Source organism: Phacochoerus africanus, chromosome 3, assembly GCF_016906955.1.
Source record: "Phacochoerus africanus isolate WHEZ1 chromosome 3, ROS_Pafr_v1, whole genome shotgun sequence".
NCBI lineage: Eukaryota > Metazoa > Chordata > Mammalia > Artiodactyla > Suidae > Phacochoerus > Phacochoerus africanus.
In genome coordinates this window covers 157,712,447-157,829,454 of record NC_062546.1, presented here as the reverse complement: position 1 = coordinate 157,829,454, position 117,008 = coordinate 157,712,447, and the positions used below count along the sequence as shown (strand labels likewise).

At 32.8% G+C, this 117,008-nt stretch overlaps 1 protein-coding gene and 1 non-coding gene across 3 annotated transcripts; one reads left to right on the top strand and one right to left on the bottom strand.

Annotated features, from left to right (window-relative positions):
- The first annotated feature begins 14,863 nt into the window (after positions 1–14,863).
- Positions 14,864–108,866, top strand: CALCRL (calcitonin receptor like receptor). Of its 2 annotated transcripts, XM_047773036.1 has the most exons (16): positions 14,864–15,110; positions 34,087–34,154; positions 66,414–66,504; positions 66,678–66,767; positions 67,789–67,881; positions 70,102–70,237; positions 73,011–73,121; positions 73,222–73,334; positions 74,673–74,764; positions 90,510–90,636; positions 93,358–93,511; positions 94,805–94,865; positions 94,949–95,015; positions 100,596–100,814; positions 100,971–101,012; positions 107,523–108,866. In XM_047773036.1, exons 5-16 carry the CDS (start codon positions 67,828–67,830, stop codon positions 107,736–107,738), a joined length of 1,392 nt encoding a protein of 463 aa, XP_047628992.1. In that variant the 5' UTR covers positions 14,864–15,110; positions 34,087–34,154; positions 66,414–66,504; positions 66,678–66,767; positions 67,789–67,827; the 3' UTR covers positions 107,739–108,866. The 2 variants fall into 2 exon arrangements, with proteins under 2 accessions (XP_047628992.1, XP_047628993.1); XM_047773037.1 differs by lacking the exon at positions 34,087–34,154.
- Positions 52,117–52,228, bottom strand: LOC125123838 (U5 spliceosomal RNA). The gene has a single exon (XR_007134207.1). It is a non-coding gene; the product is annotated as a U5 spliceosomal RNA (small nuclear RNA).
- Positions 108,867–117,008: the final 8,142 nt, after the last annotated feature.

Sequence of the window (117,008 nt, the reverse complement as noted above, 5' to 3'; positions counted from 1 at the left end):
TTTTTTCTCCTTTAGTACTAACTAGTACCTGGAACAATCTTGAGCCAAACATAGCTGAACAAAGAGAGCCAACTCTGTGTCACGTGCCTGCCTGATTTTGATTGATTTAACTTTTATTTGCTTTTGGTAAATACCAGTAAAGATGATTGAATAGTTGTGTATTATGTACAGATCATGATAAGAAGAAACTTGGTGAGAATGGGAAGTTTTTAATGGCAATCAAAAGGAAATTCTGTTTATGTACTTCTAAATTTTATTGTTTGACAAAATTTTATTTTACCAAAAATAGCAAGAATATTTAAACCTCCTAAAGCCTATTTTCTCTCTCTCTCTTTTTGGGTCACTCCATAGCGTATGGAGTTCCCCAGCCAGGGGTCAGATCCCAGCCACACAGCTGCGGTAACTCCAAATCCTTAACCCATTACACCTGGCAGAGATCTAACCAGTGTTCTTCCAGCACTCCCAAGATGCCACGAGTCCCATTGTTCCACAGCAGGAACTCCAATATCTATTCATTTATAATTTGTGCATTTTTTTTGAAAGGCATGTTATTTTTGTAGAAAAGGAAGAGAAAATTATCAGAAAGGAAGATTCTATTAGGAAAAAAATATGTTATTCACTCTTAGGCTTTTAAATAACATTTCTCTGGAGATAATTCACTTTATCCATATCTAAACCCTTCCTCCTCTGCTGAGTCATGTGCAGTTTACTATCTCAACAGACTCCTAGACATTTCACATTCTACCTCAATTTTCACATTTAAATTTGAACTTGTCATCTAGAAACAACTATTTTATCCATTTAGCTTAGCTGAATGTCTTCTCTATAGCAATGGTATTATTAATTCTGCCTCTTCCTTGGACTTGAAAGTTTTAACCTAATTTTGATTTCTTATTTTTCCTTACATACTACATCTAATCAGTCTCTACACACTATTGCTTCCTTTTTTCATAAATTTCATCTCACTCCCAGGCTTTTTACCTCTCTGCATTTTTAACATTAGTATTGATTTAGTTCCTAAGAATTAATTAATACATTTCTCCATCATTCAAAATCCTTAAAAGATTCACTAATTGGTACTTAACCCTACCCCAGCCCTCACTTTATATATTATTTGGACATAGCTACACTACTTTTTCATAATTATTTCACTTTAGTTAAAATTATATTCACTGTTTATTGAACATATATTTCATTACTTAGTTTATTCATGCTGATTTCCTATTTAAAAATATGATCCTCTCCAGACCATTTATGTGAAGTCAAGGTCCAGCTGATGTGAACTATAAAATTACTATATTTTGAGACAAAATATGAAAAGTGCTAACATACATTCTATGGCATAAAAATTACATTGTTACAAAATAGTATCAATTTGTTCACTTAAGAAATTTTTTATAAATTTATTTCAAATATACAGTACATAAGTAACTGCCTTAAACTTAGTCTCTGCTGTGGAATGCAAAACTTTTGAAAATCAAAATATCTTATAAAATATGTCTGTTGTCTTTTATACATGGATAGCAATAGCTTTAAATAAAGGGTGCAGTCTTGTTAGGTCAAGTGAAAAATTGCCACCAAGGACAAATAAATAAACAGCACACTATTGAGCTATTTCCCCTAACAACTATTCATGGCTTCATTACTTAAGAAACACACACGCTGAGAGATGGTTTGCAATGTTTAATGCATGTGAATATTATTTTTACTGTGTTTTTAAATAAGATCCCTTCTAAAGGTATTGTCTGCCTTTGTTTTGCATAATCAAATGCATCTAACTGTGAATTTTATATAAAATTACATTATACAGCATATATATGTATTTACTGACCTTATTTTCTGTTCAAAATTAACAGGTCATGCTGAAAACTGCTCAAATGATTTTATTTTTTATAGTATAAGAAATAAAATATATTACCCTGGAAAATAAAGTATGACTGCTATACTCGTGAATTTTTTTTATTCTTCAAAAAATAAAATGTAATACTCTTGTTATTGCAAAGATAAAAGAGCTCTAAAAACATGGTAACTTATTCTACCAAAGAGAGAGAGGCACACAAGCATTTAATCATATAATAATAACACAATAAATAAAATAGAGCATTAGGACTATGAAATTATTTCTTTATCAGTTTGCTCGTAGAAGAATTCTGACCCAAACAATCTGAAGCAAAACAGGGGTACTTTTTAGTCACAAAATTGAAATGGTCACAGGTATTGGACTTCACTATGGATGGATTCAGGGTCTTACCATTGTCATCAAAACTCAGTCTGCCTTCATCCCTGATTCTGCTGTCCAACATTTTTTGCCATTATTTTCTAATCTTACAAGATTTCAAGATGACTTCCAGAGTGAATTTAAAGGCCACATCCTCTCAGAGTAAAGTTTTCTAGAGGAATTTGGACTCTCTTACCTCAAAGAATTGAATTAAAGTCTTGGCTTCAGGCATGATCCATGAAAGAAATAATTGATAAGCTGGACTTTATTCAAATTAATTCTTTCTTCTCTGCAAAAAGCAATATCTAGGAACCAGAAGACAAGACAAAGACTCAGAGAATATATATGCAAAAGACACATCTGGTACAGGACTTGTATCCAAAATATACAAAGAACTCTTAAAACTCAACAAGAGGGAAACAACTTATTAAAAATGGGCCAAAGACCATAATAGTTACCTCAAAAAACATATATATATGGCAAACGAGCACATGAAAAGATGCTCTATATCCTAGAGATTAAGCCCTTGTCTGTTGCATTGTTTGAAACTATTTTCTCCCATTTTGTAAGTTGTCTTTTTGTTTTCTTTTTGGTTTCCTTTGCTGTGCAAAAGCTTGTCAGTTTGATTAGGTCCCATTCGTTCATTTTGCTTTTATTTCTGTTACAACTCAACAGCAAAAAAAGCCAACCACCCAATGGAAAAATTGGCAAAAGATCTGAATAGACCATTCTCCAAGGAAGATATACAGACGGCCAACAAGCACATGAAAAAATGTTCAACATCACTGATTATTAGAGACACGCGAATCAAAACTACCATGAGATACACCTCACACCAGTCAGAATGGCCATCATTTAATAAGTCCACAAATAACAAGTGCTGGAGGGGTTGTGGAGAAAAGGGAACCCTCCTGTACTGTTGGTGGGAATATAAGCTGGTACAGCCACTATGGAGAACAGTATGGAGGTAACTTAGAAATCCATACATAGAACTACCATATGTCCCAGCAATCCCACTCTTGGGCATACATCCATACAAAGTTTTCCTTAAAAAATACATATGCACCCGCATGTTCACTGCAACTCTGTTCACAATAGCCAAAAGCTGGAAACAACCCAAATGTACACTGACGATGATTGGATTAGAAAGACAGGGTATATATACACAATGGAATACTACTCAGCTGTAAAAAAGAATGACATAATGCCATTTGCAGCAACATGGATGGAACTAGAAACTCTCATACTGAGTGAAATGTCAGAAAGAGAAAGATAAACACCATATGATATCACTTATAACTGGAATCTAATATACAGCACAAATGAATGTTTCCAGAGAAAAGAAAATCATAGACTTGGAGAATAGACTTGTGGCTGCCCAGGGGGAAAGGGAGGGAGTGGGGTGGATCGGGAGCTTGGGGTTAATGGATGCAAACTACTGCTCTTGGAATGAATTTACAATGAGATCCTCTGTGTAGCATTGAGAACTATGTCTAGATACTTACATCACAACACAAAAAAATGGGAGGAAAAAGTATGTATACATATATGTGTAACTTGGTCCCCATGCTATACAGTGGAAAATAAATAAATAAATAAACTATATATTAAAAAAAGACAAGATGCTCTACATCTTATGTCATCATGGAAAAGCAAATTAAAACAATAATGAGCTACACACCTACTAGAATGGTCAAAACCAGGTACAAGTGACACCACCAAACAGTGGCAAAGACAGATATGAAAAAATCAAGAACAACTCATTCACTGCTGGTAGGAATATAAAATGGCACAGACACTTTGGAAAACAGTTTCATAATTTCTTACAAAATTAAACATACTCTTACTATACCATCTGGTAATCATGCTCCTTGGTATTCCCAAAGGATTTGAAAATGTAGGTATGCACAAAAACGTTCACACAGATAGCAATTTTATTCGCAATTGCGCAAATGTGGAAGCAACCAAGATGTCCTTCAGTAGATGAATGGATAAATTACGGTATATCCAGACAACATGATATTATTCAAGGCCAAAAAGAAACGAACCACCAACCCATGAAAAGATATGGCGGAAACTTAATGCATACTACTATGTGAAAGAAGCCAATCTACAAAGGGTCTATGAAGTTCCTGTCATGGTGCAGTGGAAACGAATCTGACTAGGAACCATGAGGTTGTGGGTTCAATCCCTGGCCTTTCTCAGTGGGTTAAGGATCCAGCGTTGCCATGAGCTGTGGTGTAGGTTGCAGACGCGGCTCAGATCTGGCGTTGCTGTGGCTCAGGCATAGGCTGGCAGCAACAGGTCTGATTAGACCCCTAGCTTGGGAACCTACATATGCCATGGGTGCAGCTCTATAAAAACGACAAAAAGACAAAAAAAATAAATTAAAATAAAAAGGTTCTATGAAAAGATACTCAGAATCACTAATTTTTAGAGAAATGCAGATCAAAACTACAATGAGGACCCACCTCACATGGGTCAGAATGGCCATCACTAATAAGTCTACAAATAACAAATGCTGGAGAGGCTGTGGAGAAAAGGGGACCATCCTACATTGTTGGTGGGAATGTAAACTGGTATAGCCACTATGGAAAACTAAATATAGAACTACCATATGGTCCAGCAACCCCCACTCCTGGTATATATCCAGACCAAACTGTAATTCAAAAAGATACATGCACCCCTGTGTTCATTGCAGCACTGTTCACAATAGCCAAGACATGGAAAGAAGCTAAATGTCCCTTGACAGAATGGAAGGAAACCAGAATAAAGTTGAATGTGGAAGTCTGAAGGATGAGGAATAGCTGTTTACTTGTTATATGTCTTTAGTGCTAATTGATTTTTCAATTATGTCCCTGGAGTACTTTGCTGAAAATTTTAAGTTAATTAAAATAAAATTGTTTAATGTCTTCACTTTCCATCAAAGGTTGTAGGGAAAAGTTCTGAAGTATGAACTACAAGATACTGTTTCTTATATAAGTACTGACACTACTTAGTGGATGAATTTGTCCTCTCATTTCGTTAGCCACACATTTACTCATACTTAGAGTGTTTTGACTTGACTGCTTATAAAAACTCTTAGTTTGGCATTTAAGAAAACGTTATTTAAAAGCCTCCAACACCACTATATAAGCCAAAAAAAAAACAAAAAACAAAAAACAGTGAAGATGTTGTGTAATTTAAAAAACAAAAGTCAATATCTGCCAGGCCCTTGTCTTGGTAATAGCCACATCCCTTGTAGAGAATGGAAGTCATTTTCAGTGGTCTGCTATATTCCTCTAAAACTAGCCTATGTGCATGCAGCCTGCCTTATCCAAACTGATTACACCCATAACAGATTTCCTTTGTCCATGCCTAACTGGCACCCAAACAAAAGAAGTTTTTATAAGAAACTTCCACGTTACTACTTTACAGGGAGACCCACTCACTTTGGAAGATTCTAAATGCCTCAACATTTGGGTTTTGTTTAAGATAAAAAAAATTCTGAACCATCAGCTTTTTTCCCTCTCAAAATTACATGCATTCTAGAGAAAATAATACATGTGACTTTGACAGTAATCAAGGCATTTCAAGGTCAAAGTTCTGAAACAATTTTGAGAGTAATTTCTTTTTAAATCATTCTTTAAAGACTAGAAAAATTTAGTGAAGAGCAAATTATTTTAGTACCAAAATATTTTATTTCGATCTATAATTTATTCTAATAAATTTTAAGCAAATCCAATTTCAGCCAGAATTAATTCATTCCTGTCAACATTACTGATAATTTGTTGTTCCTCACTAATTATGAGACATCAGCTAAGTCAGTGATGAACCTGGATATATTTGCAGTGTTAATCCACATTTAATCTGTATTTTCACAAAGGGTGTAATTCCAACTTATTGACCTCCCCTTCTTAAGCTCTAGGTGCTCTCAAATTAGAAGCCAGAGAAAGCTGCTACTTCCTTCTTAGTCAATTTATGGAATCAGAAAGCATGAATTTTGACTTTCAAAAGTCAATTTTTTGAACATATTCCCCATTCTCAACAGAATGTTCTACAAAGTTTGCAAATCACTCTAGGGAGATTTCCAGAGAGTTTCAAAATGTGAACAGCTGTGAGCTACCTAAATGATCCATCTTGCCAAGAAGTTTCTACTCTAGAGATGAAGAAATAAACAACTACCATTTAAACTCAAAATATCTGCCACTGTTCAATGAGAAAGTCTGTGGAATTATAAAGCTCAGTATATGCTTGGAAAATTTTTATTTAACCATTTGCATATCTCTTTATTTTTTTTTCCTTTATAAGCTACACACATACACACACAATCCTTTAATTTGGAAGAAATCTTTAAATCCCGAAGGTTCTCTTTTATCTACTGATCATAAACTGCCAGCCTAAAACGAAGAGTATTTTAAGTATTGTTGAAGAAAAACATAAAACACCCAATCATATACAATAATAACACAGGACTTGGATTCAAATCAATTTGGATTTGATCTTAAAAAGACTTGTTATCACTGACTCCCTCTTCCTTGTGATATAATTAGGAAGGTAAATGAGAGCACACATGCAAAGAATTTAGCAAGAACCCAATAAGATGAATAGCTATTGATATCACAACTGGTTGAATATTTATTATTTCCCAAAGTTTTAGAATACAGTCTGAGCTGTAACAATTATTCACATAAATTATGCAATTAAAAGTTGGAATAGGAAATTTGAGGTAAATTTTGCTTGCTAAAATAACAGTTTTATAAAATGAGAAAGTAAATTAGTTTTACTGTCAACAAGATTAACTGAGGAAAATGTAAAAAATGTACATTTGAGAATTTTTTAAAAATTTAATAATTTGTTTTCGAGGTAATTGCCTAAGAGAAGATAATAACATTTTTAATGTGGAACATGAATGAAATGGGTAAAAATCAATAAATGTTCTTTTATTTCTCGAATGAACCTATGCAAAACTCATCTTAAAATATTGAAATAGATCTTAGGTTTGTAAGAATTTCTAAGTTTAAAAAAATGACCACTGTTATTCCTTGTCATCCTTCCAAATATTCAGAAGCTTATATTACTCACATATTAATAATATTGGAAATGTATGCTCTAGATAGAAGCCAGATTATAAATGTATTTAAATAGAAAAATAGTCAAGCTAGTGATGATGCTTTAACATGAACTTGCTGAATGGTGTGCTGTGTTTTCCTATCTTGCTAATACTGATTACTGTCTTTTTCTCAGTGTGGAATTATAGAGCTGAAACCCCAGTAACCAACATCATTTAACTTAAATTCCATACAATTTTCTTCCAAAAATATATGAAGTAGTTTGCTAGATACTATTTTGCTAATAAAGTTGTGAAGAAGGAGTACTGGTTTGAAAACTAAACATTTTAATTTCAAGTTACAGTTCCACCAATTCCCAATTGTGTAAACTTATTAAGATCCTATTCCCTCACCTGAAAAGGGAAAATAAAATCTCATTCAGAGTTAAAGAAAATATCCAAAGCATATAGCACATTTTTGGAAGAATGCCAGTTATCAACAACATTACTTTTCTTCCTCAGCTTGCTCTAAAAGAGAGGCCAGCAGCACTACTAAGTATTAAGTAAAGATACACTAACTATACAAAGTTGAGTTTGTTTTTATGTTTCCTTAACAATGATTCCCCCAAGAGTCCTCCGACCACAGTATTTTTATTTTCTGGATAATCACAAATACCATGAGAATCAATTTTAAGGATAACTATATAAGGGACCACGGTTAACACTGTTGACATTAACTTCCTAATAACTTTGCAGAAAGACAGAGAAACATTTCCCAGGGAACGATTTTGTTCTTGCTTTCTCATGCCAGCCACATTACCCCTACCCACAATTCAAAGCACAAAACAAAGCATAAAATTTGAATTGGCATGCATGATCCATTGCAAATAGACTAAAATACAAATTCCTTATCACAGCTTAATGGCCCAACATCCTATGTCTTGATATACTCACGGGGGACTCTTCTTGTCTCTGGTCTCCAAACTCCAGGAACAATCAAGGTGCGCACTTGAACAGGTTTTGCTTATTTGCAGTAGTCTTCCTAGCAAATTCTGGTTGGTGCCTTTCCCCGTCCATATTGAGCAGGTGCACTCATCTCCCTGTTGCTGGGAGAATTCACTCTTAATAGCTCCCAGCTGTATCTTCCTGCAAATTATCCTCAGCTGATAGTCGTTTCCTTCCCTAGAAATTATGTTTCCCTCTTCCAGAGTGGCTCACACAAAAACTACCTAAGAAGCAGCTGTGAAAGACAGACTCCCATGCATCAAAGGAGGACAACTCTGACATGCAATTTACACTCCAGACTCCAGACCCCTAGCCCTATGAACTAGGCCAAATTCAGATTTCACCTGAGACCACATGCCTGCTCACCTCATTCTTCCAATCCTGCTTCATTCCCCACCCCCCACCGCTGCCCGATGTTTTTTCTCTGAAGAGCCCTTTTCCGTAAATGATAAGAATCCAAATCCTTCTCTCAACTTCTGTTCCTGGCTCTACGGAGAACAGGCCCCTTTCTAAGCCACGGAATATCTTGTATTTCTTGACTTTTAGGTTCCAGAGTAACTATCACCTAGAGAGAAAATGTTCTATAAGAAGTATATCCTCCATCCACCCTCCCTTCCTATCTATTCAGTCCTGATTGAACATATTGTTTTTTAGCAATCTGAGTATATGAGCAATATGGGCAGAAATAAGTATATTTTTCTCAATGTCTACCTGAGGATAGAAGGTAAATTCCTTGACAGTAGGACTTCTCCATTATCATATTTTGTACTCCCAGTATCTATCCAAATGCTTAGTCACATGGCAGATGATCAGCTAATATGACAATCAATTAGTATTTAATGGATGGCTGTGGTTCAGAAACCTTGCTTTCTGATGATACAATTGTCTTCAGAGATAGATCTCAGGGGTAATTAATATGTCCCCAAACACGGTCTCTCAAATATCAGCTGTATGAAGCCAGAGCATGTTTATAGCCAATTAATCACTGATTTTTTTTTCTACCATGTAATGGTAAAACAAATATTTTTCATGCTTGAATATAGTGAGGGCTTTGTTTATCAGATGTGAGAAACACTTTACACTGTTGTGAGCTTTCAAAAACGTGACATATTTCCAATCAGGTATGTAGGAGTTAATCTACTTTGGCCTAGCCAGAAGCTTTAGAGTTGTCCAGCTTTAGATCCTTTACAATATTTAAATATATGTGTGTTACACATATATGTGACATGTACATTAACTGAAAGACCAAAGGTGGTATGTCATTTTATCAGCACCATGCTCTAACCAACTGAGCTAACCGACCCTTTAGTACGCCATTTTAATTTGTAGTCTTTTACTTATATTTTAACATTTATTTAATGATTGTTTGCCTTTGTATCTAAATGCAGCATAAAGTACAACATCTTGTCACTATATATACTACTTTGATTGTATAGTCTATTAGAAGTACCTGCCCATTATAACTCTAGTCATCTCAAAACATCATCAGAATGTTTTCTTAGGAGTCTTCCAAAGTTATTGGGATTTTTCTTTAAAGAAAAAAAAAGACAATTTCATTATTACTTCATCTAGAGAGCAACTTTGGTAATTTGAGAATGTTTAACGCTAGATGGCAGGATAAGACTGTAGATAACTCTCAATTCGTCGAAGCTGAGTATTAAAAAAAATAACTTTCTCAAAGGTGTAAAGAACTCTTAGGCAAATACATTGTTTATTCTTTAATATAATTCTTTAATATATGTATTATAGTTCCACATTTCTTTATATTTAAAAGCTTTCACTGTATACAATAGTGATGTTAAACATGAATCAATTATTGAAAAGAGAATATAAATTGCTAATAATTTTACAAGTTACATAAATATGACAATAGTGGAATAAAATAGTCTATACTGGGAAAACATTCATGCCATTTGGCATCTCTATAACTTAATTATTAATCTTTTAAGCAAAATATAATATGTGGTCATTTAATCAAATGCTACTTGGGTCAACACGCATAAACACAAAAGTTAAACAATTTATTTTCAAAATCAAGACTGATACTCAGCAAATAAGAAGCATTTCAGAATAAATCCACAATTCATATCCAGAGTATATACCAGCTAATACTAGCCTAGAAATAAGAACTATTTTAAACTCTTCCAGGTGTAGTGATTAGATTTTTCCAGATGAATTACTCTCAGTATTTATGTGCCACTTGTCAGTACAATATGGATAAGTATAGCTGGGGTTACCACATATAATTTTTCATCCAAACCAGGACACTGAGCACAAAAATAAAAACTGAAACTGCCCTAGCAAACAGGGGCACCCATTTTGGGGAGTTCATTTTGTGAGCTTTATGATTTTGTTATATTTTAAAACTTATTTTTAATTAGTCCACAGCATATCTCATTTGCCACTGCCAGTTCTTTATTCTAGCAACAGCTAGCCCTTTGGTGAAAAGGAGAGGCTCAAATTAGTGTAAAATCGATTTTAGTAATAGAAAATAACATATTCACTTTCAATAGTCTAGACATCAGATCTGGGTCCTTTTACCAAATACAGTTCATTAAGTAATAAAAATAACTTGAAAAATACTAAGCAATTTAGGTAAAATAATAGAAGGTCAGGTCAACTTATTTTCTAACTAGGATTTTTTTGATGTAGGGTATAAAAAATTGTGTTTCTCCTCAAATTATTGGTACATTTCAAACAAAGCATAGCATACACAATTTTGTTGATGTATAAATTATCTCTGGGTGTACATAATGACTTTCAAACAATTAAGAATAAAGAGGAATTATTAACTCATAACATAATACCTAAAAAACTTTACAGAAATAATTCTCAATTTTTTTTTCTTGCACTCTCACCAGGGACAGTCTGTTATGTTTCATTTAAAAGTGTTTTGTTTTGTTTTCATGGCAAAACTGTGCTCCAAGGCAGTAGCCACATGATTTCAAAATAAGTGGTCAGTTCTACCCAAACCACATTTTTGGTCTAATGTGACTTAAATTAGTCAAATAATATAAACAGTAATCCAGAGATTCTGAGATAGCTTCCTCCTGAGTGTTAGTTAAAGTCCATTTCACATGGTAATTAATACTCATTATTGGAGAACTACGGCCCTTGTGAGCCTTACATGGGACCACAAATGTAGGCACAATCCTGCATGTAGGATTCTGAAAAGGACAAGTATGACTAATTATTATTATATATGTCATACTTCATTCCTGGTTCTATAGAAAACCTTACTGAGTGCTCTGCATGGTTACATCTAGACTCTGTATTAGCAGCATTAGTTGCCGATTGCAGAGAATTTGGCTCTGGATTCTTCATGTGCTAGTCAAATCTATGTTGTAAACAACTAGATAACAGAATATACCCTATTTTTTCCTTAACTCCCCAACACAACTAGTACAACATCTAGCTCAAAATATAGGTTTGATCACTACTTATTAAATGATTGCAAGTGTCTTCAGTCTATTCTGGGAAAAGATTATTTTATAAATAATTAAGATATATCAGGTTGAACTGATGTATTGATGTCTCACTGGCTAGAATTACCTAATTGATTATCAAAACGTTTTCATTTTGTTCTGCTCCACTTTTCCAAATATTTGCTGTGTGTTTCACTGTTGAGAGGTCCCATGATCCATCTTTTCACCTGACCCTCATATCCAGAATGATTCCTGAAAGTCCTCATTCCATTTATTTCACCTGGAGTTTATAAAATGGTGACTCTGAAGAATATGATTAGTGGGATGCAGTTTACCAGTTATTTCTAAATAAGGCCATTAAATGATATTAATAAAAACTATGCAACGGCCTTCATGGAGTATAACTATGTGCTTGACCAATTATTTAAATATATAAATACTACAATTTCTATTAGACTTTCCATTTAGTATAGCACTTGATGCATAGTAGAGGAAAAAGGATTGGTTTAAGAGTCTTATAAATTCAAAGCATAGATTTTTTTTTCAATCACTAGATTTAACTAATGTTGGGCAAATAAAATCAATGAATCTTTGGAAAAAATAATACTTTTACAAACTTATTGGAAAAAGTTTCAGTTTTTTATAATATAAATTCAAAAGCTATATGTTGATCTCTTCATAGGGGTCAGATAATATACCAAGCACGAGCGATGAGACAAGGTCTCGGGTACATATTAAAGTCTAGTATTTGATTCTGCTCAGAATTTTATTTTATTTTTTCTTCTTTTTTAAATTTTTGTTTGTTTGTTTTTTAGGGTTGTACCCACGGCATATGGAGGTTCCCAAGCTAGGGGTCAAATTGGAACTGTTGCCACCGGCCTACGCCACAGCCACAGCAACACCATCCAAGCCACGTCTTCGACCTACACCAAAGCTCAAGGCAATGCCGGATCCTTAGCCCACTGAGCAAGACCAGGGATCAAACCCACAACCTCATGGTTCCTAGTCCGATTTGTTTCCACTGAGCCATAACGGGAACTCCAGATTCTGCTGGATTTTAAGTTGGGAACAGCAAGACCTAAAAAGTTTTGTCAAAGGTCACACTAGAAGGTTTCAGAATCAGCACTGGAATTTCATGTCTCTTGGTCCAATCACAGTGCTTTGTATTTATTTCTTAGCAGTTCTCTGAGCAGAATTCAGTAGAGCTTTCACCTGGCAATATCCACTTGGTACTCTGATTAAAGAGCCACTGTTTATGGAGCCAGCCATAATCTGCAACAGTGACTTTTCTTCTCATGAGCTAAAAGAAAGAGCTCAAAATGAAGTACATCTCAGCAGCCTCCGAAAGTAAAACAAAACCAAGCCCTAACTGGAAATAACAACATTCTATAATCTTGCAACTTCTGGTTAATTTCTACCTCCCCCAAATCAAATAGATACTAGTTTCTTAAAGCTTTATAACTGATAGAGATTAGTATGTATCCTATTCTCTTTTTTTTTTTTTTGTCTTTTTGCTATTTCTTTGGGCCGCTCCCGCGGCATATGGAGGTTCCCAGGCTAGGGGTCCAATCGGAGCTGTAGTCACTGGCCTACACCAGAGCCACAGCAACGCGGGATCCGAGCCGCGTCTGCAACCTACACCACAGCTCACGGCAACGCCGGATCGTCAACCCACTGAGCAAGGGCAGGGACCGAACCCTCAACCTCATGGTTCCTAGTCAGATTCGTTAACCACTGCGCCACGACGGGAACTCCCTGTATCCTACTCTTATATGTATTTATATTCTTTATTGACCTTGATCCTATTGATCTTAAAATCAACAATTACGTAATAAGTTTCTTCCATGGATCCATGTAATAAAACATCTCAGCAGGAGCACACTGTTTAAAAAATATGAATTCTCTTTCTGTCATCCTGTCACCCTTTGTTAGTCTACAAGGATTGTGAGAAGCTCATTTTGTTCTGGAATCACAGTAATTTACCTATATCTCAGTGCCTCCGACCTCAAATTTACTAAGAATTCAGTAATCATAATAATATCTATTTCTAAATATTACCTAATTTGTTGATTCAAAGTCTTAAAACTATAGGGGTTTTAGATGTTACCTGATAACATCTCTTCTAGTTTATAGATGAGAAAATTGATGCCTAGATAAATTAAGTGACATTTAGTGCTGTTTAGGTTTTAGAAATTATAGTTGTTGTATCTCACACATTTACCATATTGTCAAAAAAAGTGCATTTCAAATTTAAAACTTACTTTTCCTGAAAATTTCCAATGATTGATTAAACATTTAGAATAAAATTATGTTTTGAGACAAAACTTTTTCTAAAACATTAATGTTACATATTTTACATTGTTTCATAATTCATAAATTATCTGCATTTTTGTTAAGGCTATTTTGAGGTATAAGTATAATGGTATTAATTAGTTTTTAATTCCATAGGTGGCATGATTAAGTTAAATATTTTAAAATATATGCAATTACTTTAAATGTATACATATGTTCTCACAAAGTTATTTTCCCTAAAATGTATATTTATATATAATGAAAAAGTCATATATGTATATGTATATAAACAACACAAACACACACACAATGGTTTTGTTTATGACACATACACACATATTTATACCATGAACAAAACTAAAAAACAGCTTAAAAACTTACAGGATAGAGTTTCATCATTTAATTGTGGAAAACTGATTAGGAAATAGCTCTGATTATCAAGGATCCAAATTAATAAGAATTAGATCACAAAATTAATTTTGATGGAAAAATTTATTTTCCTGTATTCATTTGTGAAGAAAGACATGTTAGATAAAAAATTTTCTTGATGTTTTGTAAAATATAACTACACATACACACACACACATCCTAACTCCTTTAATTCTTTGAGCTGAATGCTATACTCAGATTTCCTTCAAATCATAGGCAGCTCTGTTTAGCAAGTTCTAACAGAACTCAGTCAAGGTGAAATCCAGCCAGCTTTTGCTGCTAACAATGTATTCATACATCATAGGATCTCCGTCTGTTCAGGCTGCTTCTTGCTCTTGTCTCAGAATAAGAAAGGAGTGCTGCTTTCCTGGGGTATGCCATTTGAGAAAGAAAGTAACCTAACACTAACTGCAGGCGGGGTCAGAGTGATGTAACAGGAAGCTCTGATGTTTCCCTTCTGCTGCTGAGCACATACAATGTGACAACCCTTCCAACCTACTCAGAACAACCCTCTCTCCAGCAGAGAGTGTCACCTCCTGTCTTGGGATCTTCAGGCTCTGCTAACTGGACCTCACCCTGCCTGCAGGATCACATTGCAAAGCTTTCACCCTTCCCCACCTTGCCTGGGGGTAAATTTCTTCTGCGGAATCTCAGAAAATCAAATTCCATCCTAAGACTATTTCACCAAGTATTTCCTTAGGAGCTGTGCTGGGTAAGTGCATTATTCAAAATAAATATATTTATTCAGAATTGTATTCTCACGTAGTTTGACAATGTTTCTACTATGGAATTTAGTGACACTGAAATTACTTGAAACAATTCTCATTTCACATGTTAGAAAAACGATAGCATATCACTCTAAGATGTACACTGTATTACTACTAGATTATGTTATGTACAGTGATAGTCTAGAAAATAAAACTAGCAAGTAATAAAACATCTAAACGGATTAAAAGGCATACTTCTGAAAAAATAATCAGGGAACAATGCCTTTTAAAATTAGCTCTACTATTAGCTAAGATTAAATTTTGACAGCTGGAAAACATTTTTCCCCTAGGAAACTTTAAATTTTCCATACAATTAGTACTCCAAAAAGGGGGTGAAAGAACAATTACTTATGGGGTCTCAGAGTCTCACTCATTCTGTAGTTAAACACAGTGGAGAATTAAAAGAAAAGTAATCACTTTGGATTTACTATATTTGTCTTCTATTTGCCTTTCACCTCTATTTATACATATATCTCTAACTATTGAACTAATGGAATTTTCATTGTTTGCTGTTGCCAGATGTATTTAAATCTTTCTTTTACTAACCCTGAACTGTTTCCGCTGTATTGGATCATGGGGTGGGCAGCAAAGGAAAAAACACACAACTACGATTCAGAATATGTTGATGTTTCTATATTAACTCTAATTTCAAAGTGTTACTTCCATTTGTCTGGTATCCCTCTGCAAGCTTGTTCGAGGAGGGTGTGATATTAAGACAACTGTGTATAAAGAAAAATAACAAAGGTTTCCCAAATGAGTATATCAGATTATTAAACAGAGAAAGTGTGTGTTAAAGAATTTCCAGAATCAAACACTGAAATATTGAGTTGAAACATCTGTTAATGCTTCTTTCAACAGTACAGACTGTCCTGGACAATTAAGAAACTAGTATCTCCTTAATAAGTTGTTGGTATAGACATATGAAAAATTTGTTGCTAAGAAAGATGAGATGTCAGATTTGGATTCAAATTATATTGACTGACATAATTCTAATCTATTTTCTCACCTAAAATGAAATTATACTCTGCAAAATGTCCTTCAGTGGAGAAAGCCTGTGCTTAATCACCCATAAACTGACACATTAATGATGGACTATCAACTCATTCTGAGTAATTCCTTCATAATTTTTTACTCAGTTTTTCCACAAATTTCTCCAAATAATGGAAACTTCAATTAAGTCTTATTTTTGTGATTCTTTAAAAATATTATGGCTGGCTTCCTATCTTCTGTCATTTATTAATTGTACTGAGTTCCCTGGCATGTTTGTAGAAATGGATAGTGTTTTTAGAATGTGACTTTGTAAATAGCCATTAAATAACTAGGGGAGGAAATGGAAAGAACACATTAAATGCCTCATCCAATGCCAGGGGTTAGTAACAAAAATTAAAATAGCATTACTTTTAATTTAGATAATTTTCTTAGGAGGTATTATAGTAATATCATATTTATAATAACAAAGTCCTCAAAATCTCTAGTCTTTAATTGCTAGCCAAAACCCCATAACTTTCTTGCATAATTTAATGTATTTTTTGTAACTATACTAGAGTATCATTTAGAATCTTTATTTTTAAAAAAATACTGTGGAAAAACATAAGACAATGAATATAGAGGGTTATTAGGCAAAGATAATATTTGAGAAAATAATTGGAAGTTTAAAACAAGAATTCATATTATTATATTCTACAGTTAATTTTCTTTAATGGAAAGAGGGTATCAGAGGATCAATGCATGCTTTCAGCCATAAAGAATTATTTTTCTGAATGTTATTACCCTATAGGATCATAAAATCAATGCACAGTCTCTAATGCCAGTTCTAAATATGCAAAATAAAACATAGAATTGAGAAACTACAGTGACTAATGTGATCTGAACTATACTTTACCTACAACATTCAGTTATCTTTAAGAACATGTTTTGGTTATTGCTACAAGTTCTTTTTTTCCCAATATATCTTGGCACACACTAAAATATCACTTTGTTAGTTAAAATGTGTAAGTTTTTAGAACATATGAGTATTCACTCACTTAGAAAAAAAGGAATAACAGAAAATTAAAAAGAAATTAGAACTAGGTCTGTAATTTTTTAAATTATGTTAAATGAATGGTCAAGGTGTATGTACTTTACTCACTGGTGATGCCTAGGACATACTGAAGTGTAAATAAGTCAACATCCTAGCGTACTTATGACAACCTTCACATTTACTTGGACATATTTTGCCATTATTTTATGCATAACACATATTTACTGCAGTGAAAAATTCAAAATAATATTAAGACAAGATGTTTACCTTATAAACTTATGTTAATATGGAAAAATTCTTTGGTAAACATGTAAAAACTAATCAGAATTCAGTTAATAGTATTACCACATCTTTCTGACTTAGATCATATTTGTGACCATTACCACAATATTTTGCTTTCAACCCTTATCTCCATGGTTAAAATTTGTTAGTTACTTATTTTTTAAGAATTGCTTTAGGGACTGCTATAGAAAAAGAACAAAATAATTTTTTAAAGATCAAACTATACATACACTAAACAAAACTTATTTCATATTCCATGTATGACTTTGAACACAGCTTCAAAACGTAATTCTTTGGAGTTATAATGACTATGGTGTCAACATTTCAGACAACAAATATGTTTAAAGAGGATTATTTGAAGCCATTCGCTTTAATTTTATCTTTGTTTAGGATTCAGAGAAGCTTTTAACTCATAAACATAAGACGTATCATTGCAACGATGTTAATGAAAGACACTCAAGGAGTCAATTTTGTAGCACCTCTTAGTTCTTGATCAGGCTACCAGATAATATTAGTTAAGATGGAAAATCAGTATACAACTATTTAAAATATTTGTCTATGTCTGATTTTGAAGTCCATGCATGAACTATATAAACATTTATAATTTATCAGGAAAGTTCTTTCTATTAAAGTGCTTCTACCATGCTGCATTATTAAGTTCAAGAAAACCTCTCATTTAATATCAGAAAATGTTCTAATGCAATTAGGTGGAAAATAAAAATATACCAGAAACTCAAAGTCTGTATATTAACGAGGCATTTTGTTCATTTTCTCATTTACTCACATGGACAACCATTCCTGCCCCAATTCTTTCATCAAGAGTAGTTATACAACTCAAAGTAAGTAGATAGTTTTCACACCTTAATTTTAATTTACCTACTTATAAATTTGTTCATAATTATGAAGATAGAAATTAATGTAAAATTGAAGAAATAATATGCATTTAATTATAAAATTCGGAATATAAATATTGAGGTAGTGTGATTTGAGAAAAAAGAACATATGATTAGATATATGATAATTAAATCAACAAACCTTTTTAAATAATAGGAAATACACTTTATACATCCTACTGCCATACCAATTTAAACAATTTCAATTTTCATCCTCAATAAATCCAGATTATTCTCATGTCCAATTAAGATTACAATATTACTCATTAAATCAGATTAGAGCAAATAATCTCTGCATTTTTCCATATTTGAATAAACTTAGTCAAATTGTTTTTTAATTAAATATATTATTTTACAAAAAATAAAAAATTTAATTTTAAAGACAGTAAAATTCTTATTAAAAAAATAAAATGGAATCATTGACTGTGAACTGAGTTAGGATCTATGTTTATTAGGTTACTAGTATTATTATCAGATTATAAGTTGCAAATATTTTCCTAGAACATGCTTCTTCCTTTATTTCCCTTTAAATTAATTTGTTTACTTACAAGAGATGGTATTATACAAAACTAACACACCAATATATTATTGTTTGCAAAAGTGGTCAAAAAGATATATTTACTTTTTAAATGTAAAATAAGTCAATCTTTTTCTTCCTTCATCATTTAATTAACTGTTTCATGTTTTCTACATTACTACCAATTAAAATGACAAAAAACTGATCTCAACCCAATATAAATTTAAATAAATAATTACCCAACTCAACCGTGCAGTAGTGAGGTTACATTTTATTGAGGTTCTTGGATGGAGCTCAATTTTCAATGAATAAGAGAAATCCTATTCATTTTAACTTAGAACATATTTTTAATTAAAAATGTTAATACGGCATAAGCTTTTGTATAAATCTGTTGTTATTTCTCTATTCAGGTTTAGGTTAACCTGAACTCAATTGTGCTTCTCATAAAACCACAGTGACTTGTGAGCATGTCATTTGGTTTATTAAATGGCAGTGATATAATGAAAGAACAGCTAGTTGGTTGACAAGGTGCCCCTCTCCTTCCAGTTTAGTCAGCTGGAAGGTCATTAGCATATTCATGAGCATACAAGCTTGGTTTTATCAAACAAAACTAAGGTAAATTTGTCTTATATCCAAGCACTGATTTCACACATTTTTCAAATGAGTGTTAATTTGAACTCATAACCATACGTTAACCTGAGACCAATTATTATGCAGATATTTGTGCATGAACCTCAATCTTGCTTCTCTTCCAATAATATGAAGGGAATATTGGAACTTTGGTAAGTACTATATACAAATAAATAATGTTTTAACCAAAAATAAGGAGGATTAAAACTATGGGAAAAAAACACCATCAATGCGAAACTCGATTTTTAAAAACTTCTGCTATTTTCAAATATGAGGCAAAATAGGAGATTCGTTAATGCAAGTCTAGTATTAGGGTAACATTTAAATATTTTGCTAATCAATTTACTATATCTTCCTAAAAATTTTATGTTCATTGAAATGTTTTGGTTTTAAAACTTTTTTTAGGACATGCCAATAAATGTTATTAGCTAGGACAGCAAATAGAACTTATGGATTTGTGTTTTAGAAATTTATATATAGCCACTGGTGCAGCCCTAAAAAGCCAAAAAAGACTGTTAAAATAGATAACAAGGACCTACTGTATAGCACAAGGAGGTGTACTCAATGTTCTGTAATAACCTATATGAGAAAATAGAATGAATATATTTATATATATAACTGATTCACTTTGCTGTACACCTGAAGCTAATATATTCTAAATCAATAATACCTCAACAAAATTTTTAAAAAAGAAAAAAAATTATACATAGTTGTTTTTCAAAGCAATTTCTTGGAATGGAGTACATTTTAGACAGCAGTCATATCATGTATAGTAAGGACATTGCTTCATTTTAAATGTGTGAAACAGAATTTTGTTAAACTCCCAGTTAACTAACTAAAATACCTTGGCATTGTCAGGTTTACTTGTATAAATATACGTATTTATATATACTTTGTCAGCCTTACTTTCTGGTCCTTGACATTGTTAGATGAAGATGCATTATCAGATGAGGATGCATTATTAGATGAAGGATGCATTATTGGATGCACCTATCTTAATATCCCTGAGGGACAAATAACTTTTTGTTTTTTGCCTCAAACAGGAAAGTCTGCCTTCCCTGCTGCAGCGCTCCCTCCAGAAGTCAGCAGTAGGTGGAAGTCAGCAGTGGGTGGATCTGTCCACGCAGCACTCACACAAGAGAACCCCTTTTTAAAAGGTGGCTTGCTGCTGCTGATTTACCTAATTTATTTGAGGGTTTGCCATATACATTACTAATTACTTATGTATAAACTATTAATCTTCCCCAAAGCCCTAGGAAATATTATCTTTGTTTGCAGATAAGAAACTCCAAAACCAAGGCACAGAGCTCCTAAGTAATGTGCCCAAGATCACATGGCTATCAGATTACAGAGCCAGGAGTTAAATCCTGGCCCATGCTCTGCTTCCCTTTCCAGTTGGTGGCTGGTACTTATCATCCCTTGTGCAAAGGGATGCTATTCTCAGAACCTTAGGTTAAGTGTAAAATGAATTAAAATTACTTTGAAACAGTAATAGAGTAAATAATCTTAGATTTCCAGGTTAGTGTGTGAATTTAATTTTTTAAATTGTTTTTGTTTCCGACTTATCAATTGCAGAAACAAAAACTAAAACACCACAGTTGAGACATGAGCTATATTACAGAAGTTCAGCTTAATGGAATTTGGCTTCAGGTCATTCACATATGAAACCAAACTTCACCACTTCTTAGTTCACCTTTCTCTTCTATAAAATGGAAATGATAATCATAATGCTTTATAAGGTTTTCTAAGGAATCCAAGGCAAATGATCACCATTGACAAAGCTCTGGTTTTTACATGCATTGACATTGTTTAGCACAGCACATGGCACCTAGCTGGTATGCACCACATTTTAGTGCTTGGTATAAGTCTTTTGTGAACAAGACTGAGGACATAACTTGTTTCTATGCAAAGCTCATTCCAAACAGTCAGCATATAGACAATCAGACTACAGCTTCTTCATGGGACAGGTAGAGTGAACAAGCATGATTTGTAATCAGTTTTTAGACTGATTACACTTCTGTCATCATATAATACATGTCAGAACCTAATAAAACTGACATTGTTAATCACCATTTCTATAGAACTTGAGTACTTAAAACATGTTTTTATACTAAGAATTTTAAAGGTAAATTAAACAGAAATTACTGCTTTTTTTCTTTATTTTACACATGAAGCCCAATGAAGAACATTGTGTTTCCCAAGGCAAATGATCACCATTGACAAAGCTCTGGTTTTTACATGTATCTACTGTGACTCCGAATCCTATTTTGTTGCACTATTGTGTATTATCTATTATTAGATCTCTTATTACTGATGTAACACAAAGTTGAATAAGAATAATGATCCAAATTTAAATGCAATCTCTTCTAACATAATACAAGAAAATTGATTTATGTTACTTATGTGGATTTTATGGAAGATGGTACATTAGAGATAAATTTAGATATATGTCAAGAAAGTTTTAGCTTTGGCTACTTACAGCAGCTATAGAAAATCAAAATTTAAGGAATAGTTAGGATGATTAAATTAAACTTGTAGGGCTCCAAGTTTTTGGTGGTTATTTTGTAAAAAATGTCTTTATTTCAGGGACTTACTACTGCCTAACTGTAGTCACTTATATTCTCTTATGTATATTTCAAAAAAAATATGATGAAAGAGTACCTGTGCAATAGGATGGTGAACATTCACTTAGGTTTTAGTTTAAGATAATTTATTCTAAAAATATGTTTTTGAATATTTTTTTAATTATAGCCCACATTGAGAATAAAATGAAAACTATAAATTCTTTCTCCAGAACAAAACAAAATAATCTACAATCATAGGGACTCACAATTTCCATATAGTTGTATCAGTTTCATGGGATCTACCTTTTTGATGGATCTATTAAGAGTTCTTGGATTCTCATTTATGAAATTTTCTAATTCAAATGGTGATTTTTCTTCTAGAATGAGGTAAATTATATGTACATGTTTTTCAGCTACATCAGATATTAAAATATCTAAGAACTCAAAAAATAGACATGAACATCAGAAACCAATGGCCTATAAGATTATTTCCATCAACAAGAGGGCAATACTACAGGTCTCTAGGAAAAAACTACACAGCAGATAGAATCTGTAGTTTGTAATTTTCTGTCTTCTCTCTGTACACTTCTTTCACTAAGTTTCTACACCTAGACCTACCTAACCCTTACCTTCCTCTAAACCAAACACCCAATAGCTACTTTCTGGGCTCAGATGTTCAAGAGTAGCACTGGAAAAAAATTCTTTCTTCTTTGGGAAACCTCAGTGTTTATTCTTAAAGTCTTCAATTGATTGGATGAGGCCCACACATATTATCAAGGGTAATCTTTGCTTAAAAGTCAATTGATCATAGATGTCAATCATATCTCCAAAATACTTTCAGAGCAACATCTAGACTAGAGTTTGAGTAAACAACTGGGAACCAGGGCCTAAGCAAGTTAACACAAAAAAAATTAATCACCATTACTAGTTAGGGAGATTCATCCATATTTGCTCTTTTTATTCATAATTATTTAGAATTTAAGATTTGAGAAATTCTTTTAAAAAATTCCTTCTGGAATAACTGGAATTATAGTGAATTCACTAGTTAAATTGATAAGTACTGACATCTTAATATTGTCATTCAACCATGAGCACAGTACATACTCTTCAGTTACTCAGGACTTTTTTTGGGGGGGTGGGTAGGAGGTAGAAGGGGAGCAGTCTGATGTTGAGGATATATTTTAAAGAAATGTATTATAAATGGAGGAGGGTAAAGAGGTATAAAAGGAAATAAGATTTCTACATTTTTTTAAAAAGGTAGCATGATTTCCTCTACATAATCCACTAGGACCTCCAGAATTGCTCTTCCTCTTATCAAGTTAAAATATATTCTCATTGCAATATCTTTTATTGAGGAAATTTCCATTCACATCAGAGTTTAATCTGTCAGAGATCAGTTGTAGGCTAACTCAATGCCTATGCCATTATTTCTACTAAGGGTGCAAGGGTTAAACAGCATAATCCTTAGTTCAGCAAGCACTCACAATGTGCCAGGCACTAGGTTGGATGTTAAAGGTAAACAAGACAGGACCCCAGCTCTGGACAACATCAGCTCCACCTCTGTGCATTGTAAGACGGCACTGATTAAAGCACCTATGAACTCTTACCCTATACTGCCAGCTGCCACTTTATTTTTCATCTTGTCATAAAATCAGGACTGAATAATTTAACTAGAGTGTTTTCTAAAATGACAAAACCTGATAGGTCAGATATTTTATGCATATATTTATAATATTTGGGAAACTTTGGATTATATATAAAACATTTTTTAAAAACCTGAAATAAAGAACAATCTAATAAGTTCTTAGCTCACAATAGTATGTTCTTTGGTTAAGATTCTGAAATACCGTCTTTTCAACTGCTTCTAATTTAACTGTGATCGTACAGATTTTAACAGAGATTTCCTAACCTCTAAATCCACCACAAATGTCATGGTTATATATGAGAAATTGTTCATTTTTCAGACAAAAAGAATGTGGTAAAAGAAAGTGATATTCTTAAGAATAAAGCTTTGAAGAATGTTTGGTTTCATTAATTTGAACAGGAAGGCCTTCAAGTGAAAGATGAGAAAGTTTTAAGGTCTAGAACAAACTGACAGGGGTGAAACCCATAAAATGATTTTCCTATATATTGCTTCATATTTTAATTACTAGAAGTCTTCACATGAATTAATTAAATTCCTTAATTATATGCTTTCCTGAAGGATTTCCTGTATGTGTTCCATGTTATCAGTTCAAAAATTATTAGAAGATTTACTAAGTCTTTTGATCATAAAATTAATATATGTCCATATTTAATGAACCAGATCCCAGCCTACTTCCTTCAAAACAAATATACCAAAATCAAAGAGTTTATATTAGAATTTTGGTGTAACTCAAACATCCTTCAAAAATCCACTAATTGTGTAAATTTTCAAATTACCCCTGAATGCTGTTTGTTTACTAAGTTGTCGACAACTCCAGTACCATAAAAGACTTCATATTTAAGTTTACAAATTCTTAACTTTCTCAGTTATAGTACTATACATACCATAAAAGACTACATGTTCAACACTTTTAATGTTATATGTTGTTTCTGAAGCTAGAAGCTAGAATAAGCTAAATTAATCTAGTTAATGGGATCCTAACTTAGAAATAGAAGACTCCAGCTCAGTGTGTCCTCAGAAGGTTTCATTAAGTGTAACTATGATGTGGGTCTTGAAATAGCATGTGCTTTTTAAAAAAGTTAGATTTTTACACTAAGACAACACTCTACTCCTGATTATCAAATATCATTTAGACTTCAAGGATTGTCTGACATCCTGGTCTATGTTTTTCTTCCCCACATAATTGCCTAATTTTAATATCACAGAAGGGAAATGGTCTGCAAATACAATGTGTAACTTCTTCTATCTGGAAAGTTATCACAGTCAATCTATTCCAATTTGAATAAATCTTTGGAATAAAGTTTGTAAGAAACAATAAAGATCTCTATATATGTTTATTGATATAAAATTATAATAAGAATTAATAAAGGAATACTTATTTTAATGAATTAACTAAGAAACTTTCTAAGTTTATTGTCTCCTCTCCCCTACTCTTAACAACATATGCATCATTATAGCACCTGAATATGAAATAAAATACTAATCGTTATTGTGGGCTTGTACTTCTTGGATTCTGGATTTTAGTAACTTGTCTTCCTTTTATTGAGTCTTTCACCTCCAGATAAGTTTACTTCTTGCTAGTATTTCTGATATCAGATTGGCATAAATTTAAGGGAAGGTAAATACATTATTTAAAAGAATATTAAAATATATCTGAGTTTCTTTCAATGAGCATAGAATGCTTTTCTCCCAGATATCCATATGCCTAAGTCCCTCTCCTCCGTGTAGTCTTTGCTCAGATTAAAAAAAAAAAAAAAAACCTTTTTACGGAGCCCAAGCTAATCAATCACTATTTAAAATCAACCTACACCTATACCACCACAGCCATTTTGGTCATCTTTATTTTAGCATGTCCTTGATTTTTCCCCTAACTCTGATCACCTTGCAACAAACCATAATTTATGTATTTTCTGTTATTACTTATTTTCTGTCTATGCCACTAACATGTAAGCTCTACAAGTGCAAGCACTTACATATTTTCCCTACTAACATATGCTAAACATTTAGATAAAGTGCCTGCTATAGTAAGTGCCTAAAAATTGTTTCGTAAATGATTAAATGAATGAACATGTTTATACCAGTCTCCACAGAAAACTAGATAGTGCCTGTGATTTTGTATGCAGCACACAGCAGATGTCAGAGCTGAAATTCTGAAGGTATTAGAATCACTACACATTGTGAAAGAGAAAATATTCAGAAACCAATTACCATTTTATTATTCTTAGGTCAACCTAATATTTATCCCTTCACTGTCTTTGTAAAAGAAAATAAATTAATGAAGATGCTTGCTGTAATGTTTAGTGTTCAGGTTTCACTGAATTCCAAGGTGTGACCTTTCAAACTGGAGTAAATGAGAAGGCTGCTCAGTATTTTAACACAAAATGTTGAAGCATTTCCCCAAATGGCCAAACAATGGCTGAAATTGGCAGAATTTCTTGTTGAAACTGGCAGACTTGCCCACTGTTGCCTCCTAACAAAGTCTTACTCCATTACTTATTGCCTTTTTGGACAATAGCACTAAAAAAGTCTATAGAAGGAGGGAAAAAAAAAGAACATATTGAAACTGAAAGAAAGTAAATCCATTTTTTTAAAAAGCATGTATGGTAGACTACAAATTCTGTTTAACTGCCAAAAAATTATACCTCTCTTTGATAGTTGATGAGTTACATGTTTGTAAATGTATAATTTATCAAGCTTTTAAATTTTGCTTTATAAATATTTAAAGATAATTCTAAAAAGAATGCCAATGTCAATACCCTTTCATTATTTTACAGTTTTGGAAGTTTTCTGAACTTAAAGCTAAAGGACCGTTTCATAAATTAAAATATATATTTGTCTTTAAATAAAATCATGATTTGTTTGAAAGCCACATGATGATTTTCACAAAATAGACCTTTCAAATTGACAAAACTCATAAGTTATAAGAATACTTTTCTAATTTATATTCTCCATATGTTTGGGATTCATATAGCTGACTTTATGTTCTTTTAAAACAGGTGTTAATTGTTCATTCACCTAGAAATATCATAATCAAGCTTTTTTTCTTCTGAGGTAATAATGTATATCATTCATGGAAATAATATGTATATAAAATGTGTTGAGGTTGTAATTTTACTATGCTTCCACATATTACCTAAAAACACACGTACTGGAATTTAAATTATGAGCAATAAACTAGTTTGTATTAAACAACTCTCTGTCCTCAATGAAGTGTTGCTTAAAACATAAAAGTGAGTTGTAAAATAACTTCCTCTTTAAGTGTTTTTGAACTTTCTGACTTTAATGTGGTATTATCTACTGGTATACTTATAATAAAGTTACTATTATAAAACATAAATGTTAATCATGCCCTAACAAAAGCTGTATTTTGTTTTAAGAATTAATCTACATTCAATTCATTTCTAGTATATTTATATGAAACATAACAATCCAATATTCTACAACACACTTTCTTTGTTCCAAGGAGCTTAAAATAGACAATAGTAATAATAATAAAGCTGAAACCAACAATAATTTTAGGAGACAAAAAGGTGACCATTTCTAATCTAGAAGGGCTTGATAAAATGATAGAAAGGGCCCTTAAACATTACATAATAAAAGCCTTGATAGAATTTGCAGTTTAAATGCTTTGTACTTAAAATTGGAGTGCAAAAATAACTAATTTCTCACAGTGAGCAGAGACACTTCATACTTTCTCAAGCTAATATCAGTACCTACAGTGACAAATGGGTGCTCCCAGTAGTCCTGTTCAGAAAAAGGCGATGCCAAAATATTTGTCTACTCTCATCTAGATTCAGCAGAGGTACCATATATTCATGAGAGTCTTTTCTAATAGAGTGCTACTAGTAGGATGAAAAGGCTGTTTTGAAATCTGAATAATCATCAATACTAAATTAAATTTAAATAAATTGATGCCAACCTAAGAGTTTCACTAATTATTATAAGTGACTCTTCATTGCATATTGACTTAAGGGCATAGAACAAAATTCATGTCTTTTCTAGTAAGTAGTTCTTCAGTTTTTGTTTATAATGGATCACCTTGACTATGTTAAATATCCCTAGTCCAAAGGTGGGGCTTGCTAGCCTATAGCATGGAATATGACTGTAAATAGATTTTGTAATTCATGATGTTGCCCACAAAAAAATGTTATCAGCAATTCTCTGATTATTTCTGTTTTAACAAATTCCTCTTATTCATGAGATCCTAACCTCATCTGTATCTAAAGGAGTGGATGTGCTCTCCTTCTTCACAAAGATCATATTTTTTAACTTCCTGTTTTTAAACATTTAACTTAAACATTTTACAAACCCGAAACTTTTCTCCCTTGGAATAAACCCAGGTCAAGTCTGGTGACAGTGTCTTGGCAAATGGCAAGGTGAAAGTTTTAGAGATTCAACCAGAAGTTGATGAAACTAGAAACGAAAGGAGCAAGATTAGAGAGTTAAAAACTAATCAGGAAGACAGAGAACAGAAAAGATACTGAAAAATTCTCATGTAGACACTAAATATATATGACCGTAACAATGTAATTAGCTTAGTGATTACCGCTTACTGACTCAAAAAACTAATATAAAGTCAGAATGACAGATGGGATTTGTAAGTAAAAGAAACCAGCAAAACAAAAGGGGAGTGAACAGAATAGAGAAGAAAAGAGGGAGAAGATAAAAGGAGAGGCTATAAAAGAAGATAAATTGGTTCAGTATGACATTTTATTTGCCAGAAAGGTTAGGAAATAAAAATCTAGCACTGAACTGCATCAGTTAAGATGTAGAGATGCTTTGAATGCATGGATACAGACACAGAGTTAGTGTACAAATAAATGCCTTCCAGCTACCTGGTCTAACAGTTTGGTTAGGAAAAACACTGATCTGCTCTTTTCTTTGAGGAATGAGCTTGAATGTTGTGTTATTCTTTCTGATAAGAGGTGAAGAGTGTTTATGAAAAAGTTGTGAAAGCAAATCTCACCTCTTAGGTGTAAACTTGTTCTAAGACTTGGGCCCAACTGGTCAAGATAATGACTCTACTCTAACATATGGAGAGTTCATGGCACCTAACCTACTAGGAAATCTTAGTCTGTCTAGGAGGTAGCCCTGAAATTGGGCTACATTAATCATACCACATTTAAAATAGCCAAACTTGTTTGGTTCGTTGCAAATCTCTTGGTTCCTTCCAAACCTACCAAAACAATCTGGGATGGCTCACCGTACAGAGGGAGATGATGCTTAAATGAGCCCTATGTCCTGCTGAACTCTGGATATTGTGAGACTAAGAGATGATAACATGATTAGGTTCAAATTTACAATAACAAAATAAGAGTAAACATGGCACATGTTTAAATCAAATGATTCTCTAAGCAATGAAATAATAAGTACAAATTCACCTTGAACCACATATAAATAACAAGACATATTTTGCTTTCCCTTTTAACTCTGGCTTCGAGAATTAATAGTTTTGTGCTTTGAGGGGCACATTTTCCATATCTGAACCATATCTTTGAACTTTTAAGTTCAAAGTTCCATATCATTGAACTTTTAATTCAAAGTCTTAGGAACTTGGTAATAATCCAAAATACAACTTTACTGACCCTTTCCTTTTTCTCTGGACTCAGGGGTAAATACACACACACACACACACACACACACACACACACACACACACACATATACATTGATTCACAAGTTGTTCATCATTGGTGTTTAAAAATTCCCTCCATATAACTAAGAAATGAACATAAAATCAAATAGAATTCAGACACCTAAATCATATTTGTCAAAGTGTTTAAATTGTGCATATACCTGCAAAATCTTAAAAGGGGTCTAATCTTAACAATATTCTGACAAAGGGAAGTAAACTTTAAAATTGGATCAGTAACATGTGAGCCATCTCCATATCCCATCTGATCTTCCAAACCTATCTGAAATGCACTGCATTATATATATTTTGATCTGTAGAGCCACAACAAGTACATGATTCCAAGGTAAGGAATCATACATACTCTGCACACTGTCCTATGAAAGCTTTCTATACTTTAAAGTTTTCGTGCATATAAAAGATTATTGAAATATACTCTTTATTTTTTTTATTTTTTTATTTTTTTGTCTTTTTGCTATTTCTTTGGGCCGCTCCTGCGGCATATGGAGGTTCCCAGGCTAGGGGTCGAATCGGAGCTATAGCCACCGACCTACGCCAGAGCCACAGCAACGCAGGATCTGAGCCGCATCTGCAACCTACACCACAGCTCACGGCAACGCCAGATCGTTAACCCACTGAGCAAGGGCAGGGACTGAACCCGCAACCTCATGGTTCCTAGTCAGATTCGTTAACCACTGCGCCACGACGGGAACTCCTGAAATATACTCTTTAAATAAATAGATGCCTGTATATCTAGAATCCATCTTGTCCATCATGTTCCTCCTTGATTATATCACACATAATGCCCCCTAGAAGTAAACCATTAGCCTAAACTTGTGCTAGTCATTCTCTTGCTTTATTTTTTTGCCTTGAATATATACATATATAGATCTGTATATGTATACGTATTTCTAGGCAATGACTGTTTAGTTTTCTGTTTTTATTTTTACTTTTATAAAAGTATAATCCTTGTGAATATATGAATTTAGTCTTTGGAGATAAGCTTCTTTCATTCAGCCTTATGTTCTGGAGATGCATCAGTGTTAATGTGTATAATTATGGTTGTTTCTTTTCTCTGCTGCAATGTCCCCTGCTGAGGGACATTCAAATTTCTTCTACCATTTTGCTGTTACAAACAATGAAACAATGAATATATTTTTAAAACATATTTCCTGGTACACATGTGTTTGAGTTTCTTTAGGGAATATATTTACCAGTGGCATTTCGGGATTTTAGCAATTCAAAGTACTCCTACAAATTTATACCCCCACCAACAGTGTGTGAGGTTTCCATTGCACCACATCCTTTCTAATACATTGTATTACTGTCAAACTTTGTAATTTTTGCCAGTCTGGCGGGTGTAACATAATATCTCATTGTGGTTTTAATTTGCATTGCCATGATTGTGAATCACAGCAAATTTATATGTAAAACAAATTAAAATTTTCCTCTGAAACATTTGTTTCTAATTGGGTAACAGTGACTTATTGTAGAATTACAGTTAGACCACTTTTTGCATATAATTATTTAAGAAAAGGACTAATTATTTTTGGTTAGGTGGTCTAGGGAAAAGAAAGATTGTTCTATTGCTTTTAAAACTGGTAATGTATGAATGGCATTTCTCAACATGAACAAGAACTGCAGATTGATAAGACCTAGAATCACATCCAAAGTCTCCATTTCCTTTTATCCTTTTATTCAAAAACCCCATCAAAATTCTTTTTTTTTTTCCTGCACTCACAGCATATGGAATTCCTGGGCCAGAAATTGAATCTGAGCCACAGCTCCAACCTACAACCCAGCTGCAGCAACACTGTGCTGTTGCAGAGACAACTCTGGATCCTTAACCTGCTGTGCCACAGCAGGAAATCCTCATCGTTAAAAATAAAGAGGAAGAAAATAAATAATTCCATTCAGATACATGTGTCCTTTTTGAAAAATAGACTATTTTTAGAGCAGTTTTAGATTCATATAAAAATTGAGTAGAAGGTTAAAGATTTTCCATGTAGCTCCAGTCCCCATCCTCCCTGTTATTAACAACTCCCACCAAAAGTAGTACATTTGCTACAACTGATGATTCTATATTGATACATCATGCCCACCCAAAATACAGCAGGATTCACTGTTAGTACTGTGCATTCTATGAGTTAGGACAAATGTATAATGACCTATATTGTGTGTTCTTTATAATATTTTGAATATTTTAAATCATTTGTGGAGCTTAAAAGTCTCCTGAAAGAGATAATGACTACTGTTGTAAAAATTACTTCTTATACATAAAAATATCATAGAAAGCACTGGAGTTAGGGTCTTTTATGTAATTCTACTTGATTGCTTTTATACCTAGTAGCTGAATTTAACTAATATGTTTCTTCAAGATTCTGATTTCTCCTTACGTTTGCATTTTTTTCTTTTATTTTGATTGTTGTACTTCACTACGACGGCATTACATCAAGAAAGTTTATCCAGTACTCTTATGTAATATATTTATTTTCTGTGTTTTTAAGGTTTAGTTGATTTGGATTTTTTTTTTTTTTTTTTTTGCTTTTTAGGGCCACACCCATGACATATCAAGGTTCCTAGGCTAGGAGTCAAATCAGAGCTACAGCTGCTGGCCTATACCACAGCCACACAGGCTCCAACCAAGTCTGTGACCTACACCACAGTTCACGGCAACGCTGGATCCTTAACCCACTGAGCGAGGCCAGGGATCGAACCTGCAACCTTATTGCTCCTAGTCGGATTTGTTTCTGCTGTGCCATGACAGAAACTCCTGGATTTCATTGTTTAATCACTTTAGCCAGTAGTGTTACTTGCACAAAATTAGCTTTCTTTTGAGTTTTCTCTAGGTATCTCTATCACTTTCCTTAAGGCTTTAAAATATTTTCTCTTTATATCTTCTCCTCTTGGACATTAATCTATTTTTTGGTACTACAGATAATCTTATTTGGTACTACAGATAATCCACTTTCAGAGGAAAGTGGAAGACCATGCTGACATATACATGATATTTTATTAATATGTCCAATGCATATACAAACCAAAACTAACTCATCAATAAATCTTCTGATAGCCAGACATAATCTCAGACATATTTGTTTTCTACTTATTCCCTATCACCAAAAGGGTGGAAAGATTCTTTCACAGCATTTTCAGCTGAGGTGAAAAATGAAATTTCTAGAACCATGCAGAAAAAAAATAGAACAAAAATGCCCTATGCTCATGTCTATTTCTAGTGGCATTTTCTAGCAAGTTGGGAAAATATTCAAAGTAAATTTCAACTTTGAACTTTGTGAATTCCATATGAATGCTAGCAAAGCCTGAGACTGACAAGAGTTTATTTATTCTAAAATAGCTTTTAGAAAAATCCAGATTCTAAATGTGTTCGGTGTGTTTGTTGATGTAAAAATACACATCTCTTTAATACAATCTCTTCAATATGACACATCATGATCTTAATTGCAACATATACTAGACAGTTTATAATATATAATAAATTATTAAAATATGTGAAGGTATAAAAACTTACAATGCAAATTTACAAAGTAATTCAAAACTTTTTTTTATTTATAAAAAAAGATTCAATTACAGAAACTGCTTTTAACATAAGCCTTATTTATTTATTTTTTTTTTTAGGGCCACATCAGTGGTATATGGACATTCCCAGGCTAGGGGTCTAGGAGTCAAATTGGAGTTTGAGCTGCCAATCTACGTCATAGCCACAGAAATGCTGCATCCAAGCCGCATCTGCAACCTACACCATAGCTCACCGCAATGCCAGATGCTTAATCCACTGAGTGAGGCCGGGGATTGAACCCATGTCCTCATGGATATTAGTCTGGTTCATTATTGGTGAGCCACAATAGCAACTCCAGCATAGCTTTCTTAATGCTTTCAGGTTTTCATGTAAAGATCCCTAGTGACTTCATAGAAATCCTTGACGATAATTCAGAAATTATTGTTAGAAGACACAGCAAATCAGTGATTCATAAGAGCAAGTTTAATCAAAGCTTCTCAATCACAATATGAGCTAATGGAGCTAAACAATCCTCAAATGCAAATTTGACATTTTTGAAATTCTACAGGTCCAGATAGTACTGTGTAAATGCAAGGCAAGGTAAACTAGCTATATCTTGCTTTTAACATTAGTTTGAGTCTGGAGACTTTTTGCTTGCTTAAACTCTTTTAACAGTGGATAAAACTCACTTGTTAGTGATACCCTATGTTTAAGGAGGCTAACTCTCATTACTGACATGATCTAGCCTCTGTCTTCCTCTTTGTCAAGATCTGTGTTCCCTGATTCCCTCCACTTTGATCAGTTGTCCAAGATCTTTATGTACTCTGAACCAGAGATGTCATTCCTTCTCAGAACCAGTTGACCAAGTCATCCTTTCTTCTAGGAACAACATCATTCTCCTGAATATTCAGGGCATCCACCTCTTGCTAGTGCTAAGGTCTTGAACAACAGAAACCATCCTCCATGCTCATGCTCCTTGAAATCTTCATTCTTAAGACATAAGTTCTAAGAACAAAGTTGTTGATTACTTTCACATTAGCATGTTGGCAACCTAAATGTGCCTGATACAACTCCTCCCAACTTCTTTTTAACTGAAACACTTAAAATATATACATTAGTGATTTACAAAAACCACACTAGCACATAAGTTTAAGGTCTATAAAATCCCACTAGAGACTAATAATATTACCAAATTCACAGGAATGTTCTCTTGTCATCCAGGGTCCTACGATGATACACCAACCACTTGTGCTACCACCTGTCAAAACTATGGATGGCCCTACTTTCAGGTACTGAATATGAATATATTACAAAAGAACATTCATGACTTAATAAAAGTAGTATGTTGGATTTCCAATGAAGTTGAGGATAATATGAACATGTTAATAATCATACAAAAGATTTCACAAAATGATACATAATATAAATCCAAATAAATTCTGAATCATGGAAAGCTTTTGAAAGGCAACCTAATGAAATACTGAAAAATGTGGATTTATGGATAACTTTCAGATAACTTTTAAAGTCATTTCCTTGAGACCTTTGGGTATGAATTTATCCCTCATGATTTTTTATTTTCCCCTTGGTCAGAGGACTGGAAGTATTAATTTGACTGGATCTTAATAGATTTATTAATATTAGTAATTTTGTAATATTAACCACAATCATCACACATAAAATACACACATATATAATGTCTGTGGCTAATGTTATTATACCTATATATGTTTTTACATACACACATTTAGAAAACATATTATGTTTAATGTAAAAAATAATAGGTCTAGGTTGCTCTTTTGAACTGAATTCTTTCCCTCTGTAGAGTTTTGTTTTCTGATTCACATAGTCACCATTATGTTATATTCTGATAAATAGCTGCAAAACTTTCCCATAATTTGGACATAAGAGTATATCATTTATAAATAAGGGAACAAGAAAATGGGGGGTGGTGAGCTGAATTGAACATTTAAGTTGCTCTCTATACTATTTTTAGAACTCTTCTGGCAAACAGTTTCAATTTCAATCCTGGGCATTAATTTCAAGCTTCAGGGGCACTGGTGCTTCCAAAAAGATTACTGCTACAGAGAGATGTGTCTCCTGATTTATATTTAGTATTACAGTTCCATATCAGATATTAATTATGTAATTATTACACCTCATATCCTCCTTCCTGACAAAATTAAAGTAGCTTTCCTGTCCTCACTTATTTTTAGACTGCAAAGTATTTAACAATTCAATCATGTATCATCTTAGTAAACTATAATGCAGTTAATGAAAAATGGAGGCTACTGAATTATTTTATCTTAAATTCAAAGCCAAGTGATTTAATTCCTTCTTCTGAGTTTTAAATTCCCAAGTCATTCTGCTGGGCCCAAAAATAGGACCTCTATAATTATTCTTTGTCCCACAGCCATGTCTTTGGGAACTCATCATTGTTGTTCTGTCCTTTTATGTGTCAGCTTCCTTTGCACATTACATCTTATATGACTCACTGTTCCTTAGAGCAAGGATTGAATGCTCAAAATGCCTACTTATATCTGACAGCTGGATTTTTCTTCCTGAAATTTTTTTATGTGAAGTGGTGCCAGATCAATTTTTATAAAGCCCTGATTTTGCTTATTGAAGACATAAAAAAGCATAAAATGGAAGGAGATTCACTTACTAGGCTAAAACTGATTTTAACTTCCACTATTTGTGAATACCCGTCATCTTCATGTGGAATTTAAGAGGATTGCACACTATTTTTTTAAGTGTCTTTCCAAGTTATGAATTCTCATGTATATTGGATGGTTTGAAGGGGATAAATTGGAAATAGCTTGAAAATGAAAGGTCCTAATTTAAACTGCCTTCTATTCATTAAATTGATCTCTGACTTGAAGCATACTGGTAAGATTTTTCATGAGATGTTAGTAGGCTAACGGTAATTTTTAAATTTTTATTTCTAACAAGTAGAGTTTCGTGTATATATGTATTTAAATTCTAGAAAGAAATAGGATGAAAAATGATCTCTAGAGAAATTTAAAAATATAGCTGAGAGGAGCTCCTGTACAAAGGAATCGGCAGAGTCTTGGGAGAGCTGAGATGCAGGTTTGATCCCGGCACAGCACAGTGGGTTAGAATCTAGATGTTGATGCAGCTGAGGCTTGGATCTGATCCCTGGCCTGGGAAGCTCCATATGATGTAGGGTGGCCAAAAATATATATATATCTATAGATATATATCTGAGGAACCAGTATTCAGGTTTCTATATTAGTTAGACTCACATGTGGTTTAATTTTAACCTAATAAAAGAAGCATAGAACTGAGACTTGGTACATGAAACTCCTATTCTTAGCTCATCTACCACTGCTGGGGGATATGAGGCAAATCACTAAACTCTCTTGAACTCTCACCTTTTTATTATTATTATTATTATTATTATTATTATTATTATTAGGGCTGCACCTGCAGCATATGTAAGTTCCCAGGCTGGGGTCATCAGAGCCGCAGACAATGGCCTACAGAGCAACACGGGATCTGAGTGGCTTCTGCAGCCTATACCACAGCTCACAGCAATGCAGGATCCTTAACCCACTGATCAAGGCCAGGGATGGAACCTGCATCCTCATGGACACTTGTCAGTTTAGTAACCCGCTGAGCCGCAATGGGCACTCCCCCACCTTTTAAATCTGTAAAATGAGCAGGTTACACTTTGAAACTTTCAGGTCCCATCTAGCTCTGAGATTCTGAAGCCTCTGACTGTAACCACTCTGAATTAAGATAGGAGCTGGAAATAAAATAACATCTGAAGTTCTCTGTATCAACTAACATGATTTGTAATAGCTCAGTTCCTCTAACTCAGAATATTTCTGCCTTGCTTTATTTACACAATCATTCAGTAGACTCTGAAACTTGACAGCTTGACAGATGGTTAAGAGGTGAGAAAGAGGAAAATATAAGGAAAACATATCTGGCTAGATTGAATTTTGGCAATAGAAGGATATGTTTCTATTTTCTTTTTCATTCACATATCTTTTATTTTTCCATTTTTAAAGTTTTATTGAAGTATAGTTGATTTACAATGTTGTGATAATTTCTGCTGTTAGACAAAGTGATTTGGTTATGCATATACACACATCCATTCTTTCTCAAAATCTTTTCCCATATAGATTATCACAGAATACTGGGTAGAGTTCCCTGTGCTATATAGCAGGTCCCCATTGATGAATCATTCCATACCACAGTGTGCATATGCCAATCCCAAACCCTTAGTCCATCCCCACTCCCAACCTGTCCCCTTTGATAACCATAAGTTTGTTTTCAAAGTTTGGATCAGTTTCTAGTTATCTAGAGTTTCGTACTCTTCCTGAAAATTCTCTTCCACTCCAAGTTAGTAAAAATATTAACTTTTACATTCATAATCATTTAATAGGTCCATTTTCACATGTAAATCTTAATCCAACTGAAACTGAACCTCGGATATATTTTTTTTCCCAAAATTGATGGACAGTTTTAACACTTTTTATTAAATAATTCATCATTTCTATTACTGATTTGAAATGTAAAAAAATTGTTCTACTTACTAAATTATTTTAACAAAATTATTTTGGATTATAGGGCCCATTTGTCTTATTGTTGTTTCTTGTTTAATTGAAATTTAAGATTATTTATTATCTTGATAGCATTACCTTTATATATTATTTAGGGGAAAATTAAGCATCTTGATACATTTTAGTTTTGTATATTAGTAAAAATGTCTTTATTTATAAAAGATCATTTTATGTCCATAAAATAATTGTATATTTTCTTCAAAATGCTCTCCATGCAGGAAGAGTGCCTGGTTCTTAAAGGTTAGATAAGACTTTCACATAGAGCATGATGAAAGTTTTTTCATCAAACAATATAAATAGTTCAGAGAATCAGGAATGAGTCAGGTTGGTTAGAAAAGTGAAAACTAAATCAAGATTAATTTGAGGGGAATATGAGGCTTTTCATTAAATTAATGAAACTTAAACCCTAGGACTTTCACTTGAGGAAGTCTCTTTCAAGACCCTGTATTTCATTTTGTGTTTATGATTTGTTTTTTTTGTTTGTTTGTTTGTTTCAAAAAAAGAGGAATTCTATAAGTGTGTTAGTTTTCTCTAATCTAAGACCATAGCATATAAATCTCCAAGTTGTCGGTGATTAGGTAACTACATCTCATATGGTCAGAGGAGGGGACACAAGGAGCAAGGAGGACACTGATGTGTCATATGAAAGACCTACCACTGAGGACCAGCCTGGTGTGTAGCAATCTCTCCTTCCGGCTAAGCTTTTGACTTATGCTCAGCACATAAATAGACTGGAGTTTGGCTGCCCCATCTGTAAAATAGCAAATTAAACTAAAACTGAGAGAAAAAAAAAGAAAAAAAAGTTGTTCTAAATAAACAAGAAGATTCCTAATTCTAACTCTTCCTAGTCATTGGCTCATGGTTTTGTTTTTGTCTCTGAGGTACATTTTACATTCTCTCTTTTGTCCTTTAATTTGTCACTTCCTTGTTTCTTGTCCCTGAGCTACATTAGAGAAGAATATGTGAAGAGTTTTTTAAGCTTCTTTGTAGTACATCTTCTAGTGTTTGTAAACTCAGTAAGTAATTTACAAATTATTCCACAATACTCCCTGAAATTATATCTTTAGTGTTTAAACTATGTTTATGGATCAATTTAATTTGAGATTGTTTTACCATCCTTAGAAAATTTTATAGCACACTGTCTTATTGCTCAGTTTTAAAAACAGGTAAACTAGGAGACATAATTATTCTAGGAGACATTATTAATGACCTGTTTAAAAAGTAGGTATGAAAACATACAACATATATTTTTAAATGTAATTTTTTAAGAGTAGAAAGATACAATTTCTTAATAGTTAGAATGTCCAAAAAACACCTACATAAACATTTTTATGTGTAATAAGTCTTGTTGCTAATAAAAATCATTCAAATAAATATTTTGGATTCAACAAAATTTGTTTAGCACAACTGACGATGAACATTTGCTCTATGTACTTGTCATTTATGTTAACTTACATAACTCTCATGCAAAATAAAGCATGAACCTAAATATAACACATCACCTCAATAACTCAGTACGATTATTGATCCAGTAACTTGAGGGTCTTATCTTCAGTGCCAAAATTCTATTAGTATTCTTTCTAATCTCCAAGAGTTTTCTGTTTTATTATGCATCCTATAAATGGTGGTATTCTTTATAAATATACTTCTCTGAAACCTCCTTGCTAACTTACTTTTAATCGAACTCTATTATAGTGCATAAAGCTGTTCTACTTTGTATTGATCCCTGAAATAGTCTTTTCTTTGACCTTCATAAAATTCAGTACACATTAATTGCTTTTGAGCATAGTAGACTTCACTGAAGATTTGCATATAAAAGACTCAGGAATGATTAACATACTAGCAATGTAAGCAATTTCAAAACAAACAGTAGACATCAATATGTTTAAAATGTCACTTGGTCCTTCCAATACCTTATCTATTTTCAGCCTCTCTCCTTTCTGGATCCCCTCTCTTCCTCTTTATCAGTCATTTTCCTACTTTTCCTCTAGGAGTGAAAATAATACATTTTCAAACCTTGATTAATGGAGTGGAGATTTTTTTTTTTCTTTCTTATATTTGAGCAACTGCTAACATTTATGGCCATTTGGCTGCTCTACTCCATGTTATTTTTTATGTATTTTACCAAAAACAAAAAGTTTTTCCATAAGAGGAATTCTGGTACCAATGTTAATGATAACAACTATTTAATTATGATAATTTGTTAATTATGACAATTATTTAATATTTAATTTAATAGGTAAAAATAAGTTGTCATTGAACTTGAAGGGGAACCATGTTATATATAGTGGAGATATAAACTTTCATATATTTATTTATTTATCATTTGTTCCTTTTCACATTTGCATTACAATTTATCTGATTCATTTTTCTGACTACATTGCCCAGCATACTAGTTCTCAAATGTATTTTTATTTTGGGTAGAATAGAATTTCTTCATTTAATATGTCTTATAGCTTAGACCAGTGATCTACAAACTGGGGTATGCATTCCCCTAAGGAGTAGGCAGAAACAGCTTATTTAACAGAAATAAATTTCCAGATCCTTAAACTTCATTTGAACTCTATCCTAAAGCTGATCTTCCATAGAAAATTCCTAAGGTCTAAGCTTCAGGCTAGTTTTTCTTTTTAAACTTTTTCTTTCGTAGCCCTCCTTTTACTTCTACACACACACACACACATGCACGCATGCACGCACACGCGTGCACATTATTTCACCTTTCTGAGTCTTAATACAAAGCATTTTTGCAAGGTGTAACATCACCTGGGCCATAAACAAGGGGACAGGGGCAATGGATACACTGATGTTTGCCGAGCCTTCTTCAAAATGACACATGAACTCACCACCTTCTTCATCACATTAATGATGTACTTCCAATACAATTTTTACTTTCTGTGTTTGAAAATTATGTACCAAAATCTGTAACAAATGGATTATATTTTGATCTAGAGTATAAACTCTAGAGACATACAAACACTGTCTGGTTCAAATCTTGAATCAATCATTTTTTAAAATCACTTGGTGAAGTTAATAAACCTATTTCTGCCTCAATTTCCCCTTAGGTAAACCTGGAATAAACAGTACCTACCTTATATGTTTTTAATAATGTGATCATAAATTCTGAAAATGTCATTATTACTTTTTCATGTATTATAATATAAATTAGCAAATCATCTGTTATGTATCATTAGTGTTTCCGGACTTTGTGGCCACTCTGTATATGAACTGGTAGATAGAAGTAGAGGGAGAAGAATTTAGTGCTTAGATCACAGCTTTGAATTTAGTAAGCCTTCCAAATGTGTTAGCTACTATTATCATCATCATCATTATTTGCAGTATTTTTCCCTAAAAAAAAATTGTAATGGGAATGCCACCAGGAAAGATTTTTAAAACATTCATTGACAGACGTTTACACAGGAAGCTTTTATAAATTTTTTTCAACCTAGGTACATGTTTTGTTGCATAAAAGATTTTGAGCAGAGACTTCATTAAAAAATTTCCTAGGAAAAGATTAGGAGAGGTTTGCACTGTAGCTATGCAAAAACTTCTAAGGAAAAGGAAGATATTGCAACATTATAGTTTTTAAATGTCACCTGCTCACTCAGTGACCTTTTTCTACCTTCCTCCAGCTTTTTAGTTCCACTCTGTTTTTATTCCTTCTGTTTCTATATTATGCAATTTCCTGGTTCTCTTTCAAGGCCACTTAAAAGACTTTGAAAATACAAATATTTTTTAATAGAACAAAATTCTATTGGGGGAAGGTGGATAGTGTAGTGTAATATGATGTTAAGGACATTAAGAAATAAAGTAAATTTCCAACTGTCAAGAGAACATTCATTGATCTATAAATGATTGTATAGGTATTAAATTGTTGTTGCATTTATATTTCATTGATGTCATTTAAAAGAATGATATTGTAGTTATAGTTTAAATTGTCAACATTTAAAATGTGCCCCAAATTCCATGCTGCAAATGACTATTAGCTTAAATGGCTGAAGTTTTTAAAAATTATTTTAGAGATAGTGTCAACAGAAAAGTTCTAACTTTTCTGCGCTAGAACACTGCACTAGATTGGCATGTTTAATTCATCTTTGCATTCCCTCTTCCATGAAGAGTACACTTAAAATAAGTTTATTAAAATATGCATATAACATTTTTATCATGAAAATATGATGAGTTACAATATCTTTCATAGTACCATGCATTTGTAAACAAAACAACTAACCTCATATTCTTTTTTATTAAAGTATATTTGATTTACAGTGTTGTGCCAATCTCTGCTGTACAGCAAAGTGACCCAGTCATACATACCTATATACATATATATGTATATGTATATATTCTTTTTCTCATATTATATATTCTTTTTCTCATATTATCTTCCATCGTGTTCTATCCCAAGAGATGGGATATAAGCTCCCTGTGCTATAGAGTAGGACCTCATTGCTTATCCATTTTAAATATAATAGTTTGTACCTACTAACCCCAAACTCCTGGTCCATCCCACTAACCTCATAATCTTGACTTACTTACAGAGGATAAACTGGTTTTGGAATAAGGTGATGAGATACTACATACATCATATGGAAATGAGCTCTTAGTGCTATTAGTAAGAAAATAAATATAGAGTGTTGCAAGCTGCAAGCAGTGGTCTAGAAGATACCAAAAGGGCTTCTCTTTTATTAAGGATAATAAATTATAAGGAGATTAAGAAATGTCCTTTGCAGCTGTAGCTCATAATTCTATGTGTAATAATTTATATCTGTAACTTATGGTTATTAGAAAATAGCTTACTTTTTGATATTGAAGTTTTATTTTTGATAATATTTTTATATATGTGCAAAAACACAAGAGATTATCATTAGATATGGGAAATTCCAGTCTTTTTCCAAGATGCACTGACCCATTAAAAAATCAATCAGTTGAATAGAGAGTACTTGATATCTGAATATCTCAAAAGGTTTTTTTTTTTAAATCACATTTGAAAAGCTTGTTTAGTGAGACAGACTCAAAGTTATGATTAAGAATCAGATCCCTCAGCCAAATCTCAGTCAAAGTCCATTAGACTCCAGATTAATTCTAATAGTCAGTGGGGTGTGGATTTCCCTCTGTAGGAAAACCCCACATTTTTAATAAAAGCACCTCCCTCTCCCTACATCAAAACTTGTCTGTTTTACTTAGATAATTTATTATTGTTTCATTTGTCTTCCATCTTATCTGCCAGGCCTTCCTTAAGCTTCCTTTCAAAGCAAGTGTTATCTTTTTATGGAATAGATCAATTTTGATACAATTTTCCCTCTTTCCAAATTATGCAGACCCTGACATGAAACACAACAAAATAAAATGATCAATCATGCTATACCACAATTCATTTATACCAGTTATGGTTATAAATGTGCTAGTTTTTGACTTCAAGCCAGTTCTTCCTAAACTGTCCTTTTTTATAACTTTCCAAGATTATCTAATTTTCTGTCTGTGTTATTCCATCAGTCACAACATACTTATAAATGGCCAGATGGGCAAGCCTTTTCACTTTGTAGCTTGTTCCATTAATGTAGAGTCCTGCTAATATATTTAATGATATATTATTTGTATCCCTACTAGTTATTACAAACAAATAAAAAACACACATTTACAGTTACTGAATCCTGTTCAAGTGAGTACATTTCTACCTAATGTCGTGGAGAAGTACCCAAGACCTAGGAAGAGGAAAGGGTGTGGCACATAAGGAAAACACAGTCATTTACTGTATTTTACTGGAAGTTCCTGCTGTGGCTAAAAGTTTTTCCTCTCTCAGATGGCTGTAGATATAAGACAAAGGAAACGCAATAGAGATTATTGTAGCTTTTAATATGATGAATCTAAAGCATGCCTGACAATGAGAAACAGACACTGGATTTAAAGGAAAAGAAAGCTACGATTCAATGAACCTGGCAAATAGACCTGGCAATAATAACTTGAGAGCCTTTACAGGTACTCTTACTGGCTGTTTTATAGCCACCAAAACCTTCAGGTGAAAGTTCAACACCTCTCTGTCAAATCTTTTGTCTACACCAAAGATTGGCTTAAGTAAGAGAACTTTGAGTAACCAATAACTATCAATTGCCATTGTTAAAAATTACCTCATTGGGTATATCCACATTTTTAAATCAAATTTGGCTATTGTTAACTAGGCTTTAAGCAAGAGGGCTGCTATCTATAAAGAAAAAAATATGGCCATGCCGAATTTATTATTTTTTATAATCTCACATAATTGAGTAAACTTGTTTTTTACATTTACTATATAATTAATAACTCCAAATCATTTGGGGCTCCAGTTTATAGAGTGTGCGAATCTTAGTTACAGTATGTCATGAAAAAGTTTATTATTCCCTATTTACTCTCAATTTTTTCCAAAGCCTTTGGGTGTTTTATAAAGAATCCAGAACAGTGCCATGACACAAAGACTGCCTCTCACTGGAAACCCTAATGCACCTGTACACATAAAATCACAAAATACTTTAGAATGAATTTTACTATCACAAGAATATGTTTTCTGAATCATCGCAGACCTTTGGGCTTATCCTTCAGCCCAACCATAAGCATATTCCCCAATAATATCCTTTTAAGATAGTTTCTGTGTTTTCTTTATGAGGGAAAATGGTATCATAAGCTTTCATAACATCTCCAATTTGACATGGTATCTTATAGAGTATTTGGTGGAAAATATATATGAATACCTACCAACATACATACAAACATATAACTTAAACCATAATTGAAATTCAAATGTGTTCTGAGAAAAAAAATGCATAGAATGAAAAATGAAGAAAAAGGAGTGTGTTTACAAAGATAAATTAAAAGGAATAAGACTATATTATTTGGTTCACATGTTGTCGTGACTGGCTTGGAAAGGTATATCTTTGTAGCCAGAACAATTCTTCCCTTACACTCTATTATTAATGTCTATCATTATCCCTTATTTTCTTTGAAGGCTAAATGCATCTTTACAAATTTTTAGTAGTGAACAAGGAAGAGCTATGTTTTCTCTTATAAGTACCATCTAAATATTGTAATGTGGAAGTACCTGCTGTAGCACAGTGACTTAAGAATCCTACTGCCATATAGGTTTGATCCTCAGCACAGCACAGTGATTTAAATGACCTGGTGTTGCCATGGCTGTGGTGCTGGTCACAGCTGCAACTCAGATTAGCTCTGGCCTAGGAACTTCCATATGCTGCAGGTGCAGCCATTAAAAAAATATTATAATGTAAATTATCATTTTTATTCCCTCTATTACAACTCTATTGCTTGGAAATCTTTGGTAACATTTCTGGGCACAGAGTTTTAATAAGTCCTATATTCAATCTTCTAATGGTCCATTTTTTTTTTCCTGAAGTATATTTTAATACTCTTAATATAAGCAAAGAACCAAAACTGAATATAAAAGAATGGTGAGGATTATTTATTTTAATATATTCCCTCCAGGATCTAGCATGATGGTGGGCATATACTAAGGAGTTGCTCCATAAACATTGGTCTTTCAGTGATGATTTTACTCTATGGGAGAGCCTGTGCTTCATATAAACTTTAAAATACTGCTGATAGATATCTGCATGGCCAGTGACTATTTGGGGGAATGAAATTTGGGCCCAGAGGAAATTCTGGTTAAGAAGTTTAGAAATCAAAGTCACCAGCTGGAATCCGAGCTTCTCACTTAAATAGGGAGATGACTTTGAGTGTTCTGATCTGGAGAAATAAAAGGGAGAGTGTAATAATTTTTTACTCTTAGAATTGAACATGGTAGCATTCTTACAGTGGCTGGAACAGTGTTTATCACACAGTCAACACCCAATACATGGTAGCTATTACTATTTAAATTATCCTACCATTCTGATATCAGTTGTCGATAACACCAAATTATGCCTTGGTTTATAATAATTTATTTCCTACTATCTACTTTTGATCTTCTGCTGATAGATTTCTGAATCCTAATCAAGAAATCTCTGTCAATTTCTATTCTCCTTTTTATCAGTTAGTGGAACAAGGATGGGATGATTGCTCTAAATACCTCTCCTTTTCCCCACTTCCTCCTCTCCTCTTACCAGTATCTATATACTTAAAATAATATGCAAAGGAGCTCTGAATGTTGCTGAAGAAAGAGGAGGTTGTTTTGTTTTGTTTTATGGGACCTAACCTATGATGAGAGCATAAAGGCTCGGAGAGTGGCATGGCATTATGCTTTACTGGGCATGAACTGATTGTAGCTGCTAGGGAGCTAAAGATGAAAGAAACATTTTCAAGAGTGTATTAGTCAAACTCTGGACAGGTATTGTGCTGTCTTGGAGCCCTGGTGGCAACACAGATGAGGGTAAAGTAAAAGACTCTTTTCCAACAATTCTGCACAAAACAAGCAGGACTCTGGCCCCAAGAGTTGAAGACTTTGAGAGCATCAGGAGATTAGTGCCCTTGTGTTATCATTTCAGGATGAAGCAGTAAGAATATCAAGAATAAGGTCACTTCCAGTGATTCTAAGGGTGGAGGGCATAGAAAAAAGAAATCAGAGTGCTAGAGAAAGAAGGCTGTATGTTAGCCCTCCTAAACAGGCTGGCATGTGAAGCATTTCTTAGGAGATTTCAGGAGTCACATAGAACTTTGCAGGATTCTGGAGGTCCCATGTTCTCAGGTACAGATAAAATTAGAACACTGGGGGCTATTGCTAATATGACTTGATATCCAGAGGCTTCTGGAACCTAACAAGATTTCAATTCACAGGATAACTATAGGAAAGTTTATTTAGATATAATTATTAAGATAAATATTTAACCAGTATGGAGCCAAGATAGGTTTCAAAGTGTTTGAATTTATCAAAATAGTAAGTGAACTATGGGATTACCTATCTGATTTAAGGTAACTTGGGCTTTTATATGAGTCACCTGGCAATAAGACAGTATGTGATTTTTCCTAACAAAGTTATTTTAAGATGGGAAAAAAATGAATATAGCTATTTCCACATGGGAGGTCCTGCTACTGATCTGTGTAACATCAAGGATTCATCTATCATACTTAGGAAGTTCCACCTAAGAAAAGTAACATGTAAATTCTTAAGTCAGCATTAAGTGACTCCCTTTAGCGTATTTAGAGGAAATTTTCAAATGGCTTTGAACTCTTTAATCCCTTCTTAAAACCGATGCAAAACACTCAGTATTCTGTTAAGTCTACTTAAAAATAAAATTCTAGACATGTATTGTTAATGTATTTATATATAAATAATCCAAGAGTGGATACTAGAAATTATCTTTCTCTCAGCTTCCTTTCTGAACACTCGCCTTTCCCCACCTCTGCTTCTAATACCCCTTACACGTACACAATTTCAAAATTCTTTCTTTTCACTCAAAATACCATGCAAATACATATACTCCTGAAACATAAATTCATGTTATTTCCTACCAAGTTTAGTGCAAATCAAGTCATATAAGGCCCTTAATGATTTTGTTTCCTCCTGCCAGTATTTGATAAGAATTCACATCTGGGAGTTCCCATTGTGGCTCAGTAGGAAAAGGACTCGACGTAGCCTCCACGAGTATTCAGGTTCAATCCCTGGCCTCAGTCAGTGGGTTAAGGATCCGGTGTTGCTGCAAGCTGTGGCTCAGATCTGGCACTTCTGCTGCTGTGGTGTAGGCCTCACCTACAGCCCTGATTTGACCCCTAGCCTGGGAACTTCCATATGTTGCTCATGCAACTGTAAAAAGGTTAAAAAAAAATTCATATTTGGTTTGGTTTCAATGTAACCTTTTAACAGATTAAAAAACATTTTTTTTTTGGCCTTCCCTAGCTTTATTTGTGGCTCTTGGCAAATAGATGAAACTTGGCAAAGCATCATGCTCTACAATGATCTTCACCATATGGACAGTTACCTCTCCCTATTGGTCTAATTTTTTTCTTTTAAAAAAATTTCAAAAGCAGAAATATAATTATGACCATTAGCCTACTTGAGCTATACCTTCAACCAGTTTCACTAGAATGTCATTTTTACACTTTGAAAAAACAGCAGTTCAATAAAGAAATTATTTTCCCAAGATATGCATTGTTAACAGTATGTCATAATCTCATGAAAGATCTTTGTTCTTTTCAAGAATTGATTCATTGCATGATTCTTTTAATCAGATTGATTCTTGACACAAAAGGCAGAAACTTTTCTCAAAATCATCTGGCAAAGATACAAAATTTTAAATATATGATATATCAACAGATTTGAATAACATTAAGAACTGCATGAAAATGGTTAATGCTCCTAATTTGATGGCTCTTTTAGAAATGCTAGCATCTATTTCATTTTATAAATTTTTAAAGTAATTTCTATCAGGAATATGTAGTTCAGTGTGACAGTAGCAACTGAAGTTTCAATGATTAGTGGGTGAACAGAGGTTAAGTTGGCATGTGATCCAATCTCTGCTTCCAAAAAGATTAGCCTGTGGCTGCTGAATGAATAGTTATTAATCTTAGTATTTTTTTAAACTGCTATGTTTACTGGCTTAATATTATGCTATTCATCTTCATAATGTCTTCAGGCAGATGGCATAGATCCTTTAGAGGTAGATTTATCTAAAAAAGGCCCTTTTAATGCATTTTAATTTTACATCACATGCAATAAATGTTATCTTTAAATAATAGCACTTTAGCAAATGAAAATATATTTCTTTGTTTTAATTTTTAATAAATGAAATGGCCTATTTCTCAAAAAGAAAATGTTTAAAATGAGATAATTCTTAAAATACCTTTATAAAATTCTTGGAAATTTCTCTTCAGGTTTTATTTAGAGTCAAGTTCTGAGAGCTAACTCAACTCAACTGTATTAGTCTGCTAGTGGTACCATAAAAAAAAAAAAATCACAGACTAAGGCATGGAAAACAAATTAATTTTTTTCAGAGTTCTGGATGCTAGAGTTTCTGTATCTAGGTATTGGCAAGTCAATTAGCATATTTCCATACTTGCACCTTAATAAAACATGATAGAAAACTTTCTTCCCACTAATGAAATTTTTGCATAAATGAAGTATTTGCTATGCTGATGTCTCTATTTAGGTATGGTTCTTCCCATGCTTCCTGCTATGTGAAAATTAGATATCCAGGGAGTTCCCCTCGTGGCGCAGTGGTTAACAAATCCGACTAGGAACCATGAGGTTGTGGGTTCAGTCCCTGCCCTTGCTCAGTGGGTTAACGATCCAGCGTTGCTGGGAGCTGTGGTGTGGGTTGCAGACACAGCTCGGATCCCATGTTGCTGTGGCTCTGGTGTAGGCCGGCCGCTACAGCTCCGATTGAACCCCTAGCCTGGGAACCTCCACATGCCGTGGGAGCGGCCCAAGAAATGGCAAAAAGACAAAAAAAAATTAGATATCCAATAATAAATTTGCATCATAATAACTCACATTTATTGTGTTTACTAATGTGACAGAAAATGTTAGCTGACTATCTACTAACACATCAGCCCTAAATAGAATATAATATTCCCATTTTATGCAGATATCAAGGTTAGAAAGGTAAAATAATTTGCCTAAGTTACATAGATATATAATGTCTATTTATACCAGAGCTCAATGAAGTACAGACTCAATCAGTGACTAACTCCATAAAAATAATCCTTCTCACTTCCCCCAACAAATAAATGTGAACAAAGCAATTCTTGGTTGCCCTCTCTGGTATTTTATATCTATTGAGACATAAATCATATTTTTTTGTGTTAGCCCTGGTTCTGCCAACACAGAAGTTTGAGCTTGAGTAAAGACTATTTCAAGGTCAGGCCAATAACAATTACTTTGGGGAGTTTTTCTATCAGAATTGCTGAAGGGAAGAATAATTTCCGTTATTTGCTGGACGCTTAGTCTGCCCCAAACCTATATTTGTCCTTTTGGTATTTGAATAACTGTGTCTTAAATTATATTATAATCCTACAATAATCTCTTGCTTTCTTCATATGGGAGGGCCAAAAGTTAAATTTTAATTAACTGGTAAAAAGTATAACAATTATGGTAGAAAAGCCATCAGATAGATGGCAATCACCTTAAAAGTTTTAAAATATAACAATTGACAGTAATCATGTATAATAATACACAATGTCAAGGAAAGTAGAATGAATGTTTGAATCCCTTTAAATTAAAAATTCTGAGAGGTAGTTGTTCCCACTGTGGGACAGTGGGTTAAGAATCTGACTGCAAAAGCTCACGTTGCTTTGGAGGCAGCCCCAGTTCTGTCCCTGGCTTGGCACAGTGGGTTAAAGAATAGTACTGTGGCAGCTGTGGCCTAGGTCACAGCTGCAGCTCAGTTCAATTCCTGGCCGGAAACTTCCAAATGCTGTGGGTGTGGCCGTTAAAAAAAAAAATCTGAGATGTAAATACTGTGGCTATTTGATATTCACGCTTCTTCCCCGTCTTTAAAAAAAATTTTTCACTGGTTCCTTCCCCATTTGGAACGGTCTCTCTCTCTCTCTCTCTCCCTCTCTCTCTGATGCTTAGATCACAATAATATCTCCTTTGTTGGTCCAGAGGAAAATACTGACACCCTACTAAGGTTATTTCCTAACTCAAAACAAATAAATTGAAAAGCTCATCCAAAGGAGGGGAAGGGGGAAAAAAAGGACTTTAGAGTTGTAAACACTTTCCCAGGGATTTCAAGGCTATTATCCATCATTATTTGGTAAACAGAGTCAATTAAAGGCATTCACATGTAAAACATTCCTTTTACAAAGAGCTCACAGAGACTGCTACAGTCCTGGGAGAAAACTGGGGAGGATATCAAAACGGAAGAAGGAAAAAGACTTTAGACCTTTAACCAATAGTAATTGTAAATATTTTATGTGCTCTGAATTAATTTATCTGTCCTTTTTCAAAATGTAAATGCTACATAATTTTTAGGAGAAAACAAGTTCTATATTTCCACAAAATGTTGTTTTAATTACAAACTATATAGATCATGAAGGAAGAGAAAAGAGAATAAAAACATTAAAGAAAAAAGATGCATTTGTAAGTCTTTTTTTTTTCCCCTTGCTCAGCTATTCATTAGCTATCACTGGAGTATAATCATTTTACTAAGCTATACAGTGATTAAATTACTTAATTCACTAAAATATTCTTGGTAGCTTTTATGAGATAGGAGGATTTGTATATGAATTATAATAAAATTTTAACTCTGTTCTAGATTATCACGTGAGCAAAAACAAAACCAGCTGCAGAAGGGAGTTTTTTTAATTTTCATTTGTACAGAATAAAAATTCTAGTGCAAGGTTATAGTAAATTCATTCATGTCCTTTAGCAGGTATTTGGGCTTCTGTATCATCCTACTTTTTTAAGAGAAAGACAAATAATTATGTAATATAATGTTATATCACATTAGACATCTTTGAGTTTTATTTCTAGAGTCTATTTCTTATTAATGTTTTAAATAAACTTTAAAATATACTGTCGTGCTTATTAAAAGTGTTACCTTATTTATTAAGGCATTGGGAGGAGAAAGAAAAAAAGAAAAATAACTCACTATAGCTAAAAAACAAAATCCCAAAGTAAGTTTTCTAAGTATATAAATAAATATCAAAATAGCATTATTTTGTAAACTGATTTTTTTTTGCATGTGTATCTGAAATAAATTCATGGGGGAAATTTTATTTTAGTTTGGCCTTCAATATTTAATATATTTGCATTAATATATATGTCTTACATGTAATAATTAATATTTTCCCTTCAGAACAATATAAAGAACAAAAAAGGACTGAAGAATCTAGTCCAATACCCTTATTGTACAGATTTAAAAAAAACTGATACTACCAAAGAGAAGTGGTTTTGCTCAAATTATATAGAGCTTGTTTAGTGACAGATAGCAAGACAACATACAGAGGTAGGACTATTAGTAACCTTAAGAAACTACGTACAAGAAGCCTTAGGTCACATCTGTTGTTATTAGAACCAGCCTTCACTCCTTTTCCTTTGTGATTCCCAGGTTTGGCAAAATTAAAACCCTGGGTTTTTTTGTGCTCAACCTGATGCTATTGGAATTTTTAAAAAGGCAGCATTTTACCAAAATACATGCTTAACACTAAAGAAAATTTTACTATGGAGGAGTATATATTTATATCTCACTCAGCTCTCACCTTCTGCCAAGAGTTCTCATTCTTTTACTTTTAAGTTCGTATTTTTTTCTCTTGGAATATAAAATTCATCACAAATTTCTAGGATTAACAGGCAAAACAAACTACTAAAGTTTAAAATATGCATTGTTTAGAATTAAAAGAAATAGTTCTTTTGAAAATGTTCACAACTTTCCCATTTTGATTGCCATGATATTATCACCCACCAACTTTTTAAAATTTTCTTCAAAAGTATGAGAAAACTTTTCCATATTTGACAAATGGATGAAACAAACCATCTTAACTGCATTCACACTTCCTACACATGAACTTTGCTGTGATCAGTCTTTTTAAATTATTAAAAAAAAGTTAATTACTGTAACTACAGACAAATATTTTGTTTTTTATTACTCAATGAATTTATTACATTTATAGTTGTATAATGATCATCACAATCCAATTTTATAGAATTTCCATCCCACAATCCCAGCACATCCCCCCACCCCCCAAACTGTCTCCTTTGGAGACCATAAGTTTTTCAAAGTCTGTGAGTCAGTATCTGCTCTGCAAAGAAGTTCATTCTGTCCTTTTTTAAGATTTTTACTCAGAACTGTTCCTCTCCACGGAGATCTTTAGTAAAAAGCAAAAGATTTATATGATATGAAGAGAAACCAGAGTACAGATAAATATTTTGTGATGGATATTTATTTCATTTGTTTATTCATTAAAAGATTGATGAGGAGTTCCCATCGTGGTGCAGTGGTTAACGAATTCAACTAGGAACCATGAGGTTGTGGGTTCGATCCCTGGCCTTCCTCAGTGGGTTAAGGATCTGGCGTTGCCGTGAGCTGTGGCGTAGGTTGCAGACGTGGCTCAGATCCCATGTTGCTGTGACTCTGGTGTAGGCCAGTGGCTACAGCTCCGATTGGACCCCTAGTCTGGGAACTTCCATATGCCCTTCATAAAGCTCCTCCATTAATGCCCTTCCATTAGCTCCTTCATAAATCATCATTAGCATTATTACACAAAATAGCTCTATTTTTTGGAGAATTTTGCTATTATTTGACTAAAAGAGTTTCCAGTTAAGTAGTTACTGTGTATATTTAATGATGTGGATTCCATCACTCCTTCCCTGAGTAGGAAATAAGGAAGTCCTGTTCTTCTGTCTTCTAGTTTTAGATCTTTCCCTCTCTTTCTCTCCCTCTCCGTCTCCCCCCCCACACACACACAAACACAGAATGCAAAAAAGGACCAAGCCACATCTTTTTTCAAACCTTATTGGTTGCTTATTTTAAATATCAATCTCAGTGTTATAAGCAATGATTATTTTAAAAGACCGTAGGTATGCACAACGAGGCTAACAAATAATGTTAGGATCCTCAATACTTCCTCTTCTTTTCTTCTTTTCCTCCTCCTCCTTTTTTTTTTTAAATCAATTATACCTGCAATCATGCAGAAGCAAAATCCCCCTAAGATTTTCTTCATGATGAAGATATTTATCAGAAAATGTGTTTGAATTATGAATGGATATTCAAAACATCTTCATTACTTAATATATTTATTTCCAATTTTTTAAAGTACATGGTTTCTTACAAGTAACTCATAAGAGAGTAAGAGCTAAATCAAAATATATGTAATTTTACAGAATTAATTATTTTTGAGCTTAAAAATCATTTTAGTTGCTCTATTATTGTTTCTGTTTCTTTGTCACAAACAAACATATTAACATATATATATTTTTTTTTCTGGCTGGGGATGGTGATGACGTAGTCCAGAATTAAGTTTTAACAGTAAAAATGAAGTGATAAAGCCCAGTTGCTAGTACCTCTGTATCTGTTCTATTTTATACTAAAAAGCAGCATTTATAATTTAAAACATAAATAATACTTTCTACTTAATTAATTATAAATTATTTGTTTTGTATTATGTATATCTATATATGTATTAAATGTTAATTGTTTTAAACAAAATAAACGTGACTAAGAACTGCTGCAAGCTTTTCTTTCTTTCTCCTTAAGCTATTTACATTTTATATCTTTGTACCATATTATCTCCACCTAATAGCTCCCTGCTATTTCCATATACTCTATCTAATAACTTCGATTTTACTGTTTTGCTTTTGTTTTTTCCATCCAGGAATTAAGAAAATAAAAAACGACAGTTGATAATGCAGATGTAGAAATCTTTATAGGGTATATGTTTGTAACAAAGCGTAAAAGATTTTACCTTCTTGATAATATTGTTCTGGGGATCTAAAGAAGAGACTTGAGGAGTTCCCTGGTGGCCTAGCTGGTTAAGGATCTGGCATTGTCACTTCTGTGGCCTGGGTCATTGCTGTGGTGCGGGTTCAGTCCTTGGCCTGGGAATTTCCACATGCTGTGGGTGTGGCAAAAAAAAGAAAGAGAGAAAAAGAGATTTGAGTGCCAGTGTTTATTACCATTATTAGAAGAAAGGCCTGATATATATGAAATGGCACCTTCTATCAGAGCAAGGGTTAGCAGTGTTATGTACAGAGCAAAGTAGTTTTGTAAGAAAACAAATGATTTTAGATATAGTGCCCATTGCCACTCCCCTTTGGATATGTTAATCCTTTGATGGCTAATAATCTCCTCTTTTACAGAAAGCTGAGAGAACTGGCACTGTTAAATATTTACATGTAATTTTACACCAAACTGCAAGTTTTGTCACTGGGACCAATTAAAGCAAATTGAGGCATTCCCTTCTACTGTAGGGGAGAGACCATTACTTCTTTGATACTTATCACTTTCCAGATAGCAGCAGGTGATTATCTGGGTTATTACATTTAACTCCCACAGTACACTTAAGATAGAGGTCTTATGCCCATCTGAGAACTACAGAAACACAGGTAAAGGTTGCAGGCTAGGCTTCTGCCTACATTTCCAGTTAGTACCACAGCTGGTATCTGAAAACAGAGTCCATTGATGTAAAAACTTGTGCTCTCTGTCCTACATCTTGCTTTCTACCGGTTTCCTCTTTTTTCCCCTCCAATACAAGTTCCCTGCTGTTATTTTTAAAAAGTTGTTATCCGCTGCCAAAAGTAGCATACTGTTCATATAGACGTATTCGATGCCTGTCCCAGAAAGCCACATGTGAGTTATCCAGCCATAGCCGCCACCAAACACACCATCAGGCTGTGTATCTTTCATTTACTTTCTTCTCTTCTTCCTCCTCTTCTCCCTCCCCCACATCTCTCTCTCTCTCTCTCCCTCTCTCTCTCTCTCTCTCTTTTTAATTCTGAGACTGCTATTGTTACTACTCTTCAGAAAAACTTTGGGTGGGAAAACACTTTTCTCTGGAAAGACAGGCATAGTCATACAACCTGAGTCGCCGTTTGACAAACATGCACCAACAATGCATGGGATTTATTTTGAAGTGACCAGGACAGATTTCAGGATGTTGTGATTGTTTTCTTTCCTCCAAAAGAGGAAAAAAACAAACAAACAAACAAAAAAAACCTACTCTACTTGGTACTGAGGGACCATTTCATATGATTAATTTATTTTCCTTTTGGTTACTTTAACTTTTATAAAACAAACATTGATTTTTCTGTAGTGATTTTATTTCTCTTTATTAGGAAAAAAAATTTCTTCTTTGGTAGATATATTTTTTCACTTGATTTAAAAAGGTGACTTTTTGGGTAAACTGCCTCTGCAGTTGTTTTTTCAGGGTATTTTGCATTTTCATGAAAATGCACTGTTTTAAGATACAGTGAGACTGGGGGATGGGGGCAGTCAGGTTAGGAAAATGTTTTACTGTTGTTGTTTAGGCTTATAACACCATGTCAAGCGTGACAGGGCATTTTTTTCTTTAACACATCCTGGTCTGGTTAAGGCTGAGATTCAGAAAAAGTGCTTGGCACAACAATTTAGCAGGAAAGAAAGCTATTTTAAATGTCTTTTGGGAACATGTTTGTGAAACAGGAAAAAACATACAATTGAGTTGATAATAGCACTCTGTAAAGGTTAGACCTACTGAAATGGACTTGCCATCTTTTTTCACATGGAACGTGTTGTTCTCAAGCAGCAGTTCTCACTTCAGCATGGCTTAATTCAGCAAGGAGCTTCTTCCTGTGCAACTTCTTTTGCACTGGAAAATCTATTTTTAAATTACAACCCAGACTTAGTCACAGGACTAAATAATTAAAAATAAGCTGTCTTTGGTATGTGCAACATTATAGCAGTTTGTAGAACACATCATGGGAGTGGGTGCCTAGGAAATGTCTCAAGTCTCATATCCAGGTTCCCACCATTTAATTCCCCCAAAGAATCTCAAATTCCTGCAGGAATGCACCTTTACCCTTACTCAAACAAATCTTGCTCTTTTCAGAACCTATGCCTTTGTGTTGCTGATTCCTTGTCTCTAGAAAGCTCTACTTCTATCCTCTATCAACACACATGCTTCCTTTGGATTCCTTAAATTTCACCAGTGGTTTGAAATGTGCTCTAGTTTGATTCTATACACATCTCTTAGAGTTCAATGTCTACTCCCCTCCCATTATAGACAGTCTTTTTGGACAAAATGGCACTGTTTACTGTTCTATTATATGATTGCCAGTGTAAACATTTTATTTCAAGGCTCTTCCTTTTTGATTTCCAGAACTATCTAGACATTCTCGGCACTTTCTTCCTCAAAATATCTGTTCCGTACTCAGATATTTTCCCACCACCCCTTTTGATCTGTTTTATCTCCCATATTACCGATTGGAACACAAATGCTCATTTTAGAATTTGGGGAATTCATTTAGGTTAATTACATTCAACTGAATTCTCATGTCTTCATAGATTAAATCTTTTTAATATCTCTGAATTTTAAATATTCATTTCCATCCCCATTATTGTTAATCTTAGTTCCATCCTTCATGATTATTTTCTTGCCTCACTGACTTAGAAGTCACTGAAGTATTCTGACTTGTCTCTGTACTTACTGCCCTTGTTGTCATCTTTGAATAAATCCTCCTACTTTGTAAAATGAAAATCTTGTCAGAGTGCTCTACTGCTTAATTCCCCTATTATTATTATTATTATTATTATTATTATTATTATTATTATTATTTTGCAGCTGGATTAGCAAATCTTTGGAATACATGTCATTCTTTCTTAGGATGATGCCATGGCAGACATCACTGATACATGAGGGATGCTCGCTGAGTCTAGACTCAGCTGTCACTGCTTAGTGCAACAGTGCTGCCTGCTACCACCAGCAAATCAGAGTGGACATGGAGATGAAAAGTCTCTAGCCTAGAGAATGAAGTCAAAACTCCACAATATGATAGAAGATACCATGTTTAATTTGCTTCCCTGTCTTTCTAGACAGTCTTATCTCTTAGATACTTGCATCTTTCCAGCACCTGATACTACCAAAGTACTGATTTTTTTAAAACTTCACTTAAGTTTCATATTCTCTCTCTAAACACACACACACACACACACACTCCCATGTAAAATGAATCATTGTATCTGATCAGACACTAAAAATTATTTATTGACTACCTATAATACTTTATTATCTACAGACACTAAAAATTATTTATTGACTACTTATAATACTTTATTATCTTCATGTCCCCCTACAAATTTTTTTACTATCTCTGAAATAAAAAATTATAGCATTTCTGGATCCCCAGAACTTAACATAGCTTTTGAAATATATTGGGTTCTAAATAAATGGTTGAATGCATGAAAAAATAAGTATACTGAAAAATACTAAGATGGAATTATGTTTAATCATTGTTAGAAAAAAATGTATAAAAGAACAAATTTAAGTACTATCAACATTCTGTTTGATTCTTTATAAAAATAATGAAATATAGGGTTAATTTTAAAGTGAGCCTTTAACCTGATATAAACACATTGATTTTTCTCTTTCCTTCCTCTCTCCCTCTTTCTTCTTTCCTTCCTTCTCTCATTTCTTTTTTCTATCATTCTTTCACTTTCTATTACCTATTAATAACCTCATAGAAGGAAATAGTATATAAGATTTTAAATCAGGGTTAATGTACAAAAATGAATTAAAGTTTAATAATTTCTCTTCTCTTTCTTGCTAATATTCCTATATGCTGTTTCAGTAATATATAATGTTATTTTCCATAAACAAATTTATTTCTCAAGGGAAATATAAAATTTTTGTTTATGAGTTGAAAGCAAATTTCAAGGAAAATATAATTATCCTTAGAAATCAAAACAATTCTAAGTGTTTAAAATAGAGTTGATTTTTTTTTTTTCTTTTTAGGGCCACACCAGTGGTGTATGGAGGTTCCCAGGCTAGGGGTCTAATTAGAGCTACAGGCACAGCCACACTCACAGCAACACAGGATCTGAGCCATGTCTGCGACCTACACCACAGTTTCATGGCAAAACCAGATCCCCCACCCACTGAGTTGAGGCCAGGGATTGAATCCACTTGCTCATGGTTACTATTCTGATTCGTTTCCGCTGCCCCACATTGGGAACTCCTATAGTTGATTTTTTTTTTAAACGTTGTTGAACATGAGATAATGCATCAAACTGAAGGAACAATTCAGAGTATACATCCACAGATGCTCTGTAAGCTAGACAGGTTTTTGTGTGTTTTTTTTGGTCAATGTGTTTTCTTTTACAATGTGAACATTATTTGTCCCTTGACAAAGAAGAGAGAAAGGAGTCTAGATATTCTTCTTAGCTATATATCCTCCTTTAGATACACATAACTTTTTTTTCCATTTACTTTTAAAAATAGCTTTATTAAGTAATAAATTATATACCACACAGCCTATTAATTTAAAGTGTATCATGTAACGGCTTTAGTATATTCACAGGGTTGTGCAACTATCACCATGATCTAATTTTAGACTATTTTCATCACCCTACAAAGGATCCTTGTGGTCACTAGCAATCACTCCCCTTCACCACTCTCCCCTAGACTCAAGCAATCACTAATATGGTCTCTGTCTCCATAGATTTACCGTTCCAGACATTTCATAAAAGAGAAGTCATATAATATGCATCTTTTTGTGGCTATGTTCTTTTACCTAGTTTACTGTTGACAAGATTTATCCATGTTATAGTTTGCACAAGTATGCCTTTCTCTTTATTGTCAAATAATATATCATTTGCGGGTTATACCACATTTTGTTTATCCATTCATCAATTGATAGACATATGAGTTGTTTCCACTTTTTGGCTATTAAAAATAAATCTGTTAGGAACATTCAGGTACAAATGTTTTTTTGGACATGTGTTTTCATTTCTCTTAGGTAAATACCTACAGTAACATTGCTGGGTTATATGGTAACTTTATATTTAGCACTTTGAAAAACTGTTAAAACTGTTTTCCAAAGCAGCTACACCACTTTGCATTCCCACCAGCAATGTACAAGTGTTATACAATTTATTCACATCCTTTCCTATACTTGTTATTGTCTTTTCATTACAGCTAACCTGGTGTGTACGAACTCATAACTTATTGTGGTTTTGAATTATATTTCATTATGACTACTGATGTTGAACATTTTTTTAATATACTTATTAGTGATTCATATATCTCTTTGGAAAAATGTCTGTTCAGACATTTTGCCCGTTTTAATTGGATTGTATTTTTATTATCCAGTAATAAAAATTATTTTTATAGTCTAGATATAAGTCCTTTATGGACTATGTGATTTGCAAATCTTTTTTTTCCATTCTCTGAGTTGATTCTTCATTTTCTTGATGATATCATTTATTGCATGAAAGTCTCTAATTTTATTGTAGCCCAATTTATCTTTTTTTTGGGGGGTCATATATATACTTTTGTTATAATATCTAAAAAAATTACCTCCAAGGTCGCAAAGATTTATTCATTTGTTTTCATCTAAAAGTGTGTTTGCTTTTTGAGCTAGCTATAAATATCTTGTCATAGGCATAAATTAATTGTTTATTATCCAAGGGTATATAATGTTAAGCCTATTTCACCTTTAGAAAAACCACTTCATAGATAAATATATTGGGGGAAAGTTAGTTTATGGACTCCTATTGGCTGGGCTTGGAATATGCTTTGGGAATGAATAATGATGTCTTGCTTTGATGAAAAAGAAAATAATATGTAGATATTTCAATTACAATATAGAAGAGAATCTGAAGCCATCTCATTTAAAGCTCAGGAAACTAAGGGGCTTGCAATGTGATTAACCTAAGAATCTTTAAGCTCTTAAAGCTAGGCAGAATTCAAAATGGAATATTCTTAGTAATCTTTCCACCTTACTAGCATTTATCAAGATGTTAGTTAGAAATGTGTTGGTTGCAAGATAAACGTTTACATTGAAGAGGAAGTTCATCATTGTAGCTGATTTCAGATATAGTCAGATGTAAGGGTTCTAATAATGTCATGGGAGTCTCTACAAATCCCTAGCTCAGCTAATTGCCTCTGCTTGGCTTTACTTTTAGAATAGGTTTTCTCCCTATAATTGGAAGGATGCATGAGGAAAGGCCAACATTCTCTACTTGATTTGCAATCCCTACAGAAACAGAAAACCTTCCCAGCAACATTAAGAGAAATGCTGAGGGCAGAATTCTGACAGTGTAACTTGGACCACATTTCCATGCCTAAATCAACCTAAATCAGAGGATTACGCTAATCTGACCAGTTTTTAGTCACTTCCTACCTCAGTGACCAGGGGTGCAACCTCACTTGAATCAGAGGGAACAGATTTTCTATTAGAAAAAGAGGTTCATTTTATCAGGGAAAGAAAGAAAGAGTGGAAGGACAGTATCAACAGAGTTCCTGTGCTTTCTAAGTGCTAAGATATGCTACTCCTTGCTGTATAAATTTTTTTTTGAGAAAGATTAAAAATTCTGAATGACAAAAAAATTACGATGTTGATGGACTAATATGTTATTTTAAATTAAAATTCCAGCAAAATTATACATTTTCTGATTTTTATTGTCTGAGGAAGAAAACATTTTCACATAGAACTTGCCTCCTGACTTTATGGAAGGGAAATAAGTATAAAATTCTTAGTCCAAAGAGCTGGAAATACATGTTTTGTTTCTATACTCTTGGATAAGCAATTCTTTCCACATTAGATCTCCTGGAGGGAGAGCATTCCATCAAGTACAAAGCATTTTTTTCAGGTTCCCTTCCACCTTTTAGTAATTGGGCTGCTCTCTGGCCAACCGCCTCTTTCAAATAAAAAGAGGGTGATCAAAATCACCGGAAATGGCTAATTATTCCCACAATGGGAAAATTATTCCCGTGAGTAAGTACTTCAGAGTGCAAAATGAAGTCCTAATTTAATCACAATATTATCTCTCTGTAATGGCTATTCAGCTATTCAAGCTGGAATGTTCATTAGATAAGCAAGTAAGCATAGAGTCAATATTTTTTCTTTTTGGTTCCAATACAGTGTTAGTAAATGCTGTAATAGTCAACCTAAAATTAAAGTTAAATTTGAGAGGTTTAATATCTTGTTTTTAATTAGATTAGCATGTTATATTATTTAGGATGTGACTATTTGATTACAATATATACAATTTGCTAGAGCTTTAGTTTTCATAAGCTCAGTATTAAGAAATATACAGATGGACATCAACTAGATGGACATCATATTTGGGAATATGCTGTTACCACTCAATTTAATATTTTCATAACTGACTTAAATGACGGAATAAAAAATAATCAACAGAAAAAAAAACTCAAGATGCTTATGACAATCACCTTGAAATGTAGGATTTTCACTTTTAATGCTATAGCAATTGTGACAAATAAAACATGTATCAGGTTACATGTATTTCTAAAAATTGTAATGAAACATGATACTAATAACTAAAGTTTACTGAATTTTATAAAGCTCATGTATATTCTCATTTTATTTTCACAGTACTTTCTGGCTTAGAAACTGTTTTGCAAATGAGAAAATTATTCTTACAGAAGTTGTTTAACTTGCAAGTGTGAGGTTGAGTTAGGTTTTAAAATCAGGAAGTCTAATTCATATTTGCAACCAGTAAAAACACTGCCTCTTCTTATAACTAATATCACACATCATCCCTCTATTTTGCTAATTCTAAATATCAGTTGGATGTTTATTTATTTCAATAACTTTCTGAAAAAGGAAAACTGTATTAGTCAATAGGACAGTATTTATAATATATGTTTTTTTAGCATGTGAATTGAATAGTTATTATTACACTAAGGGGTCTTTTCAAAAATAAATACTTTATAGAGGTTTTTATGAGCAGCTTTATTGACTTTTTAAAGTGGGCTATTAGATGAGCTTTTATATACCAAATCACTCATAGAATTTTGATGAATTAAATATAATAATGTTTCTTACTCTTTCACTGATTAACTTGAGTTTATTGCTGAATCATTTCTTAACATGCCCTGTAATTTATGGCTCTCTATAATTTTAAATTTTTGCCTACATCATTTTCTATTAAATGCAAAAGTGATAAAAACTTAATGTAGCCAAATTTCAGAAATTGTTGGTTTTTGGTCTTAAGAGCATTAAGGCTACTCCAATGATGATGGTAATAAGTTTAGCTTGGCCTAGATGAACTGATCAGGTTCCATTTGGAGAAGTCTGGCAAGGGGACTTATGAAGAAGTATGTTTGCTTTTCTCATTTCAATTTTCTGCAGTGGAGAAGAAAGAACTAGACTTTTTCCAAATGGCCTTTTAAAAGTAAAAATGACTCTAAAAAGAAGAAATATATAAGGAGATGAAATCAAAATATAATTTTTTTTGGCCCTAATATCTTTTCCCTGAATCCCTATGTAACAAAAGAAAAAGCATTGAGCCAAATGGTCCACTTTTCACTGTGTTAGATTCAAATTCAAACTTCTTTGGACAATTGATGGTAGGAGACCTAGGGAAAATCTTCCTGAGCCAGAAAAAACAGTGTCAGGAATGACTTGGTTTCAAGGATATTTGGGATTGGGGTTACTTTGAAAAAAAAAATTGTTTTTATATTAACCATTGTTTTTTTAAATATAAATTTTGAACTCTTACTCAAACCTTAAATTTATCCTTTGTTTTACAAATGAAACACAGTGGAAGGTATGTAACTTCCTCAGGGTCACTGATTGACATTTTATTGACTGAAGCCCAGCACTAGCTTCCTGTCTATAAGTTATGACATCATCCCTGTTTAGAACCTTATGAATGACTCTTATGGACTAAGTGTAAAAGTATTGAACTAAGTCTCAAAAATCAACACAAGATTAGTGCTCTCTAACGTGATAACTCTTTTCACTGAGGGCAGAAATCTTTTGTTCTCTTCTGTTGCCCAGCACAACTACGTAAAAGTAGATGCTCAACAAATAGTGTAAGAATGGCTTATTGAATTTCAAGAATTTCTTAGTCTAAGCCACATTTTAAAGTGTTTGAAAGTGAGACAATGCATGTGCTTTTGATTTTGATAACTTAGCAGAATGGCAAGTCTGAGGTGTCAAGCCATTTACTTGACAATGGTACAAGCTGTTCCATTTGTTTAATATACCATAAAGAAAGGCATGTACTAGATGGGAAATGACCTCACTTTGCTCATGCAAAGGTTCAGGATACTTAGTGGCAAATTAGATGTGTGGGAAATGCTTTTGTTAGCCAACTTTACAGTGACTGAATGAATAAACAGAGGAGAGAATATGGCTTAGAACCTGTGAAAATCTAAGATATTTTGGAAATGGAGAAGTGAAAGATGAAAGTTGGGTTTTTTTCATTTTTGTCTTCTTAGGCCCACACCCCATGACATATGGAAGTTCCTAGGCTAGGAGTCAAATTGGAGCTGCAGCTGTTGGCCTCAGCCACAGCCACAGCAACACAGGATCCTAGTTGCCTCTGTGACCTATTACACAGTTCAGGGCAACACCTGATCCTTAACCCAGTGAGCAAGGCCAGGGGTTGAACCCACATCTTTATAGATACTAGTCAGCTTCATTACTGCTGAACCATGATGGGAACGCCATGGGTTTTTTTCTTAATCTTGTAGTGAACATACGTTTTTAATATTAGGGTTAGGTAACTCACTGCAAAATAAGAATTATTATTAAAAAATTGGAAAGTGTATATAGGTATAACAAAAATTTGAGAAATAAGTAGGTTTGAAAGACACTGGATGTTTTTGTGTTCTGGTAAATTAGTGTTGCTTAAGTCACACTGATTTATAATGTTTATGTAGAATAAAACATGTTTTTACACTGAAATAAACCAAGAAGATTGATTAAAATTTGTGGATTTGGAAATGTAGAACTATAAAAAGAAATCTAGAAACATCTTGTGTTGCAGATCTATTGAGATGTTAAGATGGACTGAGAATGATGCTACATAAAGCCTTGAGTAACTAGGAAGATATATTTCAAAAGTTATTTGAGGTTTTAAGTCAAAGTTCTTCTTGTGATAAAATAAATCATTTAAATTTTATTTTGGTGATTCTTTGGGCAAGAAGCCTGAAGGCTACCTAGAAATAAGCTATTTTTTATTTCATGTGTACAGTAAAAAAAGCTATTTTGTTTCTAGTACTAGAACCAAATCTGCCACTTTGTTTAATTTTGAGGAGTAAAAATATAAAACAGTATCTATAGGATCCATGAGAAAGAGAAAATATGAATAGCTACCACTAGTAGCATTGTGATTACAGATTCACTTAAAAGTTTAAATGAGAAATTTCTCAATTTTGAAGAAGTCTTTCACATTAAACAAACCTAAGCTCACATGGAAAAATCCACTGCCAGACTGTCATTTAACTTGACCTCCTCTAATTATGTCCTTGATCTCTCCTCAAAATTGAATGGGAACTACAATATATGACCAGGCAACAAAGAACCAATGAGATAAACCAAGGAGTAAAATTAAACATACCTCTGATAATAATGATGTCATTAAACCTACCAGCACAAGAATCAATCTAAAATGACCTTCAGATGTATCTGCAATGGCATTATCTATATGCTCAGTCATGATCCATTCATTATTGACCTAGGGAACTCTTGGTGAAAGAAGTAATTTTTCTATAACCACCACTCACCACATGTGTCTGCTGGCAGGGAAATTTGCTAAGTCCTTTGCAGAGTAGATTTCCTCAAGTGAAATGGATCACCACATAAAATGAACACTGCCAGACCTAGTGAAGAATACAGTTATCCACCATGTTTTTGAAAGACTGCCACCCAAACTTGCTGTTGTATCCTTGATAAAACTGGGGGTCATAAACCTGCCCCCTTAGTTAGGAGTGCTTTGAATTTGCACAGTGCAAAATACAATCTTGTTCCTGGTAGCACATTTTCCAGATCGCTAGGGAATAGGGTGAAAAAAAGAAAGCTATAAACGTGAAATTACTTGCATTGATAAATATTTCTTGAGTTGAATAAAGTCTTCTTAAATTATTGGTACCAGAATGATCAATTGAACACTAAGATATATTTCCCTAAGATACATTTTGGAACTCTGACTTTGAAACCCATTAGATAAATGACAAAAATAACCTGTAGTGTTGAGTGAAATATTTTTCAAATATGTTGGATATAGGAAAATTCCGACAAGTTTTTGAGGTACTTTCCTCTTCATTTTTTTTTTTTTGTCGAGTAATGAAGTACTTCTTTATTTTTTTTTTTCATTTTTTTTATTTTTATAATTTTTTTTAATTTTCCCACTGTACAGCAAGGGGGTCAGGTTATCCTTACATGTATACATTACAATTACATTTTTCCCCCAGCCTTTCTTCTGTTGCAACATGAGTATCTAGACAAAGTTCTCAATGCTATTCAGCAGGATCTCCTTGTAAATCTATTCTAAATTGTGTCTGATAAGCCCAAGCTCCCGATCCCTCCCACTCCCTCCCCCTCCCATCAGGCAGCCACAAGTCTTTTCTCCAAGTCCATGCTTTTCTTTTCTGAGGAGATGTTCATTTGTGCTGGATATTAGATTCCAGTTATGAGTGATATGAGCCAGAAAGACAAAGACAAATACCATATGATATCACTCCTCTTCAATTTTTGAGGCCATGTACACACTGAAGGTAATTTAATCATGACTCATGTAAATTATCAAAGCATTGTTTAATAAAAACTTGATTTCCTAGTAAAATAATATTTCCTTACATTCTCATTTGTGTATTTCTGTCTTATATGTATTTAATATATAAAAATGTGAGCTATGAATGTTTTAAAATTGGCTTAAACTATATGACTTCCAAACTACTATTTATTCAGTATTCAAACTACAGAAGTCAAAAATTGAGTAAAGGACCTTATTTGGTATTAAGATAAACATGCTGATATAAGAACTTTTTTCTCAATTTCCAATGTCAGTATAGATTCACACACTATCTAATATCTTCTAACAGAAGAAATTATAGTTAATGAATAGTTATGATTAGTGTTCCTTGTTGTTAGCTTAAAATCCTTAAGTACTTTATTATTTCATTTTTTATTCATTTATTCATTAATTTATACAGCAAATGTAAATTAACTAAAAGACATGAAGCATACAAAGATCAATTATATATAGTTTCTGGTTTTGAGAAACCACGCCAGCTAGGAAAATAGATATAAGTAACTAAGACTGATAAAATATTCCAATAAATACTAAATAAAATAATTCAAAGGAAGTTTATAGTTTAATCGAAAGTAGTTTTTATTATATTCTAGTTCTTTGAAATTTACATAAGTAAAATATTCACTTAATTGCTCAATACCATTCTGGATAAATGAAAACTGATGTTTCTCCATATAATAGAAAATAACAAATATATGTGACAAAACAAATATAAGCAAAAGAACTTAAAAATTAGAATATATTAATAAAAGTATCATTTTAATAGTGATATAGTCTTTGAAAATTTGAAATGATTTTGGCTCATTTAAATAGTATTAAATTATATCAATCAATATTTCAGGTCTTGACCTTTGTATTTAAGAAATTCTTCGAGACAATGCTGATTCTGATCCAAGAGAAAATGTGATTTGAGTCTGGAGACAATTGTGCATGTAAGTATTGGAAAATTAGATTCTTCTCATGGTACAATGTAATAAAAACTAAAATATCAACTCATTAATTACTGAACAGCAAAACACTGATTAATTATTTTCCTTCTGTTAGATGATTTTTGTATCTAAAATTAATGCAATTTTTCATATTTTTTGGTTGTATTTTCCTTAAGATCAACTAAAAATAAAAGCTCAAAATACCTGTTAGAAGAGAAAACACTATTTGGAAGATTGCTACATTTAAAAAGAAAAGCTTTTTCTAGGTAAGTCATTGATGAGGGCAAGCAACGGCTCTCATTGCTACTTAATTGTGTTCTCTCTTTGCGTATGATAATAAAAATAAGTAAAACATAGAAAACATTTTAATAATTTTTATTCTAACATTCACCCTATAATAAAAATCGTGACACACTTCCTAATAAGATTAAACCTAAGTTCATAATTCACTGGCAAGTATCTATTGGTTAAAATTTTTTTAATCTCCCTTGAAAAATATTTTTTATACATTCAGTTAAATAAAAATTACATTTTATGACTATATCATGGTAACTTATATTTCATAAAAGTCATACCAGAGTAGGTTGCTCATGGACCTTATAGGGAGTAAGCATTACATAATTTACCCCCACAATGTTTAACTCTTAGAATTAAGTCAACAGGGAATTGATACTTAATAGAAATACTTTTATTTGGTATTGTCCATCTTCTGTAATCTTATTTTAATAATAAGTAAATAATTAAAGACTTAGGGAATCTTTTATTTCTTGATTAAAAAAATTAAATGCCGCAGTGAAGAAAAATTAATTTATAAGGCCATTTTTAATGACACAGATTTTTTTCTCAAGAAATTGGCCTAAATACAGTTTTCTCCCTTAAATTGTTGAAGAGTTATAAAGTTTAAAATGAGATTAATATTTTTGGAAGTAAAGGTAAGTTTTATAGTAAAATATGCTATCAAAACTTGTGTTTCTTTGTTCTTGTGAAACTTAATTTTGATACTTTAGCCATTTAACACCAATTTTGGTAAAATGTAAGATGTTTCTAGTTACTTAAAAATATATCTATAATAGGCTTTCCTGTTTGTAAACTAATTAAATTAAAATGTATTTAATTAAGCTCTTTACTACTTTAAGCCATAATGCTCTTAACATTTGTAATATGTAAGACTCTTAATTGAATCCTTAAAGCAAAACTATTGTGTGGTTTTAAAAGATATTTTCCACTGAGAGCCATGTATATTTCATAAATGTTGATAAATTATATTTCTTTTATTTTCTATTGCAGTTTGATTTATATTACATCACATAGTTAATTTCGGCTTTAATGATGGAGAAAAAGTATATCCTGTATTTTCTGTTTCTCTTACCTTTTTTTATGGTAAGCATAAATTCTTATATATCTTCCTATCTAAGATTACTTACATTTTAACTTCCAATATACCCATAATTGATAAAAAGTTAATCACACAAAATAACATGTGATTATTTGATGCATAAATTAAATATATTATATATCTAATCAACTTAGCAATAATTATTTCCTTCCTAGTGTACACTTTTAGGCTTTGAATCCTACAATAGGCCCTATAATGTGGTGGTGCAGTGGCGGGGTGGGGTTGTCAAGTAAGGAAGGACTATGGATACAAAAGTGCAAACACTGGAGGAAAGTAATTGCCAGAGTTTAGAAAAAAAATGAAGTGACTCTTTGGGTAGTCGTACATAGTAAGTGAAATATTTTCAACCAGATCTGTTGATTCTGAATTAGATCTATTAAAATAACAATTTCAACCTGTTGAGTTTCCCCTTATTCTGCCAACTGATTGATTTATATGACTGAAAGCAATTTGTACCCATGCACTATGTTTAAAATTACTTTCCTCATCCATTCATTCCAAAAAGAATATTGAGTCCATTTTTCTTCAAGCATGGATGCTAAGTTTGTAGCAGATGTGTATGTGAGTGTGTGCACTCCTGTGTGCCTCTGCACAAATATTCAGGGGATGTGGGCTGGAGGTAGAGAGTAGACTAAGAATGACTAAAAATCAATTGCTATACTGGAGGGGTTATGTGCCTTATACATTTAATTTTATTTTTATTTACAGAAATATTTTGTTTTTATTTTTCTTACATTAAAGCAGTGACTTTACTCTTAGCTCAATATATGAATGAGAAACTGAGAGACGTAATCTCATCTAATTCTGTGAGAGCAAATAATTTTCCTGTGGTGTTTCCAAGTAAACCCCACAAAGATTCAGACAAAGAAACTCAAGAAAAATATAGAAAACTTAAACAGGAGAAAAACACAACCACATTCCTGTCAGCATTTGGATTTAAAAACATTCCCAGGTCTAGGAACAGTCCAAATTCTGCACTCCTAGATGTTATCTTAGGTAAACAGACTAGAATGCAAGGATAGGATTCCTGTTTCTTTAGCTTCCACCCTCCCTTGAGCATGCCAATGAGTTGCACAGGCCAAAGCTGATTCCCTGCAGGTAATTCTGTAACAGATTACCAATCTGATTATTGTAATTTAAGGAACTATGACCTTTTCTCTTGAATTCATTCAGACAAGGTGCAGTGGGTTTTAAGTAAAAATAAAAATGATATTGATTTTTATGCAATTCTATAAACTTTCTGAGAACAGGAGAAAAGCATCTCTTCTTGATGAAAATTGCTTATTTCTTGTGCAGCATGAGTTGCATAAATCTTTATTAAGAAATCAAAACCAATCAAAGAATGAAAGAGTTCATGTTCAACGGCGGTCAGATGATGTTGAAACTCAAGTGGGCCACACACTAAGGGAATATTACTATTTAAATTTAAGTTAAATTCAACTTCCTGCTAGAGAACAGAAAATCAAGAATAAGGGGACAAAGAGTAGAAATATAACTGCTCATGGAAAATAATAGAATTAATGCAAAAGAAAAGAAGAAATAAGGTTGAAGACAAGTTTATACAGGCTTCATGGTACAAAACAGGAAAAAAAAAAGTCATGTAGAAATTAAAGAGTAAGTGAAGCTAGAAATAGTGCTACTAAAGTAGAAGTATATAAATATATACCTTGTCTAAAACCTTTTATCGCTGTGCATACAATAAAAGTTCTATTTACCAGCATCATAAATGAACTTGTCATTTGGATCATCAAAATATAATTATAAAAATGGCAACAATTTTGAGTGTTTATCATGTGCCAGATACTTTCCCTGTTTATCTTGATGCTATTCTATCCTGCTTGAAAATAAGAAAGCAGAGGCTTAGGGGATTAAATATTTTACCCACATTCCCATAGTGGGTAAAAAAGTAGAGGTGGATTTTGAATACAGCTGTCTGCATTCCAGAATACATGGCCAGGAGCTGACTCCCACAGGCTTCTGAAGAGAGCGTGGACTGTGCCTCCCAGTATTGCTAACGGCAACTTTTACTGGTGGCTTGACATTGAACACGAGGGGGCTATTTACAATGGAAACTGGCAACACTACAAATCAGAGATTTTCCTCCAGAGCCCCATGCAGCACATCATACTGTTTTTCCATCATAACAAATTGCCTCTGACAGACATTCTGACAATTCTGAAGTTTTATTTTTTTTAATCTCCTAGATTCTTGTCATAGCAGAAACAGAAGAAGAAAACCCTGATGACTTAATACAGTTGACTGTTACTAGAAATAAAATCATGACAGCTCAATATGAATGTTATCAAAAAATTATGCAAGACCCTATTCAACAAACAGAAGGTAAACATTAGTATTTTTAAATGCATTTGCTATATTTTAAAAAGAAAAGGGCCCCATTATATCATTATGGGTTCCTTAGGTTCATTCTTAAAAATGGGTTAGTTTCTAGTTTCTTGGTATACCTGCAGTTTTAATTACTTATTTACGAAGAACATTTTATAATTTACCTTTCTCCTTTTAAAAATTCTAATAAAAACAGGTAAGACAGGGATATTTTTAGTAACATTTTTTATGGTATAAAGATATTTAAAATACTAAATAAGTGTGAGTCTTGAACTAAATTAGTGACAGTTGATCTTCACTTTATGTAATTTTTATTCTGTTTTCATAAGCTGCTTGATAGGAGCTTCATAAAAAAATGACAATTTTCTTTGCATGATGCATGCTTTATATATTATATTTGGTAGCAAAGCTAATGAAACACAAGAGTTTCTGTTTCCATTAAGGTATTTTTTAACAAATTTTTGAAACATTTATTGATGGCATACTAGTGCCATATGTTTGCTTTGATTCTGAGTAGCACAAGTAGAGTTGCCAAATTTTAGCAAAAACCAGAAACCAAAACCAAATCATATATTTTATCTGGCAACCCTAAAGACAGAGTTATCTTCAAAATATAAAATGCAAAACTCATAGTGAAACAAAGCAAAATGTAAAGACCCTAGATATTTTTAAATCTTTAAATGATCAGTGGAAACAAGGATTTTAAAATTTGTGGGGAAATATTTGTTAGTATAAAAACAGTATCTGTTATACACATGGAATGTTAAAAGTATGTTACTATTAATATGAGTAACTGTCAAAATGAATTTGCTTGTGAAAAAGAGAAAAAAGCATTTTTTATCACATTGCTCAACTCTTGAAATCTTAATCTAACTGAACAATATATACTGTTATTAGTTTAAAATTATTGAATTAACACTTTCCAAATCATCTAGATATATGTGAAATTAAACTTCAAATCTAATCATTGAACAATAAGTTTATGAGGATTTTGTGGTAAAATAATTTTGCGACAAAATAAGTTTAGGATCACCACACAATAAATCTTCCTCTTGGAGCTTTTTCATGCACTGGCCAGGGATTGAACGCGCATCCTTGGGGACACTTGTGGAGTTTGTTACTGCTGAGCCACATGGGAACTCTTGCACTTTCTAATTTTTAAATATTCTATAAAATTGTGTAGTAAAGAAATGTCTTTAACTTTGTGTTTTCCAAATCAACGTGACCACAAACTTTTTTTAATGGAATACCTCTTCATGCCTCACTCAAAATTCTGGACCTTACAATCTATCATGCTGCCATAATGGCAGAATCCTTTGGAGCAGTGATAAGGATTTGTATAAGATGCTTTCCAAAATAATATCAGGGCAATTTTCTCTGATAGGTCACAAAATGCATTTTATTTAACAATATGTCGACACACACTATTTAAATAAGTGTTTGAAAAGTCACAGGAGGGAAAACTGAAACTATCTGAGGTTTTTAAAAAATTAGAATTATTGAAAATTTCAGGCCAATAGAATTTTTTCAACTTTCATGAAGCCTAGATTGATTCTGAGATTGTTGTATAAATATGTTAAAAATAATAAACACCTCATGCAACATTCAAATTTCTATACATGTGTGTTTACCTAGCAAGGAGGAAACATTTTCCCTGATTATAGGCTGTTATAACAGTGGGACATTGGTCATCTTATTACTCTCTGCTTTAAAGTTTTTTCTATTTTTCATGTAAAAGTTTTTTCTCTTGATGTTGGTAAGAGAAAAATATGAGATTAAACACTCTACTCCATTTGAAAAGAAAAGGAAGGAACGTAAGTACTAGAATTTGGAGGAGGGACCTAAATAAGTATGTGTCAGGGTTAATGTGGTAAATCAGGAAATATTGGAATGTTCATCTGTTCACTGAGAAAATACTATACACCTTGCCCTGAGAATACAGTTTCTAAAATAAAGCATGTTTACAATTTCCCATATTTTTCGAATTTCAACCATAGGGACACCAGGTGGTTACTACTTTATGGTTAAGGACAACCAGCAAAGACCACATGATTTATCAAATAAGTAGCTACCTTTGACAATTAGAATTAAAGCTAAACTTCAGGGAGTTCCCATCATGGCACAATAGAAAAGAATTCAACTAGGAACCATGAAGTTGCAGTTCGACCCCTGGCCTAGCTCAGTGGGTTAAGGATACAGCATTGCCGTGAGCTGTAGTGTAGGTCACAAACACGGCTCAGATCCAGTGTTGCTATGGCTCTGGCATAGGCCGGCAGCTATAGTTCCAATTAGACCCCATATGCTGCTGGTGAGGCCCTAAAAAAACAAACAAACAAACAAACAAAAAAGACAAAAAAAAGAAGTTATTCTAGTAACTACTTTGTGAAAAACTCAAGTAATTGTTATAGATTTTATATGATGTCTTCATTGACGTAGACAGTCTTCATTCCATGTCAATGTGAGTCTACCATTAAGACTTTAATGTCTGGAGTTCCCTTTGTGGCTCAGTAGTTAACAATTCTAACTGAGATCCATGAGGATGCAGGTCCAATCCCTGGCCTTACTCAGTGGGTTAAGGATCCAGTAGTACAGTGAATTCAGATCCTGCATTGCTATGGCCTCTAGCCTAGGAACAACCATATGCCGCAGGTGTGGCACTAAAAAGCAAAATATATATATATATATATATATATATATATATATATATATATATGTCTTTCTGTATAACTAGAGGAAGTTAGTAAGATATAATTTTTACTCTCGTCTTAAGGCATTTACTGCAACAGAACCTGGGACGGATGGCTATGCTGGAATGATGTTGCTGCAGGAACAGAATCAATGCAGCATTGCCCTGATTACTTTCAGGACTTTGATCCTTCAGGTAAAAGCAGAAATTTATATACAAATTCCCTTGACATCTATTTAATAAACCCTATGTTTACCAAATTATCATTCCCTATTTTTCCTTTTTAATTTTAAAGAAAAAGTTACGAAAATCTGTGACCAAGATGGAAACTGGTTTAGACATCCAGAAAGCAACAGAACATGGACAAATTATACCCAGTGTAATATTAACACACATGAGAAAGTACAGGTATGTAATAATTATAAATTCAAATTTAATTTAGACTATCTATTTAAAAAGTGACTGATACAATATTGGAGAAATTTAGCTAGTGCTCCTTCCATTGTAAAGCCTTTTCATAATAAAAACAATTAAGAAAAATACCTTTGTAGAAATAATTATTATTGATTTGGTCATTACACTGAAGAAGCAATCCTATTAGGACAAGTCAATGTCTCAGTATTGGAGTTTCAAGTTTTCAAAAGTAAACATACTTTAAAAGTGTAAGAAAAGGGAAAATTTTCATTTGTGGTAGAATTTCTAGAATTATATTCAGGAATCACACTTCTATTTGCCCCTCAGCAGAAGGCTCTCATTCTGATTGGCTCTTAGGTCATTCCCACTGGCATCCCCATTATACATTAAAGTCAAGGTTAGTCATGATTTGTCACAACAATAAAGCTTGGATACAAAGAAGTGCCTTCGGGTGTATGTAGAGGAGTTTGTCACAGCAATTAAAACTGAGTCCTGATATCTGACTTCCTCTCTCTGCCCCTTACTAGCTGTGACCTTGGGCAAACCCTAACCTTTCTCTGCCTCAGTCCCCTCCTGTATAAAATGAGGGTAATAAAACCTTCCTCTGGGTCTTCATAAGAATTGACTTAATACAAGGAAAATATTTAGAAAACTAATGAGCATACAGTAAGCACTTGATAACTATCAGCTATCAATATAATTATAAATCATGTATTCTCAGCTTATTCAGAGTAGGGTTTGAAGAGAATTACAAAAATACACTCTGAAATGGGATAAATAGTATAAAGATGAATAATAATCAAAGAGAAAACTTTAAAACCAGGAGAAATAACTTTTTGGTACATATCACAGGCTCCCATAAACTACCATATTGAGATTCATTTTGGGAGCCTCAAATTTGTCAAGGGAAAAATATAACCAGTTGGGAAAGAAAGCATTATCTGGCATTTAAGTTTAAACAAACAAAAATTGAAAAGAGCATTTGATTTAAGGTACCCAAAGTAATGGAGTTAAAATTGTCAATGTCCTCCAAAATTTAAAAAGCTGGTTTCATATTTACATAAACTAAATAAGACAATTATTCCTTCATGTTTAATATATGACTTCTAATTTCTTAAGTAAAAAGAGCAGACAGTTTTTATATCACTGATAAATTTTCGTGGATATCTTCATTCTAGATGTATTAAAATATTTATTGGTTTGCAAGCTAAATGGCAAGGCTCCTAGATCACATGGTTTTAAAAATATGTTATTTTATTGATTTTGAACTTATACAGTTGTTGAATTATAGTTTTATATGAGCTTTAATATTTTTATTCATACAAATTACAGACTGCACTGAATTTATTTTACCTGACTATAATTGGACATGGATTATCTATTGCATCACTGCTTATCTCACTTGGTATATTCTTTTATTTCAAGTAAGTACATGTAAATTTTTTTTTCATTTACTTATTGTCTTTGGTGAATGCAGTGCCACATGCATGTGTATGTCATGCACTGATAGAATATATGAAATACAGATGATTTATAATGTTTAAAATAATTTGAAATATATTGACTTTATCTTGACTTTATATAGAGAAAGGAGATGAAATATCTGAAGCCTAACTTTATAACATTAGTACACTTATAAGGTTAAAGTCATGTTGTAAGAAGGGAGCTAAAATCAATATGTAAATCTATCTGTATTTGTTTTAGAAACTGCCAAATGCTATAGGTCTTATTATAAATAAATTTTCAATTTATTTCAATTTTAGTATCAGTATGAATGGTACATGATAGGAACCAGTCTTTTGTGCAAATAATAGCTATGGTATTTAGTATATTTTTTAAAATAATAATTTTAATATATTATTGTTAGGTTGTTTTTCCTGGTTTAGTGAAGTCATCATTAAAATGATTAAATTATGTCAAATTTGACTTAAAATTACTCTCTTTTTGGTGGAAGGAGAATCAGCTCCAGTTTCTTGATTCAACCAATCAATAGTGATTTTTTTAATTGATAAGAAAGTAATTTAAAACATGCATATATTGTTTTATGCATTAACATGGTCTTCATAATTTTGATCACCACCAGTAATTATAGAATGCAGTATAAAGAGTGGAGATATTTTATTGTATCTTCGTCACCATTGTCTTTGTCTTCATCTCTTCCTCCCCTTCTCATTCTCCCCCTCCCCCACCCCTTCCTCCTTTTTCACCTTTTACTTCTTCAGCAGTCATCTTGGAACACTAGCAGCTTCAAAACCAACTAAAGCAATAGGACATTAAAGTAATTGAAATTAGAAATTATTAGACAGGAGTATATTAGATTCATACGTAATTGGAGTACCATATTTTCAACCACAGTCCTTCAAATATTCAATGTACATCAAATACTACATGAACCAACAAACCATTATCTCTTATAAGTTCAAAATCATGGGATCGACAGATTGCATTGTATAATAAATGAATCAAAATGAAAAGAATTTTTATACTAAAATATTGAAAATTTATTATATTATATTTTGCAACAAATTGCCAAAATGTTCTTGCTCAAAACAAACTGTCAGTTCTCAGTCACTACTTTTGTAATTAGTTACATAATATTAGTTGCTTATATACAGTTTAATAAAACTTCATGTCTTTACTTTTGAACATACTCTCAGCTTATGTAAGATTTTTGAAATGAATGCTATCTTTGGAGTAGGACTTCATTAAAACTTTCTAAAAGATTAAAAAATCTGTTCTAAAAAATGGAAAATAAATCATTTTTCAAAGTGACAATTTTTAAACAAAGTCTACAGTGATATATTATTTTTGCTAGTTGACAAAGTGAAACAATGTTACTGACATAACAAACTTATTGGTAAAATATGGCAATAAAAACTCAGTTAATATTTAATTTAGTGAATTTAAAAACACAAAATTAAAACATCAAAGTCCTAATTAATATAAGTTCTTTTTTTATTTCCTGAAAACAAAATCTTTATTATTTAAAAATGCAAGGTATCTAAATTTGAAAAAAAATGACTTTCTTAGATATTCAAACTAAATGCTGCAAATAATTCCCTATAATATATGCATGCTCTAGAACTCAGATTTTTTAGTTCACAGCAATTACATATTACCACAGATACAAATGCAGAGAGGATTGTTTTAAATGTAACTAATATTAGCTAAGATTCTTTTTTTAACATGAAGACTTTTATAATTATGACTACATATAAAGTGGATCAGCTTCTACCCTAAAGGCATACAGTAGAAATTGTAAGTTATTTAAGATTATCTTATAAATATTCATGTAAAAAGTTACCTTAGGAAAAAGAATTTCCATGTCACTAAGACATTTTTAAGACAATCTTTTAGTTTAATTGGCTAACTAATATTTCATTTAGTAAATTTACAAAAGTTTACTGAATCATTCTTTTATATTTAAATATTAATGTTGCTTCCAACTTTTTCTATTAATTAAAACACTGCAATGGACATTTTTCAGCCACACCTTTTCCCATATTTTACACTATTTTTAGGCTTCATTCCCAGAGACTTGTGATTTCTTAGTCAAACGTATATGTCTTTTTATGGCTCTTGAAATTCATCATCTTGAAAGTATTTTAAAATCAACATGTTCAAAACAAATTCATAATACACATCTCCTCCTAACCCAAAGCAGTTTTTCTTCTAGAGTGATCCATCTTTACAAAAAACACTACCAGCAATCTAGTTGCATTAGCCACGAATTAGGAGCAGTCAAAGATACCATCTCAATATTCCTATCACCATCTCCTCATACTCTGAGGATATAACTTCCTAACAGCACTCCAATCTATCCATTTCATTTCTTCTGCCACTACCACCTTCCTATTCTTAGCGAGACTCTGTTAGTCCACTTTCACCACCTTCATTCATTTCTAAATAACACAGTCAAAATACTTTCAAAGAATTATAGAAAATAAAGATCTGATTTTGTCATCCTTTGCTTTAAAAATTTTAGACATACTAACATAATTTAAATAAAATCATATTCATTAATGTAGCCATCACTGAATATTCTGTCTATTCTCTCCCCTACTCCTCTAGTTTAAGTAAATGTATTCATCTTTCAGGTCTAAACTTTAGTATTGTTTCATCAGTGAAATCTCTGTGATTTTTTTAATTGCACTATTTCTGAAACTTCAACTCAGTTTGCACTGGCTGTGGAATACATTTTTAGTTACCATTTAGGAGACTATCATCTTTTCAGATTTAAAACTAACACAGCTGAGACCCTTCGGATTAAATGAACTCTATTTCGCATGTAAAAAGACAAATTATTCAAGCACATTAAATTTCTCAAGGGCATGAAGTATAGCAATTATATTGCATGCCAAAATTAATAGTTAAAAAGAGAACAAGGGTGTCCTAGAATGTCAAGCCCTATGGCCCCAATCAAGTTTGGATTTCAAGGATATAACTAACTCCATAAATCCAAATGCAAACCTAACAAAGTTTCTTCATGAAAGAGCTATGATTTAATTGAGTACATTCTTGCTGTGGACTAATGAGGCAATAGTGGGCTTGCCAAGTGAAAACAATACCACAAATATCCAGTTTCAAATCTCCAATCAGACCAGTCCATTATGGAATAATTTTGAAGAGGAAAAGAGGATGTGATAAGAATTGACTTATCAGGAGAGTGAAGAAATTGAAGAAAATAATGTCTGCTGACCAGGGAATCAAAGTACCAAAAATGTTAAGCCAGAAAATGACAAAATAAAGGGGTGCAATAGAGAACTTTAATATTCCAAAAGACTAAAACTGGGAATAGAGTTTGTATAATAACATAGAAAAAATTTGGCTGAATTAAAAAAAAAAACGAAAAACTCAAAAACAAAATAGACTGGATCATCAGTTGACCAACTGAACCTCCTGTCGTCCAAAATTTTCAGATATTAGATGTCAACCTATCAGGAATTTTGAAATAGGTGATTTCTATACTGGGCTCATAGCTGGACCTAATGATTTATAATGGTACTTCCAAGCCCAAGTCTATAATTTAGTAAAGAGGATTAGAATGAAAAAGTTAATTTTTTAAATCAGAATACATAATTTCAATATCAGTAAAGTTAGCATTTGTTAGCTTTCGGCCTGCAAGTATTTTGCAGGCCGAAAGCTATCTATACAGATAAACCATATTTACTATTGATTAGGAATTGAAAGAATATCTGGTTCAATATTTTTATATATGCATTTACATATATCATATTTTATTTTATTTGTTTTTATTTATTTTTTCTCAATGAATTTTACTAGATTTATAGTTGTATAGCAATCATCACAACCCAATTTTATAGCACTTCTACTTTAAAAGCAAGTACTAGTCAACCAATACTCACAAGTAATTTTAATTTTTAAGTGAAAACTCAAAATTTTAAACTTCAGAGTTAATTTTTCTCTGTAGAGAAACACTTTTTAGAAAACTGAAATTGTGTGTATACATAAGTACTTTAGTTTTAAAAATACAATTTGTAGAGTCATACTTCACTTTAAGAGAGGCTAAAAATTGCATCTTGCCCAAACATTGTCCTCATGTTTAACATATTAATAGACTTTTTTTCCCTCAGAAAAAGAGCAAGTTTTCTTTTTTAAAAAACAAGTAGTATATGCAATATATATATATTAAGCGCTAAAATTTCTATGCTTTTAAAAAAGATTTCTGGTATGCAACAAAGGCAAAACCTTATTAAAGCAAATAAATATCTTGTAAATATATGGAATTTGGTTCTTGGCCTCTATATAAAAGAAAAATTAAGGTTTTCAACTAATTGCATTGCTTATATTTAGAGTTTATCCTGAAACTACAATTAACTGGCTTATTTTCTATAGTGAACAACAACAACAAAAACAAAAACCTTTAATGGTGACTTAGTATGATAGATATGTACTCAATTTCAGGCATAAGCTAATTTTAATGGATGTGTAATAAAGTAATTAAAAACATGGAATATATTCAAATCTTGCCATCACCACTTATTAGCAGTATGGACTTATCCTAATTTCTGCCTTTTAGTTAGATTGTTTCTTTATAGTGAATCTTAATGTTTAAAATACTGGTCAGAGAAGACTCACATAGTACCTGGCATGTAGCCATTTCTCAATAAAGGGTAAAAAGATACTAATTTTGTCATTAGACTATATCAATCATGTAGACACATAGTCTTATGTAATGTTAGATGACCTATGATGACTTCATCAGTCATCTGACACTGCCCCTACATAATAGTAGTACAAAGTAAAAAACCAAAAACAGAGCCATTGTGGAGCTACAAAGAGCTATGGAAAGACAGGAAGGAAAGATTCATTTTATCTCATAGAAGATTCCTGAATTGATAATCCCATTGAAACAAGTGTTAAATAACGGGTAGAATTTCAACAAGTGAAAATTGTAAACCATAATAAGTGAAGAGATTATCTAGTTCAACACCAAATTTCACTTATATTCTAAGTACTTAACTAAGTTATCTAGAATTCTTCCTGATCTGTGTACCTTTTTTTTGGCTTAGTAATTTTATTTGACTTCTTTAGTTATCTTTTAAAAAATGGGGAATTTGACCAGAAAGAAGCAAATTTCAAATTAATTTTTCTTTCTTATTATACATTCTCAGGCTTTAGATAAAACATGAGAAACCGGGGTCAAGTAAGACTCAAATATAGCATTCTAAATACTTTTTTATGTGTTAGACATCCTTCAATGTGGGAAAGTGGTTAATAGTATGTTCTCTAGAGCGTTCCCTGGTGGCCTAGTTGGGTTAATGATGTGGTGTTGTCACTTCTGTAGCTTGGGTCACTGCTGTGGCATGGATTCAGTCCCTGGCCTGGGAACTTCTGCATGCCTCAGGCATGGCCAAAACAAAACAAAACAAAAAAGCCCCAAAAAGAGTATTTCTCTAAATAGGCACATCTGGTCTCAGATGCCACATTTATCACTTACTTTACTGAATGGCATTGAGCAGATTCTTTCATTCCTTTAATCCTCAACTTTACATCTTTAAAATGCAGATTCTGGAGTTCCCGTCATGGCTTGGTGGTTAATGAATCTGACTAGGAACAATGAAGTTGCAGGTTCGATCCCAGGCCTCGTTCAGTGGGTTAAGGATCCAGCGTTCCCAGGAGCTATGGTGTAGGTCGCAGATGCGGCTCAGATCCTGCGTTGCTGTGGCTCTGGCGAAGGCTGGTGGTACAGCTCCAATCAGACCCCTAGCCTGGGAACCTCCATATGCTACGTGTGTGGCCCCAGAAAAGACAAAAAAAATTATATACAATGAAATAAAATAAAATGCAGATTCTATTAGTATCAATATAATGGATTTGGCATAAGGGATGAGATGATATACATGCTTTAAGTGGAGAGTCTCATTCAGAAAACATTGCCTATTATTGGCGTAGTTATCACTCTTGCTCTTCTGTATTAGTCCATTCAAAGATTTTTACATAAATATTTAGGCCTGATAGTGGGTTCTTAAAAACAAAATTAAAGAACATAATTTCTAGTTTTATGTGTACCACATTTTAAAAAGATTATGGAGTTCTTGTCATGGCTCAGCAGTTAATGAACTGGACTAGCATCCATGAGGACGCGGGTCTGATCCCTGATCTCACAGAGTGGGTTAAGGATCCAGCGTTGCAGTGAGCTGTGGTGTAATGTAGGTCGAAGCTCAGATCCTGTGTTATTGTGGCTCTGGTGTAGGCCGGCGGCTACAGCTCTGATTGGACCCCTAGCCTGGGAACTTCAATATGTTGCATGTGCAGGCCCTAAAAAGACAAAAAAAAAAAAAAAAGAAAGAAAGAAAGAAAGAAAGAAATTGTTATAATGTTCATGTAGAAAAATAAAGACAGTGAATGAAAAATTTTATAAACTCAATTAACAGTACAATTAAATCAGAAAAAAAAAACTCATAAGTAAGTGTCTGCAAAATACCAGATAGCTTACTCAGTATTTGAATCTGTATTAAAGAATCGGTAGTCTTTGGTTTTAAGACCCTTTAATATATAATCCCCAGAACTATTGGCTAAAATAGAAAAAGCTGCTAATAGTCAAAAACAACCATCCAGTAAAATAGGAAATAACTGAAAGAACCACAAAGTTCCATGAGAGCAGGAATCATCTCTGTTTTGTTTCTTTACACATTTTAGGGCTTAGCATATAAACTTATGCATAGTAGGCACTTAATACTTCTTTAAGGGATGAAGACATAAACTGACTTGGAAGTTTATTTCCAGGACTGACTTTCTCATAACTTAGCTATGACCTTAGACAAGTCCCTTGAGTTTGACCTTTGGTGTCTCCATCAACAAAGAAAGACATTACAATTCTAACCAGTAGAAGCATCTGTGTAAAATAATATACAATGCCCTGCAGCAAGATCAAAGGAAGACCAAGGCCATCTCAGAAAATGCTTTACTGAATGGTCGATGGAGCATGTTCATACAGTTATGAGCAACAGAAATCTTAGCTTTCTTCCAATTAACCTGGAAACAATCCCTAGGAGAGCTGATGGTTCACATGAAATCACTGTGTATACAAAAATCTATCAATATTTCCTTTCTGCTTCTGAACCCAGTTCCGCATATGCAGTCATTCTTGCTTAGTCTAGTGTAGAGGAAACCTCTTTTTTCTTTCTTTTTTTTTGCATTTGTTAACTGAGGGTCACTGATCCATCCCAACAAAAACTAAGAACCATAAAAAAAGTTGATTTAGGGTACTGTTTGTTATTTTTTATTTAGAGAGGAAAGAAAAATCTACTACTCATCCATGCTTTAAATTAGAAACAGAGAACATGAAACACTATTTACTAGATATACTTCAGTTTTATATTAGAAACAATTTAAGGAAAGAGTCAGAGTGGGAGATAAAAAGAAAGGGAACAGAAAGGGAGGAGAAGAGAGAGAGACAGAACTTTGGGATTTGCCAAGCCCCGAGAGGCAATGACTCTTATTCGTAATGAACCTTGGAAAAACAAAGCAGAACCCTTTAGATAAAAAATAAATAAGCTTTACCGGAATTAGTTATAAATTATATTTTAATTACTGTGTAAAATCTGAGAGCATAGCAAATCTTGCTCTTACTTTCAACCCAGACAAAGGGGTCCATCTTCTTGCACATAAAATACCTCATGTAACATTTAACTTGCATGGGGGGAAAAGCGCTTCTTTTTTTTGTTTGTTTAAACCATCTTAATTTTGCTGACACTTCAGACTTTTTTTTTTTTTTTTTTTTTAGGGCTGCACCCTCGGCATATGCAAGTTCCTAGGTCAGGCGTCGAATCAGAGCTGTAGCTGCTGGCCTACACCACAGCCACAGCAATGCGAGATCTGAGCTACGTCTGCGAACTACACCATAGCTCACAGCAACGCCAGACCATTAACCCACTGAGTGAGGCCAGGGACTGTATGTGCGTCCTCATGGTTACTAGTCAGATTCATTTCCACTGAGCCATGAAGGGAACTCCCTGAATAATTTTAAAACCAAATTGTATATTTGCAACTATATAGACAATAGTATCATTTTAGATAATGTCCCAAAATAATTCAGCAAAAAAATCTATCCAGACTTAAAATAATTATTTAATGCTTTTATTTCTGCTTTTCAGGACAAGTGATCCAAATTCTCAATTTTCTTCTAAGATCATATGTGAAAAATATTCAATTGATATTGTAAACTTTTATTTCATTTCCAATTTCTTCATATATCTCTTGAGTTAGAAGTATGGTTTTCTTCTTTAAGCTATAATTTTTCTCCTGAAACTGTTCATGATTAAATCTTTAAATTGGGTTTAAACAAAGCTAATTATTTCAAGAAATTCTACATTGAAACAGAGAAAAGAGAATCTTCCTTTACAAATCATACTCTGATGTACCTTTTTTCTTTTTTTGCAAATCAGAACTCTTAAATAAGATGTTTAAAACTTGGTAAATCTTCACTGTCAGAGGTTTGACAATGGCTGAGCTCAGTAACAGTCATCCAGGGGTCCCTGAATAACATACCTCTGAACATATATCCAGGATCATCCTTGTTTTCTCCACTCTTGTGGTTTCTAATGCACTACAGTTCTAAGATGCTTTCTATTCTATTACATGCATCCTAGGCTTCTTTCAGCTTAACAGTAGATATTGTTAAATTAACTATAGTTTTTCATGTAATGTTTAGTTAGATCATACTCATTTTTGAGTCTATTTCCAAATTAATGAATTTAATCCAAGTGCTGAAAAATCCTTCCCTCTTAAACTGAACATGCTGAGAGCTGAAAGCATTCCTAACTGTAATGCAAGTTTTGGCTGGAAAGCTTTCACAATATGTCCACTACAATTATATAATAAAAGTACTGCATTTCCACATTAGAGTATCAGATTTAAATAAGGACAAACTGATGCAAGCACTAATAGATTTACTCTTAACAAAAACCGGTTCCTCTAAATGTAATTGCTGGTGCTGGTTTATGGAAAAGAGTCCCAAGTATGGAAATATAAATAACTTAAAGAATTTGGACTTATTTTAGAGTAAATTTATTATTTAAACTATAAATGTCAAATGTTAAACTATAGATATTTCTGTTGATATTTTTGATAAATACGGAAATTTTTGGAATTATATTTCATCTATTTTATTCAAGCAAGCTGAAACATAAGGACTATTTAAGTATAATTCAGTTTTCATTGGAATAAAACAACAAATCATTTTAAGAACACTAGGGAGCCATTGCTTGGAATAAAAACTATACAGTCATTCGAATGGATTAAAACTTTGTAATTTGAGATAGAGAACCTAAATAATATAATTAATATAACATTTTTCTTTCCAAAGTCATAATATGTTTTGCAATCTGGTTTTCCACTCTTGCAGACATAGTTTATTTTTCTAGACACTGATATGACTATGTATGAGGAAAAAACAAAGTAAACCCTCCATACTGTAGCATCTTTTTAGTAGTTTGAAAACCAAAGAACAAGAATGACCAGATATTACATTGCTAACATTTGCTGATAGAACATTAAGATGTAACGTAAGAGTATGAGCTATAGAATCAAAAAGTCATTTAGTAAGGTATGCTCTTTGAATTTAATTTTCTTCATTTTAGAATGGGAAAAAAAAACCAATGTGGGTTCTTACCATATGTTTTATTCACATCGTCCATCCTTCTTGCCCCTCAAAAATCTTAAGCTTTAACTCTTTTATTTGTTTATTTATTTATTTATGTTTGATACAGGGAGGCTTCTCTGTTTGAAATGTTTTTCTTACCTATTATTCCTGTTTCAATTCTGTCTTGAGTATTCCCCTCACTCTGGCCGCAGTTTTTATCTCATCCTATTTTAACTTCTAAAAAGCGTAAAACACTATCTGGAATTGCATTACGTAAATTATGTGTCTACCCTCCATTGTCTCACAAGCAACATGAGATCAGGATCTTGCTCCATATTGTTCACAATGGTTTCCCCAGTATCTGGAAACAGTGCATGATATATTAGTTACACATCAATAAATATTTATGTGACTAAATTAATATTAAAAGAGACAAAAGCCTTATGACATTCTTAAAAACTTAAACCTTCAAATTCAAAAGATCACTTAATAAGATTGTAAACTAGAGCAGCTTACCTCAATTTTATTAAAGGATAATAATACTTCAAGGGGTTGTTAAATGAGATGATGAGTGTACTTACCTCTATGCCTGGGATATTGTAAAGGCTCAATATTATGGTGTCTGCTATTACTATAAATTTTGTCTCTAACAGGGTTGTTTTTTTTGGTGCTAAGAAACATAGGCATTCAGAAAGCCAGACTATTTCTTCTCTTAGTTTTCTTAGGAGAAAGAGCACTTGCTCTGGGGCAGTTCACATATGAGCGAAAACTAGATGGCCACATAAAATGAGCACGTCTGTTCCTATGCAGCCTACACTCATATGTTACATCAAAGGAGCAGCCCTGAAAGTCAGGGCCAAGGGTGGAGGGGACATGATGGGGGAAGAGCAACCATTTCCTCTCCAGCAGGACTTCACTGAGCACTTGGGTTGAAACACTCTTGGTCCCTTCCTATTCTGGCCAAATGGATTATCAACAGCCTCTAAAAGAGAGCTAATGATAGAGGTTATATATAATTTGAGTCATAAATAACCAGGTGATTCCATCAACTCAAGGCTCCATTTTTAGTAGACAAAAGATAGCTATACTGCTTATTATTTTAATACATTTATTGCTTTCTGCCTGTTGTTTTTGGCAGTATTCTACTGAGCATGGGCTTTCTTTTCAGATACATGGTCTGTGTTTCCTTGGCAAAAGAGCTGAGTATTTAGAAATTAAATTACATAAACTGGCATATGGAAGCTGTACTTTGTACAGTCAGCTATTCTTACATTGCCTGTATTTCCTCCTTCCATGACTACTTTTACTTAGGATAAGCATTGAGGAAAGTAGTTTGGAAATTTCTAACTCACGTCAAACCAAATGGGAACAAGTATTTTGCGGGCCATTATTTTGTTCATACTGTTTCAGAACTTTGAATATGAAACAGCCTTGTTACCGAGGGTCAGTGTGATAATGAAAGTGGTAATTTGGAGATGACTCTGGGAGGATAATTTAAGTTGCTTGATTTATTGCCTTTCATCATCTGGAAATTATCTGATGCTAAATTCTTGTGTTTTGTAACAAAAAGACAACAATGTATGATTTCAACTGCATTACTTGAAACATGAGCAGTTTTATATTATTCATGAACCTTGATGCTATTGTATTATTTGTGAGATAAAACCATTAGAGAACTTAATTAAAATTAGCCATATGAAAGCTATGTTAAAAAATAATAGTTAACTTTGAATGTTCACCATAGGTTGGATATTATGCTAAGCACTAAACACGATTTATCTCATTTAATCTTCCAGCCAATCCTATGAAGTACCATTGTTATCCCTATATTACAGATAAGGAAATTGACACTGAGGATTAGTTTTTTAGGGTTTTTGTGTATGTGTGTGTGTGCTTTTTAGGACCGCACCTGCAGCATATGCAGGTTCCTAGGCTAGGGGTCTAATTGGACCTACACCACAGCTCACAGAAACACCAGATCCTTAACCCACTGAGCAAGGCCAGGGATCGAACCCCCAACCTCATGGTTCCTAGTTGGATTCATTTCCACTGTGCCACACTGGGAGCTCCCTAGAGTTTTTACATAACTTGTCTAAAGTCACACTTTCAGTAGGTGGCGCAGTCCAATTTAATCTCAGGTCAGTTTCAAAACCCACTCTGAACAAATGTGTACTGACTTGATGTTACCTGCTTCTAACTGTTCCAAAAGAGAATTGAAAGGCATAGTTACATTACATATGGAGTATAATAGTTTTGTTGTCACTTATGCCAATTGCCTCTGTAACTCTGCTTGTCAACATTGCATATTGAAATAGTGTTCTAAAATAATTATACGTAGAGAATACGAAATGGAAACAATCCAGACCCACAATCCACATTTTCTATTCTGTGGTTATGCTAGGACAGAAAGGGATATTGTAGCATTTAAAGAAAGCAGAGAGATTTTGGTAGAACATTCTCTAAGCCTGTAAAACAATTGTTTTAGTATTTCGAGTAAAATAAATGCATTAAAATTTTAGAATAGATGAAACATTGCAGGTTAAAATTTTAAAAAATGCTCAAATATTTTTACTATTTCAGTTAAGCGAACCAGTGTTTTTACCAAGTACATGTTTTGGTTTTCATTTACAAGTTGATTTTATTTTGACTAATGTACTTATATATATTAATGAATATATTTAAAAGAGAACAATATGAATCATTAGAAAAATCTGAACCATTTTTACCAGTAGGCATTGATATAAAGCATGTCAGATAGCATTTGTCTACACTTAAGTTGCACCAAAACTGTAGTTAAAAAATAGAAGAAACCAAAGCAAAGAGGTTAATATCATAGACGATAGGACATATTTTATACAACCCAAACTGAAGTGATTTGGCAATGATCCAGTATGTTACAACTGCTAAACTGGATATCAGGGTTTCCAAAGCAGAAGTATATGGCTTGAGTTATAGTGGGTGAATTATCTATGTTGATCATATTATTTAGAGAATTTTGTAAAACATTCAAAATAAGCTTCACATGGCTATTGAAATGATTTCATGTGTCCATTTAAGTATTTGTTTGGTTTTGATATTCAATATTTCACTTACAATAGAATTTCATTCTACCATTTAAAAGTTTTGCCCATAATACAGCATTGCTTAGGTCTAAAAGAGGGAAATGTGGCATATTGTTTTATCACCTATTAAGGGAATAAGAAACCCTTTTTTTGTGTGTGGCTGTACTCACAATAATGACATCTTTAGAAAAGAAGAGATGCTAGCAGATAATTTTTAAGCCTTTAACTTTCAATCCAGATTAAAGTGAGAGCCGAATCATCAGAAAAGAGGGAACCGGGAGAAACAGGAATACAGCCCAGCATAGCAAAGAGAAAGAAGTTTAAATGAACACAAGGAAAATTAAAATTGTTTTTCAGCCAACTACAGTTGGTATTTTATTTTACATATTTTCAATCTTTTCACTTATAAATATCAAGTTGTTATAATATAAATGCTGTTTGTTTTATGTTCTTCAGCTGATATTTTTCAGCTCTTACTCATCATGAATAGCTATTTTTGAAAGCCTTTAATGTTTGTTTTCCTTCATTCCAATTTACTTTTACAAGTATTCCTTATTTGCTATCTAAGCAAACCCTCTTGCTCTTTTGGTCATCATTTGAAAACTATGAAATTTTGTTTATATATATATATATATCTTAACCAATGGACCTGGATATAAGTGTGTTCAGCAGAAAAGGGCAAAACAACCCAGTTAAGGAAAATATTTTAGTTTTTTCCCATGATGGTAGCTGAGTTATCTAAATTCTGTTACTAAAAAAAGTACATGGGTATTTTATATTTGCCTAAGTAAGCAGTTTTTCCCTAAACAATAGTTGGCATGCCATAGACACAGGGTAAGCTCAAAACAAGCATTTTAAAATAAGATTATGTAGACAAATTTTGTGTGTTCATAATGTTCAACACAGAATAGTGATAAATTGCAAGAAAAACTATACATAATATGTATAAATTATTTGAAAAGAATATATTTTATTAGATCTCTTCTCATATTCAGTAATTCTCCTCTTATTGAACACGAAGCACTCATGTCACCGCTGTGACATTTTATCAAAAATAAAGCCTCAATGTTAACTTCACTTGAGTAATAAGAATCATGTCAGTCCTCTGTTCAAAAACTTTCAAAGATTTTTCTTCTCTATAGAGTATCATTTTGACTCTGTTGCTTGATCCCTGCCTGCTTCTCACTACTCTCGAGCACAAAGTCAAATTAAAGACCCTCTCATATGAAAATACCTGCACCTCTCAGCTATTTCTATTTTGATGGACTCCATCTGGACTTATACTTGCTGGTGTATGACTGTCTCATACACAATGATCGGTCCAAGGGCCATCTTTTTCATGAAGCCTTTCAAAGGAGTTTCCCTAATAGCACCTACTTCTGTGAAAGACATATATTGAAAATCCACAAATATTGATTTGTATGGAATTTACTTCCAGATCTTTTAAAATACTAGAGCTAAGTATAGGATGATAGATCTACAGCTGCAAGAAATTTCAGAGACAATATAGCTAACTTTGCTTTTTAGAATATAGAAAACCTTGGCATCCCAGACTAACTTTAATATTCTGGGCATCTAGTCTATTTAGAATAAGGTGATATAGTGATAAAACCAGGTTAAAACCTCCTTAAAGTTTCCAAAGTATGTCACTGAATTGATTTATATAGGGTCAATTATCTAGTTTGACCATATTAATTGCATAATTGTGTAAAACCCAAAATGAGCTTTTAAATCCTTGCAATGAAAGATTTCTTATGTCTTTGTATATATGTTTTGTTTGGATATTAAGTATTCAGTTTCAAATGAATTCCTTTCTATTATTTTATTTTATTTTATTTTTTGTCTTTTTTTTTTTGTTATTGTTGTTGTTGTTGTTGTTGCTATTTCTTGGGCCGCTCCCGCGGCATATGGAGGTTCCCAGGCTAGGGGTTGAATCGGAGCTGTAGCCACCGGCCTACGCCAGAGCCACAGCAACGCGGGATCCAAGCTGCGTCTGCAGCCTACACCACAGCTCACGGCAACGCCGGATCGTTAACCCACTGAGCAAGGGCAGGGACCGCGCCAGCAACCTCATGGTTCCTAGTCGGATTCGTGAACCACTGCGCCACGACGGGAACTCCCCTTTCTATTATTTTAAAACTTTACCCAAATAAGCCTTTGAATAATGCTTCATAAAGGAGGTGGTACTTAAGTTGGTCTTTGATCATAGGTAAGGCAGTCTTATACAATCTGAAAGAGTGAATGTGAATTCAATCTAAAGAGCAGTATTATTTGTCTTTAACAATGTCTGTTCCTCAAATCTACTTCTATATGAATTCCATGCAACTAACTTTTAGATTTTGTTTTACATATAAGGACCTTCATTAAAAGGAGTTATATATATAACGTACGGCTGGGCCAACTGGAAAAAAATTCAGTAAAGCTGAACAAACCCCATTAGTTGCTCAATCTATATTTTGATCATTCTTCTAAATATGTGTTAATTTCTTCTAAATACATGTTAAATCATGTTATTTTTTTCTCATGATTAATTTATATAATCAGCACTACCACAGAGGAGCTATACAAACAGAGCAACCATAAAAAAATCATAAACAGCTTATGTAAGTAGAATAGCCTATGAGGTGTAATAAAAATCTATGAAAATCTGACAGGTAGATTCAAATTTTTCTTTAAATTAATTAGCTGCATGATCTTTTAAAGTCAATTATCTTCACTTAATTTCAGTTTCTACATCTTTGGAATTAATTAGAATATTAATCATGTTGAGAGATTAACAGAAGAAATTTATTCAGAGTCCTTGTAAAGGCAAAGTCCTATCCCCACATATGTCTACCTATACCAAAGTAATTCCTGTGCCTCCATGTTTTAAGAAAAATAATTCTTCCAAATTTGGATCAGCTGCTATGAATTGTGAATGTATATTATTTGAATGATTATTAATAAAAATATGGAAACATTTAACGATGTCAACACACTTTGGTGTCTCTTGCCTTTCAGGAGCCTAAGTTGCCAAAGGATTACCTTGCACAAAAATCTGTTCTTCTCTTTTGTTTGTAACTCCATTGTAACAATCATTCATCTCACTGCAGTGGCCAACAACCAGGCCTTAGTGGCCACAAATCCTGTAAGTAGAATGAGGTTGCACCTGAGGTTCAAGGGATTGAAACAGAAACAATAAATGGGAGAGGATGGGGGGAGGGGTGTCCTGGATATATGCATATATATATATAATTAAGTACTAATATATGTATATTTTGAGATCCGACCTGTAAAGTGTATGTGTACGTAACTATATTCTAATTTAATTTATATTCCCCAAGTTACAAAGATTGACTAGCAAAAGGAAAAATACTTTCTTTGTTTCAACTGTCTATATATGTTACATAGCTTCACCTCATTTTATGGTTAGAGTCTTGCTGCTGGTGGGACATCATTTTTATGAAATCAAATTTTAAAAAATCAATTAAAGTAACAAGTTTTTGTGGTTAGAAAAGGCACAAGAAAATGGAAAATTTAAATTAAATCATGTTTGGTATCAGGCTGACTTTGAAGAATTAATAAAACTGGGGGGAGTGAAATATACCTATATAATGTTATAATTTATTAACATAAAAATTTTAAAAGGCTCTACCAAGTCCTCACTGTCTCAACAAACATTTATAAATTGTTCCCTTACCATCCCTTTGGAAGCACAGTCTTTAGGATAAACATCAAAAGACACAAAACAAACATAGAGATTATCATAACATAAAAGGTACATTTTAAAAACAATCTGACATTTACTTGCACAAATGTATGTATTTTATGCAACCTACAGGCACTTATAAGCTATTTTTAGATTAAAATATCTGCTTAAATAGCAACCACATACTCAAGTTTTTAAAAGTATATGCTTTCATAATGTTTATAGTATCCATACTAAAGTTTTGGATACAGACTTGGGAAGGGGTGTGTGTATATGTATTTATAAAGTGGTTTCATAAGTTGAAGATATCTAGTTACTGAAATCAGAGAAGGGAAGGAATTTTCACTCAATGAGTCAATAAACAATACTCTCATATGTGTTTTATATGTGTTTTTCGGGTAATTTCCAAAATTCTAAAATTCCCTGCTTTGTTTGCACATGTGTATCCGTATTGCTTAATCTTGTATATATTCCACTCTAATGTCATCGGGTGAGGAAATGCTGGAGCTTAATTAGCAATATAAAAAATTGCAGGTATCCTGTCATTTTAGAGTGACTTTCTCTAGAGCAAGGAGATTCAGCATTTTGTCATGAAGTTGCAGAGAAAGAGATTCTCATTTTTACATTTATATACAAGGATATCCTGTTTAACACATAAGCTGAAAAATGTAATATAGTTACTTCTAATATATTCTAGTGAAATTTATTGTTTATATCACCAATGCCCTTCATAAAAATATTTTTCTAAAGCATGATTTAAATCTTTTATCATAATAGTTTATAGATTAATTTTTTAATAAAATAAGGAGTTGGAAGCCCAAGTAGATATTTATATCTAAAAATAATACAGATAAAATTCTGAAGATGAACCATATCTTTTCTATATAACATAGTTAAATAGCTCATTTTTATTTTTGAGATAACTTTTTAATAAGTGTTTTATATCAATGTAAAATATTTAAAATTTAATGGCATGCATTCTGCAGATATATTTAATAAAAGAATAGGTTTTATAAATATCCTCAGTCAGAAGGCATTATGTATAGTCATGAAAACAAAACTGGAACCATAGGACTTCTGTCTAGGGTGTAGTTTTGATTTATGTTGTATGAATGTTAGCAAATCACTTAACTTCAATACTTACTTTTTATCTATAAAATATATGACTAAGTGATAAATCATGCCTCATAGAATTATTTTAAAGCTTACATAAAACAACACATATTAAAATATTTTAAGCTAACTCATATGCAAATGTTATTACCACTCTTTTATAATAACCTAATATTTACTTTTTTCTCCCGCCTTTGATTTCCAATTTTCCCTATAGTCAAAAAAAAATTTATTTCCAAAACAATGATACTTGCCGCTAAATATTTGAGTTCTTGACTGGAAATTGGAGCCGATGGGAGTAACTAGCTGTTTATTTCTGATAGAGCTTTAAATTTATTCCCCTTGGTAAGAGAGTAAACTAAATCTCTTACCCTGTTGTGTTTTCTTTACCCTGTATTTTAACCTCCCTCTTCCTGTCTCTTTAAGAGTAAAAAAGAGAAAGTGAAGACCTTAGGAAAAGAGGAAGAAAAAAACATAACTTTTCTTTTTTTACCTACATGAAACCCTCAAATCCCAAATTTGAATAAGATAAAATATGGACTCACTAGATTATTGTTTAATAAGCACCTGCCCTGGTAGCATACAATATGCAAGGCCTCTCAAGTATTTGATACTTTCCATGAACTACTTTTAAAATTATTAAGATAATTATTAAGATTCTTCCAACGGAATGCCATAGTCATGGAGTTCATGATGACATAATTAAAAGAGATGTGAAGTCATTCATGTGTGAAACTTTTATACTTGTAATTACACAATAACTAAAACAATATCAGGAAAATTCACATCCGCTAAATGTAATAATCCTGGAATTTACACATTTCCTGGGAAATATATCATTATAAATCTCTGAAATAAGTGGCTACTTTAGAGGCACCATTTAATGAAGATGAAGACTGGCATTTTATAAATCTGAATCATTAGTGTGAAAGATTTTGTGTAGAGGAGAGAAAATTGTTTCCGTATAACTAAGCTAAACTAGAATATTTGCTTTACAAATGAATTTATAAACAACTAAATGTTGCTTGCTTTCTTTTTTCTTCATAGGTTAGTTGTAAAGTGTTCCAGTTCATTCATCTTTACCTGATGGGATGTAACTACTTTTGGATGCTTTGTGAAGGCATTTACCTACACACACTTATTGTGGTGGCCGTGTTTGCAGAGAAGCAACACTTGATGTGGTATTATTTTCTTGGCTGGGGTAAGTGCCATCGCACATATCTACTGACTCACCTTTTAAGAAAGCTTTTGAAGGATGCAGAGTTCCTTTGTAATAAAAATATACTTATTATTTTTAAACAATATCAGATGATTAACCTTTGCTTATTGCTGTAAGTTGAAATATTCAAAGTATCACTGACATTGTTTTCAGTAATCACAGATCAATTCATAATACAATTTTCTGTTTAATATTCCAGTGTATATTTTGTCTGAATATGTAGTGACTAAAACAAGAGTTAGAATAATAAATTAAGGATCTAGTCTTTGTACTATTTTAAATCTCCTTTCTACTTATGTGAAAAATGAAGGCATTGGGATTAAAAACCTTGAAGTTCCATTCTAAAAAATATTTGTTTAAATAAAATATTGTTATTTTATTGTTAGAGTTTTAAAGGGATCAGTAATTGGATAAAGACAGCCAAAAAATCAACTTTTCCGCAGAATCTTCTGACATGGTATTATTCACAAAGCACAATGATACATCTCTAGCAAATTTAAAAAAACAACTGGAATAATGCAAAACATAAAATGATGAACATGAATTCAACAGGACTAGTTTCCAGAAACAACTAAAATCATAGTTACATATCCATCTATCCTATCTACCTATCTCTCCAGTCAGGTAACAGATGCAGATATACAGAGGTATAACCACACACACCTGCACCATCTTCATTTTTTTATCAAAATAAATATTGTTCCTATTGGTTTTTGCATAATATTGAGAATTAAAATGTCAGATATATATTTGCCAAGTGAGTATGGTTTTTGCTCAGTTATATGTATGTATGAATTGAAGCTATTAGTACATTCAGCTTACCTTTATAAAATATATCTTTATTTTATTGTTTAGAATACTAAAAACCCTCAAAATTTCTGCTATATAAACCATCTCTCTCTTTTCTTCCTCTTCACACAGTAAGGCTCAGCTTCTACTCACATCTGATTATCTACCAAATATTGACGATTCTATCTTACAGAAAACATGAGATGCTGAATTTCTCCTAAGCCTTTGAACACAGGGAGCACATTTACAAACTGAGGCTCTCGAGTCCATTGATTCAAAATGACTCATATAAGAAGACACAATACACATATATACACACACCAACCTGAAAATATGAATACCTAAACAGTATTTACTCAATAAGCATATAACGATCAGTTATTTTTGCTCCTGCAGTATTTCTGAATTTCATATTTCATGAAATATTTTAAGAATTTCATCTATAGAGAAAGTTGCCTGTTTATTTTTTTGGTTTGATATTTATAGGATTTCCACTGATTCCTGCTTGTATACATGCTGTTGCCAGACGCTTGTACTACAATGACAAGTAAGATAATCTCTATTTTTGATTTCTATTGAAAGTAATTACAATGGAAGTCTTCAACATAATTTTCCTGCTTTTTCCCCTAGCTGCTGGATCAGTTCTGATACCCATCTCCTCTACATTATCCATGGCCCAATTTGTGCTGCTTTATTGGTATGTGATTAAAATGCTCCTTTTTTCATTATTGCTTATAGTTCAACTTTCTTTCCTGATACATCCGGCCTATGGTATCCTATAGGATCTCAGTGGACATAGTGTACCCATAGGGTTTGATTGAAGAGGGTATAATAAAGGTGTTATATTTGAGGTGTTGGCAGGAAGAGTAAAGGAGGTAATTTCTAAGGGACGGAGAGTCACTGCAGACCAAGATGGGAAGCTGATATCCTGACTAGACTTGAAGAGGGGATAGAACAGTGTTCCTGAGGGCCAGGAGGGTTGTCCAAAAGGAGTTCTGGCCTCGGGTAGAAGAACACAGCTACTACCAAAACCACAGCCTGACAGGGAAAAAGGGGAAAGAAATACTCGGACTTCTCTTTCCATGCTCTGATCTCTTGGTTCCCCCCACTGGCAAATATTTGACGGCAAGAAAGCCTGGTGATGCTGCAATCTTCAGAGCCTCCTGAGGTGCAGAGCAGAGCAGGACAGAAGATGGATCTAGGGTATAGGGATGACAAACAGGAAAAACCCACACCTGTGATGGTAATAAGACTAATATTTCAAAAAAGAAAAGACTTTAATTTGGAAAAAAGTATTGCTTAAATTGTTTTATTATGATGATGATCAGTACTTAATACAAATGCATAAGTTGGACATTTTAAAATGTGGTTGTACGGAAACAGAAGTTAATTTCAGTGCTTTTAAAACATTGTTTCAATGGGAAAATAAATCAATCTATGCTAATATGCTTTATCTCATAGAATATTAGAGACAAGGATGTAATTACAGACTCTAAGACTGTAATTACAGCTAATATTTAATTATATGTAAAAAGATGAAGGTGGTATGTTTCTCAGCCAAAATTCAAAGATTTCTAACATTTGCTTTCAGATTCTTTTATTTTAGGGAAATATTCTATTATCTTACTATATTTGCTAGCTGCAGTTTAGTATAAGGTTATGTTACAACACTGTTCAAGCCATTCTCAAGTATATCATTGTTATTTTTGAAAGTGTGTCATAATTAAGAGGGTAAATTCTGGAAGCTGATTGCCTGGATTTGCGCTCTTCTGCTTCTTACTTGCTGTGTGGCTTTATGCAATTAAACTAATCACTATGTGCCTCAAGTCCCTCATTTGTAATATAGAGAATATAATAACAGAGACAATATTTTAAGAAGAAATTAAGTAAGTTAAAACATAAAAATTGCTTAGCCTAGCATGTATAGAGCATGGAGCAAATGTCAGATTTCTGATTTGTGCCTGGCTACACAAGACAACCAGTTCAAAATATCAATGAAGGGAATTTATTATATCTCATGGAAATTTTAATATACATTAATATAGACACTTGTGAAAATTTCAAAGGCAGAAGCATTTCCTCCCTTTGCTACCTGCACACACGAGGGACATGTGTAAATACTCTTTAAGCTGTATCCTGAGGTATCCTAACTTTGTGCTCTGGGAAATAATCAGCATTGAAACCCATTTCTACCATTGCTGGTTGTGTATCTCAAGCAAGTTCTGTTTTGTTTTTAGCCTCTCTGTGCCTATGTTTTCTCATCTATGACTATAGAATAATAAGAGTAAATACCTCATAGGGTGTTATAGGATTAAATGAGATGTATCTTGTTAAGCAATTAACACAGTGTTCAGAATATAATAAACTCTCAAAAAATGCTTTTAAAACTTTCTTCACGTATAATTTCTACTTGATACCATGGTTCTGTTTTGAGGAAAATGCAAAGAGTTAAGATTCCTAACTGGGATAAAATATCACATAGGAATATAGATCATCAAGCTGCTCATTAAGAAAGGAAGTGAAAATCCACAATTATTTGCATAAAGCTTTTTCCATGTTTCTTGGCCTAAAAAAAGATTAGGAGTCTATTTTTCTATCAGAATAAAATGTTCTATCCTTGTTTAAGCTCTAGGGCCCCTCACCGGTCCTGAACAATTCCAAGGTCTTGGGAGGGGCTCTAGAAATTGTTTATATGGTCACATGTTCTTGTACAGTTTTTATAAATAAGATATTTCAACCACAATTAGTTTCTTTCCACTCAGACTTCCTCGGTCACATTTCCCCTTGAGCAGTGTGGTACTGGAGTGGCTGTAGCACTTCCTCCTAAGGGGAAGTTGAGAGGCAATGCATTTAATTTGTGTTCAGTGAGAGATGTTTAGGTTACTTCAGTGCCTAGGTAAGTGACTGCTGGCTGATCTAGCAGGGGATGGCTTCCAGGAATCCTACTGCCACTGTGCTGACTCCCACAGCTTCTGGTCATGACCATAGGTGGTATCGTGATATGAAAGTGTCCTGTTGTACCTACCAGCTAGGTGAACTTTATGGGTTTTGGAGTAAAAATGAGTAAAAACAATTTTTTTCTCTTCTCCTTACCTATAGTTTTTCTCTTCTCCTTACCTATAGTTTTTTCTCTTCTCCTTACCTATAGTTTTTCTCTAGGATAGATGAGATCCAGATGTAATTCATCTGAAATTCACAATTCCTCTTCTGTTTGTATTTAAAATAAATGGAAGTATTTGAAGAACCTGAAGTAGGATGACTTTCTAGCTCCTAGTTGCAAATTTCAATCAGACTTGCTATTTTTGGAGAAGCACTTCACATTTAGAAATTTTCATATAATGGGCATCTAAACTATAATAGTTATACTGATTTTTATATATTAGGTTTATAAAATATTCTATATTCTAAATTTATAAGCATATAAAAGGGCATTATTACCTTTCTCTGTGGGCTGCTATAATTTTCATTTAGTCAATACTTTTAAAATAGCAATGAATGCTTAGGAAGGGAATATAGTACGATGAGTGGAATAACAGCTGATGTGTTGATTCATCATGTTTCATTCTTACACCTGTTGAAATGGCTTATTCTGATTTTGTATTCAGCAGAGACATTGCTGTGTCTGTAACCATGTTACTTTTCATAGATGTGTTTCCATCAGGATTACAGTTAGCTATGTAATTTGAAACACATGTTCCAATGAATTCTCTGAAAGAATAGTAGTGGAATATTTTTATGCCCAGTAACTTTCATAATACATGACTTAAATCAGCAAATATATGTTATTTGTTCCTTGCTTTCTATATTAAACAAGATGCTACCTTTTCCAATTAATTAAAGTATGTGGATATAAATCATGTATTAGTATGCAGTTTAAAAATTTTAGATTATTAAACAAAGCACAGATGCTAGAAGTCAGGGTGAACAAAAAGGAAAGATAAGAGCATAGTAGCATAAGAACTCTAAAGGGTGTTTCTGGAGTTAAAGACCATAATCCTATGGAAGACATTAGGAATGGAATAGAGAAAATAGACAAAAGTACAATATAATGACCTGAATGAAGATAAGAAAAATAGAGAGTAGTATCCAGGGAGAAGGAGCGGCAGGGAGAGGGAGAGAGAGAGAAATGTATGTCAGCAGAACTATTTGTTTCCTGAGTAACTTAGTTATCCATACTAAAACTTTGAAGTTTATGTTTCTCTTTCAAAGAGCATGCCTCCTCTTGGGGAAGGTTTTCATGCATAGTAAGTTTATAATTATAGAAGGTAATTAGCAGGAGGCCCTGTTGGGTGCCAATATTGTTTTATTTCTAGGATGATCTAGGTTGAATATTAACTGATTCAAGTGTGTGATTCAGCCTCCTTATAAAGATAAAGAGGATTACAGTACTACCATGGGGAGCTGTGAGGATGCTGTTACACAAACAACATGCTCACACATACATACACAAATAATGCAGGAAGGATAAGCCAAAAAGGTGTAATGGTTATTATGGTTTCATACATATTTGAAAAGTACCTGGTATGGACACTAACACAGAGGAAACACTTAAAATAATTCGTTTTTGTTATAAACAATTCTTTCCTTTCTTTGAGCTAAAAATGTTCAAAAGCTTTAGTCTTTTAACCATAGCAAAATTTTTAAAAATTGCATAAGGAAATGAACTAAGCAAAACAATCAGATGTTCCTCAACTGAATACTGTCCACAATAATTTCACTATAATTTTATTTTTTAAAACTTAAGATTAATAACTTGATATACTTTTAAAATTAATAAATCACAAATCCAGTATTCAAAGGAAACAAAAACACTGTATCAAAGAGATATCTGCCCCTGTGTTCATAGCACCATTATTCACAATAGCTAAGAAATGGAAACAAGAAGTTGTGGTGCATACATACAATGAAAAACTATTTAGCCATAAAAAAATGGGAAATCCTGCCACTTGAGAGAATACAGATGGACCTTGAGCGCATTGAGCTAAGTGAAATAAGTCAGAAAGAGAAAGACAAATACTATGTGATCTCACGTATTTGGGGAATTTAAACAAATAAACTCATAGGATAAAGAGATCAGATTTCAGACAAAACTGCAAATCAAAAAGATACATGCACACCTATGTTCATAGCAGTACAATTAATAATAGCCAAGACACGGAAATTACCTAAATGTCAATTGACAGACAAATAGATTAAGAAGATGTGGTACATGTATACAGTGGAATACTACTCAGCCATAAAAAGAACAAAATATTTACTCAGCAACACAGATACAACTAGACACTATCATACTGAGTGAAGTAAATCAGAAAAAGAAGGACAAATGCCATATAATATCACTTATATGTCAAATCTAAGATATGGTACAAATGAACCTATCAATAAAACAGAAACAGACTCACAGGCATAGAAAACAGACTTGTGGGTGCCAAGGAGGAGGGGGAGGGAGTGGGATGAACTGGGAGTTTGGGGTTAGTAGATGCAAACTATTACATTTAGAGTGGATAAGCAATGAGGTCCTACCATACAGCACAGGGAACTATATCCAATCTCCTGGGATAGACCATGATGGAAGATAATATGAAAAAGAATGTACACACACACACACATATATATGAATGAGTCACTTTGCTACTCAGTAGAAATTGGCACAATATTGTAAATTAACTATACTTTAATGAAAATAAAGAGATCTGATTTGTGGTTACCGGAGGCAGAGGGTGAGATGGTAGGGAAGAGGAATTGGATAAAGGTGGTCAAAAGGCACAAACATCCAGGTTTAAGATAAATAAGTACAAGGGATATAATGTACAACATAATTGTAGTTAATACTGCTGTATGATATATCTGAAAGCTACTGAGAGTAAATTCTAAGAGTTCTTATAAGGAAATATATATATATTTATATATAACACATATACACACACATACATATATATACACACACACACATGCACACTTGTTTTTGGTATCTATATGAGATAATTAATGTTAACTAAACTTACGGCAATCATATCACAACGTGTAAGATAAATCATTGTGCTATGTAACCTAAACTTATTTGATGTTGATTATATCTCAGTAAAACTGGGAAAAATAAAAGGAAAAAATTTGATAGCAGAAATAAAAATTAACATTTAAGCAAATATTCTCTTGAATAGAACATATTCTTGTACACTAAAGATATTCTAAGATTTATAAAATCAAGGATCCTTCAATAATGATTCTTAATATTAAGTATAAAATAATTTCCATATGGCATTTTATTTCTTTTTAGGTGAATCTTTTTTTCCTTTTAAATATTGTACGAGTTCTTATCACCAAGTTAAAAGTTACTCACCAAGCAGAGTCCAATCTCTACATGAAAGCTGTGAGAGCTACACTTATCCTGGTGCCATTACTTGGCATTGAATTTGTGCTGATTCCATGGCGACCTGAAGGAAAGATTGCAGAGGAGGTATACGATTACATCATGCACATCCTTGTGCACTATCAGGTATGGTGTTCTTGCATCAAGAAGGCACCTTGTGAAATTTGGTTTTAAATTTATATATAGCGCTGGTTTTTATTCTTAACTACATACACAGCAAGTTGCTTACAAATATTGTATCTTTTCCATTTGGAATCAGATAATTTTATTTTTCTTTTACAGGGTCTGTTGGTATCTACAATTTATTGCTTCTTTAATGGAGAGGTATGGTGACTGATTTTATTCCTTTTATCATTTTGAATTTGCAATACATTTTTTCCTTTAAAAAATGAGATAGCATTATAAATTTCCTAGGAATAACTATTTCAAATTCCATTTCTATCAAGAAAAAGAACCATCAAATCTCTTTTCCTAGATGCAAGTCTCCTTCCCAAAAGCTCAGGTCATATTGGTGTTCAAGGCTAGACCAAATTCAGCCTTGCTTTACAGTATTCCATCTGGAGTTCATGTTGTGGTACAGGAGGTTAAGAATCTGACATAGTGTCCATGAGGATGTGGCTTTGAACCTGGCTTCACTCAGGGGGTTAAGGATTCAGAGTTGCTGCAAACTGCAGCATAGATCAAAGATGGGGCTCAGACCCAGCATTGCTGTGACTGTGGTGTAGGCCTGCAGCTGCAGCTCTGATTCTACCCTAGCCTGGGAACTTCCATATATCTCAGGTGAGGCTGTAAAAAGAAAAAGAAAAAATTCCATCAGTGGCTTGTTTTTTATCCTGTCTTTTGACCAACCTTTTGAACTCATCTTACTAAGTCTAGACTTCATTATAGGCACAGTTTTAGGCAATCCTTATCCTCATAGAACATATACGCTAATAGGAACTAGAATTGGCTCATTTCCATTTTCCCCCTTCTCTGTTTTTTTGTTTTTGTTTTTGTTTTTTGCCTGCCCCACAACATGGTCAGGAAAGAGCTATAGTGTGTTAAGAAACAGAATAGAGCACTCTAATTCATAGCATGGTAACGTGCTCTTGCATATTTCAAGATTTTTAACAAAGGCCTCCCTAATTGGAAGATTTCAGGCATCTAGAAACTGGTACCGAAATAGGCATTTCTTATGCACGTGAACAGTGCTATAGCTCAGTGGTTTGAGCTACATTGATTTAGTCCTTCGTATGTTTTTAATCTACTTGACAAATTTTAACCTGTTGGAGAATTTTTACAGAATTAAACAAAGTTTAGAAATTCAATCAGCAGCTGATGAGACTTAGCCACTTGGTAACTATAAACAACACAAAGCTTCAGATGAGCAATACATGGAACCAGGTGGCATAACTTTATAAGAATCATTCCTATACAACTCCTCAGCACTGGAAACATGTACATGTCATGAAAAATTATAAAATATTATTTTCCCTTGTTTATGTAGTATTTTACTTTTTTCTCTCAGGATATAATAAAATTTCATATTTGATTTTTAATCAGTTTCAAAATTAACTATTTATTTTATATATTTATTTATAATGGGGTATAGAACTATCAAATATAGAGACTACATTCACATCTTTTAAGTCGTGTCTCCATTGATTCTTTTGCTGTGTTGAGAACAAGAGTGTCTTTTTTTTTCTTTTTTCTTTTTGTCTTTTCTAGGCTGCACCTGTGGCATATGGAGATTCCCAGGCTAGGGGTCTAATTGGAGCTGTAGCCACCAGCCTACGTTATAGCCACAGCAATGCCAGATCCGAGCCGTGTCTGCAACCTACACCACAGCTCACGGCAATGCCATATCCTTAACCCACTGAGCGAGGTCAGGAATCGAACCCACAAACTCATGGTTCCTAGTCAGATTTGTTAACCACTGAGCCATGACAGGAACTCAAAGAGTGACTTTTTCTGAAGTCAATGAGAAGTATAGACAGAGAATACAATTAGGAAGAATAGATAACACTACTTTTGATAGTAAAATTCGAACAGCATTTATTATGTACCTTTATAAATTTATTATTGAATTTATAATCCAACTAAATTATATAATCCAATTTCTACCTATATAGGATTTTACAATTAAATACAGATGAGAGAGAGATATAGATACAATATGCCCAAAAGCATGTATGCAATATGAAAGATATACCTTTGCATCTGCAGAAACTGATTTGATTTTTATGAAGGGTATTTTTTAAATGTTTAATACATAATCACTAGTAAAATATTTTGTGATGGAAGCATTATCGAATAAAGGAACTGACACAGCAATACATTTAAACCCTAAGATGCCACTTTGTTCCTGGCTGTAACATCTCGGCATCACCCTGAACTTTCAGGAGTCTCAGTGCATACTTATATTAAAGGGAAATAAAAGCAAGTTCCTTATATAAATCTCACAGGGATTCATGTAAGCTATGAGTATAGAGTTTTTAGCACCATGCTTCACCCTTGGTAGATACTCAGTACATTATAGAGTCCTTATTAAATTTTTCAAATCACTCATTTTTAAAAATATATGTACAAATAGGAACATTAATTGTATTGGAATCAAATCTCAAACTACCCATTTTATCTAGAAAGAGTGCTTGGGGAACACCTAAACTAATGCCTAACACTCTTGTTGCATTATCTGTGTAAGCAAAAAAGACACAGGCTTGACATTTTGCCATGTCCTAAAATTGAGAAAATTTTGGCATTGGAAAATTACAATTATACAAAGTCTCTGAGCCAAGTTGTTACCAAATCCTTCAGCCCCTCCTAACATTTCCAATATCTGTCCCCTTCAATCTCTCAAGATACAATCCTTGTTTGTGTATGATTCACTGCTCATATTAAGAAATACTATAATCCTTCCTTTTTTGTCTCTTTGCCGCTAGTTTTTCCCACTCTCATAACATGAAGACACAGCTGCCAAATTCATTTTATGTGGTTCCAACTATGTCATGTACTTCTTAAAATCATTTGCTCAGGCTGTTTCCTTCTTGCTTTCCACATTAGGTCAAATAGCTTATCTTTATCTTAATGTGTCTATTTTATTTTTTATTCTCACATTTTATTTTTGTTTCTTAGCCAAACAATTCCTATTTGCATTTCTCACTAGTTAAATAACTGTGACTTGACAAGTCCTCAGGCCACTTTCATCTAATGTCTAGTCCACTGCATTAAAAATGTGCACTCAGCATAAACTAGCTCTAATCATCAGAAGAGTCCTTCCTAGTCTCATGGGTATATTTAATGATACCTGAGAATAGATATTTTTATAAAGTGAACAAAAGATTTGTTGAGAATAACAAACTCACATTCTGTAATGAGAACTAGGTAGAATTTTTATTTGAAGCTCTATTAAAGATCTTTTAATGATTTAGATTGAGGGTAGAGTTGGTTTCTCATCAGGTACTAATGAGCATGATAAAGCTATATTCTTTATATTGTATACAGTCACATATTGCAGTGTTACATTCTAAAAAGTTGGCCTTACTATTTAACACTTATGTGTAAAACAATGAGAAATATTTTCTTATCTTTAATAACACCAGGCAGGTGCTCTTTCCTTCCAATGGCAATTTTCCTTGTTATCTGTCCCCATTAAGTTTTTTTCCATTGAAAGTGCACTAAGAGTGTCCACTTCAATGTTCCATTGATTTGTATTAGAGAAAATAGATTTAAAAAAATCCTTATAAGAATAATATAAGCAGACTCTACAAGGCCTATGGGTCTTTAATTAGCTTTATCCTGAACTTCTGGAAATTGGTTTTCCATGGTTTTTCTGATGATTTAGTTGCAAGGAAGAAATAGGGTGCTGATCCTCATCAAAGTAGGGATACTGCAAGAGCTAGCAGTCATATCTTTCAAAAACCATTTTGGCTTTTAGAATTGGATGACTTCATGTCAGCTTCTTCCCAATATTTATGTAGAATCTTTCATACAAATCTAATTCCACATCCTTTCAACCAGAAACTATGTAACACATGGATTCAATCAGTTCAGCTTTTAGTAACAAAGTGAAGTTAATTAAGCATAAAAATCAGGATCAAAAACAATTCCTATTAAAAATACCTAGAGGAGTTCCCTTTGTGGCACAGTGGAAACAATTCTGACTGGTATCTATGAGGATGCCAGTTCAATTCCTAGCCTCACTCAGTGGGTCCAGGATCTGGTGCTGCTGTGAGCTGTGCAGTAGGTCACAGATGCAGCTCGGACCCCACGTTGCTGTGGCTGTGGTGTAGGCCAGCTAGATAATTGGCCAAATACCATTTTTTATTTTAAGTCTCTAAGTCTTACTTAAAAGTCACACTCTAATGCCATTCCAATTGTCATTTATTTATGTTTGTGAAGGTATTACATATGAAGATGTTATTTTTTAATTATGTTAATTTAAATGTTATTTGTATAATTTAGAAATACATTACTAAGCCATGTGAGAAATTAAGTGTAATTTTTGGAAGATAAATGTGCTTATTGTCATATAAATGCTTTTATTTCAAAGAAAATTTATATGAATATAAAGTATTCCCTTTGGATAGTTATCATATATAAAGAAGTCGGAAGTCCCTGAAGTTCTGAATTTCATACAAATATAACTTTTAAAACCAATATATTACATTTCTAACTACATTTTTGAATTATAGAATAGATAGAAAGCCTCCTGGAAATTCTAATAACTCGTTCTGTACTATTATTAAAGAAATTCATTGACTTCATATTTGTTTGTCTACATGCTAAAACATGTTGTGAGACATAAAACTTGTGTTTCTTTTAAGTGACAGAATAGAGGAGGCTAACAGGACTTTAAAGGGTCCCACAGAACTGTAGACATCCTGGGAATACCTATTTGCTATAGATGGTAATTTGGAGAAGAGATAAGAAAATGAAAAGACTTGAATAGGTACAACCACTGTGGAAAACAGTATGGAGGGCTCCCAAAACAGTTTTTAGAACTACCATATGATCCAGCAGTCCCAGTCTGGGCATCTATCTGGAGAAAACCATAATTTGACAAGATACATGTTCCCCAATGTTCACTGCAGCATTATTTACAATAGCCAAGACAAAAAAGCAAAGTAAATGTCCATTGACATAGGAATATATAAAGAAGATGTGGTACGTATATACAATGGAATATTTCTCAGCCGCAAAACAAGGAAATAATGCCATTTGCAGCAATATGGATGGACCTAGAGATTATCATACTAAGGGAAGTTAGTGAAAGACAAACATCATATGATATCACTTATATGTGGAATCTAAAAATAGGATACAAGTGAACATATTTGCAGAACAGAAACAGACTCACAGCCTTTGAAAAAGCATGTGGTTACCAAAGAAGACAGGTTGGTGGGAGAGAGATGGACTGGGGGTTTGGGATTGGCATATGCACGCTGAGATATATAGAATGATTGGCCAACTGGACCCGCTGCATAGCACAAGGAACTCTATCCAATGTTCTGTGATAATCTATGTGGGAAAAGAATATGAAATAGAATGGATGTGTGTATATGTATAACTGAATCAATTTGTTGTACAGTGGAAATTATTACAACATTGTAAATTAATTATACTTCACTAAAACTTTCAAAAAAACTATCAAGTTCAAGTTAAAAAAATAAAGCCCTATTTTAAAGTTCAATATTGATGTTTACACATGAATGTAATAAATAAAAAGTTGAAGAATTCTATATAATTAATAGCAAGTTAAACAATATTGCATAAGTATGTTTATAGTACATGAATTTCTGGAAAATTACTTTTTGGATGCTCAGATTCCCTTCGGGGAAGGGCCAAAGAGGAGTAGAGATTTGGGGAAGACAACTCAAAATTATACATGCTTTGGAAAGAGATAGATTAGGTCACAGAATGTGCCTAATTACATTCTTAACCTAGAAGTAGACTACTCTGAGCAGGTGTGTTCACTCATGAGACACAGAAATCTGATCAAGCTGGAGGTGTATTTGAACATTCTCATTTACAATCACTGACTCAATATAAAGAAAACCCCCTTTGTCTATGTTAAATTAAAACCAAAGTCACAACACATGGTCTAATTAGTTCTGATCTCTGGCCCCAAACAGAGGAGAAGGAAATCATTAAACTTCGAATTTATCCAGGCAAGGGGGATCTGAATACAAAAAAGGAGAGCAGTGACATTCCTAACCTCTTTTTTATTGTTGTTGTTTTTTTCCATAATACTCATCCCATTTGTAATTATTTATTTAACACTTTCTTTCCTCTGGGTCATAAGCTGCAAAAACCCTGCTTTTTTAACACCAGAATGTAGCTCAATACCTTGCATACGGTAATCACTAAGTAAAAAGATTGTTGCTACTGCTATTGATGATGATGATTTATATTCCCTGTATCCCTAACTTCTTTTTATCTGTTTTCCCTCTTCTTTTATATTCTAATTTATTTATCATTCTTTTAATAAAAACACCGATACAAAACTCAATGTTGTACATGCCAGCTTGTAAGTGAGGGTGTGGATTAACTATTAGACCACATGACATTCATGTGCATTTTTAGAGCTTCAAAGATAAGGCACAGAAAAATAAGAATTTTTCCATATGTACTGAAGTACAGAGTAACTGCAATGAAGTTCCTATTATAAAGATGTTTTACTCAATTTCATTTTTTATTTAAGAAAATAAAGTAATATTATTCACTAATTAACGTCATTGCTTTTTTCCAAAAGTATCTTTTGTATATAACTTATTTCATTGTACTAATAAACATCTTATCTTCATTTCATTTATAGAATTGCTCTTGCCCTTTCTGTTTCTTTTTGTTTTATAGGTTCAAGCAATTCTGAGAAGAAACTGGAATCAATACAAAATCCAGTTTGGAAACAGCTTTTCCCACTCAGATGCTCTCCGAAGTGCATCTTACACTGTGTCAACCATCAGTGATGGTGCAGGTTACAGTCATGACTATCCAAGTGAACACTTAAATGGAAAAAGCATCCATGATATGGAAAATATTGTCATAAAACCGGAAAAGTTATACGACTGATACTAGAGGGAGTATTGCTAAACTGTGCCACTCCTAACTCAAGGATTTGTATCTGTGACTTCACAACCAGAAGACTTTAAGTGAACGTCATGAAGATGACAAAGAAACCCTTCACATGAACACAGCCGTGTGTTGATAAATGTTTCATAATAGCTCCATGGGGGAAAAAAGCTCTGATTTGTAGTGTCTGCCAGTTTTTATGGTGTAAACATCCCCACCATGGCTGATTTGAAACTATCAGCTTGACATCACTGAATGTAGCATTGGGTAAAAATGAGCACAGTCAGTTCTTGTAGGCTGGTGTGAGCTGGCTCTAGCACACCACTGCATGCATCCACATACAGAAGTTCATATACACCTTGGGCAAAAGATTATAAAAGTTCATATATACCTTGGGCAAGATTCTACTCTCACAGCCTAAAGCGACCTAGTTAAGGCCTATACACTTGAAGGGAAAAATCAACTTTTCATCTCTTTGTTTTTAAAATCTTTATCCCATAGTCATTTGTGCAGAGGATTTTTTTTTTTCCCAGAAAGTATTTTAACACTTCTTGTTTTTACTTTTTCAAATAGAACAGGTAAGGAGTTACTTATTCCTATTGGCTTACTCTCTTCTCCCCAGGAAAAATAACAGAGCAGAACCTCTATTGGTTACTCATGTGCTGGTACATCACAGTTATACTTTCTGTCATATCCATTTTTGAGACTTGATAAATAGTATTATGAAATGCAATCCTACTTTGGTATCATTAGGGATATGTCTTGGTTGATACTATAAAACATGCTGTCAACTATTTTACCATCCTACTATACAAGTGGGAGGGAATGTGTGTCCATGTACCTGTAAATAGAAACTTTGCTCCTCTCATTTCTACTATGTGGACAAATTAGCAGTTATTTTACATGAAGGAAAACAATGAAGGGGTTCATATTTTCTTAAAAGTTTGTAAAAAATTTGTTGTGAAAAGTGAGCTTGTAAATACTCTGTTATTCTATTTTATAGTCTCAAACATATACAATCTAAGTAAGTTTTTTTTTAAAAAAACAAATAATGTAACATTGTGTGCTTGTTAATGTCTGATACTGTGTCTGGGCTGATTTTATAATAAAATAGGATCTGGAATTCTATATTTGGTAAATATTTTAAAGACAACCAGATGCCAGCATCAGAAGTTTGTTTGAGAACTAAGTAATAGAAATATCTATGATAAGATATAAAATATTTATTTTTAAAAACCCTCAAGGACCTTGTTTTATTGAATATATTACCTTTGATGATTCATACCTTAATAATAGGTATGTTTGACATATTTATCCTTCTATTTTGACGATGAACTTTCATTCTAATTCAGAAAATTTGAACGACTCTTGTAGTAAATCCCCACTCTTTTGGTTTTACCCCATTAAAAATATTACTTTTCTAAATTACTATAAGAAGATACATGGCTTTGGAAATATTCCAAGCTATTTTTAAAAAGTAGAGGAATACAATATATATCATATACAATTTTTAATATTTTAATAGAGCTACTATACAATTCAGTGAAAGAACTGAATCTATCAGTGAGAAAGAATGAATGTATCAGAACATTTAGGGAATAAATAAATTAAGATGGAAGAATCTTGCTAATGAATTAGAGGGACATTTAAATAAGATTCAGTTTCTCTAATGTTATCTTCCACTGAAATTTCTGAAAAACGAAATGCCTTCTATTAGTAGGTTAATTTTGTCAGAAAAACTCATATGTGTTTTATTGCAGTATGTCAATCTGCTTTAAATGGATTAAACTAATGACTTAGCCATCATAGAGTGTTTCTTAAGCTGTCAATAGGTGGTAAGTTCAGAAGTCATTTGAGATTGTCCAGGTTAATTATCCAAATTAGTAAGAATTAACTTATTAAATAGCCTGATCGATAGATTTATAATTTATGATTTATCTATATGCATGGAGAAGCTGATATATTGTTAGTTTTCAATTTACGGATTTCATAATAAGATGTCATGAAAAGGATTACAGGCTGTTCTGGACTTTCTAATTCCTAAATTATACAAAAATTCCTTTAAATGAATTCAGTTTTTAGCTATTTATTATTCAAAGACACAGATTCAGACCCTTTGCTGGTGTCATTCATATATTTCAGCATTTTTCCAGACAAACTATCAAGTATAAACCATAAATAACAGTAGAAAATGTCAAATTATCAGTGGGCACTATATTAAAATTACATTATAACTTTCAAGTATTTTTACTGTGTTTTTATCATATTAAGTTTAGATCAAATTTCCTTTATGGCCAGGATTTATCTGTTGTACCATCTTTTGGTGTAGGCAATCCATGACTAATTAGTGTTAGTTTTACACTCATGTATATTTAGGAGTAACATTTTTTAGTATTAGACTTCTCTAAAGCTGAAGTGCTAATAATTAAGATTTCATTTATATCCTACTCATGAAGAAAAAGTATAATTAATACCTTTTAAAAACAAACTTCTTTGGTATCTAAAAGCTTATTTGGGGAATTTCTAACTTTTAAAATGAAAATCTGCTACTTTTCTGCAAGTACTTATGAAAGTCATTTTAATTTTTTAAAAAATTTAGCCCTTTAATTTCTAAATATATTTAGTGCATTTATTCATAAAATTTTCATTCTGGAATTTAGCACTTACTCAAATGTAATCCATGTACATAGATGTAGTGGGAACTGTTGTGCTGTATTTATTGCTTGTATAATTTTTTTAAAATGTGAACTTATTTTTATTTTTTCTTGGTTTTAATGTGCTAATGGAAACCACCATGTCTTTTATTTCTAAAACATATTCAAGATATTCTGATCAATTTAAAAAACTCATATTATGCCTACTTAATGTATATCTCTATATTTTTACTGTATGAAAATATTAAAGTTATGAGCTAAAATTGATTTTCACTCACATTTACTGACTAATCTAAATTATAAATCTTTATAGCAATCAGTGGAATACATTTTAAAATCGATAACCCTGTAAATCATTCCATTAACCAATTTGTTAAAATTATAATTTATTTTATAAGTTAGAAAATTCCAAATAAACTTCAGTGTATACAAATTCCTTCCTAGGCTGAAAGAAATGAAAAGATAAAAATGCCCAGATATGGGAAAATGTACAGAGATTTATCTTCTTTCTCCTTTATATTCTATTGTACTATTTTGTGTTGAATAGCAGGGAGACAAAGAAGGAAAAGAACTATTTAAATAAATAATTCACCCATTTAAAGTCATTTTTAGTGTATTATATTAGTATAGTATATTTACATATATTCAAATATATGTAAGCATCCCACAGTTAATTTTATTACATTTTCAAGACCTCAGGAGGAAACCATGCATGTTTCATTCCTTCATCCTTTCATCCCTGCTCTCAGCCAGCCCTTCGGCATAACTAACCTACTTTCTATCTCAATAGACTTCCATATTCTCAACTTTCATATAAATGGAATCACATAGAACATGATCTTTGGTGACTGACTTCTTTCACCTATAATGTTTTCAAGGTTTATTCATGTTTTAGCTTGTTTCAGTTTTTCATTCCTTTTTATGCCTAAATTATTCCATTGTATGGATTTACCACATTTTGTTTATCCACATTTGTCTGTTGATATACATTTGTGTTGTTTCCATCTTTTGGCTATTATGAATAATGTTTCCATAAACATTTGTGTACAAGCTGTTTATTTTAAAATATATATTTTAATTTCACTTGGTTATATACCTAGAAGTGGAAATGTTGGGTCATATGTTAACTGTGTTTGAGAACTGCCAGACTGTTTTCCAAAATAGCTGGACCATTTCACATTTCCATTAACAATGTCTGAGGGTTCTGCTTTCTCCACATGTTTCCCAACAGATAATAATAAGTTATTATCTGCTTTTTGTGCTTTAGTCATCCTAGTAGGTGTGAAGTGGATCTTATAGTTTTAATTTACATTTCTTTGATGGCTAATAATGTTGAGCAACTTTTCACATTTTTAATGGCCACTTGTATACATTCTTTAGAGAAATGTCAATACAAATCCTTTGTCCATTTTCAATTGGATTGTTTATCTTTTATTATTGAGTTGAAAAAGTTCTTAATATATTCCAGATGCAGGTCCCTCATCAGATTTGCACACATTTTCTCCTAGTCTCCTAAGTTGTCTTGTCACTTTCTTGATGGTGCCTTTATAGCACAAAAAAGTTAATTATATTGATGAATTATCTAGTTTTTCTTTTGTTGCTTAGGCTGTTGGTGTCTTATATAAAAACCCTTTCCCAAATTCAAGGTCATGATTATCTACCCCTACAGTTTCTTCTAAGAAATTTATAGTTTGTGCTCTTTGGTCCATTTTGAGTGAATTTTTGTATATGGTGTGAGATAAGAAGCCAAATTCATTCTTTTTCATTATCCAGGTACTATTCACTGAAAAACGTTATTTTTCTGCACTGAAGAATATCCTTGTATTTATGTCCTTATCAAAATTCAATTTACCATAAATGTATGGGTTTATTTCTGAACAATTCTCTTGGTCTTTGTACCCAAACCACATGTCTTGATTATTTTGCTTTGTAGTAAGATTTGATGTTAGCTAGTTTGAGTTGTTCTATTTTATTCTTTCTCACAGCTGTTTCAGCTATTCTAGGTCTCTTGTAATTCCATATGCATTTTAGAACGAGCTTGTAAATTTGTACAAAGAAGCCTGCTGGAATTCTGATAAAGATTAATTGAATCTATAAATAATTGGGGGAATATTGCTATCCTAATGTTAAATTTAACATTTGATGAACATTGGATTCATGAACATTGGATCATGAACACTGGATGACTTCATACTTACTTCAATTTTTAACTGTTTTCAATGGTGTTTTGTAGTTTTTGGAGTGTAACTTTTTCATTTACTTGCCAAATTTATTCCTAAGCATTTTATTCTTTCTGAAGCTATTATTAATGGAATTGTTTTCTTAATTTTACTTTTAGATTGCATATTCCAAGTGTATAGAAATAAAATTAACTTTTGTATATTGATCTTATATCCTGCAACCTTGCTGAACTCATTTATTAGTTATATTTTACTGGATTCCTTATGATTTTTCATATAAAAATCATGTCATCTGCAAATAGAGATAATTTTACTTCTTCCTTTTGAATTTGAATGCCTTTTCTTTCTTTCTTTTCTAAATGCCATGGCTAGAATGTTCAATAAAATGTTGAATAGAAGCAGCTAGAGCACACATCATTGTCTTGTTCCTGATCTTAGGGGAAAGTAACTAGTCTTTCGTCAGTAAGTTAGTTAACTGTGTTTTTTATAGATGCCCTTTATCAGTTTGAGACAGTTCCCTTCTCTTCTAGTTTGTTACCATGAAAAGATGTTGGATTTCGTCAAATGCTTTTTCTGCATCTATTGATACAATCATGTGATTTTTGTTTTATATTTTATTGATACAATGTATTATATTAATTCTCAGATATTAAAACAATCTTGCATCCCTGGAATAAATTCTCTTGGTAATGGTGTTTAATTATTTTCACATGTTGCTAGTAATTAGTCTGCTAGTATTTTGTTGAGGAATTTTGTGTTTCATATTCCTAAGAACTACTGGTCTCTAGTTTCCTTGTGATATCTTGTCTGGTTTTGGTATCACCGTAGTATCAGCCTCAGAATGATTTTTATTGTAATCCCTCATCTTCTATTTTAGGGAAGAATTTGTGAAGAACTCTTTAAAGAATTTGTATTAAGTCTTTGTTTCGTGAAACACCAGTGAAGCCATCTGCATTTGGACCACATATGTGAAGTTTTTTGATTACTGATTTAACTTCTTGGCTCAGTATAAGTCTATTCAGTTTTGTCTATTTCTTCTTGAGCCAGTTTTGGTAGTTGATGTTTTACTAGGACTATGTCCATATCATCAAATTTATCTAACTTGTTACCAGTACACTTTTGAACAACCACTTAGGCAACAAACTTAACTTTTACCTGGAAATTTTATAAGGAATTTTGGATTGGATTTTTAAAAAACCTGTATTTTTGCTATCTCGAGACTAATAAATCACACTTTAAAAATGTCTCTATGCCAGATTTCACTTGCTGTGTCCACAAATTTGGGTGAATTCCATTTTTCTTAAGGTCCTCAAAATCTGACATAATTCCTAGCATAATAGGAATTGACCTTCCTTACCACCTGTAGGCCTCGGTGGGACCTATAAGTCAAGCACCAAGCCATTGTAGTCAATGGCTAGGAGGGCCTTGTATCATTGGCTCCATAAGAATGATCTAACTTTTTTCCCCCAAATTACCATAATTTGATACCATTCTCAAATATGACACCCCTGGTTAAATCAGTGAGTACATAATCTATTTGTCTAATTACATATAGGTAGGAAGAAGTCTTACTGAACCTATACAAATAACTATGTTGTCATAAAAAGTAAGAATACCTAAAGTTTTTTTTCTAAAATTCTACAATCTACTATTTTTAAAAGTTTTATTTCAGTTTAAAAATAAAATTTATAATTTTATTAGGGGTTAGATATCTTAAAATGAGGTTTACTGATACATTCAGAAGATAGAATATTTCAAAAATATTAAAAATATTCCTGACAAATAACAATAAACTATTTTCCCTTAGCCATCCGCTTAATCTGTGAAATTAACTTTTGGGGCATCTCAGTGACAGTCTCACTAAGATGTCACTTGTGTACCTAAAAAAAGTTCTTAAAATCCTGCTCACTCCATTTGGTATGGTCTAAAGTCTGTGTGCACTGACACACAAAAAATATCATTAATTTTTTTTTTTGGCAACATAAGCATCATTGGTGACATTGACAAAGGTAGTTTCATTGGAGTTGTTGAAACAAAATCCTGACTGGAACAGGTTCCAGAGAAATGTATTATCATAAAATATTTTTTGAACAAAATAAAAAATAGAAAGCATGACACAAAAATCATACGGCAGAATAAAATCAAATGCATCTAGTATTTATAAGTATAGGGCTTAACATATATTAACAGATTTCAACTTGGATCACAAGCAAAACCATCTCCATGAGACAAAAGATAAACCTAAAACTTTGAAAATAAAAGGATTGGCAATGGTAGGATACTAGGCAAAACTAAACAAACAAATGAGAAAGCAATAGTCTGGATCTTAGTATCAGACAGGAAAAAATTTAGCTTTTTTTAAAAAAGGCATCATTTGGGAAAAATAAAGGTACTTTATAATGCTAAAGAGTACAATTCCCAAAGAAAGCATGACACTTATGAATATCTGTGCAAGTATGAGTATATAAAAGAAAGGAGAAGGAGATAAAAACACAAAAGTAGTAAGCAATTTTCATTTACCTCGCTCAAAAATGATAAAATGGACAAAAATATCAGAAATAACCCCCAAAACACATAATTAACATCTTTAGAAAAGGAAACCTTCCAAATTATTTTTATAAAGTGAAAATATCATCAAATTCCAAGTCTGATATTAACCAAAGTAGTAAAATTAATATCTTATGAGTATGGATAGATATAAAACTAAAAGTAAAATACTGACAAACAGAATTCAATGCATATTAAAATAACTTTCATGACAAATAACATATATTTCAGGAATGCAAGGATGAATCAGAATTTAGAAATCTATTAACTTAATACATCACATTGATAGCATTAAGGAGAAAAAAATCAAATAGTCATCTCCAAAGAGTGCAGAAGAATTTGACAAAATTTATATATTTAATTTTTAAAAATAAAAATAAATAAGGGATTTATACACAAGTACTTCATTTACATGATAAAAGATACCTCAGCCCCCAAATAATCATCATGTCAGTAGAAAAATACTGGAAACTTTGTTCTTAAAGTCAAGATCAAGATGTGATTGCTTACTTATCACCACCGTTATTTAGAATCTAACTGATGAACCAGCCAATGTAATTTCACAATGCATCACAAAATAAAACTAAACAAAATAAAGGTAAAAAATATGGAAAGGGAGAAGAAACTATCAAGATTTTCTGATGATAGATATGGATACACCTAGAATGTTACTCTAAGCAATAAGAGAATTCAGAAATACAGTAACATACAAAGTAACTGCACAAATCAATATTTTCCATTTATACATATAACAACCAGGCAGAAGATGCAGTGGGGAAAAAAAGAGTAAATGACATTCATAATGGCATCAAGAGAAATAAAATATATAAGAACACGTTAAAGAAGAAATGAATGAAATATTTTACTCTTTTTCTTTTTACGGCTTCACCTGTGGCATATGGAAGTTTCTGGGCTAGGGATCAAATCAGAGCTATAGCTGAGGTATACCCCACAGGCACAGCCACAACAACAGTGGATCTGAGGTGCATGGGCAACCATACCACAGCTTGCAACAATGCCAGATCTTTAACCTGCTGAGCAAGACCAGAGACAATGCTGGATCCTTAACCCACTGAGCTACAATGCAAACTCCTGAAATACATTTTAAACTCCACTAATGGTCACAAGAGAGGACATCAGTTCATGGAAAGACACCATGTTCTTGAATAGGAAGATCATCATAAAAATGTCAACTGGCCCCTAAATAAAATATAAAGTATTCATGATCTAAATAAAAATAAATATGTGTAATTATTTTGAAACCAAATGTGCTGATTCTAAATTTCACATACAATTATCTCTTGGTATCTTTTTATCTTTGGGGGCTTGGTTCCAAGACACTTGGCCTTCCCACAGATATCAAAATCTGCAGATGCTCAGGTCCCTTATATAAAATGGCATACATATGCATATAATCTACACTTGTCCTCCTGTATACTTCATGTCTAAATTATTTGTAATTTCTAATATAAGATAAATACTATATAGTTAGTAAATATAGTATAAATACTAAATAAACAGTTGCTTGGTGAGTGGCAAATTCAAGTTTGCTTTTTGGAATTTTCTAGAATTTTTTATTTCATCTAAGTTTGGTTGAATCCCCAGGTACAGAACCCTTGGATACAGAGGGCTAACTATAGAGTAATAAAAATACATAGTTATGAAGGTTCTAAATAATGGGGGTTAGGAGATAATTCTGGATAGGAATTATGTGCCTCAGTAATTAAAACAGTTGTAATGGAACATGAGTAGAAGGACAGAGAGAACAGGAGAGGAAATGTACGCAGACTACCCTTTGGAGCAGAAAATAGTAATCAGAGTGGGGAGTAGAATGACATTATCAACCAGAGAATCATTCATTCTTTTCTGTTCCCATGTTCTGGTCTTTA

Coding starts and splice junctions, on each gene's coding strand:
- CALCRL (XM_047773037.1), top strand. CDS start 67,828: ATGATGGAGAAAAAGTATATCCTGTATTTTCTGTTTCTCTTACCTTTT. Junction 70,238..73,010: donor CCCTATTCAACAAACAGAAG/GTAAACATTAGT, acceptor TCTCGTCTTAAG/GCATTTACTGCAACAGAACC. Junction 90,637..93,357: donor CCTTAGTGGCCACAAATCCT/GTAAGTAGAATG, acceptor TTTTCTTCATAG/GTTAGTTGTAAAGTGTTCCA.